Source organism: Hyperoodon ampullatus (assembly GCF_949752795.1).
Source record: "Hyperoodon ampullatus genome assembly, chromosome: 17".
Taxonomy (NCBI): domain Eukaryota; kingdom Metazoa; phylum Chordata; class Mammalia; order Artiodactyla; family Ziphiidae; genus Hyperoodon; species Hyperoodon ampullatus.
In genome coordinates this window covers 21,258,862-21,403,040 of record NC_136930.1, presented here as the reverse complement: position 1 = coordinate 21,403,040, position 144,179 = coordinate 21,258,862, and the positions used below count along the sequence as shown (strand labels likewise).

The window sequence follows — 144,179 nt, the reverse complement described above, 5'->3', positions numbered from 1 at the left end:
TGAAGGTTAGTTTATCAAAATACTGAAATTGCCTCATATCATAAGTCAAAGCACCCCCTCTTTACTAAATAAGGAGCTATAAAGTTGTACAATTACTGTCAATAATTTTTTTACTTGGTTTGAAAAAAATGTTCCTTGTTTTAAATAAAACAAAGTTCAACTGAAGTGACTATATATCATCCGTCTTGTAAAACTCTTTGTGTTAGATTTCTTCTATCCCCAAAATGCCAACCATGCATATTAAACTAACTCTTGTTTTTTGCGTATGATTTCTGTACATCTTTCCTATTTGAATTTTAATGTTAAGTACCCTTTCTTAGAGTGTGGATTGTAACCACTTTGTTTAACACTCTATCACCAGTACCTAGAATAGTGCCTGCCACCTAAGAAACACTTAATAAAATTTCTAAATTATCTTGGTTAATATCCATACTCATCCTAGCTTTAAGCACATGAAGACAGAAATAGGTTCCAACTGCATAAGAACATGTGAATAATCCAGAGTAAATGTTAACTATAAGTACAAGTTATCTGTTGATTTAAATACAGAACATGTCTGAGATTTGGAATTACTTCCTAATAACCCTGAGTCAGAGCTGTGGTAAAGGCTTACTGGGGGTATGTTACCATTTTCTGAATACATACTCAGAAGAGGAAGAAGTTGATGAGAGAGCATGCAAGATTTTCCAGGCTCAAAATGGAACTTGACTCATCTGCATGGAAACATCCAGCGAAACACAGAAGAGCTCACTCTTTTGCTGGATTAAGCTCACCCTGGTGAATGGAATGGAGCAGAAACAAGAGACTGAGGTCTAGGTTTTGAGGATCTTCACTCCACTTACCTGCTTTCACAGGACCAGGCAACGGACAAGAAGAAATGTGGGAACTGTTGCTCTGTACCTCTAAACAAACACAGCCACCCTATGTAATAGAATGTGTCATAAATCTGACCAATCAGAATAATTCCTCCTTTCTTGGTGGAGAAGCTCTGATAGAAATGGACAGAGCTGGGCTCTTGGGGTGGGAAGGGGGTGGTTTTCTTCTGTTACAGGCTCTAAATTTTCTTCAATTTTCCTATGATTTAAGCCTAACTAAAATTTATGGACTTTTGAAAAAGAGTAGGTACTAAAATTAAATAAGCTGAGAGTGTTGAGGGTGAAAAAAATGATAACAATTTTAAGAAAATGTAGAATTATTACTATGAGAATTACCAAAACTGTGTTTGTTTCAAATATGAGCCTGCTATAGCATTTTAATTATGAATAGAATTAAACAAATTCACTTGCTGTCTCCATCTGATAATATTACCAGAGACTTCCCTTAAGGAAATTTAAAATTATTTATTCTATGTAAATCTCTACAAGTCCTTAATTTCAACCTTATTATAAGAAATAACAGAGAGTATCAACAAGCTGGCAGAATTTTGACAATTCTCCTGCCTCCCTCCATTCCGCCTTCTTTTCCTCTTTCCCTCCCTCCCTTTCCCTCCTCTTCCCTCACTCCCTTTCTTTTCACAAAGCAAGTAAATGGGTATATAGCAAATAGTAGGGATCACACGCTTTCATTACAGGGGTTGGGAATGTGGACTCTCACAAAAACAGACTTGATTTTAAATATTCTATCTGCGCCTTACTAGCTGTGTGACCATGAATAATTTAATCATTCTGTGCCTCAGTTTGTCCGGCTGTAAAATAGGTGCAAAGAGTACCTACCTCTTAGAATTGTTGTGAGGGGGGATTCCAATTGGTTTTAAAACAGTATTTAGCACAGAGGAAGCATAATAATTGTTATTTTTCACTTCTCTGAATATATAAAACATTTAGTATTGGGATTCATCATCTCAAAATCTAATAGTCACTGATGTGACTATCTGATTTGCTAAATGAAGAAAACAATTGTTAAAGTAATTATTTCTTTAGTTTCCATTTTGTTTTTTTAACTGAAAACCAGAATCACCATTTCTTGGTATTATCTGTTATCAATGAACAGTATAAGACTATAATATTATTTTTGACAAGGCACTGAATATTTGAAATGAAGAAAACTAAGAAATAGTAGTAAATAAAACTTTTACTAATCCCAAGTGAAAGATGAAATTAATGATGATATATATGTGAAAACTCTGGAGAAGTCATACAGAAAGAACCTCAAGTAAGTACTTGAGGCACACTTGAAATTCAAATGACACTTAAATGACTAATTCTTAAATCAAGAACCCTTCACTAAAATTAAAAACACAAATGCTTTCTTTTTCTTGATTTCTTGTAGAAACTGAAAGAGTACTCGGTAGGTGTCAGACTATTTTAAAAAGCAGGTTATAGAGATGATACTTCAGGAGTGTAAAAATACTAAGGCAGATCTCATAAATGATTGGTATATTATTTAATTCAGGTTAGCATCAGAATTGTCAATGTTTGTTTATTAAGCAATGCAATCCTTTAGGTAGGAAGCATGGTTCTTTGAAGAAGTTTATAGACACAAGATACACAAACTGGAATACGGTGAAAAAACAGACAGTATAGATTTTTTTTTTTAATTAAACCTAGGAATTATTTAACATGGCCATTTCTTTGGGTTGAAGAAAGAAATTCATATAGATTTTCCTGGTTCAGGCTCCAGTGAGGTCTATAGGCAAATTTGTAACTAGAGCAAGATTCAGACCTATTTCCATTTTTGTGCTTACCTCTTAAATATGTCCAGTTTCTACAGCATAGAGGAAAGCACTAGATTGGCCATGGCATGAAACAGGTTAGAATTCTGGTCCTGCCACTTAATAACTGTGTATGGCTTAAATGGGCAATTTGCTAAACTTCATGAATTTCAATTCCCACCCTCTAACCCCCACCCTGGGCAAAATGAGTATAATCCTTGTTCTACCAACACTAGAGAGTTAGGATGGTCTGAGGAGAAAATGTATATAAAAATGCTTTGAAAATTATTTAATGCTTTAAAAATATTATTTATGAGCCGGAGGAAGATGGCGGAAGAGTAAGACGAGGAGATCACCTTCCTCCCCACAGATACATCAGAAATTCATCTACACGTGGAACAACTCCAACAGAACACCTACTGAAAGCTGACAGAAGACCTCAGACCCCCCAAAAGGCAAGAAACTCCCCACATACCTGGGTAGGTCAAAAGAAAAAAAGAATAAACAGAGACAATAGGATATGGACGGGACCTGCACCAGTGGGAGGGAGCCGTGAAGGAGGGAAGGTTTCTACACACTACAAGCCCCTTCGAGGGCGGAGACTGCAGGTGGCGGAGGGGGAAAGCTTCGGAGTAGCGGAGGAGAGCACAGCAACAGGGGTGTGGAGGGCAAAGCAGAGAGATTTTGGCACAGAGGATCGGTGCCCTCAGGCACACACCAGCCCGAGAGACTTGTCTGCTCGGCCGCCAGGGCGGGCGGGGCTGGGAGCTGAGGCTCGGGTATCGGCTTTCAGTCGGAGCGCAGGGAGAGGTCTGGGGCTGGCGGCAGGAAGAGACCCTGAAGGGGTTAGTGCACCACGGCTAGCCCGGAGGGAGTCCGGGGAAAGGGTCTGGAGCTGCCGGAGAGGCAAGAGACTTTTTTCCCTTTTGTTGCCTGGTGCGCGAGGAGAGGGCATTCCCCTCCCTCCCCTCTGCCTGAGTGAGCCAGAGCCCCCGAATCAGCGGCTCCTTTAAACCCGTCCTGTCTGAGCGAAGAACGGACGCCCTCCAGCGACCTACGCGCAGAGGCGGGGCCAGGTCCAAGGCTGAGACCCGGGAGCTGTGAGAGCAGAGACAGGGAAATCTCTCTGTGCAGCCTCCGAGGCAGCGGATTAAAGCTCCACGGTCCATTTGATGTGCCCTGCGTCAGTGGAGTGCATGAATGGACAGCGAATCATCCCAAATTGAGGAAGTGGACCTTGAGGACAAGATTTAAGACTTTCCCCCCCTTTTTTTTTCCTCTTTTTACAACGAATTATCTCAAATTAAGGAGGTGGACTTAGCAAGATTTCAGACTTTTCGCCCTTTTCCTCTTTTTACAACGAATTATCCCAAATCGAGGAGGTGGACTTGGAGAGCAAGATTTTTGATTTTTCCCCCTGCTCTCTTTTTGTGAATGTGTATGTGTAATCTTCTGTGTAAGATTCTCTCTGTATAGCTTTGCTTCCACCATATGTCCCAGGGTTCTTTCGGTCCATGTTTTTTTTCAATAATTACTTTTTAATTTTAATAACGCTACTATATTTCATACTTTATTCTATTTTATTTTACCTGCTCTTTCTTTTTTTCTTCCCTTCCCTTCCTCCCTCCCTCCCTCCGCTCCTCCTTTCCTTCTTTCTTTTTCTTTCCTCCATCCCTCCCTCCCTCCCACCCTTCTTCTTTCCACTTTCTTTTTCTTTCCTTCCTCCCTCCCTCCCTCCCTGTTGTCTTTCTTTCCTTCCTCCCTCCCTCCCTCTCTTCTTCCATTCACTCTTCCTTTTGCTTTCATTCCTCCCTCCCTCCCTCCTTTCTTTCCTTTCTTTCCATCCTTCCTCCCTCCCTCCTTTCTTTCTTTCTTTCTTCCTTCCTTCCTTCCTTACTTCCCTTCTTCCTTTCTTTCAATCTCTCTTTCTTTCTTCTACTAATTATTTCTTTCTACTTTTTCTCACTGTTATTCTGAGCCGGGTGGATGAAAGGCTCTTGGTGCTGCAGCCAGGAGTCAGTGCTGTGCCTCTGAAGTGGGAGAGCCAACTTCAGGACACGGGTCCACAAGAGACCTCCCAGCTCCACATAATATCAAGCAGCGAAAATCTCCCAGGGATCTCCATCTCAACACCAGCACCCAGCTTCAGTCAACGACCAGCAAGCTACAGTGCTGGTCACCCTATGCCAAGCAACTAGCAAGGCAGGAACACAACCCCACCCATTAGCAGAGAGGATACCTAAAAACATAATAAGGCCACAGGCACCCCAAAACACACCACCAGACGTGGACCTGTCCACCAGAAAGACAAGATCGAGCTTCAACCACCAGAACACAGGCATTAGTCCCCCCCACCAGGAAGCCTACACAACCTACTGAAACAACCTTAGCCACGGGGGACAGACACCAAAAACAACGGGAACTACGAATCTGCAGCCTGCAAAAAGGAGACCCCAAACACAGTAACATAAGCAAAATGAGAAAGCAGAAAAACACACAGCAGGTGAAGGAGCAAGATAAAAACCTACCAGACCTAACAAATGAAGAGGTAATAGGCAGTCTACCTGAAAAAGAATTCAGAATAATGATAGTAAAGCTGATCCAAGATTCTATTTCCCAGATCCAAAATCTTGGAAATAGAATAGACAATATGCAAGAAACAGTTAACAAGGACCTAGAAGAACTAAAGATGAATCAAGCATCGATTAAAAACACAATAAATGAAATGAAAAATACTCTAGATGGGATCAATAGCAGAATAACTGAGGCAGAAGAACGGATAAGTGAGGTGGAAGATAAAATAGTGGAAATAACTGATGCAGAGCAAAATAAAGAAAAAAGAATGAAAAGAACAGAGGACAGTCTCAGAGACCTCTGGGACAACATTAAACGCACCAACATTCGAATTATAGGGGTTCCAGAAGAAGAAGAGAAAAAGAAAGGGATTGAGAAAATATTTGAAGAGATTATAGTTGAAAACTTCCCTAATATGGGAAAGGAAATAGTTAATCAAGTCCAGGAGGCACAGAGAGTCCCATACAGAATAAATCCAAGAAGAAATACGCCAAGACACATATTAATCAAACTGTCAAAAATTAAACACAAAGAAATCATATTAAAAGCAGCAAGGGAAAAACAACAAATAACACACAAGGGAATCCCCATCAGGTTAACAGCTGATCTCTCAGCAGAAACTCTACAAGCCAGAAGGGAGTGGCAGGACATAATTAAAGTGATGAAGGAGAGAAACCTGCAACCAAGATTACTCTACCCAGCAAGGATCTCATTCAGATTTGATGGAGAAATTAAAACCTTTACAGACAAGCAAAAGCTGAGAGAGTTCAGCACCACCAAACCAGCTTTACAACAAATGCTAAAGGAACTTCTCTAGGCAAGAAACACAACAGAAGGACTATACCTACAATAACGAACCCAAAGCCATTAAGGAAATGGGAATAGGAACATACATATCAATAATTACCTTCAATGTAAATGGACTAAATGCTCCCACCAAAAGACACAGAGTGGCTGAATGGATACAAAAACATGACCCATATATATGCTGTCAACAAGAGACCCACTTCAGACCTAGAGACACATACAGATTGAAAGTAAGGGGATGGAAAAAGATATTCCATGCAAATGGAAATCAAAAGAAAGCTGGAGTAGCAATTCTTATATCAGACAAAATAGACTTTAAAATAAAGACTATTAGAAGAGACAAAGAAGGACACTACATAACGATAAAGGGATCGATCCAAGAAGAAGATAAAACAATTGTAAATATTTATGCACCCAACATAGGAGCACCTCAATACATAAGGCAAATACTAACAGCCATAAAAGGGGAAATCGACAATAACACAATCATAGTAGGGGACTTTAACACCCCACTTTCACCAATGGACAGATCATCCAAAATGAAAATAAATAAGGAAACACAAGCTTTAAATGATACATTAAACAAGATGGACTTAATTGATATTTATAGGACATTCCACCCAAAAACAACAGAATACACATTTTTCTCAAGTGCTCATGGAACATTCTCCAGGATAGATCATATCTTGGGTCACAAATCAAGCCTTGGTAAATTTAAGAAAATTGAAATTGTATCAAGTATCTTTTCCAACCACAATGCTATGAGACTAGACATCAATTACAGGAAAAGATCTGTAAAAAATACAAACACATGGAGGCTAAACAATACACTACTCAATAATGAAGTGGTCACTGAAGAAATCAAAGAGGAAATTAAGAAATACTTAGAAACAAATGACAATGGAGACACGACGACCCAAAACCTATGGGACGCAGCAAAAGCAGTTCTAAGGGGGAAGTTTATAGCAATACAATCCCACCTTAAGAAACAGGAAACATTTCGAGTAAACAACCTGACCCTGCACCTAAAGCAATTAGAGAAAGAAGAACAAAAAACCCCCAAAGTTAGCAGAAGGAAAGAAATCATAAAGATCAGATCAGAAATAAATGAAAAAGAAATGAAGGAAACGATAGCAAAGATCAACCAAACTAAAAGCTGGTTCTTTGAGAAGATAAACAAAATTGACAAACCATTAGCCAGACTCATCAAGAAAAGAAGGGAGAAGACTCAAATCAGTAGAATTAGAAATGAAAAAGGAGAAGTAACAACTGACACTGCAGAAATACAAAAGATCATGAGAGATTACTATAAGCAACTCTATGCCAATAAAATGGACAACCTGGAAGAAATGGACAAATTCTTAGAAATGCACAACCTACCAAGACTGACTCAGGAAGAAATAGAAAATATGAATAGACCAATCACAAGCACTGAAATTGAAACTGTGATTAAAAATCTTCCATCAAACAAAAGCCCAGGACCAGATGGCTTCACAGGCGAATTCTATCAAACATTTAGAGAAGAGCTAACACCCATCCTTCTCAAACTCTTCCAAACAATATCAGAGGAAGGAACACTCCCAAACTCATTCTACGAGGCCACCATCACCTTGATACCAAAACCAGGCAAGGATGTCACAAAGAAAGAAAACTACAGGCCAATATCACTGATGAACATAGATGCAAAAATCCTCAACAAAATACTAGCAAACAGAATCCAACAGCACATTAAAAGGATCATACACCATGATGAAGTGGGGTTTATTCCAGGAATGCAAGGATTCTTCAATATACGCAAATCAATCAATGTGATACACCATATTAACAAGTTGAAGGAGAAAAACCATATGATCATCTCAATAGATGCAGAGAAAGCTTTCGACAAAATTCAACACCCATTTATGATAAAAACCCTGCAGAAAGTAGGCATAGAGGGAACTTTCCTCAACATAATAAAGGCCATATATGACAAACCCACAGCCAACATTGTCCTCAATGGTGAAAAACTGAAACCATTTCCACTAAGATCAGGAACAAGACAAGGCTGCCCACTCTCACCACTCTTATTCAACATAGTTTTGGAAGTTTTAGCCACAGCAATCAGAGAAGAAAAGGAAATAAAAGGAATCCAAATTGGAAAAGAAGAAGTAAAGCTGTCACTGTTTGCAGATGACATGATACTATACATAGAGAATCCTAAAGATGCTACCGAAAAACTACTAGAGCTAATCAATGAATTTGGTAAAGTAGCAGGATACAAAATTAATGCACAGAAATCTCTGGCATTCCTGTACACTAATGATGAAAAATCTGAAAATGAAATCAAGAAAACACTCCCATTTACCATTGCAACAAAAAGAATAAAATATCTAGGAATAAACCTACCTAAGGAGACAAAAGACCTGTATGCAGAAAATTATAAGACACTGATGAAAGAAATTAAAGATGATATAAATAGATGGAGAGATATACCATGCTCCTGGATTGGAAGAATCAATATTGTGAAAATGACTCTACTACCAAAAGCAATCTACAGATTCAATGCAATCCCTATCAAACTACCACGGGCATTTTTCACAGAACTAGAACAGAAAATTGCAAAATTTGTTTGGAAAAACAAAAGACCCCGAATAGCCAAAGCAATCTTGAGAACGAAAAACGGAGCTGGAGGAATCAGGCTGCCTGACTTCAGACTATACTACAAAGCTACAGTAATTAAGACAGTGTGGTACTGGCATAAAAACAGAAAGATAGATCAGTGGATCAGGATAGAAAGCCCAGAGATAAACCCACGCACATATGGCCAACTTATCTTTGATAAAGGAGGCAGGAATGTACAGTGGAGAAAGGACAGCCTCTTCAATAAGTGGTGCTGGGAAAACTGGACAGGGACATGTAAAAGTATGAGATTAGATCATTCCCTAACACCATACACAAAAATAAGCTCAAAATGGATTAAAGACCTAAATGTAAGGCCAGAAACTATCAAAGTCTTAGAGGAAAACATAGGTAGAACACTCTATGACATAAATCACAGCAAGATCCTTTTGGACCCACCTCCTAGAGAAATGGAAATAAAAACAAAGATAAACAAATGGGACCTAATGAAACTTCAAAGCTTTTGCACAGCAAAGGAAACCATAAACAAGACCAAAAGACAACCCTCAGAATGGGAGAAAATATTTGCAAATGAAACAACTGACAAAGGATTAATCTCCAAAATTTATAAACAGCTCATGCAGCTCAATAGCAAAAAAACAAACAGCCCAATCCAAAAATGGGCAGAAGACTTAAATAGGCATTTCTCCAAAGAAGATATACAGACTGCCAACAAACACATGAAAGAATGCTCAACATCATTAATCATTAGAGAAATGCAAATCAAAACTACAAGGAGATATCATCTCACACCAGTCAGAATGGCCATCATCAAGAAATCTAGAAACAATAAATGCTGGAGAGGGTGTGGAGAAAAGGGAACACTCTTGCACTGCTGGTGGGAATGTGAATTGGTACAGCCACTATGGAGAACAGTATGGAGGTTCCTTAAAAAACTAAAAATAGAACTACCATATGACCCAGCAATCCCACTACTAGGCATATACCCTGAGAAAACCATAATTCAAAAAGAGACATGTACCAAAATGTTCATTGCAGCTCTATTCACAATAGCCCGGAGCTGGAAACAACCTAAGTGTCCATCATCGGATGAATGGATAAAGAAGATGTGGCACATATATACAATGGAATATTACTCAGCCATAAAAAGAAACGAAACTGAGCTATTTGTAATGAGGTGGATAGACCTAGAGTCTGTCATACAGAGTGAAGTAAGTCAGAAAGAGAAAGACAAATACCGTATGCTAACACATATATATGGAATTTAAAAAAAAAAAAAATGTCATGAAGAACCTAGGGGTAAAACGGGAATAAAGACACAGACCTACTTGAGAATGGACTTGAGGATATGGGGAAGGGGAAGGGGAAGCTGTGACAAAGGGAAAGAGAGGCATGGACATATATACACTACCAAACGTAAGGTAGATAGATAATGGGAAGCAGCCGCAGAGCACAGGGAGATCAGCTCGGTGCTTTGTGACCGCCTGGAGGGGTGGGATGGGGAGGGTGGGAGGGAGGGAGATGCATGAGGGAGGGGATGTGGGAACAGATGTATATGTATGACTGATTCACTTTGTTATAAGGCAGAAACTAATAAAAAAAATATTATTTATCATTATTATTTCAAGATGAGGGAAAACTCCCCCTCCTCTAATATATTCAGGTTTTTATGGTCAGCTAGATCTTCCAGAAAGCTACATAAAAACTGAACGTTTTAACAACACTCAGCAATGTTTAGATGTTAAAAAAAAATTATCCAAACTGGCACATTTCTTCTTAAACAGTTCTAAAAGTAATATATACATATTGCAATGAATTTGGAAATACAGAATGAGAACAGGAGGAAGTAAAGGTCACCCTGACTCTCTTATTTCTTGAGTTAACCATTGATAAATAATTTTTAAATTTTCTTTGGGTCTTTTTTCTCTATGTGTGTGATATTCAAAACCAAGTTGTGAATATGCTGTATTTATTATTTAACATTCTTCTCTTCTCACTTGACATTTTACAAAAAACAATTTTAATTTGATAGTTTCTGTACTGTTTCCGATTCTAAGCATCATAAAATACTTAATAGTGAAGGTTACTTATGAGCTATTATGTAAAAAAATGTTCAGCATATATAACCTAAATAAATATATTAGAAATTCATATGCTTTAAAGCAGTGATCCCCAACTGTTTTGGAGCTAGAGACCGGTTTCGTGGAAGACAATTTTTCCACCAACAGGGTGGGCGGGGGAGGATAGTTGGTTCAGGCTGTAATGCAAGCCATGGCGAGCCATGGGGAGCAGCAGATGAAACTTCGATCGCTCGCTCGCCGCCCACCTCCTTCTGTGCGTCCCTGTTCCTAACACAGCCAGGGGGTTGGGGACCCCTGCTTTAAAGGATATCCCTATGTTTTTAAGTGATTGACCATTTCAAAAGTGTCATAGACAATTCCAATATTTATATTTAATTAAAGACCATGAAACTTTTTTTAGTATTTTTAAATAAAAGATAGTTAAAGATTACTTCATTTAAAAGCTGATAACAAACCTCTAGAACACTTCCTTCTACTTAAGTGAGGTGTTAGACAAAGAAAGCACTATAGAAATATAGATTATACTTGACTTTAAATAAAACTCTGAATAAATACTATCGAATTGTTATCTCCCTTTTATTCTGTTAATAATTGGCAATAGGAATATTATGGAGAATGATTGAAGCTTCATAGTCATATGTCAATTACCAAGATCACATTTGTGTGATACAATGAATTTGCAAAGGTAGACTATCAAATATATTTTATTCTCAAAGGTGGTCTGCCAACCAGCAAGTCATTTCATAAGTTATGCTCTAAAATATATAATTTACTGATACCCAAGAGACATCTCGGTATGTCATTAATAGTGCAGGGACTTTAAGCCAGGGATATTTTTGTCTTTATAATTAATTTGAGACAGCAGCTAATAAAAACCAGAATAATAACACTAATAACCTTCCAATTAATTTTGACCCTAAGCTATAGCAATTTCAACAGAAGTTAGTATATTTACATACCAAATTAAAATTCCTAAACTAGTATTACAATTGATGCAGTGTTTTTATGAAATACTACCTGTGTAATATTTCATTAAAATAATAAAATGAGAACAGTATAGAAATGTCATAAATATTTGTGTCCTAGAAAGGATTTAGAGGGAATTTCTGGTAGTATAAATTAATACATGATTAATCATATTACTTTTGTTTATAAAGCATCCAAACATACACAGCTGTAACCTTATATGTCTTTACCATCAAGAGAAATATATTCCAGAATTAATTTTAAAAACACTGCTTTTACTGTGCTTATGTTTTCTAGTTGAGAAGTCTGGACTTTAAGCATTTTTAAATTATAGAACTAATCAGAAAGCAGGAGGAAACCAACAATACAACTGATGGCATTTGTTAATATAAACCTTTGTGTAAAAATGTTATGAAATTAAGAATGGAAAAATAATAGAATTATTAATCAACAAATGGCTATTTTAAAAAATCTAGTTAATAGTATACTACCTGGGTTATTCTCTTACTTGAAAAAATTACAGTATATTAGGTTGTCCTAATTTGGAACTATATAACTGCCACTCTAATGTTTCTAGTTTTACTAGAAGAGTGCATTTTTTTGGTATAAGTGTAAGAAAAAAAAAAACTGGAAAGTTCCATAGTGCAGTTTCCTTCCTCCCTTTCCCCAACAGAAAAAATAAGAAATACTGTACCTAACCAACAGATCTGATGATTCCAAAAGGGACAAGTCTCTATTCTGAAACACTATTCAAGTCAGAACATTCCAGATTAGGATTTTGTGAGACACTGGAAAATTATGGCATGAAAAATAGAAGAATATTTCTAATGCACTATAAAATATATTCCTCAAAGCAAAAGAGCTAATGGAAGGCCAGAGCACTTAATGGATGAAATATAATCAAATGAAACAGAAGCATGTTCCAAGCTGAAAGGGAACAATATCACTATTCTCATGTAATTTGATAGTAGTTATAACCCAGTAAGATCAGGTTTAAAAACATTTAAATATATATAAATACACATTGTATAAGTAACATATATAGCACCTGAAGTAAATGCATGTTCATATTCATATATTAAAGAATCACTTTGAAATTTTAAAAATATTTTTTTAACTATTAAAAAATAAACAGCTAGTGAAAAAATAAGTTTTCTTTGCAAAACTCGACTCTGGAAACAAAGATTCTTCAAATGCTTCTCCAAGAACTTGTGTGTTTATTTTAAATATAATCAAATAAAAAATAAAAATAAAAAATAAATAAATGTAATCAAATATTTGAAGTAGAAGGCAAATGTTCATGAAAACAGACATATATACATGCATATATATATATTTACACACATAATTGGCTAAATATAATTAATATATATAATACACATAAAATACAGATCTCCCTTAACTTACTATGGCATTGCATTCTGATAAACCCATCATCAATTGAAAATATCATAAATTGTAAATGTTTACACTACACCCAATCTACCAACCGTCATAGTTTAGCCTAGTCTACCTTAAATGTGCTCAGAACACTCACAGTAGCCTAAAGTTGGGCAAAATCATCTAACAGAAAGCCTATTTTATAATAATCTGTTGAATAACTCATTTGTTTTATTGAATACTGTACTGAAAGTGAAAACCAAAACGGTTGTTAAGTGTGTCAGTTGTGATCGAGTTGAGTTGCTGAGTGGGAGGCGTGGCTTGCTGCTGTTGCCCAGCATCACAAGAGAGCATCATGCTGCATATCAGTAGTCTGGGAAAAGTACAGTTTCTACTCTAAATTCAAAGAATACTTAGAAAAAATTCAAACTACAGTTTCTACTAAACGAGTAACGCTTTCGCACCATGGTAAAATTGAAAAATCGGTAAGTCGAACCATTGTAATTCGGGGAATGTCTGTATATAAATTTTTGTATAATATATGCATATACGTGTATGCACATTTATATTTAAAACAGGAATTTAGACTGTTTGCTACATCTCATCTTAGAAGCATACTATGCCCAAAATCTATGCCTCAAGCCTTTGGTGAATAGCTAATGAATTCAGTATTCAAACAGGGATTAAAATATTGATTTGGAAATTCAGGACAAACTTACTACTAAAAATGTTTTACACTTTTTACTTAAAAGAACATAGTTAGGTACACATGATTAGGCTCTATCAATTGAAATAAATTATTGCGGATTTGGCTAGAGTTGTTGATCACCACAAAATTCTCTCTTGTGGACAACTATGGCTTACATATTAAATGGAAGGCTTTAGGCAGTTTTTGTACTTGTTTCCTTAGACCTAAATGGTCCACATAATGATAAAAAGTCAAATAAGAAAAAAAAGTAAAATTATGTGCTTTTTAAGCCCAACAAAATGTTACCATACTAAAGCTCGTCTGTGTACTAACAGTGCAGTTTTTATAGGCAGGTGTTTCTGGTACTAAAGTTTTCACATTAATTGAGGCTCTAGTTTTGATTTCAGTTTAAAGGTGTTGCTAGTGATTGAATCTACTCAGTAGTGCACATTTATGAATAAGACTCTGAATATTAAAATTCTTACATGTACTCCCTAAATTCATTGAGATTCAGTAAAATAGAAAGATATCATATACCAAGAAGATTCCTTTGTATATGATGTACAATGGAGTAACAGATTAATTTTCCTTTTTGGACAACTTAATGATATTGATTAACATTAAAAAACTTCAAAGTTACATATTAAAAAAAAAAGATTGGGGTACAAGGCAGATAATTAGTAGTATTACCTTTAAAGGCTTTTGTTAGAGGAAGTGAATGTTAACAACTCTTTATAAATTAAAGTTGCCCTCTCCCAGGAACTTCAACACTGTATCAGAAAAAAATAAAATAAAATTGTCAACTATTGCTTTTAAGAAAGGGAACAATTCCCATTTTCTATAACATTACTTCTGAAATCAACATCCTTAGTAACAACATTGATATCATTTCTGGTAATGAGTCAGTGAAAAGAGTGATTAGACAAATGGTACAATTCAGAAAGAAAATAAGATGCAGAAAGAAATTCAGAAAGAAAATAAGATGCCAACTGAGTTTTCCCAGGTCATCCAATCAACTCCTTGCAGAGTTAAAAATAGAAGCTAAGACTAATTCCCACAGCTACTGCCAGATCAGAGCCTGACAACTTTGCATTGTGGTAGCTTCAACCTCTCCTACTACTGGGATTACCTGCATTGAGACATCTTCCTATGAGGTTCAGTCATTTCAAGGTTTGGTTTAAAATGGAGAGGGGTAGGAAAAGGTTCATAATTTTAGGGAAAATCTGTGGTAATGAGATCTCATTGTAAACTGCTCACGAGAATTAGAAAGATAAAAATTGGAAATATTTACTAACCCTTACTATGTCTCAAACACTGAAGTAAGTTCCCTTTTATGTTATCTTCTTTAATCTTCACAACAACCCTGTGATTTTCCTGTTTTAAATATCCAGAAACAATTAACAGTGGTTAAGTAACTTACCCTAAGTCATAGAGATAGAAAACAATAGAGGTAGGATTCAAACTAGGTGAGGTTCAAAGTTCAAATTCACTTCCTGAAAAACATGATTAGAACATAAATGGTAGCCAAAACTCCCAAAAATAAATTAAAAAACTAAAAGAAAGAGAGAAAGGAGGGAAGGAGGGCCTAGTGATCTGCATACCTTAAAAATAATGTTTAGAACTTTTTGATTGATCTTAAAAATGATCAAAAGCTAGCTGCCTGAGAGCTCTAAGAATAAAATTATTAACAAACTAAACAAAAAACATTGATTTTTATACTCAATCACTTTGAGATCAACCCAGTTGCTTTCCCTTCATAACACTGTACTGCCATTTTATTTCATTTTCTATTATATTTATTAAGTGATAATTTAAAGACAAGTATTTTGCCTAGCAGGTTAATGATTTTTTTTCTTTTCTTCTAAATGATGACCAAGATGCCAATCCTCCTCCCCTTATTCAATGGACTAATTAGTGTCAGATCATTTTAGTGTCATATTTAATTTTTGTGGTGAAATAGTGATTTCACAAACCCTGTGAAGATGTTACACATCCACTATAACATGCATGCAGGTGGAAAAATTTTTCAACGGATGTAGATTTTGCTTTTTCTATGATTGTATTCTTTACAATCGATGAGATAGAAAAAGACATAGAGATAAGAGAACTGTTGAGTAATATTTTCTTATTAAAATCTGTATCTTGGGCTTCCCTGGTGGCTCACTGGTTAAGAATCCGCCTGCCAAAGCAGGAGACACGGGTTCGAACCCTGGTCTGGGAAGATCCCTCATGCCACAAAGCAACTAAGCCCATGCACCACAACTACTGAGCCTGTGCTCTAGAGCCCTCAAGCCACAACTAAGGAGCCCGCGCGCCCCAGCTACTGAAGCTGGAGTGCACTAGAGCCCGTGCTCTGCAACAAGAGAAGCCACCGCAATGAGAAGCCTGTGCCCACAATGAAGAGTAGCCCCCGCTCCCCGCAACTAGACAAAGCCCATGCACAGCAACGAAGAACCAACACTGCCAGAAATAAATAAATAAATAAGTTACCTAAAAAAATAAATAAAATCTGTATCTTGCATTTTCAATTTTCTAAAAGTTCAAATCCATTGTGGTTGAAAAAAGAAGACTAATGTCATATGTTTCCTTGTCCTGAGTAAATGGACTGTGCTTGGTTGAGTGTCTTTTTTTTTTTTAATTGCCAAAATTTCTTTTTTATTATTTTTATATCTACTAGTACTTATTTGAATTCTACTCACTGTTTTTTTTTATCTTTATTGGAATACAGTTGCTTTACAATGGTGTGTTAGTTTCTGCTTTATAACAAAATGAATCAGTTATACATATACATATGTTCCCATATCTCTTCCCTCCTGCGTCTCCCTCCCTCCCACCCTCCTTTTCCCACCCCTCTAGGTGGTCACAAAGCACAGAGCTGATCTCCCTGTGCTATGTGGCTGCTTCCCACTAGCTATCTATTTTACGTTTGGGAGTGTATATATGTCCATGCCACTCTCTCACTTTGTCACAGCTTACCTTTCCCCCTCCCCATTTCCTCAAGTCCATTCTCCAGTAGGTCTGTGTCTTTATTCCCATCTTACCCCTAGGTTCTTCATGACATTTTTTCCCCTTAGATTCCATATATATGTGTTAGCATATGGTATTTGTCTTTCTCTTTCTGACTTCCTGGTTGAGTGTCTTGAACTGCTCAAACTTTAAGGTCCATCACCTCTAATTTCCACCTTACCAAAACCTCAGAAAAGAAACAGGAGAAAGGGTAGTGCCATCCATAATTCATTCCCACCACACCTACAAAAATAATCACAAGGAACTTGTGTAGAATACCAATTATTTTGTATTAGGAAGGCAGTTTTCAAAATTAAATGGTATTGATTCATTTGGTTGTTTAATAAATATCTTGCAAATGCCTATAATAAAGCCAAATACCAAACTGACCATTTAAGTTGCAGAAATTTTTACGTTCTTGATATTTTACTATTTTAAAGTAACAGTTTACATTTGAGTGCTTACCATAATATATGATACCAATAAGCTCCCTAGAAATCTAAACATTTATAAAATACACCAAATGCTGCTGTCTCATGCCTTGCTTTGCAATCCTGGCTTGCTTTCTAATATGGAGATGATGTAAGAAATATAATCTAGATATCTCTTCTACAGGATCACCAGCCATGTCTCAACTAACTTTTATCAGTAGAGACTCTCAGTATGTACATATTTATTTATTATAAAACTCTTTGGTACTGATCATTAGGTAATTCTGGTAAATGTGGGCACGTAATAATAGTTAAGAATGTCAGCCCCATTTCATTTCAGCTTGATCCACTGCAGGAAAGCACAAATTAGTTGAAAGCAATTTCCCCAAGAACAACTCACTTCCTTGAGATGAGAGATAAACTTGGATGAACAATGATTTGTCACAATTTATTTTTGAGGGTAGTGGTTTAAAAAAAGTGCTAATGTAATCTTTTCAGAATGAATCCTTTTAAAAATGCATTAATTCTCTAGTGAATAAAGCTTATAATTAAAAACCTATACATAAAATTTTACTTTTTTAATTTTTTACATATGACCATATATAACAAATATTGAAATCTTAAAATCTTCATTATCTTTAAAATTTGATGGCCTTTAAATCTGAATTTGGATTTGGTGAGTCTGACAGATTATTCTTAGTGACTCTATTGGGTACCACCAATTCAGATTCAACATTATTTCTGCAAGTCTCAAAAGAACTAAGTTTTGTGAATGGATAGAGGGTATTAGCATCCTGGTTATTTTTCACTACATTGAGATTACCAGAGAACCTGAGTGTGAAAGATCATGGAGAGGAGTGTAAGAAATGGCACTAAAGGTATCACTGACTTCTCTCTATTTACTCAGATTCTGCAGTATACAACAGAAGGAACAAAGCAGGTTGTGTTGCTGCTACTGTTGCAATGACCAAGGATCCTCAGTCTCATAGCCATTGCAGTCCATTGTTTAAGATGTGAGCTTGTTGTTGCTTATTCAGGCAAAAGTCAGAATGCTTATTTGTTTTATGTCTGTTTTTTAATGAGGGTTTGATTAGACAGCAATAAAGACAAAAGTAAATAGGAGAAATGTTTATTAATAGGTCCCTCCATCCCTATCAACCAAAGAAAAGGTATACCTTAAAATATTTTTGTGAAATGTCTAGGGTGTGTCTGTCTGTGTTCTTGCAACCCTTCACCTTTAAGTAGCTTTTCAAAAATATGTTATAAACATGTTGCTTCATCCTTGCCCTTTTAGCCTGTTAATGTCTAATTTAAGTAAAGCAGGATACAATCCCCAGCAAGTTATCTGTTTCTCCTTTCTTGGACCATGCAAATCAAAACAGTCTTCTTCTAAGGAGGGTAGTGAAAAGTTTTGCCAATCGTGTTCATACTTCAGCTATTCCAACATTCTTTTTGTTTGTTTGTTTGTTTTTGCGGTATGTGGACCTCTCACTGCTGTAGCATCTCCCGTTGTGTAGCACAGGCTCCGGACGTGCAGGCTCAGCGGCCATGGCTCACGGGCCCAGCCGCTCCGCGGCATGTGGGATCTTCCCAGACCAGGGCACAAACCCGTGTCCCCTGCACCGGCAGGTGGACTCCCAACCACTGCGCCACTAGGGAAGCCCTCCAACATTCTTTAGTTTAGCTTAAATGAGACATTCTCATCTTTGGGCTTTAATTATTCTGTTTAAAAATAAATTTTAAAAGATACTCTAAAGAGAAACTAAAAAAAACCCAACAAAATAAAATATTTACCATAATGCAGGAACATAAATATGAACTAAAAATAGTTTTAGATAAAAAATTAATCTTTTTTATTTTAAAAATTAATCTAATTAAAATTTCAGATAAGGCTGGATAGAAATGATCCATTGCTGAAGCTTAAAAAAAAAAAAACTAGCTATAAATGTTACTAGTTTTCTACACTGTTGTTACAAGACTTGACTGACATCCGTGATGTATTCTGTAATATTTTTGAAATGATGAAATGTGTGATCCAGAGACTTGAAATATTTTAATACTTGTGTATAGGAATTTTCTTCCATGAACTAGAAATGAAAAAAGTGAGAACGTTTCCTTGCTCAAATCACATTAAATGGATTCCCTTATAATACTTGCATTCATTTTTAAGATAGTCATAAATGAATGGTTACATAAAATACAGGAATACTATCTGTTGAAGAAGTTTATGGTTTTTATAGTCAATGTATGTATCCAAATTATAAATGTTTTTGCATAATCTCTGACCCAACAATACCATTCCATGCCACTCCAAGAATTCTTCCACCATAAAAGCTCCAGCACATAAAGACATGAACCTCTATGTCCATTACCACATTTCTTGAAATCATAAAACTGTTTGGAACTTAATAAATATTTATCAATGGGTTTTGACTGAATGAAATTATGGCTCACTCATAGTACACATTACTGGGCATCTACTAAAGGTAATATGGTAGTGATATATGCTAGATATCATTAATATAATAGAAACACAATGTACTAAAAGTGTTTTGCAACTAAAAATCACTATACATTGTATGGCTTTAAAAAGGAATGAAATGCTGATACATGCTATAACATGGATCGACTCTGAAAACATTATGTTAAGTGAAAGAAGCCAGACACAAAAAGACAAATATTGTATGATTCCACTTATATGAGGTAGTTTGAATAGGCAAATTATAAACCCAGAAAATAGAATAGAGTTAACCAGAGGCTAAGGGGAGGGGAGAAATAAGGGGTTATTGTTTAGTGAGCACAGTTTCTGTTTGGGATAATAAGAAAGGTCTTAAAATGGATAATGGTAATGGTTGCTCAACATTGTGAATATACTTAATACCAATAAATGATACACTTTAAAATGGTTAAAATGGTAAATTTTACGTTATGGGACATTTTACCAAAATAAAAAAATAAAAATATACTATAAAATAAAGTAAAAATTTACCTCATAATAGGTGTATTACGAAGTTTGCATAAAATTGCACTTATTTTAGGAGCTTATATGGTTATTATCATATTTGGGGACATGTAAAGAAAGCAACAGCTTGAGCTTCCCTGGTGGCACAGTGGTTGAGAGTCCGCCTGCCGATGCAGGGGATACGGTTTCGTGCCCCGGTCTGGGAAGATCCCACATGCTGTGGAGCGCCTCGGCCTGTGAGCCTTGGCCGCTGAGCCTGCGTGTCCGGAGCCTGTGCTCCGCAACGGGAGAGGCCACAGCAGTGAGAGGTGCGCGTACCGCAAAAAAAAAAAAAAAGAAAGCAACAGCTTAAGTAGTCCTCTTGAGTTCTTTCTCTCCATCTTTCCAACCCAGTTTTTCTAGATTAATGGTTTTGTCACGCCTCTCTTTGAATACTAGCATCAGTAGGAATGCTAGCTAGTACTGGTTTCCTTAAGTATCAGCTAAAAATTTTAATGTATTTTTATGCTGGTAATTGTTTTAGAACCTGGGAGGGATATTGTTTTCTTAACTTGGCAAAAGCAAATATATTACTGTAGACAGCATTACTAGAAAGAAATAGTAACTTTGAAGTAGACATATGTCCATCCTAAGAAAACTGAATATATTTCAAAGTAGACCACACCACTCAACTGCTGGCAATGTTCTTCTACATACTTGGCAGTATAGTACTCTAAGTCTGAGAACTGTTTCATTTGTAAAAATGGTTTTTATTGGAAAACCCTGAATAAATCATTTGGAATGTATAACGTTTAGAGCTCCTTCTGGGATTCCTTTTCCATGAATCAAGGTTCTTTGATTCACTATTCTCCTTGGCACTTGCTTCCTAGTCATCTCAGCAGCCTTTGTGCCATTGCTAATGAAGAGCTCCCATTTTAGGTCCTAAAGCAGGGAGAACAATAAAAGGAGGACCTCATTTCAAGTACCAGAAATGTCTGGGCTATAAAGGACACACATATTGTCAAAGTAAGCCCAGAGTGGGGTAACATCACCAAGGTCATTCCTGGCTCCACGCCTCCCCCCCAGATGGAACAACTAACAATTATTTGGAAACAGGACACTATTTGAGAGAATCCTAGAACATGGAGGTGAGGCTGAAGCACCCCTGTGCACCACAGAGACCAAGACAGACTGCATTAGAAGGGTGAGAGAAGGAGCTACACGTTGACCACATTGCCCCTCCCCCAGGCCAGTGGAGCACCATGGGTGAGGTCTCCCCTGAACCTCTGGTTCCTCCAGTAGGAGAAGAGAACTGGGGGACAGCAAGCACCACCACTAGCATTGGGGTTTCTTTGTGGGAGCCACTGCTCTAATCTACTCCACTGGGATTGCAGGGGAATTTGCAGGGTTTGACCAGTAAAAGTTGGACTGGTCAAAGTTGGACTGGTCATGATGGGGGAAGGGGCATGTAATAGCCAGCACATAGATTGTGACAGATGGAATTCATACCTGCAGTGCCCAAGTGGTGATCACAAGTGGCATCTTTGCTTATCTACAGAGCCAGGTTGGTGGGGCACTACAACCAGGGAACTCAGCAGGGTACAGATCCACCTGATATGCATCTGGCCCTTAAGCCTGGTTTGCCCATACCCAGGGAAAGAGCAGAGTCACAGCCCACCCACTGTGGAGAGTGTCTTCTGGCCATCTGACCAAAAGGGCTGGCAGTAATTCCTGGAAGCTATTTGGCCCGGTCATGCTCCAGCCAAGAAGCAGGCAGCCAGAGCTCATCACTGGCTCTGGTACAAAGCAGAGCCAGTACCAGGTGTGGAGGGATCCTGTACCATGCACAGGCAGGGAGATTAATTCATATCCAAGGCTGAGAGTAGATCCCAGCTCCTCCCAACTGAGGAGGCTGTTTGAGAAATTAAGAGTAGCCTTGAGTGGCCCCTCCTCATCCCACCCAGGCAAAGGAACTGGGACTAGCCTCATCCCATCTGCTATGGAGAGTGTCTTCCTGGCCCATCTGACTAGAAGGATTGGTGACAACTCCTAGAAACTGTGTGGCCCAGCAGTGCTCAAGCCTAGAGAAGGGTAGGCAGAGCTGATAGTCTGCAAAGCAAAGCCAGTGGCCTTGTTCAGCCACAGAACGTGGGGTGTAGATCAGCTTAAGTTAAGACAACAACGAGCTTTACTGGCTTTAGAGCTGCTTCTCCTGTTGCACCCAGGCAGGAAATCTAATTCATAGCCCTACTCATCACTGAATACAGCCTTCAGCATGTCCAACTGGGGAACCTAACCAGAGAACATGGGAAGCTGTACAGCCCATTAAACAGCCCTAGATACAGTGGTACTTGAACAGACAGCACAGCCTGTGGCCTCCCTCATCTGCAGGGCAAAACCAGTGTCCTCACCTGACCAGGGAATTAAGTGCACACTCTGGCCTGATTTGGGTTCCCAAACAATGAACTATACAGGCTCTGGGTCCTGTCCAGAGCCAGGTCCTATACAGGCTCTGATTCTCTGCCAGGAAACGAATTCATAGCTCCATCTACTACTACTACTGAATATAATACCAAGTAAAGTCTGGAGGAAGAGCCCAATTACTCAAATATGCAGATACCAATGTAAGGAATCAAGGATCACAAAAATTAGGCAAATATGACACCACCAAAGGATAGTAATAAAACTCCAATAACTGACTTTAAACAAATGAAGATCTATGAACTGTCAAAGAATTCAGAATAATCCTCCTAAGGAAGTTTAGTGAACTACAAGAAAGCACAGACAACTAAGTGAAATTAGGAAAACAATGCATGAACAAGACAAGAAGTTTGACAAGGAAATAGCAACATCAAAAAAACAGGAACACTAGATTTTAAAAATACAATAACTGAACTGAAGAATTCAATAGAAAGTTTCAAAGGTAGATTCGACCATGCAGAAGAAAGAATCAGCAAACTGGAGAATAGGACATTAGAAATTACCCAGTGAAAGGAACAAAAAGGAAAAGAACAAAAAGAGTGAAGAAAGCCTATGGAAATTATGGGACACAATAAAGTAAACAATGTTCATGTTATGGGAATTCCAGAAGAAGAAAAGAGAGAGAGAAAGGGGAAAAAAGTATATTTAAAGCAATAATGGATGAAACCTTCCCAAACCTAGGATGAGAAATGGACATCCAGATCCATGAAGCCCAAACAAGCCCAAGTAGGCTGAACTCAAATAGGGTTACACTGAGACACATTGCAATTAAATCGTCAAAAACAAAGAAAGAATTTTAAGACCAGCAAGAGAAAAGAGAGAAGTTACATACAAGGCAACCCTGGGATAACTGGATATTCACATGTAAAAGAATGAAATTAGACCAATATCTTACACCACTCACAAAACTAACTTGAATTGGATTAAAGACTCAAATGTAAGACCTGAAACTATGCAACTGCCAGAAGAAAACATAGGAATAAAGCTCATTACATGGGTTTGGTAATGACTTTTTGGATTTGACACTGAAAACACAAATGACAAAATAAAATATAAACAAATGGAACTACATCAAACTAAAAAGCTTCTGCACAGCAAAGAAAAACAAAAACAAATCAACAAAATGATTGAAAAGGCAACCTATAGAATGGGAAAAATATTTGTAAACCATATATCTGATAAGGGTTAATATTCAAAATAAATTAAAAATTCATACAGATCAATAGCAAAAAAAAAAAAAAAAATTACCCAATTAAAAAATGAACAAAGGACCTGAATAGACATTTCTCCAAAGAAGACACACAAAAAGCCAACAGGTACATGAAAAGATGCTCAATACCACTAGTCATTAGGGAAATGCACATTAAAACCACACTGAGATATTACCTCACACCTGTTAGAACAGTCATCCTCAAAAAGTCAAGAGATAACAAATGCTCATGAGGATGTGGAGAAAAGGGAACCCTTGTGCTGTTGGTGGGATTGTAAATTGGTAAAGCCAGTATGGAAAACAGTATGAAGGGTCCTCAAAAATTAAGACTAGAACTACATATATCTAGCAACTCCACTTCTGGGAATATATCCAAAGAAAATGAAAACACTAACTCAAAAAGATATCTGCACCCCCATGTTCATAGCAGCATTATTTATAATAGTCAAGACATGGAAACAACCTAAGTGCCCATTGATGGACAAATGGGTAAAGAGGTTGTTTTATATATTTATAGATATATACATATCATATGTATATACACACACACACTGAAATATTATTCATCTATAAGAAAACAAAGAAATGCTACCATGTGAGACAACAGAAATGGACCTTGAAGGCTTTATGCTAAGTTAAATAAGTCAGAGAAAGAAAGACAAACACTATATAATCTCACTTATATGTGGAACCTAAAAAAAAAAAAAAAAAGAAAACAATCATAGAAAAAGAGATCAGACCTGTGGTTACAGGAGACAGAGGGTCCGGGGAGGGGAAATTGGAGGAAGATGGTCAAAGGTACAAGCTTCCAATTGTAAGATAAATACATACTATGGACATAATGTACAACATGATGACTATAGCTAACACTGATGTGTGGTATATAGAAAAATCGTTAAGAATAAATTCTAAGCATTCTCTTCACAAAAAAGTATTATTTGATCTCATTTATATAAATGTGTATGTTTGTGTGAGAGAGAAGGACAGAATACAAAAATGCAAAAAGAAAAGTTGTAAAGTACGAAGCTGCTTAGGTTTATATCTCAGTCTATAACAGATAACAATTTGTTTAATTTTAATAGGTACAAAAATAAATATTAAGCATAGAACAAGCAAAAAGAAAAACTGAGCCCAGTGTAGATGTCCTTAAAGCATTTGCAAAGGAGGGCTTTATCAGGTCCGTAAACACCTGCAATTACAGGCAAAATTCTATGTGTGTGTGCTGTGTATGTACTTGGGGAGTGGATGCATAGCCTTTATTGAATTATTAAAGGGGATGTTAAGACCCAAAAGTTTAAAAAGCACTGGAAAGCCTAATCACAAAACAATTTTAAACTCCTCTGATTATGTTTTTATAGTTTTCCTTCACTCGTTAACACTTCAAAGAACAGCATGTTAATGTGGAAAGAATCTCTGCCATTTAGGTGAGACCTCTGAGTCTCAGTGTAAAATTAGCATATAGTAGAAGGATGAAATTATATACCATAGATCAAAGTACATAGCAGAGTGCTTTAAAACTAGTACTTATTTATGCAAGACATCTTCCCCTGCTTACTTGTTTTCGGTAGAATGAAAGCATACTGAAAGCTGGTACAATGTCTTCTTTAAAGTTTTGTTTGGTAATGCTTACTATGCTTTTTGATACGGATGAGCCAATATCCACTTAAGGGCATGTAAGCTCACAGTAACTTTTGTTGAATATAACTGAATGTACTTTCACTATATTATTATATAGGGATTTTAAACTAAAATGTATTGCACACAGTATTTAGAGCCTAACTTGGATACTAGAGTAGGTGGATATACACCCCTGGAAAATACTAGCTAATTTCTTCACTAAAATCAAATTGCTGAACATCTACTTTGCATATACAGAGCTAGGCACTGTATTATGAGTTGCAGGTAATAAAAAGTTGTTAGTCAAAGACTCTGCTCTCTAGGGTTATTTTAGAACAGCAAATCATGTTCAAACTAAAGGATAGACCAAAATAGAAAGTGCCATAGGGATTCAGACAAGGGAGAAACACATCTGAAATGAGAAGGAAGGTGGGTATGGGGAAGGGTTCATGGAAGAGACAATGTATGATGTGAGCAAGGTTTCAACGTGTAGCAGGTTGAGTGAAAGGGACAAATGAAGACATATAGTCGTGATACCATGAGGCACAAACTAGAACTAAATATCACTTTTTCTAGGCTGGTCATGAGGTAATTTAAGGGGATTAGTGAGAAACTAGCTAAAGAGATATCTCTTTATATATTACTTATTAATAATATTTTTGAACACAATTATTTAATTTTAAAAAAAGAACAATATAGGGATAGGAGATTAGGAGGTACAAACTATTATTATAAAATGAGCTATAAGGATATATTGTATAGCACAGAAAATATAGCCAATATTTTATAATAACTATAAGTGGAGTATAACCTTTAAAAATTGTGAGTCACTATATTTTACACTTGTAACATATAATATTACACATCAACTATACTTCAATTAAAAATGCTATTTTAGTGAATAAAACACTAAGCAGTAAAATTAAAAAAAAATAACTTAGAAGAGAACTTAAAAATAAAGACATAAAGAACAGGTTGAAACAGCGCAGAAATCTGGCAATTAAGAGGCCATTGATAACTTTCAAAATAGCACTTTTTCTACCCATTCTCAGTGCAGGCAAAGTCTTATTAATCCTACTGTTTCTTTTTCTATTTTTCAAAATCTCAGCATAAGTCTATTTCAATTGTAGCTAATGGCAGTAATGCAGCACCAGAAAATGCCTTTTGTAAGGAGAGGGCAACTTTGAATCCTAAATCGGTACTTAAGTCTTAAATTACTGATAACACTGACCACCCATTAGACTAACTGTTTTTTTTACGTGATTGGCAAGCAACAGATTGATTTCAATTCTATCTTGTCAAATCTACAAAAAAGTTCCTACAGTTCATTTAGCATCTGATAGCATACATCCTTCTATTTGGTATTACTCCTCCTTAACACCTGGCAATTAATTTTTCCTTTCTCTAGGAAACGTTTTTAACAAAGGAAATAGAGTCATAAATCAGTTTCGGTTAGGAAATCATACAACTATTTCTACCTAGGGCTTTGAATTTAGAAACTTTCCTCAGAAATTGTTTAAATATAACAAAGTCCAAATTCAGAAATACCTTAAATTTAATTTTCTTAGGTGCACTAAAATAACCAATTATATTTTCTATCTTGTTTTCTTTCTTCCCCAGAAGGTTTCTCCAACCCTAATCCATAACCTAATGCATTCATCTCACCTATAAAATCACTGGCAGGTATGAGGCCAGTCCCCTAATCCTGACCCATTTCTTGCCAAAGAATTCAGTTTCTTCAGAAACCAAGTAACAGACATTTCAATTTCTAACCATCATTAGCATATTTTCATGTACTAATACTCAACATAAAAACACCTTTTAAAATTACAGAAATTTTTACTGTACTTAAGATCAATTGCACTAACCTTTATTTCATAAACCTTGGGCTACTTTCTTAACAATGAATTATTATTTTAATATGTTTTTCACTTATTATTCAGAATAATTATTCATATAATTAAATATTTTACAATTAGGTAAGAAAGGTGGAAAATAGTTTTGCTATTCTTGTTCTTTGTTCTCTCTTCTAGTTGGTGTGCCTGAGTCAAAATTTTAGATTATTGAAAATTTAATATTGCAAACCCAAACTACAGTTAAAAATAATAATAACAACAAGCCAAAAAAATTTCGGTCCAGAGGTTTGCATGGTCCGGGGAACAGTTCCTGAGTGGGCCATTTGGAGTGAGATTTGCCAACACCCCTCCACTCCTTCTGCCTCCTATACTGAAGATAGAGACAAAGAAACCAACTGAAATCTTTCCAAAGTGTATTTATAAATAGAGAATATATAATCAGAAAAACAATAACGATATATAATAGAAGTAACATGATTTTTCAGAACCAGTATCTTGTTCTAAAAGCAATATTTAAAAAAGAAGATAAGAAGGTTAGCTATAAACCCTGGCCCTCTTTTTCATTGATCTCCTATTTTAATTTGTTAAAATAAAATCCATGGCCTTTTGAGTCAAACTGTCTCTTTAATTTCAGATTTAAAGATAACAAATCTCTTTTTAAATGGAATATTGGCACATAGACACCACGCAGTCTGGCTTATTGCAACTGTTCTCTGTTGGTGAAGTGGCACATTTGCAATCCCCACCATAGCAATCTTCACCATTTCACAGAATATCATTCAACTGTACATCCCTAGGTGGGCAACAAGAATGGGCACTTGAGCTCAGCAGCAAGGCGTTTGTGGGGAAATCCTAGGTCAGAACCCCTAAAAGGGGAGACTAACTTGAGGATGCCCAAATAACCTGAGGTTTACCTTGGCCACCTCCCCTGGCTTTCTGACTGCCTGTGGGAAAAACCTCTCTGGAAACTCTTTTGAGGTTATTGGGGGAATCCTAGGACAAACACACTGCTTGCTTTTGCAGGAGGACTTGCCCCATACCCTACCCAGCTAGGTGTCTCACAACCTAGCTGGACTAAAAAAGCTTCAAGAAAAACGGGATAGACTGACATTTGCATTTCTACTTCCACCTATTCTTATGCACATGGAGCAAAATATGTGGGTATAGCCCTCTTTCTCACACCCCAACAGATTCTGCTGTCCTCGAAACCCATCTGGTAGCTGCAGTGACTACAATGAAGGGAGTTATCGGAAACCATGTTGGTACTGGGCTTAAAGGCTTTTTCATGCCATGCATTTTGGGGAAGGACACAGATAATAGTCCAAACGTGGTATAAGGCAATGCCCTTTCTGGGTCCTTGAAAAATCAGTCACGGAACAGAGGTGTTGGACAGGAGCTGACAAGAGCTGGCTTGTTAATGGGCACAGCATCCCCGGGGGCGGGGGGGTGGATCAATGAAATGATTGACAAGAGAAGATGGTAGATGAAGGGAGAAGTGGGGACAAGTGCTGCTCAACCCAAGCTGAACTCCAGGAGGTAAGTTTCTCCTCTAATTTGAGATTCTTTCTAAAGGTTCAGTATTGAAGTGGGTGTTTGACGTTGCAATGTGCAGACCCATTCTGATAACTGGAAAGGGAGAAGACTGAGGAAGGCAAAAGGAGAGAGAAGGTTTCAGATTACTTCTCCAGGCTGCTGACAAGAACCTGCTGCTCGCAAAGCAGAAATTAACCAAGCGAAGGTTGCAGGTAGCAACGTAAAAGTGCAACTCAAATTATTTTACATTCTGAATCCTCTTCAATATCTAAGCGAGTGTGGCACAGCAATGGTTGATTATTTTAAGATTACAGAGGTTGACCGCCTTCTTTGTTTGCCCAGTAACACCGCTCCTCCAATAATCTCAAGCACTTGGCTGATTAACATTTCAATTCCAGTTGTTGCTCCTTTTCCCATTGCAGAAGGCGGCAGGGATATTCCCCTTCTTCCCTCTGTATTACAAACCCCATTACTAACCAAGCAGAAAGCACCGCGCAGTGTGGCCGAGGCTAAGAATAGCCGGGCTGCTTACCTTCTCCGGAGGGATCGAATCAGCGCATGTCCCCGGCGCCGGCTGCCCCGGGGCCGCAGTGCCGCCGCGCCGGGTCTGTGCGTGGTCAGCTCGGCCGGCCCCCACCCCACCTGCCAGCTGCAGCAGCTGCTCCCGCCGCCGAGCTCCGGCCGCATGAAGTCATCCCCCGCGCCGGGCCGGATCGCCACATTCCGCGCCAGCCGCGGGGGGAGAGGGACCTCTCCCGGCTGCGGGGACCGGATCCTGGAAACTGCGCTCAACGATCGCTACCCTTCCCGGTTGTAGGGTTATTTTCTAGGAATGCTTTTACAGAAGAAGCGTCGCCGGCTGGTGGACCGAGAGAGAAGAGCCAGAGTGACTTTCTCTGCAGAGCGCCTTTCCTCTGAGCGCTCCCCTGTCACTCCCGCGGCATGGACAGCTCCATTCCGCTGTGTGGGTTTTCCACCCTCTTCATCTTCCTTATCTGTATTGTTCATTTCGCTGAATTTGAGAGTGGGCTTAGCTTTTAAGATATCATTCAAACACTCCGAAAATATTTTAAATTGGCGACTAGTTTTTCTAAGCCCCTTGTAGCAAGCTCCACTTTCCCCCAACACACACACATACACACACACACACAGTTACTCGCACGTACACACCCAGCCAAACCACTCACAGTTATGAAAGCTGGGTCCTCTCGCCCTCTTGCCTACGTAATGGAACAGAAAACTCCCAAAGGAGTGGGGAAGTAGGACCGGCTAGCGAAAGCACTCGAGGAAAGAGAGAGGGGTCGCCCCAAGATTTTGTTGCTGTTTAGTGGTGTCCTTAGTGGACAGATGTTCCCCCTCTAACCCCCTGACCCCGCCCCAAGTGGAATGGCTGGTCTGGTGACAGCTGTAACATTTGGAAACAAAGAAGCTGAAGCCACATGAACAGATGGCTGCATCTCTTTCTTTCCCGAAGGATTTATCAGAATTGGCTTTAGGAATAATATTAGCATATACGTATATAATAAGCCCTTTCCTTCTCTCTTTAAATCGGCACCAGCTATTAACAGGTTTCTCTCTCTCTCTCATCTTCCTCCCTCCCTCCTTCCCTCCCTCCCTCTCCTAAGTTGACCAGATCATCAGTTTCCGGACTTAAGGGGGAAAAAAGGCCAAGGATGTGCTCTCTTTACAGCTGAACCAGGGTTTATTTTCCCAGTGTTGAGCCATCCCCAAGTAGAGAGGCTCTTTGACACTAGAGTTCTCTGTGAGTGAACTTCTCACATTCAGCTTGCTTTTGGAATTGCCCATCACTAGGTCCAGGCCAGTTTTATCCTTGGATTTGTCCAGCAACCTAAACAGTATAATTGCACAAGGCCAAGGCAGTACTTTTAATCTAGGAAGAGTTCCCAACTCTCTGTTTAGCAGTTCCAAAATTAGGAGGTAGTGTTAGCAAACAGTTTCAACAAGGCTCAGTAAGAATTCTTGACCCTAGAATGCGGGCTTTTTAAAAGCTGGGACAACCTAATTCATCTCTCTGAGTTTCACTTTCATAAAAGTAGACCTCACCAAAGAGCAGGGGATTCTTAATATGTATCAAAGTGTATGTGGAATCTGGATGGGAATATTACATCTTTAATTTCACTAACCTCTAACTGGAATTTAGTATTTAGCATTTCCTTTAAATCTAAATGCAGACAACAAACCACAATAATATTAGGAGTACCTGTGACTATATCACCAGCAGATGTCACAGACAATTTCCTACGGCAGTTTTTATAGATATCTCAAAGTATCACTACTCTGATGTTACAATCAAATCATCATTACCTTTTTTGTTTTATCTAATAGACTATATATATTTTAGAATGGTTTTAGATATACAGAAAAATTAAGGGGATAATACAGAGTTCTTATATATCTCATTCCCAATTTCCTCTATTATTGACACCATACACTAGTGTGGTACCTTTTTTACAATTAATGAGTCAATATTAATACAATAATATTAACCAGAGTCTGTACGTTATTCAGATTTCCTTGGCTTTTGCCTAGTGTCCTTAATTGTTTCAGGCTTCCATCCAGGACACCATATTACATTTAGTTATCAAGTCCCCTTAGGCTCCTCTGGGTTGTGGTAGTTTCTCAGGCTTTTCTTGTTTTTGATAACCTTGACAATTTTTTTTTTAAATTTATTTATTTTTGGCCGTGTTGGTTGTTCGTTGCTGCTCGCGGGCTTTCTCTAGTTGCGGAGAGCGGGGGCTACTCTTCGTTGCAGTGCGCAGGCCTCTCATTGCAGTGGCCTCTCTCGTTGTGGAGCATGGGCTGTAGGTGCGTGGGCCTACGTACTTGCAGCACATGGGCTCAGTAGTTGTGGCTCACGGGCTCTAGAGCGCAGGCTCAGTAGTTGTGGCGCACGGGCTTAGTTGCTCCCTGGCATGTGGGATCTTCCCAGGCCAGGGCTCGAACCCATGTCCCCTGCATTGGCAGGCGGTCTCTCAACCACTGCGCCACCAGGGAAACCCCAACCTTGACAGTTTTGAGGAGCAGTGATCAAGTGTTTTGTAGCATACCTCACTAATGTAATCTCTCCAATGCTTTTCTCATGGTAAGACTGGGATTATGGTTTATTGGGAGGACAACCAGATAAAGTGCCTTTTTTATAACATCATATCAAGGGTACATGCTATCAATGTGATTTGACTGTTGGTGTTGACCTTGATAACCTGGCTGAGGTAGTGTCTCAGATTTCTCCACAGTAAAGTTACTCCTCCACCCCTCCCGCACTACACTTGCTGGAAGGAAGTCACTATGTGAAGCACAAACCCAAAGAGTGGAGAGTTATGCTCCATGTCCTTGAGGACAGAGTCTGTACCTAAAGTATTTGGAATTCTTCCACACAGATTTGTCTATTTTCCCCTAAACATTAATTTATTCAATTATTGATATTTATTTATATCAGTATAGACTCATGGATATCTATTTTATCCTTTGGGTTATAATCCAATACTACTTTATTTTGTAGTTTGAATTGTTCCAGCTTTGGCCATTGGGAGCTTTTGCTTTTGGCGCCTGTGCTTCTTTGACATACTCCCTTTGGGGTGTGTGAGTTTGTGTGTGTGTGTGTATCTGTGTGTATCTGTGTGTATATGTGTTTAGCATGCATGTTTATGTGTGTGTTTAACACTTCCTGACTTTCTGGTACCACAAGATGCTCCAGGCTCATTTTGTGTATTTCCTGTCCCAGTCCTAGAATCAGTCATTTCTCTGAGGGACCCTGATTCCTTTTATTGGAGAGTAGTAATAGAAACCAAGATCTGGGCTCTAGATGTGCTGTTGCTAATGGGGTATTATATGATTAGGCTCTCTTAACTGAGAGAACAAAGAAATATATATGTATACTAACCCATGTATATACACATATCAGTAAATATTTCTATATATGACTATCTATATCTATATTGAGCTGAGTGTATACTGATGTCTGCAACTATAATCCATTAACGCTGATATTATTTTAGCTTCCTCCTCTTGTTTATCTGTAAATTCATACTTCAATATTGAGAAATGTGGCTACCACCATCCACCATCTATTTATTTAATTGTTCAATTTCAGTACACATGTATCAGAATTGTTAACCCATCACCCCAACATCACTATTTTTAAGTATAGTAGTTAATAGAGTCTCTGTTATATCTTGTTATTTAATGAGTTTAAATACCCATTCGTTTCTATATCACAAATTTGGTTTTTAAAATATTCTAATGACTGCATTTAAAACATAGTAACTAGTTTCTTTTGAGATTCTATGTATTATATTTTATGAATTTAAAAGTGTTATTTTAAGACTATTTAAATGGGCTACTCCATATTGTCAAAGGGATCCACAGTAAAAAGAAGGTTAGGATCTCAACCTCACAAAGATTATTGTCAGTTTATAATGAGATGATGTGAAATTGTCTGGTGCAAATGTTGGGAGCTCATGCTTGATAAGTGTTAGCTTTGTCCACTTGAGCAGGCTTCTTTCTCCTTTAAAGTTCTAAATACCTTGGAAGAGAGAGCATGCTAAACCTTATGGTTAATAATTTATAATGTAGTGGAAGGATTTGCTAGGTATCAGTGTTGGAAGTAAAGGTCCATATAAGGTTGACGGAGGATGAGAAGAAGACAAAGATGACCCTGAAGGTCAGGGGTTTTGTAGTTGAGCAGACTGAGGATTGGATCCTTCCATTCACAGCCTGACTTTGTCTCATTTTTGAAATAAGGAGAACAATGGCTATTACACAGGCTTGTCCTTAAGAGTGAAAGTAGATGTTTAATCTTTTCTTTCAATTTGTTTGAGACAGTGGGGATTAAGTGTGGCGATTTGGGACAGTTACATAACATATTGGATTGTCCTTCCTTGTATAGTTTTCACTCCGTGAAGCCAGACTCACTGGAGGTATAGATAGTTTCTCATGATAATTCAGGCTCCTTCATCCATGAAATTACTCTTGCCAGGTGCTTTTTACTCATAGAAGACAATCAGTGTTGATGGTGCTTAGGAAAAAACAAAAATTAAAGATATTAAATAGCAGGAATTAACTGCTTCAGATACTATACCTTGGCGAGAGACATAGGGGGAAGAGAAAGAAAAGAAATGAAATGAGAAATGTCTTACATCAACATGTACAGTTTGAATCTATCTGCTTGGAACCTGACATACACCAGTATGCCAGATAATTTAATTTAATGAATAGTGGCTAGGGTGAGGTGAAATAGTTCAGTTTTTTAATCTATGACTTTTCATTGAACAGCCCCTTTTTAAAAAACAATCTTCGGATCATGACTTTGAGGTCTGCAGTAATTCCTTTCCGATATTCTGGAATTAGAGATCAAATGGCCTCATGATATCATGGGTCTCCACAAAGGACAATATGAAAACCTGAGCCAGAGGCCCTGGGTGCCTGAAGCTGTCAGCATTAGAATCACTCCTTTGGGTTAAGGAGTCCTTCCAGAAAGGACTCATTTAAATGCAAATATACTATCAAGAGTGGTAACCATGTATCCAGTATCTGATTAGCAGCCATTAACAATTTAGCAGAGATTAGCTTCTCAGATTTATTATGGAGAGGAGTTGTCAGGGTGATTTGGCCCAGGCATCTGTCATCCACTGACTGCCAGGTCTCCTGCCCTCTTCACTACATAGAGGTCTGCCTAAAGCTGGGAACTTAGTTTACTAGGAAAGAATTGGGCACTCACTGCATGACAATCAATATTGTTTTACATAATTTTGACTTATGAGAAAGGGTAGGAGGAGAATTTCTATAATAATAGTACCTTTGTGTGTGTGTGTGTGTGTGTGTGTGTGCGTGTGGTAGCTGCTCAGCTTAGGTTGATTAATCATACTCTACAGAAATCGTAAAATTTTATGATAAACATCTACCCTTTCAATGAGGCCAGAAAGTATATCATGTAAAATATGCACAAATGTAGTCCAGGGATGGCAAAGCTATAGTAATAGAAATAGAATTGCGTTAAAGTAATTATAGCTGGACTAAAAATTTCCTGCATTAATATGAAAGCATGGATACAAGAGTACAAGAAAATGATCATTCATATGAAGATTGATATTTCATATTGAATATCTGTAACAGAAATAGGAAAATGGAAGAAGGGAAATGACTACAAACAGAACAGTAACTGTTTCTTTAGACATCGCTAAGAATTCACCTTGTTTTTACTGGTAAGGAGTTGACATATAATACCAGATCTATATAATACAGGTAGTATTCTATAATTGAAACTCTAGATTTAATTGCAAAATGTATGTTTACTTAAGTGAGATGCTTGGTAAATGGCATATGATACATTCAATAGTGTGGTGTAAGTAATTCTCAAATAAACCCTTTTTTAAAAAAAATCATCAAGTGAAAGTCATGAAATAAAACAATGTACTTAGGTATTGCTCTTTAAATTTTTTAACCTTACTTCCGGGGAAGATGGCGGAAGAGTAAGATACGGAGATCACCTTCCTCCCCACAGATACACCAGAAATACAGCTACACGTGGAACAACTCCTACAGAACACCTACTGAACACTGGCAGAAGACCTCAGGCCTCTAAAAAGGCAAGAAACTCCCCACGTACCTGGGTAGGGCAAAGCGGAGAGATTCCCGCACAGAGGATCGGTGCCGACCGGCACTCACCAGCGCGAGAGGCTTGTCTGCTCGAGCGCCGGGGCAGGCGGCGCTGGAAGCTGAGGCTCGGGCTTCGGTCAGAGCGCAGGAGAGGACTGGGGCTGGCAGCGAGAACTCAGCCTGAAGGGGGCTAATGCGCCACAGCTAGACGGGGGGGAGTCCGGGAAAACTCTGGAGTTGCCAAACAGGGAAGACTTTTTCTTTCCTCTTGGTTTCCTGGTGCGCGAGGAGAGGGGATTAAGAGCGCTGCTTAAAGGAGCTCCACAGACGGGCGCGAGCCGCGGCTGAAAGCGCGGAGCCCAGAGACGGGCGTGGGACGCTGGGGCTGCTGCTGCCGCCGCCAAGAGGCCTGTGTGCAAGCGCAGGTCACTGTCCACGCCACCATTCCGGGATCCTGTGCAGCCTGTCACTGCCGGGGTCACAGAATCCAGGGACGGCTTCCCTGGGAGAACGCACGGAGCGCCTTGGGCTGGTGCACCGTCAAGCCGGCCTCTGCCGCTACAGGCTCGCCCCGCACTCCGTGCCCCTCCCTCCCCACCCCTGGCCTGAGTGAGCCAGAGTCCCCGAAGCGGCTGCTCCTTTAACCCTGTCCTGTCTGAGTGAAGAACAGACACCCTCAGGCGACCTACACGCAGAGGCAGGGCCAAATCCAAAGCTGAGACCCGGGAGCTGTGAGAACAGGAAGAGAAAGGGAAATCTCTCCCAGCAGCCTCAGAAGCAGCGGATTAAAGCTCCACAATCAACTTGATGTACCCTGCATCTGTGGAATACATGAATAGACAACAAATCACCCCAAATTGAGGAGCCAGGAGTCAGTGCTGTGCCTCTGAGGTGGGAGAGCCAACTTCAGGACACTGGTCCACAAGAGAACTCCCAGCTCCACATAATATCAAACGGTGAAAATCTCCCAGAGATCTCCATCTCAACACCAGCACCCAGCTTCACTCAACGACCAGCAAGCTACAGTGGACACCCTATGCCAAACAACTAGCAAGACAGGAACACAACGCCACCCATTAGCAGAGAGGCTGCCTAAAATCATAAACAGTCCACAGACACCCCAAAACACACCACCAGACGTGGACCTGCCCACCAGAAAGACAAGATCCAGCCTCATCCACCAGAACAAAGGCACAAGTCCCCTCCACCAGGAAGCCTACACAACCCACTAAACCAACCTTAGCCACTGGGGACAGACACCAAAAACAATGGGAATTACGAATCTGCAGCCTGCAAAAAGGAGACCCCAAACAAAGTAACATAAGCAAAATGAGAAGACAGAAAAACACACAGCAGGAGAAGGAGCAAGATAAAAACCCACCAGACCTAACAAATGAAGAGGTAATAAGCAGTCTACCTGAAAAAGAATTCAGAATAATGATAGTAAAGCTGATCCAAGATTCTATTTCCAAGATCCAAAATCTTGGAAATAGAATAGACAAAATGCAAGAAACAGTTAACAAGGACTTAGAAGAACTAAAGATGAATCAAGCATTGATTAAAAACACAATAAATGAAATGAAAAATACTCTAGATGGGATCAATAGCAGAATAACTGAGTCAGAAGAACGGATAATAAACGGAAGATAAAATAGTGGAAATAACTGAGGCAGAGCAAAATAAAGAAAAAAAGAATGAAAACAACAGAGAACAGTCTCAGAGACTTCTAGGACAATATTAAACACACAAACACTCGAATTATAGGGGTTCCAGAAGAAGAGGAGAAAAAGAAAGGGACTGAGAAAATATTTGAAGAGATTATAGTTGAAAACTTCCCTAATATGGGAAAGGAAATAGTTAATCAAGTCCAGGAGGCACAGAGAGTCCCATACAGAATAAATACAAGGAGAAATATGCCAAGACACATATTAATCAAACTGTCAAAAATTAAACACAAAGAAATCATATTAAAAGTAGCAAGGGAAAAACAACAAATAACACACAAGGGAATCCCCATCAGGATAACAGCTGATCTCTCAGCAGAAACTCTACAAGCCAGAAGGGAGTGACAGGACATAATTAAAGTGATGAAGGAGAAAAACCTGAAACCAAGATTACTCTACCTAGCAAGGATCTCATTCAGATTTGAAGGATAAATTAAATCCTTTACAGACAAGCAAAAGCTGAGAGAGTTCAGCACCATCAAACCAGCTATACAACAAATACTAAAGGAACTTCTCTAGGCAAGAAACACAACAGAAGGAAAAGACCTACAATAACGTACCCAAAACAATTAAGAAAATGGGAATAGGAACATACATATGGATAATTACCTTAAATGTAAACGGACTAAATGCTCCCACCAAAAGACATAGATTGGCTGAATGGATACAAAAACGAGACCCATATATATGCTGTCTACAAGAGACCCACTTCAGACCTAGAGACACATACAGACTGAAAGTAAGGGGATGGAAAAAGATATTCCATGCAATGGAAACCAAAAGAAAGCTGGAATAGCAATTCTCATATCAGACAAAATAGACTTTAAAATAAAGACTACTGGAAGAGACAAAGAAGGACACTACATAATGATCAAGGGATCGATCCAAGAAGAAGATATAACAATTGTAAATATTTATGCACCCAACATAGGAGCACCTTAATACATAAGGCAAATACTAACAGCCATAAAAGGAGAAATCAACAGTAACACAATCATAGTAGGGGACTTTAACACCCCACTTTCACCAATGGACAGATCATCCAAAATGAAAATAAATAAGGAAACACAAGCTTTAAATGATACACTAAACAAGATGGACTTAATTGATATTTATAGGACATTCCATCCAAAAACAACAGAATACACATTTTTCCCAAGTGCTCATGGAACATTCTCCAGGATAGATCATATCTTGGGTCACAAATCAAGCCTTGGTAAATTTAAAAAAATTGAAATTGTATCAAGTATCTTTTCTGACCACAATGCTATGAGACAAGATATCAATTACAGGAAAAGAGCTGTAAAAAATACAAACACATGGAGGCTAAACAATACACTACTTAATAACGAAGTGATCACTGAAGAAATCAGAAAGGAAGTTAAAAAATACCTAGAAACAAATGACAATGGAGACATGACGACCCAAAACCTATGGGACGCAGCAAAAGCAGTTCTAAGAGGGAAGTTTATAGCAATACAATCCTACCTTAAGAAACAGGAAACATCTTGAATAAACAACCTAACCTTGCACCTAAAGCAATTAGAGAAAGAAGAACAAAAACATCCCAAAGTTAGAAGAAGGAAAGAAATCATAAAAATCAGATCAGAAATAAATGAAAAAGAAATGAAGGAAATGATAGCAAAGATCAATAAAACTAAAAGCTGGTTCTTTGAGAAGATAAACAAAATTGATAAACCATTAGCCAGAATCATCAAGAAAAAAAGGGAGAAGACTCAAATCAATAGAATTAGAAATGAAAAAGGAGAAGTAACAACTGACACTGCAGAAATACAAAAGATCATGAGAGATTACTACAAGCAACTCTATGCCAATAAAATGGACAACCTGGAAGAAATGGACAAATTCTTAGAAATGCACAACCTGCCAAGACTGAATCAGGAAGAAATAGAAAATATGAACAGACCAATCACAAGCACTGAAATTGAAACTGTGATAAAAAATCTTCCAACCAACAAAAGCCCAGGACCAGAAGGCTTCACAGGCAAATTCTAGCAAACATTTAGAGAAGAGCTAACACCCATCCTTCTCAAACTCTTCCAAAATATATCACAGGGAGGAACACTCCCAAACTCATTCTACGAGGCCACCATCACCTTGATACCAAAACCAGATAAGGATGTCACAAAAAAAGAAAACTACAGGCCATTATCACTGATGAACATAGACGCAAAAATCCTCAACAAAATACTAGCAAACAGAATCCAACAGCACATTAAAAGGATCATATACCATGATCAAGTGGGGTTTATTCCAGGAATGCAAGGATTCTTCAATATACGCAAATCAATCAATGTGATACACCATATTAACAAATTGAAGGAGAAAAAACATATGATCATCTCAATAGATGCAGAGAAAGCTTTCGACAAAATTCAATACCCACTTATGATAAAAACCCTGCAGAAAGTAGGTATAGAGGGAACTTTCCTCAACATAATAAAGGCCATATATGACAAACCCACAGCCAGCATCGTCCTCCATGGTGAAAAACTGAAACCATTTCCACTAAGATAAGGAACAAGACAAGGTTGCCCACTCTCACCACTCTTATTCAACATAGTTTTGGAAGTTTTAGCCACAGAAATCAGAGAAGAAAAGGAAATAAAAGGAATCCAAATTGGAAAAGAAGAAGTAAAGCTGTCACTGTTTGCAGATGACATGTTACTATACATAGAGAATCCTAAAGATGCTACCAGAAAACTACTAGAGCTAATCAATGAATTTGGTAAAGTAGCAGGATACAAAATTAATGCACAGAAATCTCTGGCATTCCTATATACTAATGATGAAAAATCTGAAAGGGAAATCAAGGAAACACTCCCATTTACCATTGCAACAAAAAGAATAAAATATCTAGGAATAAACCTACCTAAGGAGACAAAAGACCTGTATGCAGAAAATTATAAGACACTGATGAAAGAAATTAAAGATGATACAGATAGATGGAGAGATATACCATGTTCTTGGGTTGGAAGAATCAACATTGTGAAAATGACTCTACTACCCAAAGCAAGCTACAGATTCAATGCAATCCCTATCAAACTACCACTGGCATTTTTCACAGAACTAGAACAAAAAATTTCACAATTTGTATGGAAACACAAAAGACCCCGAATAGCCAAAGCAATCTTGAGCACGAAAAATGGAGCTGGAGGAATCAGGCTCCCTGACTTCAGACTATACTACAAAGCTACAGTAATCAAGGCAGTATGGTACTGGCACAAAAACAGAAAGATAGATCAATGGAACAGGATAGAAAGCCCAGAGATAAACCCACGCACATATGGTCACCTTATCTTTGATAAAGGAGGCAGGAATGTACAGTGGAGAAAGGACAGTCTCTTCAATAAGTGGTGCTGGAGAAACTGGACAGGGACATGTAAAAGTATGAGATTAGATCACTCCCTAACACCATACAAAAAAAATAAGCTCAAAATGGATTAAAGACCTAAATGTAAGGCTAGACACTATCAAACTCTTAGAGGAAAACATAGGCAGAACACTCTATGACATAAATCACAGCAAGATCCTTTTTGACCCACCTTCTAGAGAAATGGAAATAAAGACAAAAATAAACACATGGGACCTAATGAAACTTCAAAGCTTTTGCACAGCAAAGGAAACCATAAACAAGACCAAAAGACAACCCTCAGAATGGGAGAAAATATTTGCAAATGAAGCAACTGACAAAGGATTAATCTCCAAAATTTATAAGCAGTTCATGAAGCTCAATAACAAAAAAAACAAACAACCCAATCCAAAAATGGGCAGAAGACCTGAATAGACATTTCTCCACAGAAGTTATACAGACTGCCAACAAACACATGAAAGGATGCTCAACATCTTTACTCATTAGAGAAATGCAAATCAAAACTACAATGAGATATCATCTCACACCAGTCAGAATGACCATCATCAAAAAATCTAGAAACAATAAATGCTGGAGAGGGTGTGGAAAAAAGGGAACACTCTTGCACTGCTGGTGGGAATGTGAATTGGTACAGCCACTATGGAGAACAGTATGGAGGTTCCTTAAAAAACTACAAATAGAACTACCATATGACCCGGCAATCCCACTACTGGGCATATACCCTGAGAAAACCATAATTCAAAAAGAGTCATGTATCAAAATGTTCATTGCAGTGCTATTTACAATAGCCCGGAGATGGAAACAACCTAAGTGTCCATCATCGGATGAATGGATAAAGAACATATATACAATGGAATATTACTCAGCCACAAAAAGAAACGAAATTGAACTATTTGTAATGAGGTGGATGGACCTAGAGTCTGTCATACAGAGTGAAGTAAGTCAGAAAGAGAAAGACAAATACTGTATGCTGACACATATATATGGAATTTAAGAAAAAAAAATGTCATGAAGAACATAGGGGTAAGACAGGAATAAAGACACAGACCTACTAGAGAATGGACTTGAGAATATGGGGAGGGGGAAGGGTAAGCTGTGACAAAGTGAAAGAGCGGCATGGACATATATACACTACCAAACGTAAGGTAGATAGCTAGTGGGAAGCAGCCGCATAGCACAGGGAGATCAGCTCGGTGCTTTGTGACCGCCTGGAGGGGTGGGATAGGGAGGGTGGGAGGGAGACTCAAAAGGGTGGGGATATGGGAACATATGTATATGTATAACTGATTAAATTTGTTATAAAGCAGAAAAAATAAACAATGATTAAAAAAAAAATTTAACCTTAAGTTTTCAAAGAATCTAAGAAAACCAAAAAGTCCCTTCTGCAGAAAGGTTTACTTTGAATAAAACTTTTGTATTTTAATGAATAGATTATTAAATATTATTTATAAAGAATTATGTCTCTATAATTATTCATTTTTTTAAATAAAAATGAATATTCAACATTTCAAATCATATATAAGTTAATAAGAAGAGGAAATTTAAATTTGATTAAAAAGTATGTTTCATTGAACTGTGTTTGGTCATCAGGTAAGTTGATGTCCATCCATTCATCACATATTGATGGAGTGTCTAATATGTGCTGCTGTTCTAGGCACTAGAGCACTAGGATCTAGGAGTGAACAAATAAATCTCTTCTCTATGGATCTTATGTTCCAGTGGAAGGAGACCACCATAAATACATAAATATAGCATGTTAATTAGTGGAAGGACCATGAAGGAGCAGCATAATGATGCAAGGTTTAGGGCAAGTATATAGGGTGGTCAGGGAACATTTGAGTAGAGATTTGAAAGAAGTATGGGAGCAAACCGTATGAATACACTGAAAAAGAGGCTTGGTGTATGCAGGTTGGTGGGCTTATACTTTATGTGTTCCAGAGACTAGGAGGTTAGTTTGTTTGTAGTGAAATGATCAAAGGGGAAATTGTTAGAAGATAAGGTTAGAAAGCTAGGTTAGCGAAAAATCACTTAGGGTCTTTTAGGCAATGGTCAAGAGAGAACTTTAGAGGATTAAGAATTTGTTTTTGGACATACTAAATTTGTGATGGCATGTGTGGACATGTGAAGTAGACAACTGGATATACTAGTCTGAAATTCAGCAGCAAGAGATTATCATGGCTGTAGATGAAAATCGGTAAATCATCATGATATTTAAAGTCTTTAGATTTAAAGACGAAATCACTTTATAAGTAGGTGTAGGCAGAGAATACATGATGTTGAAGGACTGAGCCAGGAGACACTCCATTATCTAGAATATTCGGCAAAGGATATAAGAAGTGAGCAGGGAGATAAGAGGAATTGTCTCATGAGCCAAGTGGTAGGTGTTAGAAGGAAGAGGGAGTTATTATTAATCCTACTGGTAGATTAAGATGAGAACAGATCATTTAATATAGGACTTGGCAACATATAATAGATATCACTAATAACCTTAAGAAGAATAGTTTTTATGTAGTGGACAGGACAAAACTAGGTAAGTGGGAGATAAGGAAATGAAACATTAAGTAGAGCTATATTTTTTGAGTAGTTTTGCTATAAAGAGGAGCAAAGCAATGGGGCAATGATGAGAATTGGATATGGGAAAAAGGAAATATTTTTTCCCTTTAAGATGGGAGGTATTAGATCTTTGCATGCTAATGAAAGCATCTGGTAGGGAGCAAATAATGGAAGATACAGGGAAGAGGAGACACAGTAGAAGAGAAATCCCTGATTAGGCAAGAGGGGAGGTATCCAGTGCAGAGTAGAGGGTTCGGCCTTAGAAGAGAGGACAAACATTTCTTCTGCCAAAGGAAGAAGGAAGGCAGAACATGTGGTTTCAGATAGATCCAGGTAGGATGGCAGACTTGGTGTTTGGAGTTCACAGATATTCTATTTTGATCCCTCCTGTGTTCTCAGTGAACTAGGAAGCAGCTGAGAATTTAGAGGAAGACATGTTAGAGATGTAAAGAAAGGGGAGCTATGAAATTGTTCTCTAGGACAGAAGAAAAGAGAATTGATTAAGCGATCAGTTTTCTAGTAAGTACTAAGAGTTCACATGGGGTAAAATGATTATGAATTTAAATGAGGCAAATTAGAAAGGTTGCTCGTTTTTTTCTCCAGCCATGTTTAGTTGTTTGGCCCAGATGCTGAATTGGCATAATTTCTATTTCACTAGGGCTGGCATTTTGCACTGCCAGTAAGACTGAGAGTGAGGGCCAAGGGACTTCACAGTGTCTATGCAAAAGAATGATTCTAATGACAGACCATGGGCTCTAATCAGGATAAGCAGAGAACTGAGGAATTACGCCTTGAGCACTACACTTGATTTTAACTGTATGTTGGAACACAAAACTGAAAATCTTGACTGATAATGGTATGGTAAGAGCAAACATAGCTAGAACCTCCACATTTCACTCTGTTACACAGGAATTCTCCATGTTTCTTTCAGCTGAATTCCTGTCTGTAATTTCTTGATCCTTAATTCAGTGACATTATCTGAGGTGAGGTATGCATTTTTGATAAAGTCTTTCAGAAATGAATTTTATAAGACTACTTTTAATTTTAAAGTTGTTAGACTAGAAGTAAGTTTAACAGAGCTTGCAATGTTTTCAAGTGCTTTTCTTTTCTCTAAAGAGACGTTTGTTTGCCTATTACACCTAGCTCCATCCTTCAGGTGTTCTTCCTATGGCATTGAAAATAGGAGTAAAATGTAAAAATTAAACAAACATATTATCTTCAAACAGATATGTATCACTTTTCTTTCTAATATGGGCCAAATCTTTCTATTGACACCATGTCCATTTTTTTTCCCAGTGTAACTAGTTTATTACTAGTTTTCCCTTCATTGTGTGTATGAGACATGTTTGCCCCCTCATGGATGGATCTGGAACTGTCACCATGAATTTTTTCTTGTGTTTATTAGGGAAAAATAGACTGAAAACATAGATATTGTGGTCAATGGGAATTATTTTTTTATTTACTTTTTTGTTTTGTGGTACGCGGGCCTCTCACTGTTGTGGCTTCTCCCGTTGTGGAGCACAGGCTCCGGGCGCTCAAGCTCAGCGGCCATGGCTCACGGGCCCAGCCGCTCCGCAGCATGTGGGATCTTCCTGGACCGGGGCACGAACCCGTGCCCCTGCATCGGCAGGCGGACTCTCAACCACTGCGCCACCATGGAAGCACAATGGGAATTATTTTTGAGGGAAATGTTGAGGCTGACCAAAAGAGGTTGAAATCACTAGTTGTTTAACCTTCTTCCATTAGTTTCAGAACTTGGGATTATGTTAAGAACCACACTTTAACTGAATCTGGAAGAAGATGATAGTCAAAAAAGTTTAAATTTTGACATCCTTTTAAAATATGAGAACACAGAATTGTGAAGAAAGCTAGTCTCACTCTTATTTAAATATTAAAATGCTTAATGTTTGTAACTTAACTCAGAAGGATGAGATGGCTTTTCTTAAATTAGTTTAAGTTTATATAAATATAAATGAAGGAAAACCTGCCATTGATTAATCTTCACTTGCTACATACAGAATTATACAAGTTATGAGAAAGTCCATTCTTAGGACTGTGTGAACAACCATGAATCTGACTTTCCCTTAAGTGTTTTCCCTAACATTCTAGAAAAAATAACTTCAATGTGCTGAATTAGACATTTATGACTTATTTGCTTGTCACTGTTTTAGTTTCTAGGAATAAGACCCAGATTCTTTCCTCAAAAGAGTTGCAAGTTGATATAGAGACAAAAATTGCAATAAAGCATAATAAATTCCACTGCAGAAGTTTGTACTTGATATAAATTAATGTAAGTGTAAGCAATGTATTTTAAGTTCATTGTAGAGGAGTAGTTCAGAATAGCTTCATAGAGAAGACCTGAGCTATCTTGGGAGATGTTTAAACAGATGAGGAGTGAAGCCAGAGTTGGGAAGGCAAATGCAGTGTAGCCTTAGAATGCAAATGTTCACAGACATGATCTTGTGGCTTATTCACCATTCTTACCGACCTAATAAGGACACCTGCTGGTAGCTTCATCTTCATCATCATCATCGTCATCATCATCACCATCAAGTTAATAAAGAATGGATATTTTTACCAGGTAGTCAAACAAGCTCTTTACATGTAGCACCTAGATGTTTTCTACCATCCACCTTATGAATTCAATCATTGTAATTAGTCTCATTTTTCACATACAAAAATGAAGACTTAGAGAGATTAAGTAATTTGTTCAAATCTTGGTGTGTGGCCTTTCAACTCCATGCTCTGTACCTCTGTGCTTAACAGGCTAGGACGATTTGCCCATATTAAGGGCACAAACATTGGTTGATAAGTATAATAACCTCATAAAAGGTAAAGTGAAGTAATCTGCTTTGATGTTTATGATGCAGTTTGGTGAATGCACTTAAGTGTCAATAGATGAATAATAAAAGTTAGAAACACACAAAAAATAGAGAATAAAAATTCATATATGTATGTCTGTTGGGAACAAAAAATCCTCTTGAATGTCTAACTTCTTAGTAAGTATCAGGATATCACATACACATCATTAGGCAGCATCAATGGAGTATCCTCTGTACCCTGCAAGAGGGCAATGTTATAGATGCACAGAAAGAAAATTCATATTTCCTGCACATTATAAATAAGTACATACTATGATCACTCTTTAAGAGTGAAGTAATTTGAATTTTTAAATTTTCCTTATCACTTGGTGTATATGAATCATGTTAGGTGAAGAATTATTGGTTGATTGGACATTTTATGTTTTAATTCTTTACAGAAAACAGTAAACAAATCCTTTTAGGCTTAAAATATCACATTCAGCAAATGAGTTATTATACTGAAAAAGGTGATGAATTCAGTAAAGTGTCTGGAATCTAAAATATTGTTATATAAGAAGTAACTGAAGGAACTGGGAATAGATGAGATGAAGCAAGACCAGGAGAGAAGTAGGTGGTCGCTCTAAACTATTTTAGGAGTTGTCCTATGAAAAAGGGATTATACTGTCCCACACTGAAGATTTTAGACCAAGTAGACAGGTTTAGGTTGATAAAAGGATGAATATTTTGACAAGTAGAACCTTTCAACTATAAAATGGACCGACCGCATTTTAAGCTCAAGAACTCCCTGTTACTGAAGTGCTTTAACAGAGGTTGAAGTTAAGCAGTTGGAAAAGTAAGAGCCTTTACAGTGAGAAAATTCTATGATTCTATGATTTTTCAATTCATAAATTCGTGTAGTTCATCCATTTTACTCATTGTATACACTTAATTATATTGTTCCTTGAAATGCCTATTCAAAGTTGTTTCCTGTGCCACACACTATGAATGCTAGGGTTGGTCCTGTGTAAATCTTACCCCCATTGAATTAGTATTAACCCTAAACAAGCAGCTTTCTTCCATAAGGAAACAAAAAAGAGGTTCAGAAATGTCCAAACTAAGTTTTTATAAAACTGTGTTATCAAATCTTATTTATCAAAAAACTTCAAACATAGCAGTATGAGTTCCCATGTACCCTTTACTCAGCTTCCCCAAATGTTAACATTTTATATTACCAGAGTATAATTATTGAAAGCAGAAAGTTTACATTGTCACAATGCTACTAACGATTTATAGACTTGTATTCAAATATTGCCTATTGTCTTGTGGTTCAGATTCAAATCTAGGATTACTTATTGCATTTGCTTGTCACATCTCCCCATTCTTCTCTAATCTAGGATAGTTCCTCAGTCCTTTTTTTTGTCTGTTATGAACTTGAACTAATGGAGAATCGTAGCCAGTCATTTTGTAGAATTTTTCTCAAATAGGGTTTGTTTGATATTTTCTCATGGTTAGACTGAGGATATGTATTTCTTGACAAGAACACTTCAGGAGAGATATTATGCCATTTTCCGTACATATTAGAGGTACAAAAAAATCTGTATGTCTCACTACTGGTGATGCTAACTTGGATGACTTAGTTATAATGATAGCTGAAAAATCACTATTTTTCCCTTTGTAATTATTTGAGATTGTTCAAATATTCTGCTTCTTGTTTAATTTTCCCATACTAATTTTAGCATCCATCAGTAATTTTTGGCTCCACCAGTTACTGTGGTGTTTGATGATTGTTCATTTTCTATTCCCATCATTCCCTCTACATTTATTAACTATAATTTGAGTATAAGAAAGAGCTGTTCTTCTCCTTCATTTATGTATTAGTTGGTTATTTGTTTATATGTATACATATATCAGTGTGAACTTGTGGATATTTATTTTATTCTATGGGTTAAAATTTATTACTATCATTAATTGTTTTGTTTCTTGAAGTGTTCCATATTTGGTCACTGGTACTCCTTCAAGCTGTCTCCTATATTTTTCCTACATGGTCATACAATTTTTGGAGTAATATCTTACTTTCTGACACCACAAAATGCTCCAGACCCATTTTTATTTTCCTCTGTCTCAGCCTTGAATCAGTCATTTCTCCATGGAGTTCTTGTTCCTTGCATTAATAATGGTATTCAGAACCCAGAATCTTGGTATGAGGTGGACTCATTGCTATCCAAGCTATCTCATGGTGTTTTCATCAGAGAGAGCTAAAAATATATATACGAATACATAAAAATATACACATATCTCTATTTTCATATTATCTATCTGGGTGTGTGTGTATACACACACATGTGTGCACACACATTATTTATCATCTGTTATCTATCTACATATATATATATATATATATATATATATATATATATATATATATAACTTCAAATTGATATATGAATTCAAATTGATACATTGATTCCAATCCAACACCACAGGGTTTATTCTAGCCTCCCTTACCCTTTCCTTATTTGTAACTCTTTTCTTTAACAATTAGAGACCTGATTCTCATTATTTGCAGTGTTTTTATTTATTTGCTCAATTCTGGAATACACATAAAATATTTAAAAATCATTAATCTGTACACGTGTGAAAAATAAATTTACTAACAAGTTCAATATTTATGTACAATTATTTTTGTCTTTAGCTTTTCAGTATATATTGTGCATGGTTAATTATAGTATATTAAAATACTTTTTTCCAAAGTTACTTAGGTTAGCTCTTTCACACCTCCTTCAGTGTGTTTTTTTTCTTCTGCAGTGTGAGAAGATCCAGTACTTTGTGTTCAACTCAGACTACCGAACCAGAATTTCTAGCAGAAAAGGTGATAATACATATGTGCAAAAAGATGCCCAGGTAATTCTTTTCATTGTAGAAATTTGAGGAACACTGCTTGACGTCTCTACAATTAAGATGTCTAAAATGAAACTTCAATTTTTCCTTCTTACAAACTGTCCCATCCTGCAAATATTTTCTTCATCAGTGAAAGGTGCCATGAGTCACACAAAAACTAACTCAATGCAAAAATCTGGGAATGATCTTAAATTCCTTACTTTTCTTCACTTTCTGCATAGACTGCATCATTAGGTCCTCTGGAATCTCATCTCTCTCTCTCTCTCATCACATATATAATGTTTCTCTTTATCTTCATTGCCACCATCTTAGCCACTACAATTTCTCCTTTGCTCTACTTGAACAGCCTAGTATCTACACAACTACCTTTTAAATGAAACTATCTTTTCATTTAATTGCTTTCTCTTGCATCTAAGATAAAGTCAAAATCCTTAGCCTTATAGATTCTGGCCTTGCCTTTTCTTGAAAGTTGTATTTTCATACTTATAAGGACATGCACACTCACACACACACACACACACATATAGTTGGTATTGTTAGTTTAGGCTTTGTTTGCCCTCCCATCTTAGCATGAGAAAATTAAGAAACAAAGTCAAACAAAACAAACAAAAAAAAACTTTAAAAATAAATTTGAATAATATCCTTTCCCTCCAGAATATTTCTCTAAAGTAGTATTATCATTAATGGCAGTACAGACCAGATTTTTTTCCCTTAAACATAAAGGCATGGTGAAGAAGTCTCATTAAAAACTGGAATCTAAGCTTTCAATGTCAAATTCTGTCTTTAATCTTCTGCAGTAAACCATAATGATTAAAGTATAGGAATCTGAATCAGAGGTCTGGTTTAGTATAATCTTTTTTTTATAAGCTTTGTACCTTAGACAAGTCATTTATCTCTGCATTCTTTAATTTCTTCATTTATAAATGGAGATGTTAAGAGTATTGATATTCAAGGCTAATGAAAAAACAATGCATCTAAGTCTTGTATCAAACACTATAAAAAGTGACAAGTTCAGGTTCTCTGCCCATTTTTTTTTTTTTCGGTACGCAGGCCTCTCACTGTTTGGCCTCTCCCGCGGAGCACAGGCTCCAGACGCGCAGGCTCAGCGGCCATGGCTCACGGGCCCAGCTGCTCCGCGGCACGTGGGATCTTCCCGGACTGCGGCACGAACCTGTGTCCCCTGCATCGGCAGGCAGACTTTCAACCACTGCGCCACCAGGGAAGCCCTGCCCATTTTTAAATTGGAATATTTGGGGGGTTTTGATATTAAATTGTATGATTTCTTTAGATAATTTGGATACTAACTCCTTATCAGATATATCATTGGCAAAAATCTTCCATTCAGTAAGTTACCTTTTCATTTTGTGATGGTTTTCTCCTCTCTGCAAAAGCTTTTCAGTTTGATATAATCACACTTGTTTAATTTTACTTTTGTTTGGCCTTGCCTGAGGAGATAGACCCCCCAAAAATATTGCTAAGATCAATGTCAATGTATTTTTCCTAGGGGTTTTATGGTTTCAGGTCTTAAATGTGAGTCTTTAATTCATTTAAAATTTATTTTTATGTATGGTATAAGGAAATAATTCAGTTTCATTTTTTGCAAGTAGTTGTCCAGTTTTCCCAACACCATTTATTGAAGAGGCTATCTTTTTTTCATTGTATGTTCTTGCCTCCTTTGTTGTAGGTTAATTGATCACATAACTGTGGGTTTATTTCTGGGCTCTCTTCTATTCCACTGACCTATGTGTCTCTTGATATGCTAATATCATACTGTTTTGGTTACTATAGCTTTGTAGTATAGTCTGAGATCAGTGCATGTCATACCACCAGCTTTGTTTTTCTTTCTCAATATAGCTTTGGTTATTGGAGGTTTTTTGTTTGTTTGTTTGGATGATTCTATACAAATTTTAAGATTATTTGTTCTAATTCTGTGAAAAATACCATTGGTATTTTGATAGGGGTTACATTGCTTTGGTAATACATACAAATGACCAAAGACACATGAAAAGATGCTCAATATCACTAATCATCTGGGAAATGCAAATCAAAACCACAATGAGATATCACTTTACACCTGTCAGAATGGCCATCATCAAAAAGGGAACCCTTGTTCACTGTTAGTGGGAGCGTAAATTGGTGCAGCCACTATGGAAAACAGTACAGAGTTTCCCCCAAAAGTTAAAAATAGAATTACCATGTGATCCAACAATTCAACTTCTGAGTATCTATCCAAAGAAAACAAAAACACTAATAAGAAAGGATGTATGCACCCCTCTGTTCATTGGAGCATTACTTATAATAGCCAAGATATGGAAGAAACTAGTGTCCATAAATAGATGAATGGATAAAGAAGATGTGGTATATATATATATACACATATATATAATGAAATATTACTTAGTCATAAAAAAGAATGAAATATCTTCACTTGCAACAACATGGATTGACCTAGAGTACTAGATATGCTAAGTGAAATAAGTCAGACAGAGAAGAACAAATACTGTATGATTTCACTTATGTGTGAAATCTAAAAAATAAAACAAAACAAAACAGAAACAAACTAGTAGATACAGAGAACAAACTGGTGATTACTAGAGGGGAAGGGGGATAGGGGATTGAGAGAAATAGGTGAAAGGGATTAAGTGGTACCAATTTCCAGTTATAAAATAAATGTCTTGGGGATGCAATATACCACATAAGGAATATAGTCAATAATACTGTAATAAATTTGTATGGTGATATATGGTTACTAGACTTATCATGGTGACAATTCAAATGTATTTAGATGTTGGATCACTATGTTGAACACTTGAAACTAACATAATATTGTATGTCAACTATACTTCAATAAAAAAGTGACCAGTTAACATGAATTGGTATTATAATTACATTTTCTCTGCATAAAGGCACATTTTATTGATTTTTTTCATATAAAGTATAAAAGTACCTTTTACTTTCAAGATGAGTTCTAAGATTACTTGTTAATGTTAATATGGTAATTTAAAATATGTCTAGATATAATTTAATTTTAATTGCCTAACACAAATATGTCTGATATTCACCATTATGAATTAAAACCTATTAGTAAAGATGTCAAATGAGTCACCAAAACATTTTTGTTTATTGCCTCTCATTGAACCCTAAATGCTAACAAGACTTTTTGTTGGAATGAGGGATCAAAATTTTATACTCTTTAAAAACTAATGCCCTAACACTTTTATTTTTATAAATAACGCTATTTCCATTTACTTTGTAGTGTACAATTTTTGAATGTCCTGGAAAGAGAAAAATTATTCTTTGAGCTGACAAAAATGATAAAGAGGCTCATTGCTGATGAAGGGAAGAAGACAAAGAAGAATAGAGAAAGAAGGATTAGTTCCTCTTTCAAAAGGGGGGCAAGATACTAGAGCTTTCTGCAGGGAAACTGAAGCACACCTTTCTTTCTGAGATTTGAAAGGAAGAGATGCCCTACATTTAAATATCTAGAGTATATCTTCCATTTAAAAATGAACCTAGCTAATCATCCAGTGAGGAAGAAAAGAGTAAAATAGCCTTTGATCAAGTCCTTTTTGTGGTGTTAAATGAAACTAATTATAATGAATATCACATATCTAATGAGTTCAAGAATTCCCCTTGGAAGAATTGGTCTGTCCTTTACAAAAAAGACAGTTAAAGTGAGTTATTTGCCTTTGGTAGGGAAACTCTACTGTCTAAATCATACTCATTTAAAGGTCCAGTTCAGGGTTTCCCTGGTGGCGCAGTGGTTGAGAGTCTGCCTGCCAATGCAGAGGACATGGGTTCGTGCTCCGGTCTAGGAATATCCCACATGCCGTGGACCGGCTAGGCCCGTGAGCCATGGTCGCTGAGCCTGCGTGTCCGGAGCCTGTGCTCTGCAATGGGAGAGGCTACAACAGTGAGAGGCCCGCGTACCGCAAAAAAAAAAAAAAAAAAAAAAAAAGGGCCAGTTCAAAGTCTGCCATATTTTGTTATTATATATGTAATTTTGAATGTAATATACAGTTATATATGTATATAACATCAACAAGAAATCTTATTTATACTTCTTTGATTAGGCTCCCTGTAGTGACATATTTCTCCTTCCTTTCCTAATACTGAGTGGTGATAGTCATTTTTAATTGAAGCGAAATAAATGATTGTGCATATCACAATTCGGTTGAGGAACTTAGAGGAACATTAGAATTTAGGATCATGATTAGTCATTGACTTTCTTCATGAAGTTGTCAAAATTACTTATTACTAAAACTCCTATTTTCTGAGTATTGACAAGGTTCTTGTGACATTTATGTAGATTACATTAATGATTTTATAATTTTAACAGTTAGAAGTTGATGCACTTTCCCATTATTTGCAGATATTTATTTTTGAAAACGCTTCAGTAAACAATAGTTTTACTTTAAATATATGAAACTTTTGAAATTATATTTTAAGTAAATAAGGCCATTAGGTTTGAGGATTGACCTACTTTTTCACTAATCTTGTCAGTTTGTGCTGTTTGTTCCAAATCATCCCCTTTATGCTAAAAAGCAAAGGCTCTTTATTTTCTATTTTTAAGGAGACTGTGTAGAAAGTTTCTATGGGAAGGATGGAAATTCTCTGAAAAACATGAAGTCTAGGCACCTATTTTCAGAAGAAGTATTTCCCATCACTATCCCTCATGTTCGTCTGTGCCCAATAGTTCTCAGAACTTAATTTACAACCTGTTATGAGCATTGGACACAATCACTCCCTCCTTGAAGCACTTGCTTTAATACAACCCCCATTCCTAGTTTTCCTCTGGCCTCACTAATCATTTTATCTGAGTCTCCTATACTGGACATTCTTCTCTTCCAGACGTTACGACCTCTTCTCTTTACCCGGCGATCCTGCTCTGCGTAACCCGTGCGGTCTCCTGGAGAGTTGGTAAGATTTGCTATGCTGAGGCAACGTTCTCAGTAAAACTATTGCTACCCATATTTTGAAGGGCAGCCATGGACCGGCTTAACCCGCCTTTCCTATATAGAAGGAAATTTCAGAATGCTGTTGTATTGCTGTTTCTTGCTTCTATCAGTATAGTCTTTAGAAGAGAGATGAACTCAGGCTAGAGTTAGCCAACTTGCAAACAGTGATGAAAGGAAATGTTGCTTTAATCATGGAGGTGCTATTTCCTGTGGCCTGTAATCTAAACTGATTGAGACTATGGTAAATTAGGACCATGAAGGGTAGAAAAATCCAACTGTTTCTCTGCTTGAAACAGAAGTGGTGACAAGACATGGCTGCAAAACAGCAGCCACTGCAGGAGATTTGACTGTGGCAGTGTCTCTTTCAAGCATCTTTCTTTGAAATTTAAGACAAGACAGTGGAAGCCACTCCAGCGTCAAAGACTAGATTAAGGACAATACATTCCCACGTGCCCAGTCATCTCCTATACTTTGCCTTACCTCCTCTCAACTTCACCTCTGACTCTAGGCAAAGCTATAGTGAAAATCCTGTGCAGGCTTTAACTCTCTTTGCCGGACAGTACCCTACCTCAAAGCATGTACAGGGTATTTTTCTTTTCCTGCCCCAGGGCTTTTCTAACTCTTTGGTGTGAGACCCCAGTGGCAGCCCCTTCAGCCTTATAACTTGGGGAAATTTGGGTGACCTTAAACTAATAGGAGATGTGAGCCAGTTGTTGAATGCTTCTCCATGTCTCCTCAGACTGAAAAGTTTTGAGAATCATTTCATGAGGTTCTTTAGAAAGTCACACATAAAACCAGTCATTGGCCTTGCCTCTAGTGAGACCACTTTCTTTTCTCCCCTGTTCAGTCTCCAATCCCTCATGTCTGCTCCTTGCCAACAGACCTCCCAAATAAACTACGGGCACACAGAATAATCTTGTGGGCTCTGTGTTAAGTATAAGGGTGACCTCATCTAAAAGACCACCCAAACCCGTACCCTGAGAGGGCTTCCTGAGAGTTGAGATAGGGTGGAATGTGCACCACACAGAGATCTGTCAGTGCACAACCACAGCTGTGAGGCTGAATAGTTATAACTAGATGAAAACTTTGGCAGTGGTAACTCACACATGGGGCTGGCAGGAAACAAACCTCAACTCTACCGAGTTTTTGATGGGCTTGTTTCACAAAGAACCCCCAAGCCTGACTTGACATACTGTCTGGTCCCTAAACTTGCACCAGCAGGAAATGGTCCATGAAAGTCTTCAGGATACCCTTCTCTTTAAAGTTGATATCAAGTAGGACTATGGAGGATAATGAACAAAGAGTTATGGAGGATAATGAACAAAAAGTTCTTTGCAGAGAAAGGAGTCAATGAAGGAATTTATTCTACTTACAGAGAAGAGCATGTTTGTTATCACTGCCCAGCAGAGTTAAAATTACTGTGGAACTTTTCCAAATGTGAACTTTTACTGTGTATTATTTGTTTTGGCAGCAGATGGTTTTAGTTTACAGATTACTGGCCATGTGGAGTTACATTTGCACTTTGTGGAGATGACTGAGTCACGAAGGGATCCTGGATTTCTTGGTGAATACACTGTCATAGGGCTTGGTGCTTGTTTCTCTCAGGAAAAGAGTGAAAATGTTCTTTTTGGTAGAAAGAAGGATGCATATTGATATTTGAATGGCTAAAGAGGAAGATTGGCTGAGACTAACAGTTTTCCCACAATATCTGTTCTTTTCTCATACCTTAGTCGAATTTCCTATTTTTACCCAGGCACAAAAATACTCATAATAAAGATCTTTTCCTATGTTCTGACCAACAGCACATAAACAGAAATGACTTGTACAAGTTCTGGGATGTGTCCTTAAAGTGAGGATGATGCTCTTTCCTCTCCACTTCCTCTATTCTGGTGCAATATGGTTATGAAGGCTGGAGTGTCATCTCATTTTGATGATTAGAGCCACATCCTAGGCAGAGTAAAGTGAGAAGCTGAACTAGAGTCTGTCTTGTACAACATCAGAGCCACCGTACTAGTCTTGAACTGTCCACATCTGAATGCATACATGAGAGAGAGAAAAAAAAATCTGCCTCTCGAGACATATTATGTATTTTGGGTCTGTTATATGAAGCATAATTTACTCTCACACAGCTTGAGACTCAGTACAGTCCAGTGTGTCATGAAGGGCCATCTGGTATGAATATTCTGGGAAAAATGTCCTCACTCCCAAGATCCTAAGAGAGCTGCAGGAAGAGCTTTTTTTTTTTTTTTTAACTGTGAAGATTGTCATATCCGGAGTGAAGCCTGGAACTGCTCTCGTCATCTTGCTGCAGCTTAAGGACAAAGTCATCATTGAAGTTGGCTCTATGAATCAGAGTCCAGTCAAGAAAATGGAAGTGACTCAAGGTGTTCAAACAGAGGAGGATTTAATGCAGGAAATTAATTAGCAAGTCATTGGAAAGACTGGAATAGCAAAGAAAGAAAGAGCAAGGCTGGAGGAGCAAAAGGAAGAAGAAAGTGGGAACGCATATCAGAATGCTGCTCTCACCCTTTGGCTGAAGCCCTCGACCCTACACTTCCCAGCCATTTGCTGAAGGCAGTGCTAGTGCCACAGAGCAGTAACACAAGAACCTGTGCTGTTGACCTCACTGCTGAAAACCCCACAAATGCCAATAAAGCCTGGAATTCTCTGCACTGGTCAGTTGTCTTCAAAGCACACCCACGGATGTTGCTACAGCAAAAAGCAACATCAGAAGACACATAAATTTCCTTCTCTTCCCATTTTACAATCTCCCATCAGGGTCTCCAATTGACATAGGTACCTTAGAAATGTAGTTTGAGGCCTCCAGGCCCCTGCAACACAGAGTGGAGTACAAAGGTAGTGCAGAGGTCTGCTGACAGTCAACAGATAAAAACTGGCTGAATGACAGAGTCAAAAAATGGAAATAACTACATTCTCCAATCGAATTGTTAATCCAACATGTCAACCAAATTAGAAGACTGTCATATTTCTGGATTTCCTCTTATGTAAAATAATTAATTTCCTTATAATTTAAGGTAGTTTGAGTTGAGGTTTCTACAATATGTGGCTGAATCTATACTAAATTTTATACAGAAATATATTAAAATATATGAGGTTATGTTGCCTCTGTAGTTTCCCTAATATTTTCAGCTGATATGCATTTTCCACACCACTAAAATTAGTTGTACTATGTTGTTATTATTATTATTATTATTATTATTATTTATTATTATTATTTGCGATACACGGGCCTCTCACTATCGGGCCTCTCCCGTTGCAGAGCACAGGCTCCAGACGCGCAGGCTCAGCAGCCATGGCTCACGGGCCCAGCCACTCCGCGGCATGTGGGATCCTCCCGGACCGGGGCATGAACCTGTGTCCCCTGAATCGGCAGGGGGACTCCCAACCACTGCACCACCAGGGAAGCCCCTATGTTATTATATTTTAAAGAGCTTTGATATCTTTTGGAGACAAATATTTTTAAAAAACATTATATAAAACTCATTTATTAAAATCATATATTCATCTGAATAATTTTATTCTTTTTACTCCTCTTTTCTAGTTCTAGAGGGTTATCTAGTGTGATTTTAGGGCATGTTAGGATATGTCAACAAATTTTATATTGAATGCATTTCTACACTGTAGGGTTCCACAGTGTCTTTAACAGGACTTGACACATAATAGGCACTCTATAAACACCTGTGAATAAATAAATAAGTACATGAATGGATGATAAAAAAGAATGAATGACTATGAATACAAGAAAGAATGGACTTTCTACTTTAAAATATTTGATTCATGCTGTATCCTCATTAATGAAAAGGAACCGTGCCTGTCAGGCGACTACTATCAATCAGGTGTTTGATATATATTATGTATTTTAATCACCAATCTTTTAAGGTTGGAGTGATTAATATCACTGTATGGATGATGAAAATAAAGTTAAGAAAAATTTATTATTCTTCCCAAGGGACGTTTAACTATATGTCCTGATGGATTCAAATTCATGTTTATTCAATTTCCAATCTTAAATTTTTTTTGGTATAAAACAGACTCTATATGATAAAGTTGTATGATGTTAAATTTTTTATGAGGTTTATATTATACTTTGTTTATATTCTTATTTATATTTTTATTATCTATATTGCCATACTGGGGTTTACATTAAGATTGTTTTCTTGTATTGACTTGCTTTATTAACAAACTTAAAAACTTTAAAACACTTTCCTATTCAACATGAAAAATTAATGGAAAATAAAACTCACAGTATTATTGTAGACAAATAATTGTTACCATCTTTTACCTATCTTTCCTTTATTATGCTGTTTCAAACTGTGCTCATCTATATAAAATATATATGATTTAATTGTGAATACTTGCATATGATATTATATTTTATTCGTACTTATCCTAATGGACAAGCACAGTGTCATTTAGATGGATATGTGTGCTGAGCTTAACATCATTGAAAATAAGTTTAAATTTTAACCTGGAATAGCTTATTTTTCTCTGTCAAATCAAAATATAAATTTTAGAGGACAATTCTTACTTTATGTTTAAAAGCTTGTCAATAGAGCATAAAAGCATACATGTGTTTGTTAATGAATCCTTCACAGGAAACATGGTTTACATCCTGAAGCAATAAGGGAATTCATTACTGTCTTGTTAAATAGATGAATACAAATCTCTTGTTTACTGTTTCTCTGCCGAATTCACCAGCAAGGTAAACAATACAGCAAACAATTGTACAAATCTTTGTTGATTCAAAAGAAAACAGAGTTTAACATTTTTATCAAACTTCTTATCATGCCCTTTGATTGTCTATAGTTTTACTGTAATTTAAATACTTCTTGTGGCTTCCCTCGTGACGCAGTGGTTGAGAATCTGCCTGCCGATGTAGGGCAGACGGGTTCGATTCCTGGTCTAGGAAGATCCTACATGCCGAGGAGCAACTAAGCCTGTGCACCACAACTACTGAGCCTGCGCTCTAGAGCCCGTGAGCCACAACTACTAAGCCCACGTGTCAAAACTACTGAAGCCCATGCACCTAGAGCCCATGATCCACAACAAAGAGAAGCCACTGCAATGAGAAGCCCGTGCACTGCAACAAAGTGTAGCCCCCACTCGCTGCAACTAGAGAAAGCCCGCATGCAGCAACGAAGACCCAACACAGCCCAAAAGAAAGAAAGAAAGGAAGAAATACTTCCTGATGACCTTGTGAAATAGGTTTGCAAAATTTTATTGACTCTGTTATAAATAGGAATCTTTTGAAGACACATGGAGGAATCTAATATACCCACAAAGGGTAAGACATTGAGTAATAGTATGATATGTTGGCTCTCTAATCTGATTAGATGCTAATGACTCTGTCTCCAGTAGTAGAGAGCACTGAGAGTCCTTGGCTTGAATTGTTTAGAGATATGCAAAATATCTGGTTTGGTTACTCCTAATCAACCACTTATAAGAAGCAAGGAGCTAAGTAACTCCATATATGATACTTCTGAGCATTTTGGAAAACTGAGTAATATAGTGACATTAGTTGGTTGCTACTAATGCCACTGGACAAAGTGGTGAAACAAAAGAATGAGTTCAGGTATTTGACTTTACAACTCAAGCCACAGAAATGACCTAAGAGCTTCCATGAGTGCTCTGAAGGAGACCCTTATCTTCTACAACCACAGGGCTGAAATTGCTGAAATTCAAGTTGAGCTCCCAGCCTCCTAGGGCGCCTCCTGTTAAAGTTAGGGCATTGATTGGGAAAAAATGGGATTCTTCAAGTTGTGCTGGGAATCTGTGGGAAGACCCTCATGAAGCTGAGCCCTAAATTATGATTAGTCTTCTGTGCCAGTGGGAGAGGTCTCCCCATTCTCAATGGCAAGGGGCATCCTTACCCCAGTGGTTTGCATCTTTCGACCTCTGTCTGAGGGGATTAATTCTGCATTGCCTGAGGGAACATAATGGCCTTCCTGAGGCAGTTGCCATCCAAGACAATGCTGATTCTCCTCAGAACCCACCCTCACCATCCATCTTTGCTTCTAGACCTATAACTAGACTCGAGTCCCAACAGGCTCTTAGTGGTGAGGTAGAGTGGGACCCACGAAAAGGTAGCTACACTCCAAAAGAACTACTTGGGTTTTCTAATTTATACAAGTGGAAATCTGGGGAAAATGTGTGGGAATGGGTGTAAGGGTAGGGGCAACATCTGTCTTGTTTATTGTTTAATTGCAAATATCTAGTACTGTCTCTAGCACATAAAAGGTACTCAGTAAATATTCTGGAATAATAATTGAGTGGTTGCTAAAAATAAAATCAATTTCTCTTTTTGACACTTTTCATGTATATACTATATAAATATATATAAATAATATAGATGCCTCTATAGAGTCATATACATGTATGTATGTATATATTTTTCACTGGTTCATATATATGTACATATATATGTGTATGTACACACACACACACACACACACACACACACACACACACACACTGGCACCAAAGAAAGGAGGAAATACTGGAGCTTTCCTATCTGCTTGCCCTGATGTGGGACATAAAGGGAAGAGGAAGTGGTCGTATTGACAGCTGCCAGCAATCAAACATCAAAAATGGAGTCAGACTCTTTATTACATGTATTTATTTTTATGATAATTATTTTAGTATCTATCTGTTTCCCTCACTTGACCTACATTATTATAAGGGTGAACACCACTTCTCTGTTTGTATCTGAGCACCAAGCACCAAATGCAGTATGTAGCATATAGTAGGTTCTCAATAATGTCAAATAAATGAATTAAAAAAAAACTATTTTATAGTCAGAGGTATACACCTTCTAATAGCAGAAATGGCTTTAAAGCAATTTTAGAGGAGTTATTTGAAGAGCAATTAGTAAGATAATTCCATGGCAAATGAAGCTTTTTATCACTGGTGAGGGAATTGTTGTGAATGTATGAAAAATATATATACAAGTCAAGAAAAAACACACAAGCAAATATAAATTAAAAAAAAAAAATTGGGCTTCCCTGCTGGCACAGTGGTTGAGAGTCCGTCTGCCAATGCAGGGGACACGGGTTTGTGCCCCGGTCCGGGAAGATCCCACATGCCGCGGAGCGGCTGAGGCCGTGAGCCGTGGCCGCTGGGCCGGCGCGTCCGGAGCCTGTGCTCCGCAACGGGAGAGGCCGCAACGGTGAGAGGCCCGCGTACCGCAAAAAAAAAAAAAACACAAAAAAACACAAAAAAACAAAAAGAAACAAACAAAAAAAACCTCACAAATTTGTCATTTATTTATTTATTATAAAAGAGGTTTTTGTGGAGAGGAAACCCAGAAAAGTAAAACGTGCTTGCCCAGAAACTGAGAGACTTGCAGTCTGATTCCATTTCTATCACTAATTATTTGGCAGAACTAAACATGTGGCTTAATTTCTTGGATAGTGTTTACTTATCTGTGAAATGAAAGGGCTGGAATTAATGATTTCTAAGATGTGTTGAAATTCTCAATTCCTATGAATTTATCTGACTCGGGTTTTTACCCTTACTTATAGTGGAAGAAATAGAAGGGCCTTGAGCTGTGTAGGGTCAGTAAAAATGTTTTTATTGCATTCAGGTATAAGTGGTTCTTATTACTGACCTATGCTGGGGCTGTCTCATGGGGGAGAGAGTCTATGATGGTTTATGAATTTATACTGTCTGGGAAGATTTACCACTGTGTATTTTATTGATTTTTCAATTCAGTAAACCTGATAAACCAGGTTATTGCCCACTCAGAATTGGATAAATTAAGACAAATTCACAGGTTGAAAACCGAGACTAAAAAGAATATGGAGTTAGAATGAATAAGCCAAAACTTCATGGTGAAGAGACAAGCTTGATGAAAAGCAAGATCTCACTTCAAAATTCTTGTCATATTAAGAAAAAGCTTTTGAAATTGAATATATCTTGAATTGAATAAAGTGTTAGAGTTTGGTTAGGCAGTGGGAAGTAGTTTGTGTTCTAGCTGCTACCTTAGTTCTCAGCTTTCAAAATGAGGACTATTTAAAAGTATGGGCTAAAAACTGGTGGGGTAGGAATTTCTACCACTCATTTAACTGTCCCCATCCCTCCAAAGTTGCCCTCTCCCCTTCCAGAAACATCAGTTTGAGTAACTATCTGCTCAAGAAAATACCTTCACAAGAGCCAAGGATTCCAGGCAAGGGATTACAGCACCTGGGTGAAGCACAGAAATATGGAAGGATACAATGAAGATGGTAGGAAAGATAGACTCACACAACTCACGTTACCTCTCTCCCAAGCCCCAGCAGCCAGCGAGGAGAGAGATACCATCCAGAGAAGAAGAGTGAAGTGAGTGCCAGACATTACCCCGAGCCCCAGAACTGGCTGCCCAGCACCAGGCTGACTCCTGTCATACAGTCCACCAATTACACTTCTGAGCGTATAGCTGAAGGAAATGAAAACACTATCTTGAAGAGACGTCTGCAACCCCATGTTCAGTGCAACATTATTCACAATAGCCAAGATAGGGAAACTACCTACATGTCATCTAAAAGGATAGAGAAAATGTGAATATCATTCAGCCATCAAAAAGAATGTGGGACATCATGTGACATCATGGATGGACCTTGAGGGTATTATGGGAACTGAAATGAGACAGAGAAAGACAAATACTGTATGATATCACTTATATGTAGAATCTAAAAAGCAGAAATCACAAATAAATAGAGGGTAGAATAGTGGTTGCTAGGGGCTTGGTGTGGGGTGGAAATGGAAAGATGTTGGTGGAATGGTACAAACTTCCAGTTATTTCTGGGGATCTAATTACAGCATGGTGACTATAATTAACAGTATTGTATTATATACTTGAAACTTAAGAGAGTAGAACTTAAATGTTATCACCACACACACACATACACACACAAAAAAATGGTAATTATGTGAGGAGGTAGAGGTGTTAACCTTATTGTGGTAATCATTTTGCCATATATACATGCATCAAATCATATTTCACATCTTAAATTTACTTACGCTATGTGTCAATAATATCTCAATAAACCAGGAAAAAGACTGTGGTCCACTTAAATGTCACTATTATATTAAACTTATAAAAGTTTTTTATAAATAAAAATTGGTTACATATCTCGAAGAACACATTTGAAAAGTCATCAAAGTAAAAAAAAAAGAAGAGGTAATTCTGGTTTTATTTTGTTTTAATTGTTTTTTTCTATTGCCTAATATTGTTAATACTGATTAGGCATCAGTTTTGAATTGAGAATGATATTAGTTAATACACATTGAGCACTTACTCTGTACCAGACTCCTTTATTTTTCACAATAAACCTATGAACTGGAAGCTACTATTATTAAACCTTTTTATAGACAAGGACACTAAGACACAGAGAGGTTAAGTAATTTGCCTAAGTTTTAAAGTAAGCCACCTGGTGTTATATGTCTAATATAAAAATTTGACATATATTTATGAGCACCTATCTTTGTGTCAGAAACTTTAGGAGACATTGATTATTGAATAGTAAACATGGAGTATTTGGAATTGAATATTTTAGTGAACAGCAATTAGAATTTTATTATTGGAATCTCAATGTGTAGATAATATGCTTTCAACAGACATGTGAGTATTCATCGTCATGCTATTCCTTACACCAGATTTTTAAGTCAGTCAGGCCTGCATTTAAATCTTGCCCACATCATTAATTATATAACCTAGTGTACTAGAGCTCAACCTTTAAGTCTCAATATCTTCATCTGTAAAAATCATACCAGTCTTGTTGGGTTATTGTTAGGATTATAAAAGATGCACATTCAATACAGTAAAATAACAGGTTCATAGGGGTTCCTCACTAAATGACAGGGGGGCAGGCAGAATTCGGTGTCAATCTCCCCCTTCCTGGATAAGAGAGTGTTCATTTTGCTTAGTTGACAGCAGGCCATGTGCTTCAGGACCTTTCTCCAGCCCTAGGAGTGAAGCTCTATTAGTCCTAGCCAATTGTAATGATTCTGTTCTCTCTCTAGAGATTAATTCAGCAATGGACTTGCGACATGATTTTGATCAGTAAGCCTGAGGGGGTTGTCTGCTGAGTGGTGGAGGGATTCCTTGAAAAGTTCTTTCTTGCTCCTTAAGTAAGAGCAAAATGCAAGAGTTTTCTTTTTTTCAACCTTTAATTGTATTGTATACATATATATGTCTTGTTTTTCCTGGTGCCATCTCATGAGGCAAAAAGCTAACTCCCTAAATAGGACCGAATGAAAGATAGAACAATTCCAGGGCTTGATGATATTTCAAAACCACTGTATTAACTGTGAAAATTCCCTAATTTTTGCTTTGTGAAATAATTCTTTCTACATGTTAGACTATTTTAGTTGGGTTTTGGGGGTAACTTTCAGTCAAGAACACCCTAACAGATGAGAATTATCAACATAATAATTATTATTAAAGACAAGAATATGCATTCCACTCAAAAATTTACCTCATCCTAAAAAAGAAGGAAACTGCAAAAATTTAGCTCCAAGCGCATACTTAATCCTCTCTGAGAGAGCAGTATGTAATTGGTCCGAGATTGATTTTTTTTGGACTATTGCATTAATGGTGGGATCCTTGTACCTAAGCGTTTTCAGGAAATGTCACCTTGCTTTTTTTCTTTCATTTCTGCCTCAGGTTTGGCAGATAGTCTTGTTTCCTGTTATCTGGTATGTCTATTTATTATTTATATATTTATTCAACAAATATTTATTGAGTGCTTACCGTATACTATGCCTAATATAGGGTGCTAGTACCAGAGTAGGCTTTCCTGAGAAGGGGTAAGTGATATAAGGTAGAAAGGATGAGTTGAAGCTGACTAGGTGAAGTGGGAGGAGATATCTGTGAAACAACAGGGATAATGGTGCACTTGAAAAGTGGAAAGCCCGAGGTTTTGAAACATAAATGGCAAGGGGCTTATAGGCACAAGATGAAGTTCGAGAAGTAGGTAGAGGGGATGTTAAGTACTTTGATTTTTACCCGAAGAGTAAGAGGAAGTCTTTGAAAACAGGTTTTAGTAATGAGAAACATGGTTAGGTTTTTACTTTGAAAAGATCGCTTGGGTGCAACATGAAAAACAAATTGAAAGGAGGCAAAAGTGGATGTGGGGAGATGAGTTAAGAGGTTTCTTCAGTTTTCTGGGTGAGAGGTGTGTGGGTGACTTCAATTAGGGTAAGAGCAGTGGAGATATCTATGTGTACATATTTGAGAGTAATTTGGAGGTAAAATTGACCAGACTTCTATGGGGAATGAGATAGACTGAGGTGCGCTGCTAGATATTTGGCTTGCTGAATAGTAGTTATGGTGATTTACTGAAAGAAAACTGTAGTAGTGGATTTGATTTGGGGGGTAAAAATGTTATGGCTTTGGTTTTGAACATGTTTAGTTAAGCATCTTACCAGAGTGGAGGTGTTGAATAAGCAGCTGGATATAGGTATATGGCACTTAGAGAACAAATCTGTGCTAGAGGTGTACATTTTGGAGTTATCATTGAACAGGACAATTGAAATCATGAGGGTGGCTGAAATCATATGGGAGAAAGACTGGAGCATGAGATGATGGCCTAGGACTGAGATCTGAGAAACTGCAATATTTATTGATTTGGTAGGGAAAGATGAGCCTGAAAAGAAGATGAAGAAGAAAGATCCAGAATGGAGAAAAATCAAGAGAACTCGTATTACAGAAGAAAAATAAAAGATGGCTGCTGTAAGCAGAAGAGAGAGGAAAACCCGTGGTGAGTTTTCTGAGATTTAGGACTGACAGAAGTCCATGGGGTTCAGTTCCTTTAACAAGATCTCCTTTGATGGAGGGAAATGGGTTTAAACCAGATTAAAGGATGTGGAGGAATAAGGAGAAGGAAATAGAGACAGTGAATAAAATTAATTGTTAGGAGCTTGACTGTTAAGGAGGAAAAAAAAATATGGAATGGAGTTTGTAAGAAGGAATATGTGAGTAAAATAGTTTATTTATTTTTTAAAATATTGAATAGAATTGAACATATAGAATTTGGGAAAGATCTAGCAGAAATGACTGAAAATATTATGTAAAACACAGACCAGTTAAATGGTGAAGTATATCTCTTTGGGAAACCAAATGGAGAGAGAGTCGAATCACAACCTGAGTCATTTACTTGAGAAGGAACACCTCCTTGTCTACTTTAAGAAGGAGGTAGGTGTAGAAAATGTATATAGATATGGGGAAAGTTACAGATCTGGTAAAAGATTTTGAGAGAGTTTCTGTCATATGGATTCTATTTCTCTATAAATTAGGAAGTGAAGTCATCTACTGAAAGTAAGTTTGGGGTTGGGGTATTTTACATGTTTGAAGAGAGAATGAAGTGTTTGAAATTGACTTGGCTGACTTTGGCAGAAACCGACAGTCTCCTTCAATATGCTGGTTACTGGGTACCTGAGGTGTGTGTATCGACTTTGCTCTACCAACACAATCATCATTTAAAAACAGTTAGGGGGACTTCCCTGGTGGTCCAGGGGTTAAGACTCCATGCTCCCAGTGCAGGAGGCCTGGGTTTGATCCCTGGTCAGGGAACTAGATTTTGCATGCTGCAACTAAGAGCCTGCATGCCGCAACTAAATGATTCCAGCATTATGCAACTAAGGATCCTGCACGTGGCAACGAAGATCCCAGGTGCCACAACCCAGCACAGCCAAATAAATAAATAATAAATAACAAAACAAAACAAAACAAAACACCTAGGAATGTGGGTCTCAACACATAGAGTCAGAGCTGTAGGTATGAGAACTCCACCTTAGCCTCTTAACCAAGCCATATTCTCCAATGTAGATTTTCTCAGAGTCCTAGGTTAGAGATTTTAGAATGCTCATTCAAGTCTTTAATGACTCATGCTTTGGTCCAAGTTATATCAATAATTCTTGTATTTTTCCTCCTCAAAAAGGAACTCAGAAGGGAAAAGGGGTAACTTCCATCCTGAAATCCTAATCCTCACACTAGCCAAAGGATTTTTTGTAGACAAGAACAAAATATCACGTGAAACATAAATGGATCATGTTTATTTTTGTCTAAGTTTATGTTGGATATGAACCTATGTAAGTTTTTAAGTTTACTGTGTTCACTTTGTTACAGAATAACCTTAATTCTTTTATTTATTCAGAAAATGTTTATTGAGCACCTACTTTGATCTAGGCATTACACTGGGCCCTAGAGATACAGTGATGAACTGCAAAATCAACAATACCTTCATACCTTCATGGAACTCATATTCTAGAAGGTGGATTATATATTTTTAAAATAAACAAATATATAATATAATATCACTTCAACAGCAGGGTAAGAGGATAAAAAGTGATGGAATATATGAAGAGAAAATGTTTTGGATAATATAGATAGGGCCAGGAAGGGTCTATTTGTGGAGATGACATATGAACAGCGGCCTGAAAAAAATAATTGAATAAGTCATGAAAAATCTAGGGCAAAAATTTCCAGGCAAGGAGAAGAGTAAGTGCAATACTCCTGAGATTGGAACAAGTTTGGTTTATTTTTGAAAGAATTAAGAACGTGGCTAAAGAAGGCTAAATCAGGTGAGAGTAGTAACAGATAAGTTAGAGAAGTAGGAAATAGTAGAAGAGTTCAGTGAAGGTGGACATCAGGACCATGGTGAATTATTTAAATTTTATTCTAAGGAGGATAGAAAATGATTGAAGGTTTTGAGTAGATGAATACTGTATTTTATTTTATTTATTTTTATTTATTTATTTTGGCTGCATTGTGTCTTCGTTGCTGTCCGCGGTCTTTCTCTAGTTGCGTCAAGTGGGGCTACTCTTCCTTGCGATGAGCAAGCTTCTCATTGCAGTAGCTTCTCTTGTTGCGGAGCACGGTCTCTAGGTTTGCAGGCTCAGTACTTGTGGCTCGCGGGCTCTAGAGCGCAGGCACAGTACTTGTGATGCATGGGCTTAGTTGCTCTGCACGGCATGTGGGATCTTTCAGGACCAGGGCTCGAACCGCATCCCCTGCATTGACAGGCAGATTCTTAACCACTGTGCTACCAGGGAAGTCCCGAATGCTGTATTTTAATTTTCCTTTTGCAAAGATCACTCTGGCACCTGTCTGAAAGTTTAACTTCAAATATTTAGATTAGTTGGAGGTATTTTATTCATCTGGGGAAGAGAGGAAAGTGGATTTTCTTTGTTATATAAATCATGAAATATTGTATTCTCCTTCCCATCTATATCACATCTAGGAACATGATGTTTTATTAGTAAATATCAAAGAAGTCTTCAGCCAAAGAACTATTCTGGCTTTGTTTCCTGTTATGGTAGTTATAGCCATGTTGCCTCTGATATTTACATTCCTCTTACACTAGGCCTCTAACTATTCCAAGAATCTATCATTCTTATTCACATTAAGGACCCAATAATGTGGCAGTATCATCAACTGTCAACCCTAGTATGAAAAGACAAGCTGCACTGGGTTTCTCAGCGATGACTATGCCCCTTTCACTGGGGTACTCTTTACCGCCTTAGTGAAGGAAACACGTTTTGGACCCTTCTGGTGATCATAGTCCCATGGTGGATTTTCTGTTCTTGTGTAACACATTTATTTTAATTTACCCACCATTTGACTCTTCTGACACCTTCCTCAATTCTCTGCCAAGGCAGATCTACCATCTCGTGTCATTTACTGCACATTACCATCATCTTTAAGCTTGAAGAAGCCTTTCTCACATTGTATTAAGCTCAACTTCAGGTTAAATTCTGAGATATAAAAGAGTATTACCATGTCTATAAACTCTCCACTACTCAGTCTTATTATCTTCTCATTTCCTCCTAGTTTCTGACTGTGTATATATTAACCAAGACATGCAATAATTTGTTGACTAAACTGTTTTTTTTCCCCTAGTAGGGAAATTATTTTCCTGCTCTGCTGTAATGCTAAATATTGCCTGGAAGCTCTGAAGGGAGCTAGGGTGGTTTAAGAAAATAACAAGCATCTTTTAGTAAGGTATTCGACTCATGTGCGGTCTTTACTTACTTTCTAGGAAAAAGGAGGCTGTTCTCCTCTAGCAAGTGGAAAAGTATTCCACAAGGTTAAAAAAGAGAATCCTGGGTTCAAGATTCTCAGACATATCCTCCCAGTTTTCATCATGTAAGGTCTCTGCATTCTACTATTTTCCTAGCAGTATTCGGATTTCATTATAGGACATCTGTTGAGGCAACCTTCCTTATATCTGTTATTTAAGCCAAGATATAAGGGTATGCATAAACCAACAAGTACTTTGTCATGGATGACAATGCATATAGGTGGTGTTGGCCTTGAAGATTTACATTAATCTTTGCACATAAAAATCAACTCAAAATTTTTTTCCAAAATACTTATGTCTAAACTCTTCCCCCAGATATTTTGTACCAATTGATCAAGAATGAGGCCTGGGCATGAGCATATTTTGAAAGGCACTTAGAGATTTGGTATGCAACAAGGATCAAGAAGTTCTAATTTAGTTTATAAAACTGTATCCTACCTACCGTGATGAAGAAGAATATCTGAATTTATAAAGACTGATTCTAAATTTGAAGGAAAGAAATTGGAGTGGACAACTATTTACACGTATAGAACTGATCAGATTTCTATTAAATAAATAAGTAAGCATGTAAACAAGTTTAAAATTCACATAGAAAAACAAAACCTTGAACTTTTTAAAAGTAGGAAGAACTAAAATATATGTCTATATATGTCTATAAAGAAAAAAATGATGTTCCTAAATACAGAAAATTATTCAGTCCACCTTATTTTATTGTTCTGTAACCCTAACCAATGTCTTTCATCTTGTGGATTTCCTGTGTTCTTTATTTTTAATTAACTTTAAAAAATGACTTAGTTGATTTGTATCCAGATTGCCTAGGGAAATCCTAGAACTGTATTCTCCTCTTGTCTATATTGTAAAGTGCTCAAGCTCAAATCATGTCAAATGCTATTTTGGCTAGTAAAGCCACAAATAAAAGTTGAAAAGTAGGGGATTATATATTTTCCTCTCACAGAGGTGATTGGAAAATAGATTCCTCCCTTTTATAGATGATGATTCTGTGAAACTATGTGATAATAGATGACCTGGAAAAATATGTATATAACTCAGGGACCATTATTACTTCAGGCTTAATATATTGGAAGCTTTGATCCTGCCCTTGCCCCCCAAGATTAATTAGTCAGAGTAGAACTTTTTCTGTCTTTCTGTATCTCTGTCTTGTTGTCCCTCTCCATTCCTCCTCTTCTGTCTGATTTTATGTCTCTCGGTAGCCCTGTTTAAGGTAGCACCTTCTGAGATTTTACTACCTCTTGTCTGACATTCCTCTCTTTCTAAGTTTGCAAGAGCTAGATTTTGATTTACAACAAAAACTTAGCATGTAAATAGATCAGTGTTTGAGGGTGGATATTATTGATTTTGACTTGAATATACAATCTGGGTTAATTTGTTCATTAATAACTATTAATGAACTATCACAATTTGGAAGAAAAATTGCTGCACTCAATCATCACATGACTCACTTCATCATGTATTCAGCCATCATATGAAAGTATGTTTCTGTTTATATTTTGTTAACAAATCTCTTTGTAAATTCACTGTCTTTTCTTATCCTCTGACAATGTGTGTATTGTCAAGACACTGCATTTGTGCTGCTTCAATGTGTACATTGTAGTCAGTATGAATTTTTGCATATTGTTATCATTTAGAATTCCTCCTTTGATACTAATTTATATTGAAAATTGATTTTAGCACAGTTCCAGGATAAAATATTAATACATAGACAATGAGAAACTGGATATCAAAATATTAAAAAAATGCAGCATTATTTGAGATGGCATGATAACCAGGAAATTCTTAGGGGTACATGTGACAAAAGATATGAAAAAATTTTATCCTGAAAACTACAAAATATTGCTGGATAAATAAAAGGTGACATAAATAGAGAGATGTGCCATGTTAATGGATAGGATAACATGGGTATAGTTAATATGTCAATTCTATACAAATTGATCTACGGATTCAACTCAATTCCAATCAAACTGCCAGCAGGCATTTTTTCCCCTAGAAATTGACAAGCAGATCCTAAAATGCCTATAGAAAGGCAAAGGATCTAAAATAACAAAATGACCTTTGTAAAAAAAAAAGTTGGAGTGCTTATATCACCTGACTTCAACACTTAGTAAGTTACAACAAACAGGATAGAATTAAGTTAGACGAATATATTAGTGGAACAGAATAGAGTCCAAAAGTAGACCTGCATATATATGGTCAAATGATGTGTGACAAAGTTGCAAAGGCAATTCTATGGAGAAAGGATAGTCTTTTCCAAAAAAGTATAGTTTCAGCAAATATATATCCATATGTAGTGAACTTTGATTAATACCTTGAACTGTATGCAAAAATTTACTCCAAAATGATCATGGATCTAAGCATAAAACCAAAACTTGTTAAACTTCTAAACTAAACAGAGGAGAAAGTGAAATTAGGTTAGGCAAAGATTTCTTAGATAAGACACCAGAAACATAATCCATAAAAGAAAAAAAATGTAGATTGGACTTTATAAAAATCAAGACATTTTGTTCTTTGAAAGACATTGATAAGAACATGGAAAGATAATCACAGCCTGGAAGAAAATATTTTCATATTAAATATATTATAAAAAAGTACCTTTGTCATATGTATGTCCTCATTATTTACTGTAGTTATAGTCTATAATATTATGTTGCTATGAGCACTGAATTAGTCAATTCTGAGCCATTGCCCCCAGGAGAAACATAGGGTTAGGTTCCTGTGAGCCTCTAGTCACAATATATCCATCATCTGATGAGTACAAACTTTGTTTTGAGTGTGTTTCTGTTAAAGACGCCTCATTTAATATACATTGTTTATTCATTGATATTGAATTCGTGGCCAACAGCACTATAATTCATGACACAACAGAGCTTATCTAACACACTATAAGGCACATCACAGCCTTCTTATACTTAAGAACAGTAAACAGCACTTGAGCACTGTGCTTGGGGGTCATTTTAAATAGCAAAATTATCAAGGAAAAGCCCCCAAATGTGAAAACATGATACTGAGCAGATCATGAAATGGACACTTGTTTACAGTATGAGAGTTGAAACAAGAAGACAGAGTTTCACCTTGTTCAGATTCAGATGGGAACACACACATTAGGGAACTCAAAATGTCCATCTCTTTGCACATGTAGATAACCAATTATATATATGTTACATGGCAACATTTCTTTTTTGTCATGTTTAACTCATTTTGGGGAAGGAGAAGTTAGTATTGGGAGAAGTAGAACATTTGGGAGAAGTAATGTATTTTGGCTGTGGCAGACACAATTTAGATATATTGTCTTTGTCTTTTGCTTGAGGGGACACATTCTTGCTTTTTGTTTCATATTCACTTTTTTAATTAAAAATATTTTATTGAGGTAAAATTGGCATATAACTTTAAATAAGTTTCAAGTGTACAACATTATAATTCGACATCTGTAAACACTACAAAGTGACTACCACCAGAAGTCTAGTTAACCATTCATCACCATAAAATTGACCCCCTTCACCCATTTTGCCCACCCAAATGGCACTGTTATTTCACTCTCTTTTGTAGCTTAGTAGCATTCCATGGATTATTTATTTATTTGTTTGTTTGTTTACCACATCTTCTTTGTACACTCATCCATCGACTGACACCTAGGTTGTTTCTTACTTTGGCTTTTGTAAATAATGCTGCAATAATCATAGGAGTGCATGTATCTTTTCCAATCGGTTTTGTTTTTGTATTTTTCAGCTAAATATTCAGAAGCGGAATAGCAGATTATGTGGTAGTTCTATTCTTATTTTTTAAAAGAATCTTCATATTGTTTTCTATAGTGGTGCATCAATTTACATTCCCACAATGTAGGGTCTTCCCTTTTCTCCACATCCTCTCCAACACTTGTGATTTCTTGTATTTTTGATAATAGCCATTCTAACAGCTGTGAGGTGATATCTCATTGTGGTTGTCTCATTATGGACTTGCATTTCCATAATAACGAGTGAAGTTGAACATCTTTTCGTGTGCCTGTTAGCCATCTGTATGTTTTCTTTGGAAAAACTATCTGTTCAGATCATCTGTCCATTTTTGGATTTTATTGTTTGTATTTTTGTTGTTGAGTACATGAGTTGTTTATATATTTTGGATATTAAACCCTTGTCAGAAATTATTTACAAATATCTTCTCCCATTCAGTAGGTTGAATTTTCACTTTCATGATGTTTTCCTTTGCTGTGCAAGAAAATGTTTAGTTTGGTGTAGTCTCATTCATTTATTTTTGCTTTAGTTTCCCTTGCCTTTGGAGCCAGATCTACAAAAATATCGCTAAGAGAGATATCAAGGAGCTTACTGTCTACATTTTCTTCTAGGAATTTTATGGTTTCTATTCTATTTCTATTCTAGTCTTTAATCCATTTTGAGTTAATCCATCTTGAGTTTGTATGGTGTAAAAAAGTGATTTAGTTTCATTCTTTAGCATGTGGCTGTCCAGTTTTACCAACACCATTTATTGAAGAGTCTGTCCTTTCACCATTACATATTATTGGCTCCTTTGTCATAAGTTAATTGTTTGAATATGCATGGGTTTATTTCTGGGCTCTCAATTCTGTTCCATTTATCTGTGTGCCTTTTTAAAAATATTTTATATTGTTTAATTACTATAGATTTGTAGTATAGTTTGAAATCAGAGAGTTTGAATCATCCAGCTTTGTTCTTTCTCAAGATTACTCTGGCTATTTGGGATGCTTTGTGATTCCAGATAAATTTTAGAATTATTTGTTCTAGTTCTGTGAAAAATGGCATTGGACTTTTGATAGAAATTGTACTGAATCTATATATTGCTTTGGGAAGTACAGACATTTTAACAAGAATGTTTATTCTGATCTATGAGGACAGACTTTCTTCCATTTATTTATGTTGTCTTCAATTTCTTTCATCAATGTCTTGTAGTTTTCTGTGTATAGGTTTTTTACCGCCTTGGTTAAATTTATTCTTAGGTATTTTATGATTTTTGATGCAATTGTAAATGGGATTGCTTTCTTAATTTTTATTTCTGAAAGTTTGTTATTAGTGTATAGAAATACTACAGATTTATGTATATTGATTTTGTGTCCTGCAACTTTACAAAAGTAATTTATTGGTTCTAACAGTTTTTTTGTTTGTTTGTTTGTTTGTTTTTGTTTTGGTACAGTCTTTAGGGCCTCTCTATATAGTATCATGTCATCTGAAAATAGTGACAGTATTACTTCTTCCTTTTATGATTTTGCTGCCTAATTGCTGTGGCTATGTCCAATACTGTGTTGGATAAAGAGGCAAAATTGGGCATCCTTGTCATGTTCTTGATCTTAGAGGAAAAGCTTTCAGGTTTTCACTGTTGAGTATGATGTTAACTGTGAGATTTTCATATATTGCCTTTATTATGGTGGGGTACTTTTCCTCTGTACCCACTTTGTTGAAAGTTTTTATCATAAATGGATGTTGAATTTTGTCACATGCTTTTTTTTTGCATCTATTGAGATGATCATATGCTTTTTATCCTTCATTTAGTTAATGTGGTGTATCTCGCTGATTGATTGATTTGTGGACGTTGAACCATCCTTGCATCACTGAAATAAATTCCACTTAATCATGGTGTATGATCATTTTAATATATTGTTGAATTTGGTTTGCTAATATTTTGTTGAGGATTTTTGAATCTATATTTATCAAGGATATTGGCCTATAATTTTCTTTTTTGTGGTATTCTTTTCTGATTTTGGTATCAGGATAATGTTTTCCTCATAAAATAAGTTTGGAAGTGTCCCCTCCTCTTCAATTTTTTGGGAAGAGTTTGAGAAAGACAGTTACTAAATCTTTTGTGAATGTTTGGTATAATTCAGCAGTGAAACTGTCTGGTCCTAGACTTTAGCTAGTTGGGAGTTTTTAAATTACTGCTTCAGTCTCCTTATTTGTTATTGGTCAGTTTAGATTTTATATTTCTTCATGATTTCCTTGGTAGGTTGTAAGTTTCTAAGAATGTATCCATTTCGTTTAGGTTGCCCAATTTGTTGTCATATATTTGTTGACAATAGTCTCTTATGATCTTTTGTATTTCTGTGGTATCATTTGTAACTTCTCTTTCTTTACCAATTCTGTTTATTTGAGGCATTACTCTTTTTCCTTGACTTGTCTAGCTAAAATTTTGTCAGTTTTGTTTATCCTTTCAAAGAACCTGCTCTTAGTTTCATTGATCTTTTCTATTGTCTTTTTAGTCTCTATTTCATTTATTTCCACTCATATCTTTATTATTTCCTCCCTTCTACTAACTTTGGGCTTCACTTGTTCTTTTTCTAGTCTTTTTAAAATGAAAATCTAAATTTTATTTGATGTTTTTCTTGTTTCTCAAAGTAGGCTGTATTGCTGTGAACTTCTCTCTTAGAACCACTATCACTGTATCCCATAGATTTTGGTATGTTTACTTCTGCTTTCTCTTGTCTCTAGGTATTTTTTAATCAATGACCCATTGGTTGTTCAGTAGCATGTTGTTTAATTTTGTGTTTTTTCCAGTTTTCTTCTTGTAATCAATTTCTAGTTTCACTTCTTTGTAGTTGGAGAAGATGCTTGATATGATTTCTATCTTTTTGAATTTATTGAGACTTGTTTTGTGGTGTAACATGTGATTTACACTGGAAATGTTCCATGTACATTTGAAAAAAAATGTGTATTCTGCAGTTTTTGGATATAACATTCTCTCTCTCTCTATATATATATATATATATTAAGTCTATTAGAGCTAATATGTCATTTAAGGCTGATATTTTCTTATTGATGTTTTGTCTGAATTTCTATACATTGATGCACGTGGGTTGTTAAAGTCCCCTACTATTATTGTATTGCTTTTAATTTCTCCCTTTAAGTCTGTTAACATTTGCTCTTTATATTTTGCTGCTCCTCTGTTGGGTGCATATACATTTATAATTATTACATCTTCTTCCTGGATTGACTCCTTTATCATTATGTAATGCCCTTCTTTTTTTATTACATTCTTTGTTTTAAAGTCTATTTTGTCAACTATGAGTATAGCTATACCAGTTTATTTTTGTTTTCATTTGCATGAAATATCTTTCTTCAGTCCTTCACTTTCAGGCTGTGTATGTTCTAAATTTTGAAGTGAGTCTCTTGTAGGCAGCATACAAATGCGTCCTTTTTTTTTTTTTTTTTAAATCTATTCAGCCACTCTGTCTGTTGATTGCATAATTTGCTCCATTTACATTTAAAGTAATTATTGATAGTATGTACTTAATGCCATTTTGTTAATTATTTTCTGGTTGTTTTCATAGTTTCTCTCTGTTTCCTTCTTCTTCTCTTTCTTTCTTTCCTTGTGGTTTGATGACTTTCCTTAGCATTATGTTTAGATTCCTTTCTCATTTTCTTTTTTGTATTTACTATAAGCTTTTGCTTTGTGGTTACTGTAAGGTTCACATATAACACCCTATATGTATAATGATTTGTTTTGGGTTGATAGCAACTTAAATTTGAACACTTCCAAAACTTTACATTTTTAATCCCCCCCCCACGTTTTATATTTTTGATGTCACATTTTACATCTTTTTACTTTATGTATTCCCTAACTAATTATTGTAACTTTTGTTAATTTTAATACTTTTGCCTTTTAACCTTCATACTTGCTTTATAAGTGATAGTTCTACTACCTTTACTATGTATTTACATTTTGCAGTGAGATTTTGCTTTTGTATGTTTTCTTGTTAATTTGTGCAATTTCTTTTCAGTTTAGAGAGATTCTCTTTAACATTTCTTTTTCTTTAAATTGAAGTATAGTTGATGCACAATATTATATGTTACATGGGTACAATATAGTGATTTACAATTTTTAAATGTTATACTCCATTTACAGTTCTTAAAAAATATTGACTATATTCCCCATGTTGTACAATATATCCTAGTAGCTTATTTTATACATAGTAGTTTGTACCTCGTAATCCCCTACTCCTATATTGCCCCTCCCCTCTTCCTTCTCCTCACTGGTAATCACCAGTGTGTTCTCTATATCTGTGAGTCTGTTTCTTTTTTGTTATATTCTGTAGTTTGTTGTATTTTTTAGATTCCACACATAAGTGATATCATAAAGTATTTGTCTTTCTCTGTCTGACTTATTTCACTTAGCATAATGCCCTCCAAGTCCATCCATGTTTCTACAAATTGCAAATTTTCATTCTTTTTTTATAGTTGAGTAGTATTCTATTGTATTTATATACATTGATTCATTCATCTGTTGATGGATATTTAGGTTGCTTCCATATCTTGGCAACTGTAAATAATGCTGCTATGAACATTGGGGTGCATGTATATTTTTGACTTAGCATTTTCATTTTTTTTTCAGATATACACTCTGAAGTGAAATTGCTGGGTCATATGGTAGTTCTGTTTTTAGTCTTTTGAGAAACCTCCATAGTTTTCCATAATGACTATACCAATCTACATCCCCACCAACAGTGTACCAGGGTCTCCTTTTCTCCACATCCACACCAACATTTGTTATTTGTGTTTTTTTATTTTTTTGATGATTCTGACAGGTGTGGGGTGATATCTAATTGTGGGTTTGATTTGCACTTCCCTGATGATTAGTGATGATGAGCATCTTTTCATGTGTCTGTTGGCCATCTGCACTTCCTCTTTGGAAAACTGTCTGTTCAGTTCTGCCCACTTTTTAATTGAGTTGTTTGTTTCTTTGATGTTGAGTTGTATGAGCCATTTATATATTTTAGAGATAAACCCCTTATCAATCATTTCATTTGAAAATCTTTACTCCCATTCAGTAAGTTGTCTTTTCATTTTGTCAGTGGTTTCCTTTGCTGTGCAAAAGCTTTTACGTTTAATTAGGTCCCATTTGTTTATTTTTGCTTTTATTTTCTTTGCTTTAGGAAACAGATCCAAAAAATATTTCAATGATTTATGCCATAAAATGTTTTTTTTAGCATTTCTTCTAATGCTTGTTTAGTGGTGACGAACTCCTTCAGCTTTTGCTTATCTGGAAAACTCTAAATTTCTCCTTCAATTCTAAATGGTAACTTTGTTGTATAGAGAATTCTTTTCATAGTTTTTTTTCCTTTCAGCACTTTGAATATGTCATGCCACTCTCTTCTGGCCTGTAAAGTTTCTGATGAAAAATCTGCCAAAATCCTTATGGGGTTTCCCTTGTATGTAACAAGTTGTTTTTCTCTTGCTGCTTTTAAGATTTTCTTTTTATCTTTAACTTTTATGATTTTGAATATAATGTGTCTTAGTGTGGATCTCTTTGAGTTCATCTCATTTGAAACTCTCTGGGTTCCCTGAACCTAGATGTCTATTTTCCTCTCCAGATTAGGGAAATTTTCAGCCATTATTTCATGCAATAAGTTCTTTAGCTCTTTCTCTCCCTTTTTTCCTTCTGGGACCCCTACAATGTGAATGTTATTCTACTTGATACTGTCACAAGGGTCCCTTAAGTATCTTCACCTTTTAAATTTTTTTTTTCTTTTTGTTGCTTTATCTGGTTGAGTTCCATTGTTTTGTCTTCCAGCTTGTGGATCCATTCTTCTGCTTCATATATTCTGTTGTTGAAACCCTATAGTGTATTTTTCAGTTCAGTAATTATATTCTTCTATTCTGTAACTTCTGTTTGGTCCTTTCTTATATTTTCTTTCTTTATTGAGGCTCTTACTGTGCTCATCCATTCTTCTCCCAAATTTGGTGAGCGTCTTTATGACCATTACTTTAACTTTTTATCAAGTAGGTTGCTTATTTCCATTTCATTAAGATCTTTTTTCTGGGGTTTTGTCTTGTTCTTTCATTTGGAACATGTTCCTCTGCCTGATCATTTTGCCTGACTCTCTGTGTTTGTTTCTTTGTGTTAAGCAAATCAACTCCCTCTCCCAGTCTTGGAGGAGTGGGCTTGTGTAGATGTCCTGTGGGGTTCAGAAGTGCAATCCCCTCTGGCCACCAGAGCTAGGTACTCAAATGGTATTCCCTGAATGGGCTGTGTGTGCTCATCTGCTATGGTGGGGCCATGGCTCCAGTGCAGCAGTGGGCAGAGCCTTTGCCCAGCCAAGCTGGGGATGCATGTCTGTGGCCACAGTGGTGGCCAGGTCCTTGTCTGGCCTGGCTATGGTACATAGCTGCAACATAGGAGTGGGCGGGGCTTCTAGCAAGGTGCACCCACTTGGCTCTAACAGGTTAGAGAGATAGCTCCAAAATGGTGCCTGTCAGCACTAGCTTAGCTGAATAGGCTGAGACTGCAAAAATGGTATCTGCCTGGGTCTCTGTCCCTGGAGAGGGTCCTAACAGTTTCCTATCTCACTGGTAGATACCTTAAGATTAATAAACTGGTCTCCTTCACCTATGGTCTAAGTGTTTTCAAACTGCTGTTTTTGTCCTGGGTCCCAGGGCAAGTGTGTCTGTGTGTGAGCCTTTAAGTGTGGGTTCTCTTGTCCCTACAGTTTCATGTTTTTTCTGAACATAATCCCCATTGGTTTTCAGAGACAGGCATTTAGGGGGTCTCATCTCTCCTGTGCAGTATCTAAGGGTTGAGCTGCCTGATATGGAGTACAAACCCCTTGCTCCTCAGGGAAAAGTTCTGTATTTCGAGATCTCTCTTGATTGAGAATTTCTGTGGCTGGGATGATTGTTTGTTTTTTGTTTTGTTTTGTTTTTGTTTAGTGAGACTGTGTCTCTGCCTCTCCCACCCATCTTGTTGCTGCCCTTCTGTCCTTTGTTGTGGAGGCTCTGTTCATTCAATTTTTCGGTCTGTTCAAAAGAAATTATTCCATTAGTAGTTGTAGATTTATTGTGACTGTGGAGGAGGTGAGTTCAAGATCTTCCTATGTTGCCATCTTGAACCTCTTCCCCACATTCACTCTTGAGATGAAGAGGAGGTCTCCTTTATAATTTTTATGGGACGATTTAGAATTTATTTTCATTCAATAAACATTAATTAACAGCTGCCAATCTGAGTCCCTGAAACATTCTTTCTTCTGGATTTCTACTCTTCTTTCTTCTTGCAATGCTGATGTGACTTCAAGGTTCTTCCTTTTTAAGCCCTCAAGTCCCTTCCTTTTCAAGCCACTCTGTCATGGTGAACAAGTTTCAGAAATTATTCCCTGCCCTGCCCACATCACTAGAGCTCCCTATTCCAAATCAATCCAAGTTATAATTCCATGTAAAGTCCAGACGTTTTCAACTAGGAGTAGAAGGCTTAAACACTGGTTGAGTTGAAATAGCTTATGTGTTTCCCATGTCTTAAGTGTGCTTTCCTGCTCAAATGGTGGTTAAAGTAATTAAAGATCATGTTTTCTAGTCTGTGCCTTCCAATTTCAGACAAGTCCATCCTTCGAGTGAATTCAGCTGAGATTTGCACATGTTCTTGGCATTCTCTCTCAATCTGGAATTAGTTGCACTGTATTTGGCAGCTATTATTCATAGATTATGTTGTAAGATTAGGACTGTCTTTTAGTTTCATTACAAAAGACGTATCTTGTCTATTTTCCTTTTTAATTGTGTTTTTATGTAGAAATATAACAGTAGACATTATTGTTTTAATATTTATTTATTTATTTGGCTGTGTCGGGCCTTTATTGTAGTTCACGGGCTCTTCATTGCAGAGCACATGTTTCTCTCTAGCTGTGGTGGGTGGTTTTTCTCTTCTCCAGTTGTGGCACGGGCTCCAGAGCACATGGGCTCTGTAGTTTGTGGCATGTGGGCTCCCTAGTTGAGGTACACTGAGCTCAGTAGTTGCGGCCCACTGGCTTAGTTGCCCCATGGCATGTGGGATCTTAGTTCCTCGACCAGAGATTGAACCCACATCTCCTGCCTTGGAAGGCAGATTCTTTACCACTGGACCGCCAGGGAAGTCTCCTTTTTAATTGTTTGTAGTTGGCACAAATTAAAAGAGTAAAGACATCTTGCCTCAGACACCTTTGTGGGGAAATCACCAAAATTTCAATAATCTTTTTTTTAAATGAAAACAGAGATCTGATATATTTTTATATATTTATTTGAAGTAGGGGAGGAGTATATTAGCCTTGTGTTTGGATTTATTATTTGTTCTACATTACTAACCTATAATTTTCCTTTCATTGTAATAGATATATCTACTAGATATCTAACAGAATACTCCAGCCTCAGAATTAAATTTGGTTTATTCTTATTAGATTTCAGATTTGGAAGTGAATAAGCATCTGTATATCATATATGTGTTGGTGACTTAAATGAGAGTTAAAAATTTTTTTTTATATTAAAACATGGTTTTAAACATGTTCAGTGAAATTTAAATTCTTCCTCTAGGAATTCAAAGCAAAGATATTTTATTTGTAGTAGCTTGGAATTTTTAATTGCATCAAGAATCAGATTGTGAATACTCTTTGGATGAATTATTCTCAGGTTTATTCTTCAGAGAGTTCTGCAAGAAGACTCTGATGTTCCAAATCCTAAACAGAATTGTATTGTAATTTCAGATAAATATTTATGTAATTATCAGTATTCTAACAATTAAAACACCCGTAGCTATTCACATTTGTGTGTGAACATTTTAAATCACTGCCAATATTAAACTCAGTCCTAAATATAATAAACAGATTATTAGGTCTACTTCTGAGAGCTTTGCCTGACTTTCAGAGCATTTGGCCAGAAGAATAGCCAATTTAAGCAACAAAAAGCAACATTCCCTTGTTGCCATCACTCCAGCTACTCTCTTGCTAAAATGCTAAAATGGTGATCCCTTTTCTATCTTACTTTTTTCTTTCTTATTATCCCTTTGTACCAAGTCTATTGTGTATATGTTTTTGTGTGCATTTGTCTTTGGCCTCATACCTAAACAGCTGTTACTATTGATACTTAGTGAATACTAATAATATGCTGACTAGTAACAGTCTATCTAAAGAGGAAGCATGATGTAGTCTGGTTGGTTCCACCCACGTGTTCGATTGGACAATTCAATTATTTAAATTTTCTGAACCCCAATTTTATAATCTGTAAAACTGGGAGACCAGCTAATCTCTAATATCCATTGCAGTTTTGTCACCTATACTTCTGTAGTAATTTTAATGATATAGTCTTGTTTGAGTCTTACATAAAGGCAATGCTATTTATGACCTGGTAAATAAGGAACAGAGGAGTGAATAGAAAAGCACTCTCCTGCTATATTCATAAAGAATTCTTTATACCCCTACTTTTTACCCTATAGTTCATGTGTAAATGATATCCATTACTTAAAATTTCATAAGCAAAGACCATCTGGTCTTTATAAATTCTGTTTCTGCTTTACCAAATATTGATAAATTGTTCAGCTTTGTGCTGCCAAATACTTAGGTCTCTTAGTCATGGCTTCATACCAATTTCAAAATGAATATTGAATATAATTATTTAGGGATGAAAGAGTCATAGTAAATAAAACCATACGCTTACTATTAAAGCCTTTTATTTGAATAACTCTTAGTAGCATATTTTCAAAACTTGGTCCACTTGTAATACTGGAAGAGTCCATTTTCTTTTGATTCCTGAAACTGTAACTCTTGGGCAATAAGCCCATCTGTATTAATGGTCCATGCTGAATTGAGCTTGATTAGTATTTGAAATTGATTCTGTCCAGATACCAGATGGCCCAAGTTGGTATTTTATTTGTCACTTTCAAAGGAAAAACACTTTTTTTTTCCACCAGGAATGAACAGATTCAAGATGATGACTGTTCTCCCATAGGTTTACAAACCATTATTGAACGTTAGTGCCTGCATGGATTGTTCCAACAGGATTCATAGTTAACTGATGACTCTACTCGAGCTATTTATGCACTGATTTGTTCTCTCAGTTGTGTCTCTTCTTTAGATTTTACCTTTTACTCTTACCTCTAAAATACTACAGCAAGTCCATGCTAAGACTGTATTAATAACCTCTCTTTTAGAGAACACAGTGAAGAGTCAACTGGCTTATTGACTAGAGTGGAGGATTTATAAAATGGATGGTAGGAAGTAAGATGAGGACAGCTAATGACAAGTTTTTGAAACTAAGCTAAAGAATCTAGATATTTTTCAATGTAGGAAATAGCAATTCTTCAAAAATTGTATTCAACAAGAAAGTGGGAGAGAAGAGCAGGAAGTAGGGGTGGAGAGAGAGGAGGTGATCAGGATTTCTGATTGGCAGTTGGCTGTGGCAAAGCAAAGGAAGGGGTGAATAAGAGCTCCTTTGGAAGAAGAACCATTGACTGATATGATATAGGTGATGAGGGAGCTGTGCTGCCATCTTGGCTCTTCAGCTTCTCACACCCCCAGCAAAAATACCCAAAACTTGGACCCCCTTTTCCACAAGTTCCTGAAGGCATTTTGAAGGAAGTGTAGAACACTTTTTTTTTCTTTTTTTTTTTTATTAGTTTCTGCTTTATAACAAAGTGAATCAGTCATACATATACATCTGTTCCCACATCCCCTCCCTCATGCATCTCCCTCCCTCCCACCCTCCCCATCCCACCACTCCAGGCGGTCACAAAGCACCGAGCTGATCTCCCTGTGCTCTGCGGCTGCTTCCCACTATCTATCTACCTTACGTTTGGTAGTATATATATGTCCATGCCTCTCTTTCCCTTTGTCACAGCTTACCCTTCCCCTTCCCCATATACTCAAGTCCATTCTCAAGTAGGTCTGTGTCTTTATACCCGTTTTACCCCTAGGTTCTTCATGACATTTTTTTTTTTTTTAAATTCCATATATATGTGTTAGCATACGGTATTTGTCTTTCTCTTTCTGACTTACTTCACTCTGTATGACAGACTCTAGGTCTATCCACCTCATTACAAATAGCTCAGTTTCGTTTCTTTTTATGGCTGAGTAATATTCCATTGTATATATGTGCCACATCTTCTTTATCCATTCATCCGATGATGGACACTTAGGTTGTTTCCAGCTCCGGGCTATTGTGAATAGAGCTGCAATGAACATTTTGGTACATGTCTCTTTTTGAATTATGGTTTTCTCAGGGTATATGCCTAGTAGTGGGATTGCTGGGTCATATGGTAGTTCTATTTGTAGTTTTTTAAGGAACCTCCATACTGTTCTCCATAGTGGCTGTACCAATTCACATTCCCACCAGCAGTGCAAGAGTGTTCCCTTTTCTCCACACCCTCTCCAGCATTTATTGTTTCTAGATTTCTTGATGATGGCCATTCTGACTGGTGTGAGATGATATCTCATTGTAGTTTTGATTTGCATTTCTCTAATGATTAATGATGTTGAGCATTCTTTCATGTGTTTGTTGGCAGTCTGTATATCTTCTTTGGAGAAATGCCTATTTAAGTCTTCTGCCCATTTTTGGATTGGGTTGTTTGTTTTTTTGCTATTGAGCTGCATGAGCTGTTTATAAATTTTGGAGATTAATCCTTTGTCAGTTGCTTCATTTGCAAATATTTTCTCCCATTCTGAGGGTTGTCTTTTGGTCTTGTTTATGGTTTCCTTTGCTGTGCAAAAGCTTTGAAGTTTCATTAGGTCCCATTTGTTTATCTTTGTTTTTATTTCCATTTCTCTAGGAGGTGGGTCCAAAAGGATCTTGCTGTGATTTATGTCATAGAGTGTTCTACCTATGTTTTCCTCTAAGAGTTTGATAGTTTCTGGCCTTACATTTAGGTCTTTAATCCATTTTGAGCTTATTTTTGTGTATGGTGTTAGGGAATGATCTAATCTCATACTTTTACATGTCCCTGTCCAGTTTTCCCAGCACCACTTATTGAAGAGGCTGTCCTTTCTCCACTGTACATTCCTGCCTCCTTTATCAAAGATAAGTTGGCCATATGTGCGTGGGTTTATCTCTGGGCTTTCTATCCTGATCCACTGATCTATCTTTCTGTTTTTATGCCAGTACCACACTGTCTTAATTACTGTAGCTTTGTAGTATAGTCTGAAGTCAGGCAGCCTGATTCCTCCAGCTCCGTTTTTCGTTCTCAAGATTGCTTTGGCTATTTGGGGTCTTTTGTTTTTCCAAACAAATTTTGCAATTTTTTGTTCTAGTTCTGTGAAAAATGCCCGTGGTAGTTTGATAGGGATTGCATTGAATCTGTAGATTGCTTTGGGTAGTAGAGTCATTTTCACAATATTGATTCTTCTAATCCAGGAGCATGGTATATCTCTCCATCTATTTATATCATCTTTAATTTCTTTCATCAGTGTCTTATAATTTTCTGCATACAGGTCTTTTGTCTCCTTAGGTAGGTTTATTCCTAGATATTTTATTCTTTTTGTTGCAATGGTAAATGGGAGTGTTTTCTTGATTTCATTTTCAGATTTTTCATCATTAGTGTACAGGAATGCCAGAGATTTCTGTGCATTAATTTTGTATCCTGCTACTTTACCAAATTCATTGATTAGCTCTAGTAGTTTTTCGGTAGCATCTTTAGGATTCTCTATGTATAGTATCATGTCATCTGCAAACAGTGACAGCTTTACTTCTTCTTTTCCAATTTGGATTCCTTTTATTTCCTTTTCTTCTCTGATTGCTGTGGCTAAAACTTCCAAAACTATGTTGAATAAGAGTGGTGAGAGTGGGCAGCCTTGTCTTGTTCCTGATCTTAGTGGAAATGGTTTCAGTTTTTCACCATTGAGGACAATGTTGGCTGTGGGTTTGTCATATATGGCCTTTATTATGTTGAGGAAAGTTCCCTCTATGCCTACTTTCTGCAGGGTTTTTATCATAAATGGGTGTTGAATTTTGTCGAAAGCTTTCTCTGCATCTATTGAGATGATCATATGGTTTTTCTCCTTCAACTTGTTAATATGGTGTATCACATTGATTGATTTGCGTATATTGAAGAATCCTTGCATTCCTGGAATAAACCCCACTTGATCATGGTGTATGATCCTTTTCATGTGCTGTTGGATTCTGTTTGCTAGTATTTTGTTGAGGATTTTTGCATCTATGTTCATCAGTGATATTGGCCTGTAGCTTTCTTTCTTTGTGACATCCTTGCCTGGTTTTGGTATCAAGGTGATGGTGGCCTCGTAGAATGAGTTTGGGAGTGTTCCTTCCTCTGATATTGTTTGGAAGAGTTTGAGAAGGATGGGTGTTAGCTCTTCTCTAAATGTTTGATAGAATTCTCCTGTGAAGCCATCTGGTCCTGGGCTTTTGTTTGATGGAAGATTTTTAATCACAGTTTCAATTTCAGTGCTTGTGATTGGTCTATTCATATTTTCTATTTCTTCCTGAGTCAGTCTTGGTAGGTTGTGCATTTCTAAGAATTTGTCCATTTCTTCCAGGTTGTCCATTTTATTGGCATAGAGTTGCTTATAGTAATCTCTCATGATCTTTTGTATTTCTGCAGTGTCAGTTGTTACTTCTCCTTTTTCATTTCTAATTCTACTGATTTGAGTCTTCTCCCTTCTTTTCTTGATGAGTCTGGCTAATGGTTTGTCAATTTTGTTTATCTTCTCAAAGAACCAGCTTTTAGTTTGGTTGATCTTTGCTATCGTTTCCTTCATTTCTTTTTCATTTATTTCTGATCTGATCTTTATGATTTCTTTCCTTCTGCTAACTTTGGGGTTTTTTTGTTCTTCTTTCTCTAATTGCTTTAGGTGCAGGGTCAGGTTGTTTACTCGAAATGTTTCCTGTTTCTTAAGGTGGGATTGTATTGCTATAAACTTCCCCCTTAGAACTGCTTTTGCTGCGTCCCATAGGTTTTGGGTCGTCGTGTCTCCATTGTCATTTGTTTCTAAGTATTTCTTAATTTCCTCTTTGATTTCTTCAGTGATCACTTCATTATTGAGTAGTGTATTGTTTAGCCTCCATGTGTTTGTATTTTTTACAGATCTTTTCCTGTAATTGATGTCTAGTCTCATAGCATTGTGGTCGGAAAAGATACTTGATACAATTTCAATTTTCTTAAATTTACCAAGGCTTGATTTGTGACCCAAGATATGATCTATCCTGGAGAATGTTCCATGAGCACTTGAGAAAAATGTGTATTCTGTTGTTTTTGGGTGGAATGTCCTATAAATATCAATTAAGTCCATCTTGTTTAATGTATCATTTAAAGCTTGTGTTTCCTTATTTATTTTCATTTTGGATGATCTGTCCATTGGTGAAAGTGGGGTGTTAAAGTCCCCTACTATGATTGTGTTACTGTCGATTTCCCCTTTTATGGCTGTTAGTATTTGCCTTATGTATTGAGGTGCTCCTATGTTGGGTGCATAAATATTTACAATTGTTATACCTTCTTCTTGGATCGATCCCTTTATCGTTATGTAGTGTCCTTCTTTGTCTCTTCTAATAGTCTTTATTTTAAAGTCTATTTTGTCTGATATAAGAATTGCTAGTCCAGCTTTCTTTTGATTTCCATTTGCATGGAATATCTTTTTCCATCCCCTTACTTTCAATCTGTATGTGTCTCTAGGTCTGAAGTGGGTCTCTTGTAGACAGCCTATATATGGGTCTTGTTTTTGTATCCATTCAGCCACTCTGCGTCTTTTGGTGGGAGCATTTAGTCCATTTACATTGAAGGTAATTATTGATATGTATGTTCCTATTCCCATTTCCTTAATGGCTTTGGGTTCGTTATTGTAGGTATAGTCCTTCTGTTGTGTTTCTTGCCTAGAGAAGTTCCTTTAGCATTTGTTGTAAAGCTGGTTTGGTGGTGCTGAACTCTCTCAGCTTTTGCTTGTCTGTAAAGGTTTTAATTTCTCCATCAAATCTGAATGAGATCCTTGCTGGGTAGAGTAATCTTGGTTGCAGGTTTCTCTCCTTCATCACTTTAATTATGTCCTGCCACTCCCTTCTGGCTTGTAGAGTTTCTGCTGAGAGATCAGCTGTTAACCTGATGGGGATTCCCTTGTGTGTTATTTGTTGTTTTTCCCTTGCTGCTTTTAATATGATTTCTTTGTGTTTAATTTTTGACAGTTTGATTAATATGTGTCTTGGCGTATTTCTTCTTGGATTTATTCTGTATGGGACTCTCTGTGCCTCCTGGACTTGATTAACTATTTCCTTTCCCATATTAGGGAAGTTTTCAACTATAATCTCTTCAAATATTTTCTCAGTCCCTTTCTTTTTCTCTTCTTCTTCTGGAACCCCTATAATTCGAATGTTGGTGCGTTTAATGTTGTCCCAGAGGTCTCTGAGACTGTCCTCTATTCTTTTCATTCTTTTTTCTTTATTTTGCTCTGCATCAGTTATTTCCACTATTTTATCTTCCACCTCACTTATCCGTTCTTCTGCCTCAGTTATTCTGCTATTGATCCCATCTAGAGTATTTTTCATTTCATTTATTGTGTTTTTAATCGATGCTTGATTCATCTTTAGTTCTTCTAGGTCCTTGTTAACTGTTTCTTGCATATTGTCTATTCTATTTCCAAGATTTTGGATCTGGGAAATAGAATCTTGGATCAGCTTTACTATCATTATTCTGAATTCTTTTTCAGGTAGACTGCCTATTACCTCTTCATTTGTTAGGTCTGGTAGGTTTTTATCTTGCTCCTTCACCTGCTGTGTGTTTTTCTGCTTTCTCATTTTGCTTATGTTACTGTGTTTGGGGTCTCCTTTTTGCAGGCTGCAGATTCGTAGTTCCCGTTGTTTTTGGTGTCTGTCCCCCGTGGCTAAGGTTGTTTCAGTAGGTTGTGTAGGCTTCCTGGTGGGGGGGACTAATGCCTGTGTTCTGGTGGTTGAAGCTCGATCTTGTCTTTCTGGTGGACAGGTCCACGTCTGGTGGTGTGTTTTGGGGTGCCTGTGGCCTTATTATGTTTTTAGGTATCCTCTCTGCTAATGGGTGGGGTTGTGTTCCTGCCTTGCTAGTTGCTTGGCATAGGGTGACCAGCACTGTAGCTTGCTGGTCGTTGACTGAAGCTGGGTGCTGGTGTTGAGATGGAGATCCCTGGGAGATTTTCGCTGCTTGATATTATGTGGAGCTGGGAGGTCTCTTGTGGACCCGTGTCCTGAAGTTGGCTCTCCCACTTCAGAGGCACAGCACTAACTCCTGGCTACAGCACCAAGAGCCTTTCATCCACCCGGCTCTGAATAACAGTGAGAAAAAGTAGAAAGAAATAATTAGTAGAAGAAAGAAAGAGAGATTGAAAGAAAGGAAGAAGGGAAGTAAGGAAGGAAGGAAGGAAGAAAGAAAGAAAGGAGGGAGGGAGGAAGGATGGAAAGAAAGGAAAGAAAGGAGGGAGGGAGGGAGGGAGGAATGAAAGCAAAAGGAAGAGTGAATGGAAGAAGAGAGGGAGGGAGGGAGAAAGGAAAGAAAGAAAGAAAGACAGGAGGGAGGGAGGGAGGGAGGAAGGAAAGAAAAAGAAAGTGGAAAGAAGAAGGGTGGGAGGGAGGGAGGGATGGAGGAAAGAAAAAGAAAGAAGGAAAGGAGGAGCGGAGGGAGGGAGGGAGGAAGGGAAGGGAGGAAAAAAAGAAAGAGCAGGTAAAGTAAAATAGAATAAAGTATGAAATATAGTAGCGTTATTAAAATTAAAAAGTAATTATTGAAAAAAAACACGGACCGAAAGAACCCTGGGACATATGGTGGAAGCAAAGCTATACAGAGAGAATCTTACACAGAAGATTACACATACACATTCACAAAAAGAGAGCAGGGGGAAAAATCAAAAATCTTGCTCTCCAAGTCCACCTCCTCGATTTGGGATAATTCGTTGTAAAAAGAGGAAAAGGGCGAAAAGTCTGAAATCTTGCTAAGTCCACCTCCTTAATTTGAGATAATTCGTTGTAAAAAGAGGAAAAAAAAGGGGGGGGGGAAAGTCTTAAATCTTGTCCTCAAGGTCCACTTCCTCAATTTGGGATGATTCGCTGTCCATTCATGCACTCCACAGATGCAGGGCACATCAAATGGACCGTGGAGCTTTAATCCGCTGCCTCGGAGGCTGCACAGAGAGATTTCCCTGTCTCTGCTCTCACAGCTCTCGGGTCTCAGCCTTGGACCTGGCCCCGCCTCTGCGCGTAGGTCGCCGGAGGGCGTCCGTTCTTCGCTCAGACAGGACGGGTTTAAAGGAGCCGCTGATTCGGGGGCTCTGGCTCACTCAGGCAGAGGGGAGGGAGGGGAATGCCCTCTCCTCGCGCACCAGGCAACAAAAGGGAAAAAAGTCTCTTGCCTCTCCGGTAGCTCCAGACCCTTTCCCCGGACTCCCTCCGGGCTAGCACTAACCCCTTCAGGGTCTCTTCCTGCCGCCAGCCCCAGACCTCTCCCTGCGCTCCAACTGAAAGCCGATACCCGAGCCTCAGCTCCCAGCCCCGCCCGCCCTGGCGGCCGAGCAGACAAGTCTCTCGGGCTGGTGTGTGCCTGAGGGCACCGATCCTCTGTGCCAAAATCTCTCTGCTTTGCCCTCCACACCCCTGTTGCTGTGCTCTCCTCCGCTACTCCGAAGCTTTCCCCCTCCGCCACCTGCAGTCTCCGCCCTCGAAGGGGCTTGTAGTGTGTAGAAACCTTCCCTCCTTCACGGCTCCCTCCCACTGGTGCAGGTCCCGTCCATATCCTATTGTGTCTGTTTATTCTTTTTTTCTTTTGCCCTACCCAGGTATGTGGGGAGTTTCTTGCCTTTTGGGGGGTCTGAGGTCTTCTGTCAGCGTTCAGTAGGTGTTCTGTTGGAGTTGTTCCACGTGTAGATGAATTTCTGATGTATCTGTGGGGAGGAAGGTGATCTCCGCGTCTTACTCTTCCGCCATCTTTCTCCGGCTCCCTAGAACACTTTTAACAGTGAAAGTTGAAACTTAAGACACATTTTCTTTCCAACTCCAAAAAAAATATTCAAGTGGGAGCAGAGAGCTGGAATTTTCTATTTCAAGCAAGGAGAGATTCAAATTCATGATTTACCCAATAATGTCTTCCTATTTCATTTTATAAAATTCTCAAATCCTCCTAAAATAAAACAAATAAAATACACAAATGAGGAAATATATTTGGATATAGTCTGAAAAATTCCAGAACATACATTTTGCCCCTCCTACCACTTCCTCACTCTGATGAAATACCACTGCATAGGGCTTTGGATCTGTTTTACCCAGTAGTCACATGAAGGGATCTGATGTGCAGGAGAGGTAATGGACCATGGGGTCAACATTAACAAATGAGGAAAAGTAAATGAAATTGGAAGACCTGTGAGCAGAGAACAGGAGAATACACAGAAGAATGGATTTTGAGAGTCTTAAGATACTGATGGGAATGTGCAACATAAGACTAGATAGGGAGAATTCATTGATATGGGGGTACTCATCATTAATTCAAGATTAAATATATCGGTAATAATATCTGGAGTTGTTTTTAATTGTTTCCTGAGATGACTCCTTGTATATAGGTATTAATGGCCTATATTAATAGAGATGTTAGAACTTTCTTGGAAAGTTATTGTAAAAGTGGACAGAAAGTGCGGAGAAGGTAGTAATATTGGAAGGCATTTGTTGTGTAAGAGCTAAGAAACCATTGAAAAGTCAGTGTAAAATACACACTAGATTTTAAAGACTCAATATAAAAAAAATGAAAAAAAAGACATAGGCTTCTTTCAAACCTAAAATTTCAAGAACAGGGAAGATAAAGAAAAAAACACATTTAGTCCAAGTGTCTTACTGTCCTCTAGTGGTTATATATGGTATATGTGCACAGAGAGAGAGAGGAGAATGCCAGAGTTATTTACAGCAGAAAATAATCTTTGGGAATATTTAGTTCAATGTTTCTAACATTAGGTGATTTATGAAATTCTTAAAAGGAGCAAAAAGAAATTCTTATGATTTCTTTGGTGTTGACAAACTATTTTTATTATCACATTTCCTAAATATAATTAAACATAAGCTAGTATACTTATAAATTCCTGTAAAATTATATAACCAATACAAATTAATAACACAAATAAAAATTTTATGGGCACTTCAAATTAATGACACTAGTGTGATGGATTTTATATTACATTAATATGGTAAATGTGGCTCTTCTGTTAAAGCTAAATTTTGGCTCAAACCTGGAAATGGTCCTGACTTTTACTGTGCATATTTTGCCTTGTGTTTTTTGTTTTTTTTTTTTTTTTTGCCTTAGGCATATTCATATTGCCCACACTATTGATAATGTATAACATGAGGTCTCAATTCTTCCACAATATGTAAAAATGTGGGATGGATATAGATATGTGGAAGGGGACATACAGAAGGTGGAAAAGAATATTTAAAGTTGATCACACTTCACAGTCTTACTTTTCTCAGTAAAACCTGAAGCAAAAATATAACTATTGTTCATTTCTTAATTTTTTAACATTTTTGACTTTGAATAAAAACTAATTATTGATGTATTCCTATGTGATTTTTTTGATTTTATTATTAGAAAGTCTTCTATCCTGAGACATATTTTTTATCTACTTTCCCATTAATTATAAAAACGTTCATTAGGATTTTATATTTAACTCATTTGTTTTAGAAGATGGAATAAAGAGGATTACATGATTTTCCCGTTGTAAATAAACTTCTCTTTCTCCAAACATTTTGTCTATAATTATTTTATTACCCATGAATTCATGGTACCTCCTTTACCATGATTTAAATATTTGTATATATTAACAACAGTTTCTAAGATACCTATACTTTTTTTCTATACTTTTAATAAAATGTTTAAAGATCAGAAAGTAAACGTAAAGAATAGTGTAAAGAATAGCCGAGTATCTATTACTTACTTTTGTCAAGTCTTCATGTAGTAGGACTCCTCCAGCTCTCATTCCTCATTTTCTTCTCCACTGGTGAACCTATTCCATCTACTCTTGTTGAGTAACAAACCAGTCTAAATTTAGTGGTATGATCAACAACTATTTTGTATTGTTAATGGATTCGTGTATCAGAAATTGGGAAAGGGCTCAGTGGGAAAGCCTTGTCTCTGTTCCATCATGTCTGGAGCTCAGCTGGGAAGACTCGAAGTCTGAGGGTGACTATGAGTGGCTGAAATCATTTGAAGGCTTCTTCACTCATATGTCTGGTGCATGATGCTGACGGTCAGCTGAGACCTCAGCTGGGGCTCTGCGCTACCGGAAGTCCCTTCAAGAAATTGTATGGGCTTCTTTACAAGCTGGTGACTGGGCTGAAAAAGCAAATATACTTAAAGCACAAGGCAGAAATGTGTGACACTTTTATCATCTAACCTCACAAGTCATAGAGAGTCACTTCCACTGTACTCTGTTGGTTAAGATAGTCACACAGGTCCACCTGTAATCATGGTAAGGGGCCACAGACCTAACACTCAATGAGTAAAATGACAAGGCCACATGTGAGGAGAACACGTGGGCAGGGGGTATTATTGTGGTCATTACTGGAATATACAATCTTCCACAGTATCACTACTTTGAATTTAATATTTCCATGTGTTTTAAAATGTTTTCTGTGTATGAATTAAGAAACAAAACTATAATACTCTTTTGTGTGTTTTAAAACTTTATGTGAATGCCATATATATGTGTGTGTGTGTGTATATATATATATATATATATATATATATATATATATATTATTTGTGGTGTTTCTTTCCCCCAATGTTGTTTTTATGATTGATACAGATTGACATATGTAGCACTAATTCATTTATTTTAACTTCAATACAATATCCTTTCATGTAACTATATCACAGTTTATTTGTTCCTACTCCACTGATAGATATTTAGGTACAGCTATACTGGATACTATATATTTTACAATATTACCAAACTGATCTCCAAAAGTTGTGCTACTTCACACTCTTAATAACAGATGTGAGGATTAGTTTGTTTTTTGTTTGAAAGTAACAAAAATTGATTATAGAAAACATAGGTAGAAAGAAACTTGTTAGAAAATTACTAACTCATGAAATAGAAGGAAAAGCCAAATAACCATAACCAAGTCTTAGGAAAGACAGAGACCAGGGTTTGGGATTTCAGAACAAGGAATTAATGGTTGTGTTTTTTTCTTGATAATCCTTTTATTGTGGTAATTATATATATAATTATATATGTGTGTGTGTGTATAATATATATATATATATATATAACACACACACACACACACACACACACACATATATATATACACTTAACTGTTTTAAAGTGTACAAGCCAGTGGCATTCACAGTATTTTGCAACCATCACTGCTACCTAGTTTCAGAACATCATCCCAGAGGAAGCCCCTATCCATTCAGCAGTTACCCCTCTTACTTCCTCTCCCCACCAGCTCTTGCCAACCACTAATCTGCTTTCTACTTTATGAATTGGCATGTTCTGTTTATTTCATATAAATGGAATCATACAATATGTATAGTCTTTTGTGTTTTGCTTCTTTCACTTAGCATAATGTTTTCAAGGTTCATCCATGCTTGAGGGTGTTTCACAGTTTCATTCCTTTATATGGCTGAATAATATTTTATTTTATAGATATACAACATTTTATTTATTCATTCATCACTTGGGAGGCATTTAGGTTGTTACCATGGTTTTCTTTTTAAAGTGCTGCCACTAGAAAACAGCATCAGTCACCTCCATCTAAAACCTCATAGTTACTTAGTTCATATTCTTGGGAAAGTTGGCCTCACTGACATTAGGCCATGTGTATAGATCTCTCACTGGAGAGTAAGATCCTGTGGGTGACTACCTTATGAGATTTACATGAAGTCGAGATGGTGGCTGTGTGTTGTAATTCAACAAAATCTACAGAGCAAAATGAATGAAGAACCGCTGTTCATTTTTTTCTCTTGGATATTTTATCTAGAATTTCCTCCAGTTTTCTAGCATGTTAATGGTACTCCATCATCATGTAATTTTTGATGATGATAATTTGCTCACTATATACTCTGTGGCTTATTTCAGTGGGATTTTTGGTGTGGGTAGAGTTATGCCTGGGCTCAGATTATTAAATGCTCAAAAGTTATGATCTAATTATTTACAAAAAAACAGTGACGATTTGTAAACTACATCTATCTAGGAAAGTCACAGATGATTCACAAAAGATCCTGGAGACCAATTGGGGTGCCCCCTAATTCTAGAAGAATCCTCTTCTGGAAACAAGAATGCATGAGGCTAACTTCAGAGATGTGAAGAATCAGATGAAAAATATTGACCTCTTTGTAGTTACTGAGGGGCAAACAGATGTGGGACTTCATACGGGGTAGAATTAGGTTATGGATAAGGAAGAAATGTCTTTAACAATTGGAACTGACAAAGGAGTGAGCTGGCTGCTATAGGAAATATTCAGTGAGGGGTGATGAAGATCTATCATATTAATGAAGATTCCTTGATTTGGAGAGAATCATGTGTCTCTCAGATTCTTATCAGCTCAATAATTCCAGTATGTCAGATACAAGTTGGTTAGGGTTTCCTTGCTTATTTACTGGTCTTTTTAAAATGGCTCATATTCAAATTTCAACTAGGAAAAGAACATAAAAATCCATAGTGTCAAAGGTGGAAGTTAATGTTTGGCTTAGGCATTATTGCTAAATTGCTGAAACTTTGTAACTCCATTTTTTTCTAGACTACTGATACAGTAATTTCTTATTTAGTAAACTTACAGGATCAGACCTATCAAAAAACATTTTAAAATACATTTAATATGTGTTAAATCTTTTAAAATTAAAATGCACTACGTTTTAGGAGCTTACAAAACAAATTTCATAGTTAATTCATGAGAAGGTTTGTTGAGCACCAATGAAGCGCAGGAACAATGATAAGCACGTTGTGCCTTTATGCTGCTCACTGGAAAGCTTTACATCTGAACGAGTAATCATCATACTGTCTGGTAGTCTAAGGAGGGATGAGTTAACTGTATAGAGAAGACTTCCCAGAGGAAATGGTAATTTACATGTGTTGAAGAATGAGAAGTTATCCACAAGAATTAGTAGAGATATAGTCATTCAGGTAAAAGGAACAACATGGTCAATATAATTAATATGACATATTTTGAGGGCAGTATGCAATTTGATGGTGTTTTAGTAAAAATGTGAAAGGGGAACAGTAGAGATGAGGCAGATAGGAGCCAGATCATGAAGATCCTTTATGATATTTTAACAAGATTAAATTTTGTTTTTTAAGTCTATGGGGAGCCAATGGATTACTGATGTTTATGTTACTATCAAGGCTGTTAACAATCAAAAACAAGGAGCTTAGGTAGTTAGGTAAAAATGAAGAAGCTCTGTGAAAAAACACAGGTACTATTCAGAATAAGAAAAGGATGGTGACTTAGGGAAGGGAGGAAGACAGATCCCAAACTGCTGCGTACTGAGGTCAGAGAATATAATTTGCCTATTATAACTTACAATGTTAATTACCATGGATAGTGTCAGAATACAGCATAACCCACTTCCTTAACTATCCTCAGTTTGGGTTAAAAACAATTTAAGTATAGAATAGGGAAGTATGCCATACAGAGTAATATATTGGAGAGTGAATATTACAGAGAGTCCATATTACAGATTTTTCATGCTAAAAGGAAAGAGATATTTCATTCATGCTGTGCAAAGGGAAGCAAACAATTTTGTTATGGTTTCTATTTAATGAATTTATAGTCTAGAGGGAAAATTAGAGAGATTACTACCAAAATAATTGAATCTTTATATTAAGTTTAAACTTCATAGGAATTATGAAAAAAGAAAAAACCTGAAAAAATTGTAATAGGAAATTGGAATTGGATCTATTTAGGATGTATGTTTGTAAGGCTAGATACGTGTTTTACACTCTATTATGTGAAGTATCAATCCATCAAAAGATAATAGTCAAAATCAGTGATTATTTTGATGGTAGAAATAAAACAGAATATTTTATACAGTTAGTTAAGAGGTTATAGAAATACTGCGCTAGAAATATGGGTCTGTTTTCTTAGGCTAAATATTTACTAAATTTATTAAATAAAATTAAAAAAAATCAAGTATGATTATTAGTGGGAAAAAAATTCTTGAATAATGTCATTTAAAGATTATTCAATTGAAATAAAATAGCCTCAAAGTTATGATTTTGCTTTTGACTGCTCCCAATTTATCAAAAAATCAAAACTCTCTTTGCTGTGAACCATTAGAAATTGTGCTTTCATCACTGCTGGAAGATGTGCTTTCATTATTAGCAGCAGGGAATAAAATGGAAAGCTAATTTAGTTGAAAATTATTTTCACACTGACTCCATTTTAAGCAGAGAGAAAGAATAGTTTATCTTTTAAAAAGAGAAATTAATATTAATAAATTATATATTATTCTTAATTGCAACATGTCAAAGAAATAAAAAAAATATGTGTCATTTTTTGTAATAATAGAAAGTCTTTTGATTGGAAAAAAAAAACCCATGGATTATTTTAAAACGATAATGGCTAACACAAAAGGGAAGTACATGAACTAGGGGAGGTATGTGATGGATATTTATAGCCTCTCAGGTTTTTCTCTTTTTCTTCTAACAATACCCAACGACATGTTTTTTTTCCTCCTTACCCAGGGTTCTGTGCCAGTCCTGAGTTAGTTTGACCCAGACCCATTCTTCTCGGTTCCTCTGTTCTGCTCCCTGTGTCAGGCAGGCTGACTCATGTAGGCTGTGTACTTCAAGCTCCCTTGTTGAAGGGTTTATGGTCAGTTTGCACATTGGCCAGAAATTGGAAGGCAGCAAGAAGGAGACAAAAAGGAGGAAAAGCCTCAGGTGTACATATATGTCTGGAGCATAAATGGCTCCAACTCATTATGGAAAGCAGTGATATAGTTCCAACTTCTGCCAGGTAACACTATCTCTGGGCTTCTCCCACACTGTCTCACTCATTTGTCTCTTCTATTTAGGGATTAGTAGCGGCTCCCTGATGTCGACAATCTCTGAATTTCTTTACTGTTCCCTCTATAACCTGTGTAACTAATTTTATGCATTAAATACTTTCTGTTATAATTAGACTCTTTTCTTAGATTCCAACTGAATCAGATACTCAGTTCTTTCCTAAATTTCTTTCCCTTCCCCCAAAGTACATAGTGAAGTAAAAGCAAAAGATGATGTCATTGGAATGGAAAGATACCATCTCAGCATGTGAGATGAATAGAATTATGATGAGATGGCATTTAAATACTTGAACATTGTATAACGTTTGACCTAGGAATAGTCTCGTCCTCCACCAAGGAGGTTATAGGTGATCAGAATACTTTTCATATAGAATGACGGTGACTCCCAAGCTTCCTCCCTCAGACTGGGGGCCTTTCAGAATTTTATCAGGGCAGAAACCATGTCATTTTTGGTAACCCTTGCCAGTGAAAGGGGCCTTTGATGCTATTACGGTGGAGGAAAATTTAACTTCTCTTCATCCCTGGGATAATGCTAAAGATAATGATCCATCCTGAGCAATGTTACAGGGGCCAAATGAGGGCAACATATGCCCAAAGCCAAGCTGGGATTAGCACTGTGACTTTACTGAAAGAATGCTGGAGGCTGGGTCACAAAAAGAGATCACCACTGACTTTAAATGAGAGCAAATTATTACATTTCCACTTATAAGATCTGTCTCTGAAACAAGAGAAAGAAAAGAAAGCAATTCAGGCTGCCTTTATTATAACTGAGGTTGATGACAGTGTTTCTGAAAATATGATGGTAATTCTGAAAATATGGAAATACTGCATAAAAGTGTTCAGTATGAACAAGATGGGAAGAGGACGCTCTAAGAACAAAAGCAGGTAAAAGCCAGTTCGGCAGTTTTATTTTTTGTCTGTCTGTGGCTTTTTTGTAAATAAGAAAAGCTGAGCTAAGAAAGACATATGCATAGTGAAACTTTCCATCCTTTAGACAGAGAATCCACACCTTACGCTTGAAATTTGTGGGACTTTTCATTTTCTAAATGCCATGAAGGGCAAAATGAGAGTGAAGTGGATGGAATTTTGAGGACCAATGGGAAGAAATCAGATTTAGGCATCATCAGGCATCATTTAGGGATGATGTTTTCATCATATGAGAAAACTTTAACAATTCACACACACAAAATTATATGTACTGAGAAAGTAGATGATTAATGAATATTTTGTACCTCTATTGATGTACTTGTAAAATTAGGCTAAGAATGGACATTGTATGAACCAGGGATAATGACACAGATATAACACAAATAGTAAAACAAGATGTATTTGGTTGAGACTTTTAATAAAACATCTTTTTGTAATGTTTTAGGTGTACTTTGTGGTGATGATTTCAAATACTGAATCACCTGAGAGTGATTTGTACTTTGATTCATCTGGGTAAGAAGTTCTTAGATATTCATTAGCTATTCTTTCTAAAGCATTGCTTTGCCATATTCTTTCATTTGTCCAATTCCTAAAATAGCATATTCTCTTCTTGTAGTATCATAATATTGTGTTGGAGACTTCTGAGGTACTTTATCATACTACCCTATATGCTACCCTATAACACCATAGAGTAAAAAAAACAAAACAAAAACATAAAGCTAAGATATTGGTATGATTGGTTTAAAACACTGAAAGCTTTGGGTCATAGCTGTGTAACTTCAAAACATGAACATTTTATTAATTCTAAATTCACAGTTGTAATTTCACAGTTGCTTAAAAATTTAAGGTACATTTTTATTCCACTCAATGAACTACCTATGTAGACATATGAGCTAGGATTTGTTGGTTGGAAGGTTTCAATTATAGTAAAGGTAATTATATTTCTTTCTGAAATAAATTTTCATTCTCTGGGTAATTACATTTTGAATGAAACGAAAATATCAAAACCTTGGGTTACCCTGCAGATCTACTTTTCTCAGTACTTTGTCAGTTTGGCCTCATGATGGCACCAAAGGGTAGGAAATTATTTTCTGAATTCCCATTTACTTACTGAATTACAATAAAAAATGAATAAAATTAGCAAACGACAGGCGAGTTTGCTAAACCTTGCATATAAGGAAGGTTGGGGGAGCTGGTCTCAGTTTTGGGTATGCCCGCTTTGGTATAGTTGTATACAGTTACTCTCTTACTTTTCTCTATGCAAGACATTTTCTCTCATTTTTCTCAAATTATTTTGTCCCCTTCCGGTTATCCCTTCTTCCAATTCAGATTCTCAGTTGCATCCAGGAAAAGGTGCTGATGAAAAAAAATTTGTTAGATCTTATCATAACAATAGACTTGTGTCTGAATAACTTTGAAATACACATGATTCACAAATGGCCAATCAGAAGACTACTGTAAAGGAAATACACATCATAAAATAGGAAAAAAAGTACCCTTTGAGTTGATATCTCACTCATTTTCCAATTTCTTAGATAATCGAAATTTAGAATCTAATTTGACACCATAATAAATCGTACTTAAGATTAATGGCAGCAGTCTCATCTGTTGTCTTACATTTCTCATTGGTGGATGAGACAGAGTTAATGTGAGCATTCAAATGAATGCCCTGCTATGTGTGCACCTCCATATATCAAACCTGTGCTCTAGGTTCTGTTACACACTGAGAGGGAATAAAATAAATGTAAGATATGTTTCTTTTCCTTTCAAAGAAACTTGTAACCCAGCTCAAGTGAAGATATCAGTATATCTAAAAATATTTAATGTTAATGGAAGTAACAACTTGAAGGCCTTGAATATTAGGAAATAAAAATAGCACAAAATGACTTTTGGTTAAGCAAAAACTTAAAGTGTTATATAAGGAATTCTTCTTACTAAATGTAAAACAAAAGCACGCTTTAAGAAGAGCAAATTATGTTTTGTTACACAACATTTATAACCTGCTATTGACTCTTTCAATCTACGGAATATAAAGATTTTTACATGTTAACTCTATTTCCTCAGTTTTCATAATCTTTTGGGTTAGTGCAGAGCATCACAAAAATAGATTATAACACAGCACTCAATCTTTTCTTTCTAGTTCCTGTGGGATTTGGGACCCTCTTGCAGTGTTTTTTTTTACCTTCCATCTATAACATCTCTGTCTTCTGCCCACAGCCAAACTTAGTAAAATGAGGTACTTCCATGCTTCCCCAAAGACCTCTGAGTCTGCTTACTCAGCCAATTACCTCTGCTTTTATGTAAGGAGTATTGTTCTTACTTTTTTTACTCCTATATTCTCCACAGTAAATAGAACATTCATTACTGAAATTTGTGAAAAACAATAGTTCTTTGCTCCTGGCTTCTTATCAAATCTTGCATTTGTAAATTTACATATTCTCTCACTTCCTAAAATCCTTGAGATCCTTGAGTTTGTGTTAGAGGATAATCTGAGAAGCATTACTTTGGGTCACTGTTCTGGATCAAGACTATCCCTTAACTAGGTTTTCCTTTTAAGTAAAGTTCCTTCTCTATTCACTGTAGTGACTGGGTAGTGAAGAGAGGAGCTTTGTCCCTCAACAGCCTGAATACCTTCATTTTGGTGGGTTGTGTGGGTTAACTCTTAGCCTGTAAATCACCATATACATGAGGCTTATTGCAATTCTCTTTAAAATTAATCTTTAGTAGGATCAGCTTGCCCAAATGATATATATGTGCATATATGTGATATATATATATATATATATATATATATATATATATATATATATATCCATATATCTGGTTGTTTGAACACACTCTCTCTCTCTCTACACACACACACACACACACACACACACAGATCTTCCTCGACTTAGAATGGGTTTACATCCTGATAAACCCATTGTTAAGTTGAAAATATTGTAATGTGAAAATACATTTAATACACCTAACCTACTGACCATCAAAGCTTAGCCTATCCTACCTTTAATGTGCTCAGAACACTTAACGTTAGCCTACGCTTGGGCAAAATCATCTAACACAAAGCCTATTTTATAATAAATTATTAAGTATCTCATGTAATTTATTGACTAGTGTACTGAAAGTGAAAAATAGAATGGTTGTATGGGTACAGAATGTTTTTAAGTGTATTGGTTGTTTACCCTTGTGATCGCCTTGATGACTGACAGCTGCAGTTCCCTGTGGCAGCCCAGCATTAGAAGAAGAATATCATACTGCATGATAGCTGAGAAAAGAGCAAAATTCAAATTTTGAATTATGGTTTCTAATGAATGTATATTGCTTTTTTACCATAGTAGTCAAAAAATTTTAAGTTGAATCATCGTTAAGTCTGGGGGTGTCTGTGTATATATATATCGATATCTATCTATCTATATCTATATCTATATCTATATATACATTCAAAATTCTAAGAATATAATATATAATGAACTATAATATATCCTACTATATATATTACACTAAGAATATATATGTATGTGCATACATATGTATGTATTTATGTATGCATTTTATATATATATATATATATATATATATATATATATATATATATATATGTATATTCTTAGAGTGTTCATCTAGCTTAGACCCTCACTCTGGATTTTCTGTTTCATTGGAACTAATCTATAGTTCCAGATGATTAGTGCATAACACAACACAGAACACTACTAATTTAAAAAATTAGTTCCTTTTTCATGTCATTGTTATTTTAACAAAAAATGTAAAAAAAGAAAAATGAGTTTGAAGACTTCTTTGCTGTGGGCTGACTTTTGATATGGAGATATGTTCTTGCCATCTATTTGCTTCATAACATGTTTTTAACAAATATCTTTCAAATTCAAAGCCACGTAATCCAGAAGCATGGAATAATAGTGGTATAAGTATGATTGTATTTGACTGAACTGCACAGAAAGCAATACGTTCACTGTTGGATGTTGAAAAGGCACCTAAAAAAGGTAGAGTATCCATTAGTCCAGAATAAATGTGGGATTTTTCCAAGGATATACCTAGCACAGAGGCAAGCACTTTAAAAGACATTTTCCTGCTTGTCTGCTTTAAATAATTTCCATTATCTTCAGCACGATGTCAATTCAGGAAATATTTATACCTACAAAAGGGTAATGTAGGTATAGATAGATTCCTATAATTTTATTTTAATCACTTCATCTTTATGAGCTTCTGGAAATGGACATTTTTGCCTGGATTACATTAAGTTGAATAACTGTAGAAACTAATGATAGATATGGTTTAAAATCCTTTTGAATACACTGTCTTCTATATGGACAAAATCATACATGGATTTTGAAATTTGAAATGGAGATAATACTGTTAATTGAACTGGTGCCCCTCATCTCCAGATGAAGAAACCAAGGAACAGAAAGGTTAATACTTAGAGCTAATTGATGGTGATGCTGGACTAGAATCTAGGAGGACTGTTAGGTAATTGTCAAGTATTTTTTTTTGTGTACACATTTTTTTTTCCTTCAGAAAAATAAAACCAACATGTTTTGTCTGCTCAATAAAAAGAAGAGCGTCCTCATTTCAGAAACAAAATCCAATTTTGTATTACTGTAAATATAATATACGGGATTTTTCCCCTTCTAAAATTTTCATCAAAGATGGAAAATACTAAGATGTACTATGTTTCTTGTTGTTTATCAGTCTGTACCTTTATCTATTATAAAAGTGAGAAAAATGACATAAGTTCAATAATAAATTTGTAATTGTTAACAATTTATTGATGTCTTCTAATAAACTCCTGAATAAATATTGTTTTATTTCAATTTTACAATATGATATTCACATGAGAAAAACAAGATTTAATACGCGTATGTATAAGTATACACATATACATATATAATCACACACATATACATATATAGTACATGCATATATGCACATACATATATACATATACCTCACATATATACATATACATACATATATTGTACTTGGGTACACACAAAAATACATATATGCATGTAAAATATCTATTATTAGCTTCCTAGTATTCGTATAGTAGTTAGAGCTTTTAATATCTCTAAGGCTCTCAAAACAGTATCTGGCATACTGTAAACATTACAGATGTGCTTCCTTTTAGTTATGTTGATGTAGTCTATACAAAAGGATAAAAAAAATCTCTACAATAGCTGCAACAATTCAGAAAATATTACATCTCTACCAGTAAGTAAATAATAAGTACTGAATGAGTGGTATGGAAAATAAGTCTTGTGGAAGTTTAGAAGAAGGAAAAATTGCTTCCAGATGAAATTGTCAGGGAATGCTTTACAAGAGAAGCAGGATTTGAGCTGCACTTTGAAAAATGGACAGGATTTGGATAAACAGAGCAAGAAGGGTTGGGTTGAGAAGTGTTGTAACAGAAGTAAAGTGTAAAGGCAGAGCTTAATTTTCATTCTTCTCTGCCTCAGGGTTGATGAGAGGAGATAAATATATTTAAGCATGAAGCCAACAGGGAAATCTCCTTTCTCTCCCTGACTTTTGAACTCTCTCCCACTATCACTATATTTTTCAAAACAAAGATCCCTGGAAAATTCTCCTTTCTATTATACTCCCTGGGACAATGAGATGTTCATATCTGTTGCTTTTAAAATAACATATTCCCATTGTTATGATACAATTTTATATTTACAATGTTGAAATGAAAGCAAGTGTGTGTGTGTGTGTGTGTGTGTTTATAACCTGGGTTTCTCTAGTGCATAAAGAAACACGGAAGCTGTACTTCTTTTTTCTGTCAGAGTAGAGTGAAAAGTATCCTCCTTACTCAAGCAAAATAGCAGTTAAAGTATAACTGGGCATTAGAAGCTGCAGAGCATACCGTGTTTAATAAACTTCATGGATGAGTAATATTCCATTGTCTATATGTGCCACATCTTCTTTATCCATTCATCTGCCGAAGGACACTTAGGTTGCTTCCATGTCCTGGCTATTGTAAATAGAGGGGTGGGAGGGAGACACAAGAGGGAAGAGATATGGGGACATATGTATATGTAAAGCTGACTCACTTTGTTATAAAGCACCTTAACTAACACACCATTGTAAAGCAATTATTCTCCCATAAAGATGTTAAAAAAATAAAATAAAATAAACTTCATGGAAATCTGTCCACAAAAGAGTGGCTATGGAGATATTTCTCTCCTCGGAAAACAATACTCTATTCTCCATCTTCAAACAGCTCTGTTACCTATATCATCTTCACTGGCAAGGGACACACTCTTGTATATATTGACTAATGAAAGGTATGTGACAAGTTAATCATTAGTAAGATGTATAATTCATAGAACCTTAACCTAAGGAAAATGAAATTAAGAATGGATGTCTGCTGAAAAAAGATTCTTAAATGCATATCCGAGCTGAAAATAAATAATTTGGGGATTTTCTGCTGTTTAGGATTATCTGCACCAGTGAGCCCCTCTATTACTGTTTGTAACAGAGTGTTGACTTAGTTTGTCTGCTACAACTACTCCAGCTGCAAGGATATGTAATAGTTATAGTAGATTGGAGTTATCTGTCAATGTAAATCCCTGAATCAGTTATGTATACAAATAAAAGTATTTTATTTCCTATTATATTTGGTCGAAGTTGCTTTGAAACATACTCAAGGTGAATTTGGGGTTAATACAGGAAAAGAATGCTTTAGGAAATACCAGATTGGCGAAAATTAGCTGGATTTCATTTTCTCTAAATAATGCACCCTCATCTGTTAATATACACCAGTTCAATCTACAATATTTATTACACCCTTTTGGTGAGCAAAATCTTGTGATTGCATCACCTGAGGAGTTATTTAGATGTGATTAAGCCTAGAATTTCAGCTGGACAAGCCTACAACGTTTGTGGCTCCACTTTGCACCTTAAGACTTGCATTTGCACCTGAAAAAGGCTGAAATGAATCACAAGTTGGCACATGTGTGTTCCATTATTTATTTTTTATGAGCAGATGTGGGTGATGTGGGCAAAAAGCTAGATGCATCTTTAATTGAGAAAACCTGTGGAAAAGTTATCCCTAAATCTGTTCTAGGGAATTGACTTAGAACACGACACACCATGATTTGGAAACTACAAGCCAGACCTAAATGTTGACCAGACAACCTAAACTTGAACGTAGGCCGTCAGAAGTGAATATTAATGACCTTAATCCTCAGATTTTCTTCCTTTCAAAATTTCTCTTTGAATAATGATGTATCCATTAGGTTTTTCTGTTTTTGTTGTTTTAATGTTCACTGTAAAATAATATAAACCACAAAGATTAAAGACATAAGACCCAGTGGCATTCATTTGTAGAAAAGTATATTGGATCCCAAACTTATTTTTCCATGCTTCATTAAGTTGTGTAATTTAAAGTTATTTTCCTGCCATTACACTTAATTAACACATCTGAATATTTATTCTATAGGAGACACTCCTCTACTTGCTAGCAATGAGGAATGGAAGTAAAAATGAATGAGACACAGACCCTGACATAAAGAAAAATGTATTATAGAAAGCACAGTTTATAAAGCTTGACTATTCTGGAAATTATAATAATGATGTAGTTCCTGATCAGATCAATTTGCATATGCAATTGAAACTTAGATGGACTGCTCCCCCAAACTGCTATACCTATATAAGCCACTGGAAGTGTTAGGTATTAGGGGAATAAGCCCTTAAGGAATTTATAAGACAATGAAGGAGAACAGAGTGATTAGTACTAGGATAAAGTATGGGAGGGAGTGGTGGAAACCAACAGGAAAAGCACTTAACTCAGCACTGGGGGGTTGGAGACAGAAAATGACATCAACAATGAGACCTGAAAGATGAGTTGGTATTAGACAGTTTGGAGGAGGCTTGGAAAGGAGATCTAGGGAGAGAAAGAAGCATATGAAAGACACATAGATGAGAAAATATGGTGACTCAGAGGAACAGGAAGGAGATTTGTCATATACAAGCATAGAAAGGGAATTAGTAGGGAAGATGAAATTGGACAGACAATAATTACAGCTAGTATTCTTTTCTATTACTATGTGCCAGGCGGTATCCTAAGAACATTAGAGGATTTACCTAATTTAGTCTTCACCATAATCATATGAAGAGATATCCCCACTTCAAAAATGAGAATTTGGAGACTTAGAGAAATTATGTGTCTGCACAAGACTCCCATCTATTAGATGACAGAGTTCATACTGAAGCTCTAGACTCCATGTTCTTCATCACTATACTGTGTGCCTTCGAAGGAATAGGTTGAGACATGTTGAGAGGTTTGTACTTTACAGGGCATTTGGCAACCACTGAGGAGTTTTAGGTCTTGAATTTTAGCAAAGTAAAACCAATAATAAAGAGTGAGTACAAGATTGGAGGGAAATGATTCTGCAATCAGGATGCTATTTTAAGATTCTAGAGAAAGATAGGAGTATAACTAAGATAGTGGCAGAGATTCCAGAGAAAGATTGGAGTGTAACTAAGAGAGGGAGAAAATTGGAAAAAATTGAATGATATTAAGGAGGCAAGAGGCAGCATCAAGAGAACTCGTTGAGGGAAATGTTGAGGAATAAGTTGGAGTGGCTGAGTTTTGGCTTCCAGTTTAAACATTTTGATAGGTGATAGCACTACCAATTGCAATAGTGGTAGCTCAAGTCTTAAGTACTCTTGGAAGCCTTTTCTCTATCTGCTTCTTCCACACACGTCTTCCACTAGAGAATTGAGAAGTAGATGCCTGTTCTCTAGGCATCTACTTTATAGCAACCCAAGGACAACATTTTCCACACTAGTCATCATACTTCATGGCCTTTCCCACTTGACTCAAGTTCATTGACATTATTTTTTATATTCAGTATTTCCAGAATACTGGACTATCAAAGACTTGTTTAAATACTTGTTGAATGAATACAATGACATATAAAAGTGTAAGGTGAGTAAGGGATCAGGAGATACTAAAGTCTATGTTATATCTGTTACTTCAGGAAATAAGGGAAGGGATTGGAAATTGGGGAGGCATTTTTCTCCATTCTTTCTCATAAAGTGTGGGATTTTGGAAGAGAAGGGAGAATGTGGGAAAAAATGACCGGTTATATATACTTTATTGAAGTATAAATTTTGCCTCTTTTTGATCGTGGCTTAAATTATTGTAAGAGGGGATTTTTTTTTCCTGAGGATGAATTGCATCTTTATCAAGAGATATTTATCCAGACCTTTTCAAAATGAAACTTCAAAAGCTTGGATGGGGGAAATCTGTAAAATATTTTTATGGAAAACATTGGGAAGACCTGATAAGAGGATTAAAATGGAGGAAGTAGTGAGGATGAGATAGTTACAAAAGGGACCTGGAATAGTGAGACTAGACACGGTATGGGAGCAAAGCATGGACTTGAGACCAAGCAAGATTGTGCTGGGCACTACAGTGGAACACAAGGAACACCTTACAGGTGAGCTTGATGGTTCAAGACTCAGCATTGTCTCCTTCCATTAGGCGTGCTCTTTGAGCTTAAGACCTCAAAAATTATTCCTACCTAGAACTGGGGCAACTTCATTGACCAAACTTTCAGTTTGGAACTCTGTAGCTGACTGGCATCTTATTTGAACCCTCATCTCTCATCTTTTAAATCTTAATTATCTCTTTATATCACTTGAATATATGTCCTCCTATGTCCTATTCACCTGGTTATACATTTATCTGTAAGTGCATTTATAGGTGGAAAGCAACTTTTTAGTGACTGTATGTTAGTTCTTTCTATCTTCCTAATGCTTCACATAAAGTCTTGCACATAAAAGGCATTTGAAAAGTGTTAAATATGTAATAGAAAAAAATGTGATGCAATAATTTTATAGTCACTTTGTAAGGAGGATGGATCAAGATGAATTGGAGGATCTTTTATTTGCTACCCTTTTGTCGACTTGAAGATGGTATAAATGATGACTGTGGGATGTGATAGATTGGAGGAGATAAATTAATCCACATCTGAAAAAAAGAAAGTTGTAAAGGGGTCAAGGTAGAAGTGGAGCATGTTGGGAGATGGGGCAAGAGAAGTATCAAGGGGAAACTTTAAAAGTGAGAGGAACTGGATGTTGTGGACCTAACTTGAAAACAGGAACTTGCAAGTAAAGGTTTATGCCCTGAGTTATGGAAAACCCTTCGACTAATACCTTTAATAATCTTTAATAAAATACCTATTCCTGAGAAGAATCTATTAGAGATTTTTTAGAATGGTAGTGAATGAGGAGAAGAACTGAGTCCCGGTCAAGGAGGCAAGAATAGAAACTTCCCATAGGGAAGAGAATCAGTATATTCAAAATGTAAAATTTGAGATACTGAAACATTAAATGTGTTAACATGTGAAAATACAAAACATAAGTACTTAGACCATAGCAAATACTCAAATAATGTTTACCTCTTTTCCTGAAACTTCAGCTTTTCAGATAGCTGCTGAAATTCCTATTCGTGTTTAAACAGGGAGAAGTAGAATGATGAGACCCACTGTCAAAGTAACTTTTAAAACAAAGGAAAAAAAATGTATATTTTAATAAATTTATTTATTTATTTATTTATTTTTGGCTGTGTTGGGTTTTCATTGTTGGGCGCGGGCTTTCTCTAGTTGCATCGAGCGGGAGCTACTCTTCGTTGTGGTGTGCAGGCTTCTCATTGCAGTGGCTTCTCTTGTTGTGGAGCACAGGCTCTAGGCACGTGGGCTTCAGTAGTTGTGGCACGTGGGATCAGTAGTTGTGGCTCGCAGTCTCTAGAGTGTAGGATCAGTAGTTGTGGCACACGGGATCCACGGCATGTGGGATCTTCCCTGACTAAGGTTTGAACCCAGTGTCCCCTGCACTGGCAGGAGGATTCTTAACCACTGCGCCACCAGGGAAGTCCCGGAAAATTGTTTTTTAATATGAGAATAATGGAGACCTCGTGGAAAGAGCTGTGTCACCTAAAGTTTCCAATTGTTAATGAATGGAAATGCTCATCATAGTGAGACATGTGCCCAAAATACTGTAAAAGGCAAGTTAAAAATCTTCAGTGGGAAGTAGTTCCCAGACAACATAAGCCTGGGTAAATGGTCCTGGTACTAGATAATCATTATCATCATAATCATCATCATCATCATCATCATCATCATCCCATTGCTCTTTGGCAGTATCTTTAAAATTACTACTTCTGGCCCCTCTGACTTACCTTTTAGCTTCCAAGGTGGAAGAAGGTTGTTCCAGTTCCCTCTAACCTATTTCAATAACACTCTGTAACAGTCAGCTACAATTTAAGAAATATTCAAAGTGCAGTTTTGTTCCCTTCATCTTTGCTACCACCACTGAAACTCCCTGACACTAGTTGTTTCTTCATTGACCATAAGGAGGTAGCCATTGTCAGAGACTGGGGTGCAATCACAATCACAGAACACATCTGTACCACTTTAATGGTCCTTTTTATGTGTATCCCCCGGGACTAATAGGATTAGAAACTAGATTGAACTCTACAGAGCTCATCTTATCTACACAGTTCCTTCCAGGAAACTGTTTTATTTACATTTCCAGACAGCTGGGTTTGTATAAGATGATTGGACTTAAGTCATATCATCTCCAAGCTTCCACCATAACAGATTTGATCCCGCTGCTTGACCCTCTAAAAGGGAGGATGAGTTAAGAAACCTAGGAGCCTCCAAAAAGGAATATCAGACTCCACAATTGCAAATGATTCAAATGAAAAAGAAAATGAGGACGATAATACATAGAGATAGATATGGCTGCATAGAGATCAATTTAATAAAAAAATGATTTAAAAAATTGGTAGAAAAGATAGACTGGATGATACTTACCTAAGGATGTATATTAGAGTGAAATAGAGTGATACATAATGTACAATGAATGCTGAAATCTGCAATGAGAAAAATGTATAGACAATAAAAAGTCTTTTTTGCTTTTTTTTTTTGTTCAAGACATAAGGATTAAGGTGTGACTGTACAGTAAATCCATAGGTGTAATGTAAAGAAGTGAGGAAAGTAGATGTGCTTAACCACTTCCATTTCTTTTTCATGCAAACGGGAATAAGTTTTAGATGAGGAAGTTTAGGTTAAACTTTGATGCAAAATCATAGTTGAGTGAAAAGACTGTAAGGGACAGTTTGGCAGCACTTCCAACTCAGAACAATTGGAGCTCAGCTACTATAAGAACTTGCATATGCACTTGAAATTTTCTGTGATCTGCAAAGATTCAGGGAAACTAAAAAAAAAAAAAAAGAAAAGAAAAGAAAATGCAAGAAGACAAGAGACAGGCCCCTACTGTCCCCTTTTTTATCGAGGCAAAACTGGAGGCTGGAATGTAAATCAATAAGTATGCCTTCAGCACTGGGCAAAATTCTAGAATGGCTTATCATATATCTGATTTGCAAGAATATTTAAGACTTAGAACAATGCTAGCCTAAATTCATCATATACTATATTCTAGGGTAGCCTCAATATTTCAATAAATTAGATAAATGGTATTCAAGAAATGTATAGATATAGTTTTCAGATGCTAGTCAGGAATCCGAATGAGTTTTCCATTGCATCCTTTGGAAGAAAATGGAGAAATGAGACCTCTGTGTTAGAAAAGTACATACTTTTGTAAATCTGTACTTTTTAAAAAAGTTTCCATAGAATGGACTAGGTCACAAGTGTCTTGAAGAAAATGAGTATATTTTATTAATCTTGATATACCAGCATGGAGCACATTGTAGATAATCCAAAATAAAGTTAATATCTTACTGAATGCAGGGTTGAATATTGAATAGATCCATTCAATTTTAGTTGGTTGTCTAAGCACTTCTGAGCAGGGACTGTACTAAAAGAAACATTGCAAGGTAGCCTTGGTTAAGTTTCCATGGATACTTCCGGACTGAATACTTGCTGGTAGTGATAAGTGAATCTACTTTTTATTTACAAATATACTTATGATTATTATCAGTTAGACTGAGACATTTGTGTCAGCTTTGTAAGTAATTATATCTATAAGGCACAGAAAGTAGAAGCTCAAAGATTGATATTCTCTTTTAAAATTTTTTGAATGTGCCCAGATCTTTTTCAGAACTACCTTACATCATAAAAAGCTGGAAGTATTGGAGGCATTGTCTCTAGAGCTGTAGTTATTTTCTCTATGTGATATGGTGTCTAACTTGAGGTTGTATATTTAATGAGCTCGAAATACTTTAACTTAATACCTAGTTTCATTTTGCAATGAGCAAGGAAACTTTGACCTTACAATGAATGGATCAGAGTTGGCAAGAATTGTACATGGGACTTTTGTAATGCAGATTTCAGCTAATGGACCATGTAATTAAAATGACCAATTGCTAATGCAGTTGGAGAAATTCCAAGAACTCTGATATGAAGCCTACCAATTACATTGCATTTCCTACTACTATCTAAGGGGATTAATAATTCTTTTCATTGGCTTTATTGAAATTCTTCAACAAATTTAAGAATATTTCAATTCATAATGGAAGAAATAGTATTATATCTACTTGTACAGTAAGGTACAGGAAATGAGAGAGGCATAGCTCATCTCTAAGTATCTATAATAGTTCTATCTGGTACTTCTTTCTGTAATGGTACTTTCATTATTGTATTTTATCTCACTAATATTGAGTGTATATAAATGAATTCACAATATATTGATTTTTTTGTCAAGGATTAATAAATAATCCAGATAAAGGTAAAAGGCAGGGAATAGCATACATAGATGTATCAAATTTTTTTAGACAGTGTCAGTAAGGAATAAAGAAATTTTCTCATAATTAGAACATTTTCTTCCCCTTCTTTAATTTCACTGCTAGATTTTTCCTAGGTGTTCAATAAATGTTTATGGAACAAGATTGAATCATCAATAACACAGTCACAGTAAAATTTTATTTTGAAAGGCATAGTTCCATTATTGACCTACACATAAGTGATTTTAAATCTCCATGCTAAGCATTGTATGTGATATTTAATTTTGAGTCAATGTATGTTAATTGAAAGAATGTATAAATAAATCCTCTACTCTTCAGTTAGCTCTAACTGGAAGTTATTTGTTTTGGCAACATTGTATTACTATAAAAGAAATTGAAGCATGTATAGAAGAATATCAACATTTATAATATCCAGGTTGTCAGAACTTGGCTGTTTGTTTTATATCATTCTCTTTATTTTTCTATATGTTTAAAGCATTTAGAAATTAAAAAAAATTAGTTTGTCCTATTTTTGTTGTTTTTTTGCTTCTATCTAAGCAATTCTATAACATTTATTAAATAAATAGTTTTGTGTTCATGCAGTACAAAGTGGTGGGAATATGGCTGTATGTAAAAGTATAGTACATAGCTTTATGTCTTTTAAGTTCCTCCTTTGAAAAACATATAGGCATGAACTAGGCTAAAATAAATATATTTTTAAATTCATAGGTGAGTTCTCAAGAAACTAAAGGAAATCTTTAAGTATAATATCTCCTTTTTCCCCAATAACACAGAAGGATTTAAAAGCTGAAATCAAAATTACAAGCCAGTATAAAATCTGGGGCATTTCTTGGGACATAAAGAGGGAAAACATGATAAACAGCAAGCTGGAATTTTAGGGAATAGCTAAATTGGGATGAGTATATTAGGTTTGGGCCTATGGAAGTAGAGAAAGTCAGGCAAAAGAATTTTCTTAAAATTGTTTCTCCAAAGAGATATACCCTTAATGAAAGAGCATGATGAAAAAATACTAGTGACCAGAAATGGAAAAGGATGTGAAAATCTGTCTGTTTTGGCCACAGCTGCTGACAGGGGGATAAAGTGGCTCTTTAGAATGTGTGTCTTTGGCTCACCTCACACTAGTGTAGAGTTCTACTTTATACTACCTGTTTTATACTACTGGTCAGGGAAACTGGAAGAGGCTGAGAGATTAAATCACAGTAATCCTAGTTTGTTGAGATGACTTGCAGCAGAAGTCTTTAAAAATCCTCTCTGGAGGGAATCATCCTTAAATCAGGTCTCTAATATTCTTCCACAGATTAATTCAATCAAATATGAACATACAAGCACAAAGCCCCATAAATTTTCAAATATATGCAGGAGAAAAAAACAACCAACAAATTTAAATCCTAAGAACATCAGGCATTGAAATTATTGCTTACAGAATATAAAATAAGAAAGGATAAAAATATATATATTTTAAAAAGTTTCCAAAGGATAAGAGGATATAAAAAATAACCAAATAAAATTGAAAAAAAATTAATTCAAAATTTGTATTAAGATCAGCCAGGCTGTGCCACAGCAAAATGCAACAGTGACAACTAAGGTTACTTTCAAAATTTATTTTATTTTTATTAATTTTTTCTTCTTGTTCATTGAGATATAATTGACATATAGCACTGTATAAGTTTAGGTGTACAGAAAAATGGTTGACCTTACATACATCATGAAATAATTACCACAATAAGTTTAGTGAACATCCATCATCTTATATAGATACAAAATTAAAGATATAGAAAAAAACATATTTTTCCTTGTGATGAGAGCTCTTAGGATTTACTATCTTAACAACTTTCATATATAACATACAGCAGTATTAATTATATTTATCATGTTGTACATTACACCCCTAGTACTTATTTATCGTATAAATGGAAGTTTGCACTTTTTGACTGCCTTCTTCCAATTCGCCCTCCCCCCATCCCCTGACTCTGGTAACCACAGACCTGATCTATTTTTCTATGAGTTTTTGTTTGTTTGTTTGTTTTTAAATATAATTTACCTACAATAGTATGTTAGTTCCTGTTACAAAACACAGTAATTCAATATTTGTGTACATTACAAAATGATCACAAGGACTAGTCTAGTTACCATCTGTCACCATACAAAGATATTACATAATTATTAACTATATTTCCCACAGTGTAATTTTCAGAGGAGAGGGATTTGTGGGCAGGATACAAACAAGTGAGGGAGATTAAGAGGTACAAACTTTCTGTTGCAAAATAAATGAGTCACCACAGGTAACAACTGTTACTTTTAGTCCCTCAGGGTTGACCAAGGACCAGGTGACTCTCTGTGGTAACTGTCTTCTATGCAGCAACTTAGATATCCAGGTGGATTAAAGGTCATGGTGCTGCCATCACAATATATGGTCCTCTTTTTGGCTAAGGCTGAGGGACAGCTGAAGGGCAGCAAACAAACTTATCTGATATTCTTCTAGGAAGTGACTTACACCATGGGGGTTGGGAAATGTGTGGGAATGTAGAGCATAATTTTCTAGAACTGAAAAATTTAATAATTTAAATCAATACCTCAATTGATGGGCTAAATATGATATAGCAGAAAAGATAAATCATAAGCTAAAAGATAGATTATAACTGATGATAATAAATTATTATGCATAAATTAATAATAAAATAAGTAAATGCAGCACAGAGATGCTAGGATATAGAAACCTTGAAAAACAGCTTAAGTGACATACAAAAAGAGAAAAAGAAGACTGAACACATGCATAATTGGAGCTCTAAAAGGAGACAAGAGAAAAAGGGGAAGAAACAATGATAACATTTATTTGTGAGTTCATGAAAGGTACAAATTCAAATTCAAAAACCATCTCATGAGCTAAACAGGTTAAATATGTAGAAATCCATAGTCATAACATAGTGAAAGCACAGAACAGCAAAGACAAGGACTCACTATAAGAGTTATCAAAAATAAAAGAAATGTCATTTATAAAGGAGTGACAATCAGGCTGAAATTGAACATTAAAAGCCAGCAGAGGGGCTTCCCTGGTGGTCCAGTGGTTGGACTTCACCTTCCAATGTACGGGGTGCAGGTTCAATCCCCAGTCGGGGAGATAAGATCCCACATGACCTGTAGCCAAAAAACCAAAACATAAAACAAAAGCAGTATTGTAACAAATTCAATAAAGACATTAAAAATGGTCCACATCAAAAAAATATTTTTATAAAAAAAAGCCAGTAGAATCTATATGTTATGGAGAAGTGTTTTTGTCAGGATTCTCTAGAAAAACAGAATCAATAGGATATATAGAGATGTATATAAAAGGATGTATTATAGGAATTGACTAACACAGTGACAGAAGTTTAGAAGTCCCATGATCTGCTTGCTGTCTGCAAGCTGGAACCAGAGAAATCAGTGGTGTAATTCAGTCTGAGTCAGAAGACCTGAGAATTGGGACTTCTATGGTATAAGCCCCCATCTGAGTCTGGAAACACGAGAACCGGAAACACATATGTCTGAGGGCAGAAGAAGCTGGATGTCCCAGATCAAACAGAGAGCAAAGTCACCCTTCCTCCACCTTTTTGTTCTATTTAGGCCCTCAAAGGATTGGGTTATGCTTGCTCGCATTCATGAAAGTGACCTTTACTCAGTCTACTGATTCAAATGCTAATCTCAAAAACACAGCCAGAAATAATGTTTTACCAGTTATTTAGGCATCTAGGTCCAGTTAAGTTGACACATAAAATTGACCATTACCAGAGGTAATTGTCAACAAAAAATTGTGTACCTCAGGCAACAAACTTTCTAAAAGAAGATCAAAGAAAGATATTTGCAAATAAATAAATTGCTAGGGGAGCTTACTTTACCAAAAATAATCTAATTTATGCAATAGGAAAACAAAACAAAATGATACAGGTTAGAGACAAAACAGTGGGAAAAAATAGCACATAAACACTCATATGAAATATTGAACATATGAAACATGTGAACCAGTAAACATAAGAAAAGACCCTCAACCTCATTAATAACCATGGAAACCCATATTAAAACTACAATGAGATACTATTTTATCCCTAACCTTGTGAACAAAAATTAAGAAGTCTAATAAAACTAAGTATTGGTGGAACAATGTCAAGTCTTATACACTTCTGATGAGAATTTGTTTCTTAAGACTACTTCTGGGAAACAATTTGTCATTGTTTAGTAATGTTAAAAATGTGAAATTCATTTGCTAGGTATAATCCTAAGAGAAATTCTTGTACATGTAGCACATGTATGCCAGAAGTTATGAATGAACACCTCTGTATTATTTATAATAACAAAAAACCTGGAAACAATCTAAATATCCAAATATCCATTGACAGAGGAACACATAAAATTATATGTATAAGACTTCATATACATCTACACAAATACTGCTATGCTACGCAGTGTTAAAAACGAGTGATTTCTCTATGACATAAATCACAGCAAGATCCTTTTTGCACCTAGAGAAGTGGAAATAAAAACAACAATAAACAAATGGGACCTAATGAAACTTAAAAGCTTTTGCACAGCAAAGGAAACCATAAACAAGCTGAAAAGACAACCCTCAGGATGGGAGAAAATATTTACAAATGAAGCAACTGACAAAGGATTAATTTCCAAAATATACAAGCAGCTCATGTAGCTCAATACCAAAAAAACAAACAACCCAGTCCAAGAATGGGCAGAAGACCTAAATAGACATTTCTCCAAAGAAGATATACAGATTGCCAACAAACACATGAAGGTACACTCAACATCACTAATCATTAGAGAAATGCAAATCAAAACTACAATGAGGTATCACCTAACACCAGTCAGAATGGTCAGCATCAAAAAATTTACAAACAATAAATGCTGGAGAGGGTGTGGAGAAAAGGGAACACTCTTGCACTGTTGGTGGGAATGTAAATTGATAAAGCCACTATGGAGAACAGTATGGAGAGCTCTTAAAAAACTAAAAATAAAACTACCATACAACCCAGCAATGCCTCTACTGGGCATATACCCTGAGAAAACCATAATTCAAAGAGTCATGTACCACAATGTTCATTGCAACTCTATTTACAATAGCCAGCACATGGAAGCAACCTAAGTGTCCATTGACAGATGAATGGATAAAGAAGATGTGGCATATACAGACAATGGAATATTACTCAGCCATAGAAAGAAACGAAATTGAGTTATTCGTAGTGAGGTGGATGGACCTAGAGTCTGTCATACAGAGTGAAATAAGTCAGAAAGAGAAAAACAAATACCGCATGCTAACACATATATATGGAATCTAAAAAAAAAAGTGGGGGGGGGGTTTGACGAACATAGAGGCAGGACAGGAATAAAGACACAGAAGTAGAGAATGGACTTGAGGACACGGGGCGGGGTAAGGGTAAGTTGGGACGAAGTGAGAGAGTAGCATGGACATATATACACTACCAAATGTAAAATAGATAGCTAGTGGGAAGCAGCCGCATAGCAAGGGGAGATCAGCTTGGTGCTTTGTGATCACCTAGAGGGATGGGATAGGGAGGGTGGGAGGGAGACGAAAGAGGGAGGAGATATGAGGATATATGTATATGTATAGCTGATTCACTTTGTTATAAAGCAGAAACTAACAGACCATTGTAAAGCAATTATACTCCAATAAAGATGTTAAAAAAATGAGTGATTTATGTAAAGTCCAATAACATAAAACTAAATACTATTTATTTGCCGATACATGTGTATGTCCTAAAATCACAATGGTAGAAAATAATACCTTTGAATAATAAGTGGTGGGAGAAAGAGGACGCACTGAGTGAGAGGTGTGCATAGGGCTTCAATAAACTAGTAATGTTGTAATTATTTATTATTATGTAATGTTAGTAATTATTTATTTTTCATGTAATATATTCAAATATATATCCTTGTCATGTATAAAATATTTATACTCAAAGACGTGCAAAAATTGCAGACAACCTCTGCTCTCTGTGTAGAAACCCACAAAAAGTAATGTAAAGTTTCAGCCTTAATAAATACTATTAAGATAGGTACCTGGTGCTACTATTTAAAATAGGGATGTGTGAATTTTGGAGCATAAAGAGACACAGAGGAAATCACCTACATATGGAAGGCTTGATGACTTTCTCCTGCTCTAAAATTCAGGTCTTTTATTCGTTGCTTTATTCTTCCTGCACTGCTCCTGAAACTTCCCTGATTTTTAGAGCACCATTTTCAAGTCCCAGGTAAATTCCATCACTATTGTAATCCTAAAGATAAAACAAATGCCATTTTGCACTTCCTGAATATTAATTCCAAACATTCCTACATCCTCTATCCTTATCATTAGGGAAACTTTTCTACTATTTTTGAGAAGTTTTGAGATATAAATATCTTCCAATACTCAATTAAGTATATATTAATGTATTCATATTTGCATCCACCAATATCCTAGACTTTAATCTAAAGGTGAGAAAAAAAATTAACATTTCTTTCTGCTATTTGGCTGCTGTGTCAATTCATTGTATTGATGGCTCCAGATAATGGTCACCTATATCCATGCTCCTTGTTTGTAATGTGATTTGGCAGTTTCTCCCATCTAACAGTGGTTGGTCTATTTCTCCACTCCTTGAGCTTGCGTTCATCTTGTGACTTGTTTTTGGTCCTGTCTCTGCCACAGAACAAGCCCATAGAACAAGGATAGCCTGGAAGAGATTGTGGAGGAGAGCTGAGATACCCAGCTGACAACCACATAACCAGCTGAAGCAGAGCCAACTAGCTGATGTGCAGTTGATTACAGAAGCACGAATGAAAGAACCACCTCTGAAGATTCCAAGGTAGGAAGAAGCATGAACTCTAGAGAAAATGATGAGAATGCAAATGCTGAGCAGAGTGGAAAAAATTAAGCTGGTAAAGTAGGCAAGAGTTCAATGATGTACAGCCTCATAGGTCATGTTTATTATTTCATTCCAATGTTTTGAATAAGAGTGACATGATTAAATTTACATTTAAACATATTATTCTTATGACTGTATGGAGAATGGTTTATACAGGGCTTAGGCATGAGTATGAGGAGAGAAGTTAATCAACTATTGCATAAGTCCAGGGTACATAGTGATTGCTCGACTAGATGTTAGCAAAGGAGAGGGAAAGAAGAGTACAGAGCCAAGAGATATGCAATTGCAAAATCTGTGGATTTGGTGAGGGTTGGTTAGGAGAAATGAATAAGATGAGCTCATAAGTGACTCCAAACTGTCTGGTTAGAACAACAGATGGATTCATTGAGCTAGAGGGCTGTGGAGGAGAAACAATGGAGATGTGGAAGTAAGGTTCTTGAATTTAGTTTGGGTCATGTCTAATTTAAGAGGAGACATTCAAGGGGAACTATCAAGCAGGTAGCTTGAAACACAAAAGCAAAGTTTTAGCTAAAGATACAAATTTGATAGGCAGTTAGGCAAAGCAGTTTGGTGACTTTGGGGAGAGGACACTGAAGGCTGGGACATGTTCATTAATTCATTCACTCAATATTCAAGAAACAATCAAGGTTCAAGGTCCCAGGGATACAGCAATGGACAAAACAGATAATGTTCTTTCCCTCATGGGACGTATATCTAATAAGTGACTTTCTATTTATTGCTTATAAGATGTTAAGTCAAAGAGTAAGGAGGTGGTGAGAGAAGGGGACTATATGAAGTAGGAAGGCCGAAAGAGTAGAGTTCACAAGTGAAATGCTGCAGAACTGCTGTTGTAATAAGAGTATGAATAGAGGTGGAGATTGAAAAGATGTGGGGCAAGACTACAAGATTAGAACTGCAGAGGTAGCTTATAAGAGATGAAAGAACAATGGGCATGTAATAGACTAAAAAATAGAAAAGAATTGGTAAACCTTGGATACTGGGAGAATAGAAAGTGTCTAATGTAAAAATCTAACAATTGACCAAGCTAGAGGAAGACAAAAGTTTAGGGGAAAAAGCATAACAGAATAAGGAACAAACAAGGTGAGAGACCATTTGGTATTGAGCGCAAGGGAGAAGAGATATTGAGTGCCTACTAAATACCAGGCACTATATTAAAATTTTATACATGCTTATCTTATTTAATCTACATTAACATAGTGAGTTTTTGCTTCCACTTTACAATGAAAGGAACTGAGATACAGAGGAGCTAATAATTATTCAAGATCATGGTAAGAAGGCAAGTAGGGCAGTGATTCAAACCACAAGTAAGACAAATATTCTGGTATGGGAAGGTTCATCACTTGCACTGTGTTAGCAAGGCAGAAGGTAAGGCATTTTGGGGGTTGAGATGTGGGAGGGAGGTTATCCTGAGAAGTTGAGGAAGTTCCTACCTGATGGTTCCTATATGTTGCATGAAGTGGTTGAGCTTCTTTGTTGAGCTTGACGGGGTAATGAAATAAAATTCATATTTTAAAGGAAAGCAAGAAAAATTTTAACATAAATTTTTTCTCTGCCCATTTAGGCCTCATACCTCCCCTCTAGTGTGCATCGTGCATCTGCATTGAGCATTAACCAGACCTCCCCAATGGCAGAAATACCTGCTCAACCATAAAGATAAATTTTTCTTCTTATGACACCAGCCAGTAACTCCTTAGAAGATAACCATCCTTTCTCAATCCTGTAAGGGGGCATGATGACCCACCACTCACCTTGTACATGCAGGTATCTATGGTGAACTTTATGTATGATTCCAACATATCATGTCTCTTAAAGATAGCGATTGGTGCAGAGCAGACTGGGTTAGATGGTCTGGGGAGATACTGGGCCACACCTAATGGAAGTTTTTCCCTTGAATACTTAACTTATGATCTTATTAATGTTACTAGGTCTATTACTTGTAGTCTGCCTATTTTACAGGATTATTGCTTCTTGCATTACCAAATGTGTGACTAAGCCTCTGATAAAAAGAATGACGACTAGGCAAATTGAGACCATTGACCAAATATACAGTTCAATAATGTCAATGATTACAACAGTGTAACTCTAGATTTGGGAAAAAAGCAATAAGTGGGAACCATTTCCTGGACCATAATAGACTAGTAAGACAGACCGTCCAAGGGCTTTTGGCTACTGTTGTTAACAGAGCCTAGTCCTGTAATAGCACATTGAGTGGCTTATTAACGAAATCCCCGCCTGACCTGGGAATAAGCATTCCTAGTGCTGTGGGACAAATTGCTCACAAAATGCTTGTCAGACCTCAGTTGAAATTAAGACCAAAAGGGAAGGGATTGTAAAATAATGTTGCCCACCATCCAGTTCTACAAGAATCAAGTCATTAGCCACTGAAGTTGCTGACCTACAATACACCCTAAAAGGAATTCAGAGCAAAGATCAGGATGAAGCACTTTGTGCTCTGGGAAAACTGGCAGAAGTGGCCCTCAGATAGATATTTTCAGGAGAAAATCTTGTGAACCCAGTTTCTTGCATCTTCCTATACTTAGAAAAACACTAAAATCTTTCACTAATATATCTGTTCCTTGCAAATAGCAGTAACCTTCTACCAATATGTGTGCTCAATTGCATGGACTTCTTCTCTAAAATCACATATATATTAGCTTGTCCCCATACCTCTTCAGAACAGACCTCATAGTTTTCTGAAAGACTGTCTCCCAGGTCATAATTCTCAGGTCAGCTCAGATAAAATTTTCCATTTCTTTCTTAGATTGACTGTTGATTAAATTTTTCATGAACAGGGGTAAGGTGGAAAGGCTAGGGGCATGAGAAGAAGGAAAGGGATTGAAATAGCTGTGGTAAGGAATGAGTGAAGGACAGTAAAATAAACACATGCACAACCCAAATTCCCCTTTATGTCAAGCCTTTCCCCCAAGTTATGGCTCATCTTTCTTTTTTCCTTCAAAATTAAGCTTCTGGAAAGAATAGACCATGCTTTCTCATTCCATTTTCTCCCTTCTCATTCTTTCCTCTTCCATTTCTCCTTCAAACTACTACATTTGGCTCTCTACCTCAATACCTCACCAAACCTTCCTTACTGAGTCACCACTGACCTCTTTATCCAATAATGTAATGGACTCATCAGTTTTTACATTACATGCTATTGTCCCTGCATTTGAAACTGTTAATGACTCTGTCCTTCAAACTCCTCCTCCACTTTTGTTTCCAAGACTGTGCTCTTCTCTATTTCTCTTGTGTCTTTAGTCATGATTCTTATTTCTCTTCAGTTAGTTGTTTCTTAAATACTGATAGGTGCCAGTGTTCTGCTGAGACCTCTCTCTTCCCTTCCATCTCCTAGACCCCACCCTACCCTTCTTCCCCCCCCTTCCTCCTCTCCTCTATTCTATTTCTTCCCACTTAAGTTAATTCCATCAGCTACCAAGACTTCAAAATACCTGCAACATTTATAATGGCTATAATAAAATAAGTGCTTACTATGTGCTAGGCACTGTAATATCCAGGAACTAGACACATAGTCATACATATTTGATCCTCAGCATAACTTTTAGGAAGATATTTTGATTTCCCATTTTTCATATGAAGAAACTGTGGCACAGAGATTCTCGGTGAATATCCCCTAAGGTTACTCAGTTAATAAGTGACAGTAAAATTTCCAACTTCATTCCATGTCTTTTTTTAAATAATCTTTTCTTGTTTGTTTGTTTTTTATACACTTATTTACTTATTTATTTATATTTGGCTGTTTTGGGTCTTTTTTGCTGTGCGCGGGCTTTCTCTAGTTGCAGCAAGCGGGGGCTAATTGTTGCGGTCAGTGGGCTTCTCATTGTGGTGACTTCTCTTGTTGCAGAGCAAGGGCTCTAGATGCGCGGGCTTCAGTAGTTGTGGCACGTGGGCTCAGTAGTTGTGGCTCGCAGGTCCTAGAGCACAGTCTCAGTAGTTGTTGCACAGGGGTTATTTTTTCCACAGCATGTGGGATCTTCCTGGACCAGGGCACGAACCTGTGTCCCCTGCATTGGCAGGCAGATTCCCAACCACTGCACCACCAGGGAAGTCCCGGTTCCATGTCTTCCTAAAGTGAAAGTCTGTGCTTTTATTAACCACTGTCCCATAGATACACTCAAGGCTCCTAAATGTTTGACTCAAGGTTAGAACATTCTACTTAATCCTAGACCCACCTATTCATTCATTCATTTGCTCACTCATTCTTTCTTTAATTCAAGAAATATTTATTGAACAATTGCTCTGTGTCTGGCAAGCATGTCAGACATTGGGTAAACAGCACTGATAAAAGATATAGGGCCTTTGCTCATGTAACTAGCAATCTAACAGGATAGATGGTAATTGTGGTATGTTGAATAATGCTTCCTTGTGGTATGTTGAATAATGCCTCCCTCCAAAGATGTCTATGCCCTAATCCCTGAAACCTATGACAATGTTATGTTACATGGCAAAGGGACTTTGCAGATGTGATTAAGGTTACTGACCTTGACATGCGGACATTAACTTAGACTATACGAGTAAGAACATCTAATCTCATGAAACTTTAAAAGCCGGAGAATCTTTCCTGGCTTAAGTGAGAGAGATGAGGAGCAGAAGAAAAGACAGGAGAGGTGAAGCATGAAAAGGACGTGATCTGCATTTACTGGCTTTAAAGGCAAAGGTGGCATGAGTCAAGGAGTGCAGTGGACTTTAGAAGCTGAGAGTAACAGCCAACAGTCATCAAGGAAATGGGGACCTCAGTCCTATAACTGCATGGAACTCAATTCAGCTAACATGAGCCTAGAAGCAGATTCTCCCTTACAGACTCTCCTTCGAGTTTTTATAAAGGAACACAGTCCTGTAGATATCTTGATTTCAGCCTTGTGCCACTCTAAGCAGAGACCCAGCCAAGCCCATCTGACTGCTGACCTGTGGAAACTGTGAGATCAAAATATATATTGCTTTAAGCCACTACGTTTATGGTAATTTATCACATCAGTGACAGAAATTAATATAGTAATAAACATGAAAACTCACAAATAAATACATTATTAACTATTGTGGTAACTGCTTAATGGGAAAGAACAGGACAGTATGAAAGATAATAATAGGGTATCTGCTTAAAGACGTTTTGAGGAGGTAGACAAAAGGGTGAACTCGCTTTACATTTTGTTTTTATTCACTGCCACTTGTCTCTCTAATGCTAGCATTCACTTTGACAGGTACTTACAGAAGCACTCATTAAGTACTGCAGGGGTGGTAAAGATGAGTTTAGGAGGTACCTTTTCTTACAAAACCCATAATCTAGAACACAGGTTGGCAAGCCACGGTTTGTGGGCCAAATCTGGTCTGCCACCTGGTTTTGTATGGTCGGTGAGTAAAGGATTTTTACATTTTTATGTAGTTGAGAATGAAATCAAAATAAGAATAATACTTGTGACATGTGAAAATTATATGAAATTCAGATTTCAGTGTCCATAAATAAAGTTTTATCGGAACACATCTGTGCTCCAATTTGTGTATTGTCTATGGTTGCTTTCACCTTAAAATAACAGAGCTGAGTAACTGTGAAAGAGACCAAGTGGCCAGTGAAGCCTAAAATATTTACCCTTCATAGAAAAACTATGCCAACTCCTGATCTAGAATGTAGATAAGTCAAGCATTTAAGTGATCTTGGAGATGAGGTACAAATGGAAAAATACCATCTAGAGAGCGTGTATTTCCTTATGGAGATCAGGAAAGACCACACAAAACATTTAACATTTTAGATGATCTTTAAAGAAAATGGAGGTAGGATTGAGCTGCTCAGAAAGTAGGAAGAGGTTCACTAACAGGCCAGGTGTCAAAAGAAATTTTGCTGAATTTGTTCTTTGTTAGGTATTTTAAGAACTGAATTTACTTATTAAAATGGGAGAAAAGTCCTTTTTTACTTTTCTTGACTCTAAATCTTCAGGACAAAAATTTTGATAATAATTTTATGATTTAAATTTTTTATATAAAATGAATTTCTGCTGCAGATGAATCTCTTGCTGTCTAGAACTCTTAGGTTGTTCTATACTTCCAGTGTCCTTGTTTTTATCCTGTTTTCTTTTAGCTTTACAAATACCTAATTTAAGTTATTAGAATGAATTACTTATCACCTCCATTTTGCTAAACACATTTGACTGTTCCCTTGTCCCCTCCCTTTATTGAAATTATTATGGCCACTTGACTCCACCTCCCCCCCCAAATATATCTGGCCAGAGGCTGCTTTGCTTAAAGCAACAGTGTCCAGCAAGCCTTATGGGCAGCCCAGCTCCTTGCCTTGCAAATGCCCTCTTTAGACTCTAAGCATTTCCTTCTTTGTGTTAACAAATACCTTTACTAATGTTTTAGCTGTTTATTGATGTAATTGAATCTCAAATTGGTTTTACTGTGTTCTGTAATACTGTGGGGATATTCTAAATACTGTAATAGTTATTAATATTGATAACTGGTGCTGTTTCACAGGTCAGTTGCTGAATTAAACTCAGTTATGGGTTCACAAATGTAAAATCATCAAAGCTTGAACAGTGGGAGACTCTGGTTTCTTTTCTCTGCCCCTGGTTTAGCAAGTTAACTCATCCTTACATTGTTCCTTGCTAATTGTGAAACAGATGCTTTGCATTTTTTTTAGATCTCAGCTACATCTAAGAAAGTGGATTTCTTGATCAGATTCTCTAAAATTAGAGAGTTGTAGAATTATCTAGTAATATATGTCTTAATAATTCAACTTGTCATGGTGACATGCAATTAACATTTTCCTTTGGGACTAAAATGAAAAATCCCAGTTACTTCTAAAGAGGTTTAGCCAATACATAATGAGAAGAATAATTCAAGTAAATGGGACTGAGTTTCATAGAGAAAAGGAAAATAAAAGCAAAATGTTTAAACAAGGATATTATTACTGCATTTGATTTTACAGTTTTTATCTCACTTATTAGACCCTCTTTATATTATTCTCAATTAAAACAGTACTATTATTTTCTATTTGCTAGAAAAAGGGGCATTACATTTCTTTCATGAAACCACCACCTCAAATTATCCTTTCTTTGTAGAATAAGCATAACTGATACCAAACATTACTTTCATTTAAAGGGAATATATGATACCACTAATACTACATTCCACTAATCTAGTGGAAGTATTTTGAACAAAGTTAATCAAAGAACAGGTTTATTTTTATATATTTATATCTATATCAATATCCATTTGGATATTTTTATATCCTTTGTATCTTCTTATCTTATATAAACTTTAAAAATTCCTGTAGTGAGACAAGGCATTTTATTTTATATAAGCTAGAATGTAAAATATTGAATTATAGCCCATGTAAACAATTTCTTTTCTGTGTTTACAGTTATAACTAAATTGTCTATAGAACATTTACTGTATTTCATTGATTCTAAGATGCCCATTTCTTTTTTTCACATTTAACACCTCTGAAATAAGGATGCACCTTATAGTAGGTGACCTATCATAGTTAAATTGCAAGCATTTTTTATTTCTAAGTAGTTCAAAATATAATGTAATAATATACCTTTCATAATTAATAGTGACAGATTCAATGAAATGCTGATACCACCTCTCAGAGTGTTGCATAATTTGGGAAAGACTGCCTGTTGTCCTACAATAATCATTTTCTTTTTTTTCAAAATTTTAACTAAACATAGCGCAAAAAACCTAAATTTTTCCAGACCACCTTAAAGGTTACTGTATTGGTTACCTTAACAAAATACTACAAACTGAGCGGCTTAGACAACAGAAGTATATTGTCTCACAATTCTAGAGGCTAGTGGTCCAAGATGAAGGTGTCAGCTAAGCCATGCTCCTACTGAAGTTGCCAGGAAAAGATCTGTTCCAAGCCTCTCTCCTAGCCTCTGGTAGTTCCTTGGCTTATGCAGCTTAATTCCAGTCTTCACATGGTGCCCTTTCTGTGTTCATGCCTGACTCTGTGCATGGCATTCTTTTTATAAAGACACCAGTCATATTGGATCAGGGGCCCACCCTACTCCAGTATGACCTCATCTTAACTAATTACATTTTCAATGGCTCTATTTTTAAATGAAGTCATATTCTGAGGTACCGAGGATTAGGACTTCGACATGAATTTTGAAGGATACAGTTCAACTCATAATAGTGACTAACTTCTGGTCAAGGAGATATAAGAAAATGTGTCCATTTCCAGGAGTCTTCCTTAAGACGTGGTTGTCAGGTATTCCTTACTACTCTTTTTGATTCTTCCTCCATCTTGCTCCCTGGAAGAGAGATATTGCTTTAGAATCTGAGGATAAAAGACACAGCCCAGGTATGTTAGAGCAGTAATGTGATTGGAATCTTGGTTCCTAAAAACTTTGTAGAACACAGCTGCCAAAACAGCCTTGGGTTTCTTTTACTCTCAGCCAAACTTAATTTGACTTGATATTTGAGCTTTTCCAGCAGGGTTAGAATTTTAGTTTTACCACTTGCTAGCTGTGGGCCATTCACATGTGTCTTAAACTTTATATGCCTCATTTCCCCATTTGTAAATGGAAAATAATGTATCTACCTCCTCAATACTGGTATTAAAAGTTCTAAATGGGAAGGAAATCCAAAAAAGAGGGTATATATATATATATATATATATATATATATATATATATATATAGCTGATTCACTTTACTGTACAGCAGAAACTAACACATTGTAAAGCAACTATACTCCAATAAAAATTAATTAAAAAAATATTCTACTGTATGCATAGCAGTTAGCATAGTACTGACACAAAAGAGGTTGCTGTTGCTGTTGTTATGGAGATTTTCATCTGAGTGAAAAATTGGAATAAAAGTTTATTAAGGGTCTTTCAGTTCTCTGTTTTTTATTATTTTATTGAAACAATATTATAAGTATTTGAAAGGAATTAGATGTTATCAACTTGTAGTAGTATTTACTCATTCATCTGACCATTCAACAAATCTTTATTCAGCACCTGCCCTGTACCAAGCACTGTATTAGGTAATGGACATGGAACAGGGAGCCTCTGCAAAATAGTCCCTGTTCCTGCCTGCAGGAGACTTATACTCAAGTTGAGTATAAAAGCTGCAGAAGAAAAATAATGTTGGCAATGGTAGTGATGTTACTCATGTGTCCTATGATCTCATCTACCTTGGAATTTGTTAAATTGTGGAAATGTGGAGCTGTGAGAGAAAAACACAGTGCTTGACAGAATCAACCTGGGCCATGAATGCGGTAGCATGAGAGAACATCAGATCTGCTGTCAGTCATAATGGAAGTAGCTTGCCAACACACTTGACATTTAACCTAGTGCATTTAAGTTTATATTTGCTCCAGTTATTTTTTGATCACATTGATAACACTTATAACAAAGAAACATCCAGTGAAACACAACATGCCATCCATATCAGTAAACAGATGTTCCAAGATTTTAATTTGGAAAAGAAGACTTTTTTATTATCACTGACAATAAATACAGTAATTATGATTTTCCTTGACTGTTTTATTCTGAATTCTTTTCCACCAATGCTGTACATACATAGTTGTCTATATCATCTTTTTTTTTAAACTGATTTTTTAAAAAAAATTATTTATTTTATTTATTTATTTTTGGCTGTGTTGGGTCTTTGTTGCTGCGCGTGGGCTTTCTCTAGTTGCGGCTAGCGGGGGCTACTCTTCATTGTGGTGCACAGACTTCTCATTGTTCTGGCTTCCCTTGTTGCAGAGCACGGGCTCTAGGCACATGGGCTTCGGTAGTTGTGGCACATGGGTTCAGTAGTTGTGGCTCGCGGGCTCTAGAGCACAGGCTCAGTAGTTGTGGTGCACAGGCTTAGTTGCTCCACGGCATTTGGGATCTTCCTGGACCAGGGCTTGAACCTGTGTCCCCTGCACTGGAAGGCAGATTCTTAACCACTGCACCACCAGGGAAGCCCTCTATATCATGTTTGAAGAGAGTTTTTCTCTGTCTCTAACTTTAAAGTTCATTATTTTTGCTATTTGCCTTTTCCTTCCAGTAGAGATTTTTTCTTACGTACTTGTGTTTTCCCAGCAGTAGTACTGCTTTAAACAGATGGCTCTGTTCATATGTGTTCTGCCTCTGGAATTGTCATGATTATGTTTGTGTCTTAATGGGAGAATTATTGGGAGTAAGGAAGGTTTCAGCTTGATGAAGCTAGAACTTGCCTTTGACCATTTTGCAATGAGTAATAACGGTTTAGATTGTCACGTAACAGACCCTAACACTTCAAGCAACATATTTGTCATAAAGGACATATTTTCATAAAGAATTATTCAAATCATCCATATTAAATTACTTCTTAGTTAATAAAAGTGAAATAGGTTTATCTTTTGAATAATGTTATTGTAGAAACAGAAGAGCCAGAAAGACATACTCTCCAGTGAAAGCATAGTGGGAGATGGGACACCTGTGGCTTTATTCATACATAGTGTCTAAAAGTAAATAAAACATAATGCAATAAAGAAACTGCCTTGCTTATGTTTATGTCTTCCTCAGTTTATTCAGTTCATCAACAGGACTGGGTTTTGCTCTTCTCAGTTACCTACTTCGAATGTCAGAGCCTAAATGTTTATAGAATGAATGTCTGTCCATACCAATTACAATAGTTAAGCTTGTCTTTCTACCAAGATAGAGGAGGTTTAGATACTATAAAAGTAAATATTTATCTATTGTGCTAAAGGATATTTATGATTCATACCTCTTGTAATAAATATGCTTTCAAAATTCACTGATTTTTAATGTAGATCATGGGTTAGAACTATTGCATAGTTTTTATTATTGTTTATTTGAAATTATATGGTCTGTGATCAACAACAGCAAAAAATCTGTAGGCTAACTTTTTAGTCCACAGATATATTCAGATGTGTTTACCTTTTTTTTCAGTGTAAGGAATGTCTAAAATATATTCTGACACTCTATGCCTTGGGGGAAAAAAGTAAAAGAATTTTAGAGCTGTAGTTTGTGTTGGGTACTAAAGCATTTGCCAGATCTGACTTATAATGACAATGTCCTCTAGAATTTCAGCACCTCTTGATTATCACTCAAAACAGAAGCTGTTTCTGAATCTATATGCAGTTTGGGTAACCACACATGGGTGCACTTGAACCATTGAAGTGTTCCTTGCTATTGGCCCTTGGGATGGCTACATTAATGTGGTATGCAAACTAATTCATTTCAAACATTTCTCATCGTCAAGACTGGAAAGAATTTCATGCTTTAATCACATGCTTTAGTTCATACAAATTAAAGTTTTCTCTTCATAGTTCAAAAGAAAATTGCATAGATTTGATGTTCTCCCAGATTGACTTAAAACTGCTGATAGAGATGGCATTTGGAGAGAAGGAAATAGCCAGCATCTTCCTACAGCATCGTTCCTTTCTTGAACATTGTCATGTATAGCCGTCAAGGCATTTAACAAAGTCCTTAAATGTAGTCCGTGATCAACAATATGTTGGAAGATGGAGTGTTTGTGGGGCTCTCCATCTCATCTTAGGGGCCAGAGAGTCCAACGGCAGAAGAAAGACAGCAAGGTGGATTCAGAGTAGCCTGGGTTCAGGGTCAACTTATAATTTTACTAGACTTGCAAACTTGAGAAATTTATCTACCCTCTCTAAGCCTCAGATTCTTTGCACGGCAATGATGACAGAGACAAGAGACAACACAAACTTTTTGTTTGTTTTGTTTAATGTGGAAATAGCAAGACACTGTAGAGTGTGGTCGTTAAGAAATGATAATTATTTGATGACAAAGGGGTGCTAGCTAAAGTTACAATGGCAATCATAGTGCAGTATATAAATGTATCAAATCAACATGTCATGCACCTTGAAATTACACAGTGTTATATGTTGAATGTATTTCAATTAAAAAAAAAATGTTTAACAAGAATGTGAGCTCTGGAGGCAGACTAGCCAGGGTTTGAATCCTGACTCCCTTCATCAGGGTGGGAAAATTACTTAACCTCTCTAGGCTTCACTTTATTCCTTTTAAAATTTATTTTAATGACAGTACTTTTTTCTTAGTGTGTTATTATAAGAAATAGATGAGATTATTCAGGTAGAATATTTAGAATGCCATGTGGAACAGAGTAACTACTCAATAAAGTTGATGTTTTAGTTATACTTACCATATTCTGTATATGGAAAAGTTGAGAGTTCACTTTTTTTTTTTTTTTTTTTTTGCCGTAGGCGGGCCTCTCACTGTTGTGGCCTCTCCCGTTACGGAGCACAGGCTCCGGACGTGCAGGCCCAGCAGCCATGGCTCGCGGGCCCAGACGCTCCACGGCATGTGGGATCTTCCCGGACCGGGGCACGAACCCGTGTCCCTTGCATCGGCAGGTGGACTCCCAACCACTGTGCCACAAGGGAAGCCCGAGAGTTCACTTTGAGAAGGAAGGTGAGGGCTAGATCCTTAAGGAATTATTTTCTTGTTCTATGTAGAAATAGCCTGAAAATTGGCATTTCAGCAATATCATACTAGCTGTTTGGAGAAGGGGTTGTGTGGAGGAGGGCTTATCTCACTAGCACAGTTCAACGTCCTCAACTAAGAAAGAACAAGTAGAAATGTAAATAAGAAAAACATGGATGGATTTCATGTTATTTTTTGGGTATGACTGACAGCACTTTGTGACTAAATATGTAGGTGGTGAAAGAAGGTGATAACCTTTTTGTGCCTTGAGCAATAAAGTCATATCATGATGGTCATTTATATCATCAAGATAGATGATGGTCCCATTAATAAAGATGGGAAAGGCATGAGAAGAATAAGGTTTGGACAGGTAGAGATCATGAAAGTAATTTTAGAAAATTTAGTATCTATTCTCCAAACCAATATTACATGATAGTGGAAGAAGTAGTAAAAGTTACTCGGGGAACAGTTACACAGATTTCTCTGGGAATTAGTGAAGATGTTTGGAGAATCAGACAGAGCCTGATTTCCTGCCAACCACAAAATGATAGCTCCTATGAGTAAGTTAAGATGTACTTGGAAAATCAGGCAGGGAAGAAAATACAAATCTTAATTTCTGCTTCATTATGAATTAATTAAATAACATTCTCTAAAGTACATGGAATACTTGAGTTGAGTAATTATTGAAATAAGTGATTAATTTGGAGAATAAAGTCTTTCTAAAGGGCAAAATACTGGGTAGAATATTACACTAAAAAGCAAGAGGGTGTAAGGTATTTATAAGAAAGAAGGGAGGAAGGATAGAGAAATTAAGTGGCAACAAGACATTTTGCCTCTTTTGCACAGTTACTTAGGGTTGACTGTTAATTCTTTTAAAGAAAGTGGTATAGGTCTTTCATTCATTCTGTACACACATATTAGGTAACCACTATGCTCTGAGCTTTATTAGGAGTTTAAGATATAGGGATGAACAAGAGAGTTCAAGGATCTGCCTCAAAGAGTCGACATGCTACTTTGAGGAGAAAGATTAAATGAACAAGTTATAAAATGATTATAATATGTTCAGATTGTAATTGGTAAAATAAAGGAAATTAACAATGAGGCATGATAGAAAGCAATGGAGGGTTCTTACCTTGTGTACTCAAGGAAAACCTCATCTAAGGAGATATGAAATGGTTTTCTTGTATCTCACAGTGATTGTTAGAAGAGACATAGATTTTATGGACAGAGATTTTAAACAAAGGAAACATTTTTGGCAGAATGAAAGTTACTAATATATGCTTTAAAAATAAATAAAATGAGAGATATTAGGATATACTTATGTATTTTGGAGAATAATCAAGCATAAAGGAAGAAATTGATGATGCAGGACAAAAAGAGCTAGTTTCAAAAGTGGAATCTTGAGTGGTGAAATGGGATGGGACCCTGAGCACAAAGAAAGCAATAGCCTTTGGTAGGAAATGGACATTTCTTCCCTTTCAGAGAAGGGGAGCTGAGTATACTGGTACAGCGGCAGATAAGTTAATAGCTTTGTTGGTAGGCAAAAGAAGGACCTCCCTCCTGAGTTGAGAATTTTTTCCCCCATTTTTTATTTTATTCCAAACCAAGTAGGGAGAGAAACATTTAAATTGTTCACAATGATGGACGTCCTGCTGATTTCCAAACTTTTAAGTACACTTAATTAAAGCTTTTCCCATGAGTAAACAAATCATTTTAATGTAAATGCTGACATACTGAGTAGAGTTTTATATTTTGATTTCAACGTTTGAAGAAAAATGTCTCATATAAACTATTAGTTCTATAAGAAGGACTATGCCCAACACTGAGCAATTTCATGAATCAGTGGTCTCTGCTATTGCACATAAGGACAATTTTTAGATTATATCTAAAGCACTGCTATGTAGCATTCTAGTCATGTTCGTCATGCCTACAGGGAAACTTTACATATTCTTTACAAATAAAATATCAGTATATAAAAAGAAAATATTAGAAAATCACTTTAAGAACACAAAATGTAAAATAAGCAATCGTTTTCTATACTGAGAAAACAATTCTCCAAAATGTCAATCTCATCTTTACCTAAGCACAAAATTTTGTTATAGTGGAAAAGTAAACTCAAATTTCAGTGTAATTCTTCATTTGATTAACATGGTAAATATTCTGAGAGGGCTGCATCTCATATGTCATTTGAACGAATTATGATTAGTCTAAAAATCATAATAATTCAGTATACTGATAAATTCATAAGTTCTGTTTCTTAAATACTTAAATAGAGAATATAAATTTCTTTTGGTTCTCACTTTTCCTAGTACTCAGGTAACTTGAAATCTACATCTTCAGCTCCCTCTGCCATCACTTTTCTCTACTATTTGTTAACTCCATTGTATATAATATTTTATATATCAAATTTTAAACAAATTATCACTATATAAAAATTGTGGAAATTCAATTCAAATTTTCCAACTTCCATTCTCTAGTGCAATTGTCAGCCTGATAAAGTAGGCTTCTCCATTCATTTATCATTAATTAACTCAGTCATTCAACAAATATTCTTTAGCACCTAATATGATAGTGTGGACCTACAGAAGAACATAAGACAACAGAGGTCCCTGGCCTAATGAACCTATTGTTTATTGGAGAAAATAGATATTTAACTAATAATTTAAAGTGTGATAAGTGCTAATAAGTGGGGAAACACAGGCCTTGTGGAAGTACAAGCCTAGGCTGTGTTTCATAGAACGGAATAAAGATGGAAACAATCAGATGATAGAAACAGAAGCATCATCCAACCAATACTTGACCTTGATTTTCGAACATTATTTTTTACATTTTTGGCTGAGAAATACACTTGTATAATTTTGAAGAATGATGTTCCCTGATGTTTGGCCTGAGTACGTTAATAACTTAAGTTCACAGAGCAGAAATCATCCTGATTTATTCATAACTACAGCATATTTAGTTCAGTCTGATAATGAAACTTTATCTACAGTTGTCCAAGCATCTTGAATTTAGAAATAGCTGTAGGTCTCCAAACAAATCATTTGTAATTTTTACGTGGTAAATGTAATGACAATCTGAGAACTAGCTTCTAAATGAATAATGTCAGAAGATGTATCAGTGTTTTTAATCTGTACTGTTCTTTTTCATTTGGCAGATAAACATTTTCAATGGTAATGATGGAATCAGTGCAGACAACGCTTTTATTTAAAAAGAGGAATGAAAAGTATGCTTTTTAAACAAGTGGATTGGCAAATAGATCTAACATTTTAAAAGATGTAGCTGTTGCCTGATTGATTTAAAGGTATAGATGTCTAGAAATTTGAATACATTTCTCCAGAGAAGATATACAGACTGCCAACAAACTCATGAAAGAATGCTCAACATCATTAATCATTAGAGAAATGCAAATCAAAACTACGATGAGATATCATCTCACACCAGTCAGAATGGCCATCATCAAAAAATCTAGAAACAATAAATGCTGGAGAGGGTGTGGAGAAAAGGGAACACTCTTGCACTGCTGGTGGGAATGTGAATTGGTACAGCCACTATGGAGAACAGTATGGAGGTTCCTTAAAAATCTACAAATAGAACTACCATATGACCCAGCAATCCCACTACTAGGCATATACCCTGAGAAAACCATAATTCAAAAAGAGTCATGTACCAAAATGTTCATTGCAGCTCTATTTACAATAGCCCAGAGATGGAAACAACCTAAATGTCCATCATCCTATGAATGGATAAAGAAGATGTGGCACATATATAAATGGAATATTACTCAGCCATAAAAAGAAATGAAATTGAGCTATTTGTAATGTGGTGGATAGACCTAGAGTCTGTCATACAGAGTGAAGTAAGTCAGAAAGAGAAAGACAAATACCGTGTGCTAAAACATATATATGGAATTTAAGGAAAAAAATGTCATGAAGAACCTAGGGGCAAAACAGGAATAAAGACACAGACCTACTTGAGAATGGACTTGAGGATATGGGGAAGGGGAAAGGTAAGCTGTGACAAAGCGAGAGAGAGGCATGGACATATATACACTACCAAATATAAGGTAGATAGCTAGTGGGAAGCAGCCGCATAGCACAGGGAGATCAGCTCGGTGCATTGTGACCGCCTTGAGGGGTGGGATAGGGAGGGTGGGAAGGAGGGAGACACAAGAGGGAAGGGATATGAGAATAGATGCATATGTATAACTGATTCACTTTGTTATAAAGCAGAAACTAATACAACATTGTGAAGCAATTATACTCCAATAAAGTTGTAAAAAAATGAAATTACTGTAAGACAAAGCCTGATAGCCTCCCTTTAATCAGTATCAAGATACATAAAACTTTCGCACTGTTCCACGTCACAGGAGAATTCTTTGTGCGACCCCTCCTTAATGAGCAGAATTGTAGGAAACTGTTTTACATTTTAATGAATAAATGTGGATGGCTGGAACTCTGTATAGTACATGATATAGAAATCATTTTGAAATGTATTCAAATAACTTAGTTTACCAATTGCAGTACTGTTGCTTTTGCTGGTTTATCTACTAAAGGTAAATAGTTCAGGTCTAGCAAAAATATAATAAATTAGAACAGATTTTTAGTGGATTTTAGGTACTAAAGAGCTCAATTCTTTTCCCCATCTTAAATCACTCTTTTCCTTTATAGCAAGTTCTATATATGAGATGATTTAAAAATTTCAGTTAACTAAAATGTGTATGTGTGCATCTATCTATCTATCTATTTATAGATATATATATATATAACATTGCTAGAATCAAATAATGTTAATGCTCTCAGTGGCAGAGACAAAATGTAGTCTGAAATTGCTAGTTAGAAAAAGAAACCAAGAGAGGACACTACCATGCCAATGTGAAGTGGGAAAGTATACGTTGGGACTGGAACCTAGGAGTTATTACTTATTTATCTACTTATTTATTCCACATCCATTTATTTATTGAGAGTCTGTTACATGCCAAGCACCTTTCATGAAATCTAAAGAAATATAGATGAATGTGTATCACAGTTCCCAGCTCTTTGCCCTATGTGCTAGTGCTTCTAGGCATCCCTATTTCAACCCTTAAGCTTCTTTCTGAAAGCATTATAAACACACTAGAGAATAAGCAGAAAAAAAATGGAAGATCTGGAAGATTAATTTGGAAAATCTATAAAAAATAGAACAAAAAGACAGATAGGTGGGGAAAAAAAGAAAATTGGAAAGCCCATTCAAGAGGTGCAATATCTGAATAATATGAGTTCCAGAAGGACGTATCAGAGAAAAGTTTTAGAAGGAGGAATTTTGGAAGTGGATTTCCTAACACAAGGAACATAAATGTTTTTTTATTAGTTTCTGCTTTATAACAAAATGAATCAGTCATACATATACATCTGTTCCCATATCCCTTCCCTCTTGAATCTTCCTCCCTCCCACCCTCCCTATCCCACCCCTCAAGGCGGTCACAATGCACCGAGCTGATCTCCCTGTGCTATGCGGCTGCTTCCCACTAGCTATCTACCTTACATTTGGTAGTGTATATATGTCCATGCCTCTCTCTCGCTTTGTCACAGCTTACCATTCCCCCTCCCCATATCCTCAAGTCCATTCTGAAGTAGGTCTGTGTCTTTATCCCTGTTTTACCCTTAGGTTCTTCATGACATTTTTTTTCCTTAAATTCCATATATATGTGTTAGCATACGGTATATGTCTTTCTCTTTCTGACATACTTCACTCTGTATGGCAGACTCTAGGTCTATCCACCTCATTACAAATAGCTCAATTTCATTTCTTTTTATGGCTGAGTAATATTCCATTGTACATATGTGCCACATCTTCTTTATCCATTCATCTGATGATGGGCACTTAGGTTGTTTCCATCTCTGGGCTATTGTAAATAGAGCTGCAATGAACATTTTGGTACATGTTTCTTTTTGAATTATGGTTTCTTCAGGGTATATGCCTAGTAGTGGGATTGCTGGGTCATATGGTAGTTCTATTTGTAGTTTTTTAAGGAACCTCCATACTGTTCTCCATAGTGGCTGTACCAATTCACATTCCCACCAGCAGTGCAAGAGTGTTCCCTTTTCTCCACACCCTCTCCAGCATTTATTGTTTCTAGATTTTTTGATGATGGCCATTCTGACTGGTGTGAGATGATATCTCATTGTAGTTTTGATTTGCATTTCTCTAATGCTTAATGATGTTGAGCATTCTTTCATGAGTTTGTTGGCAGTCTGTATATCTTCTTTGGAGAAATGTCTATTTAAGTTTTCTGCCCATGTTTGAATTGGGTTGTTTGCTTTTTTTGCTCTTGAGCTGCATGAGCTGCTTATAAATTTTGGAGATTAATCCTTTGTCAGTTGCTTCATTTACAAATATATTCTCCCATTCTGAGGGTTGTCTTTTGGTCTTGTTTATGGTTTCCTTTGCTGTGCAGAAGCTTTGAAGTTTCATTAGGTCCCATGTGTTTATATTTGTTTTTATTTCCATTTCTCTAGGAGGTGGGTCTGAAAGGATCTTGCTGTGGTTTATGTCATAGAGTGTTCTGCCTATGTTTTCCTCTAAGAGTTTGATAGTTTCTGGCCTTACATTTAGTTCTTTAATCCAGTTTGAGCATATTTTTGTTTATGATGTTAGGGAATTATCTAATCTCATACTTTTACATGTCCCTGTCCAGTTTTCCAGGCACAACTTATTGAAGAGACTGTCCTTTCTCCACTGTACATTCCTGCCTCCTTTATCAAAGATAAGTTGATCATATGTGCATGGGTTTATCTCTGGGCTTTCTATCCTGTTCCATTGATCAATTTTTCTGTTTTTGTGCCAGTACTGTACTGTCTTGATTACTGTAGCTTTGTAGTATAGTCTGAAGTCAGGGAGCCTGATTTCTCCAGCTCCATTTTTCATTCTCAAGATTGATTTGGCTATTCGGGGTCTTTTGTTTCTCCAAACAAATTTTGATTTTTTTTGTTCTAGTTCTCTGAGAAATGCCAGTGTTAGTTTGATAGGAATTGCATTGAATCTGTAGATTGCTTTGGGTAGTACAGACATTTTCACATTATTGATTCTTCCAATTCAGGAACATGGTATATCTCTCTATCTATTTGTATCATCTTTAATTTCTTTCATCAGTGTCTTATAATTTTATGCATACAGGTCTTTTGTCTCCTTAGGTAGGTTTATTCCTAGATATTTTATTCTTTTTGTTGCAATGGTAAATGGGAGTGTTTTCTTGATTTCACTTTCAGATTTTTCATCATTAGTGTACAGGAATGCCAGAGATTTCTGTGCATTAATTTTGTATCCTGCTACTTTACCAAATTCATTGATTAACTGTAGTAATTTTCTGGTAACATCTTTACGATTCTCTATGTATAGTATCATGTCATCTGCAAACAGTGACAGCTTTACTTCTTCTTTTCCAATTTGGATTCCTTTTATTTCCTTTTCTTCTCTGACTGCTGTGGCTAAAACTTCCAAAACTATGTTTAATAACAGTGCTGAGAGTGGGCAGCCTTGTCTTGTTCCTGATCTTAGTGGAAATGGTTTCAGTTTTTCACCATTGAGGACAATGTTGGCTGTGGGTTTGTCATATATGGCCTTTATTATGTTGAGGAAAGTTCCCTCTATGCCTACTTTCTGCAGGGTTTTTATCATAAATGGGTGTTGAATTTTGTCAAAAGCTTTCTCAGCATCTATCGAGATGATCATATGGTTTTTCTCCTTCAATTTGTTAATATGGTGTATCACGTGATTGATTTGTGTATATTGAAGAATCCTTGCATTCCTGGAATAAACCCAACTTGATCATGGTGTATTATCCTTTTAATGTGCTGTTGGATTCTGTTTGCTAGTATTTTGTTGAGGATTTTTGCATCTATGTTTATCAGTGATATTGGCCTGTAGTTTTCTTTCTTTGTGACATCCTTGCCTGGTTTTGGTATCAAGGTGATGGTGGCCTCGTAGAATGAGTTTGGGTGTGTTCCTCCCTCTGCTATATTTTGGAAGAGTTTGAGAAAGAGAGGCGTTAGCTCTTCTCTAAATGTTTGATAGAATTCGCCTGTGAAGTCATCTGGTCCTGGGTTTTTGTTTGTTGGCAGATTTTTAATCACAGTTTCAATTTCAGTGTTTGTGATTGGTCTATTCATATTTTCTGTTTCTTCCTGATTCAGTCTTGGCAGATTGTGCATTTCTAAGAATTTGTCCATTTCTTCCAGGTTGTCCATTTTATTGCATAGAGTTGCTTGTAGTAATCTCTCATGATCTTTTGTATTTCTGCAGTGTCAGTTGTTACTTCTCCTTTTTCATTTCTAATTCTATTGATTTGAGTCTTCTCCCTTTTTTTCTTGATGAGTCTGGCTAATGGTTTATCAATTTTATTTATCTTCTCAAAGAACCCCTTTTAGTTTTATTGATCTTTGCTATCGTTTCCTTCATTTCTTTTTTATTTATTCCCGATCTGGTCTTTATGATTTCTTTCCTTCTGCTAACTTTGGGGGTTTTTTGTTCTTCTTTCTCTAATTGCTTTAGGTGCAGGGTCAGGTTGTTTACTCAGGATGTTTTCTGTTTTTAAGGTGGGATTGTATTGCTATAAACACTCCCTTATAACTGCTTTTGCTGCATCTCATAGGTTTTGGGTCGTCATGTCTCCATTGTGATTTCTTTCTAGGTATTTTTTATTTCCTCTTTGATTTCTTCAGTGATCACTTCGTTATTAAGTAGTGTATTGTTCAGCCACTATATGTTTGTATTTTTTACAGATCTTTTCCTGTAATTGATGTCTAGTCTCATAGCATTTTGGTCGGAAAAGATACTTGATACAATTTCAATTTTCTTAAATTTACCAAGGCTTGATTTGTGACCCAAGATGTGATCTATCCTGGAGAATATTCCATGAGCCCTTGAGAAAAATATGTATTCTGTTGTTTTTGGATGGAATGTCCTATAAATATCAATTAAGTCCATCTTGTTTAATGTATCATTTAAAGCTTGTGTTTCCTTATTTATTTTCATTTTGCATGATCTGTCCATTGGTAAAAGTTCCCTACTATGAGTGTGTTACTGTCAATTTCTCCTTTTATGACTGTTAGTATTTGCCTTATGTATTGAGGTGCTCCGATGTTGGGTGCATAAATATTTACAATTGTTATATCTTCTTCTTGGATCGATTCCTTGATCATTATGTAGTGTCCTTCTTTGTCTCTTCTAATAGTCTTTAAAGTCTATTTTGTCCGATATAAGAATTGCTACTCCAGCTTTCTTTTGATTTCCATTTGCATGGAATATCTTTTTCCATCCCCTTACTTTCAATCTGTATGTGTCTCTAGGTCTGAAGTGCGTCTCTTGTAGACAGCATATATATGGGTCTCATATTTGTATCCATTCAGCCAATCTGTATCTTTTGGTGGGAGCATTTAGTCCATTTACATTTAAGGTAATTATCGATATGTATGTTCCTATTCCCATTTCCTTAATTGTTTTGGGCTCGTTATTGTAGGTATTTTCCTTTTGTTGTGTTTCTTGCCTAGAGAAGTTCCTTTAGCATTTGTTGTAAAGCTGGTTTGGTGGTGCTGAACTCTCTCAGCTTTTGCTTGTCTGAAAACGTTTTAATTTCTCCATCAAATCTGAATGAGATCCTTGCTGGATAGAGTAATCTTGGTTGCAGGTATTTCTCCTTCATCACTTTAAATATGTCCTGTCACTCCCTTCTGGTTTGTAGAGTTTCTGCTGAGAGATCAGCTGTTAACCTGATGGGGATTCCCTTGTGTCTTATTTGTTGTTTTTCCCTTGCTGCTTTTAATATGTTTTCTTTGTGTTTAATTTTTGACAGCTTGATTAATATGTGTCTTGGCATATTTCTCCTTGGATTTATTCTGCGTGGGACTCTCTGTGCCTCCTGGACTTGATTAACTATTTCCTTTCCCATATTAGGGAAGTTTTCAACTATAATCTCTTCAAATATTTTCTCAGTCCCTTTCTTTTTCTCTTCTTCTTCTGGAACCCCTATAATTCGAATGTTGGTGCATTTAATGTTGTCCCAGAGGTCTTTGAGAGTATCCTCTGTTCTTTTCATTCTTTTTTCTTCCTTCTGCTCTGCAGCAGTTATTTCCACTATTTTATCTTCCACGTCACTTATCCGTTCTTCTGCCTCAGTTATTCTGTTATTGATCCCATCTAGAGTATTTTTCATTTCATGTATTGTGTTTTTAATCATTGCTTGATTCATCTTATTTCTTCTAGGTCCTTGTTAACTGTTTCTTGCATTTTGTCTATTCTATTTCCAAGATTTTGCATCATCTTTTCTATCATTATTTTGAATTCTTTTTCAGGTAGACTGCTTATTTCCTCTTCATTTGTTAGGTCTGGTGGGTTTTTATCTTGCTCCTTCACCTGCTGTGTGTTTTTCTGTCTTCTCATTTTGCTTATCTTATTGTGTTTGGCGTCTCCTTTTTGCAGGCTGCACGTTCGTAGTTCCTGTTGTTTTTGGTGTCTGTCCCCAGTGGCTAAGGTTGTTTCAGTGGGTTGTGTAGGCTTCCTGGTGGAGGGGACTAGTGCCTGTGTTCTGGTGATGAGGCTCCATCTTGTCTTTCTGGTGGACAGGTCCACATCTGGTGGTGTGTTTTGGGGTGTCTGTGACCTTATTGTGTTTTTAGGCAGCCTCTCTGCTAATGGGTGGGGTTGTGTTCCTGTCTTGCTAGTTGCTTCGCACAGGTTGACCAGCACTGTAGCTTGCTGGTTGTTGAGTGAAGCTGGGTGCTGGTGTTGAGATGGAGATCTCTGGGAGATTTTCGTCATTTGATATTATGTTGAGCTGGGAGGTCTCTTGTGGACCAATGTCCTGAAGTTGGCTCTCCCACCTCAGAGGTGCAGCACTGACTCCTGGCTGCAGCACCAAGAGCCTTTCATCCACCCAGCTCAGAATAAAAGGGAGAAAAAGTAGAAAGAAATAATTAGTAGAAGAAAGAAAGAGAGAAAGAACAAAAGAAAGAAAGAAGGAAAGAAGGAAAGAAAGAAAGAAAGAAAGGAGGGAGGGGGAAGGAGGGAGAGAGGAAGGAGGGAAGGTAGGAAAAAGAGAAAGAGAGAAGATAAGTAAAATAAAATGAAGTATGATAAAATATAATAGCGTTATTAAAATAAAAAAGTAATTATTAAAAAAAATTAAAAAAAAAAAACAGACGGATAAAACCCTGGGACAAATGGTGGAAGCAAAGCTATACAGAGAAAATCTCACACAGAAGCATACACATACACATTCACAAAAAGTGAACAAGGGGAAAAAAATTGTAAATCTTTCTCTCAAAGTCCACCTCCTCAATTTGGGATAATTCGTTGTAAAAAGAGGAAAAGGGGAAAATTCTTAAATCTTGTTCTCAAAGTTCACCTCCTCAATTTGGGATGATTTGTTGTCTATTCATGTATTCCACAGACGCAGGGTACATTAAGTTGATTGTGGAGCTTTAATCTGCTACTTCTGAGGCTGCTGGGAGAGATTTCCCTTTCTCTTCTTTATTCTCACAGCTCCCGGGTCTCAGCTTTGGATTTGGCCCCACCTCTGCGTGTGTAGGTCGCCGGAGGGCATCTGCTCTTTGCTCAGACAGGACGGGGTTAAAGGAGCAGCTTCTTCGGGGGCTCTGGCTCACTCAGGCCGGGGGGGAGGGAGGGACACAGAGGCGGGGCGAGCCTTCGGCGGCAGAGGCCGGCGTGACATTGCACCAGCCTGAGGCGCACCGTGCACTCTCCCGGGGAAGCCGTCCCTGGATCCCGGGACCCCGGCAGTGGTGGGCTGCACAGGCTCCCCAGAGAGGGGGCGTGGACAGTGACCTGCGCTCGCACACAGGCCTCTTGGCGGCAGCAGCAGCAGCCCCAGCGTCCCACGCCCGTCTCTGGGGTCCGCGCTGTTAGCCGCGGCTTGCGCCCGTCTCTGGAGCTCCTTTAAGCAGCACTCTTAATCCCTTCTCCTCACACAGCAGGAAACAAAGAGGGAAAAAGAAGTCTCTTGCCTCTTCGGCAGCTCCAGACTTTTTCCCGGACTCCCTCCGGGCTAGCCGTGGTGCACTAACCCCCTCAGTCTCTCTTCCCGGCGCCAGCCCCAGTCCTCTCCCTGCGCTCCAACTGAAACCCGATACCCGAGCCTCAGCTCCCAGCCCCGCCCGCCCCGGCGGCCGAGCAGACAAGCCTCTCGGGCTGGTGTGTGCCTGAGGGCACCGATCCTCTGTGCCGGAATCTCTCCGCTTTGCCCTCCACACCCCTGTTGCTGTGCTCTCCTCCGCTACTCTGAAGCTTTCCCCCTCCGCCACCCGCAGTCTCCGCCCGCGAAGGGGCTCCTAGTGAGTGGAAACCTTTCCTCCTTCACGGCTCCCTCCCACTGGTGCAGGTCCCGTCCCTATCCTTTTGTCTCTGTTTATTCTTTTTTCTTTTGCCCTACCCAGGTACGTGGGGAGTTTCTTGGCTTTGGGGAGGTCTGAGGTCTTCTGCCAGCGTTCAGTAGGTGTTCTGTAGGAGTTGTTCCATGTGTAGATGAATTTCTGATGTATCTGTGGGGAGGAAGGTGATCTCCGTGTCTTACTCTTCCGCCATCTTCCCCCAGCTCCATAAATTTCTTAAGGGAAA

At 36.7% G+C, this 144,179-nt stretch overlaps 1 long non-coding RNA gene across 1 annotated transcript; it reads left to right on the top strand.

Annotated features, from left to right (window-relative positions):
- Positions 1-28,804: 28,804 nt before the first annotated feature.
- LOC307065431 lies at positions 28,805-119,049 on the top strand. The gene is made up of 5 exons (XR_013811333.1): positions 28,805-28,843; positions 53,677-53,745; positions 64,447-64,478; positions 65,417-65,542; positions 118,912-119,049. It is a non-coding gene; the product is annotated as an uncharacterized lncRNA (long non-coding RNA).
- Positions 119,050-144,179: the final 25,130 nt, after the last annotated feature.